General features: G+C 41.2%; 2 long non-coding RNA genes across 2 annotated transcripts; both read right to left on the reverse strand.

Annotated features, from left to right (window-relative positions):
* Nucleotides 1-52,838: 52,838 nt before the first annotated feature.
* LOC139041391 (uncharacterized) lies at nucleotides 52,839-83,644 on the reverse strand. The gene is made up of 3 exons (XR_011496454.1): nucleotides 83,534-83,644; nucleotides 53,966-54,027; nucleotides 52,839-52,890 (listed from the first exon to the last, which is right to left on the reverse strand). It is a non-coding gene; the product is annotated as an uncharacterized lncRNA (long non-coding RNA).
* A 17,658-nt stretch (nucleotides 83,645-101,302) lies between these two features.
* LOC139041473 (uncharacterized) lies at nucleotides 101,303-104,818 on the reverse strand. The gene is made up of 3 exons (XR_011496668.1): nucleotides 104,530-104,818; nucleotides 101,685-101,824; nucleotides 101,303-101,539 (listed from the first exon to the last, which is right to left on the reverse strand). It is a non-coding gene; the product is annotated as an uncharacterized lncRNA (long non-coding RNA).
* Nucleotides 104,819-144,179: the final 39,361 nt, after the last annotated feature.

The raw sequence follows: 144,179 nt of genomic DNA on the forward strand, positions 1-144,179 counted from the left end.
AAACAAATGTCAGGATAATAATCATTTCTGCCGTGAGATTTCCTCACACAGCAGTAATGAAATTTTTAAAAAAATCTAAACAGAGCCTGCAGTATCTAGGGAATGGCGTCCTCCTAGTTTTCGAGGTGACAGAAGATGTGCAGTGATGAATATCTGACCCTCCCCCTCGGTCCTTCCTGGACAGCTGTGGTTTTTTGACTTCTGACAGTTGTCTCAGCACAAGAATAAATACTGTGAATTGTCAGTCACTTTGAAACCGACAGTCTCTTCAGTGGCCATCTGATAGCTTCAACGGTCATTGTTCATTCCTCCCGCAAATGTTTGAGAAGGTGCCGAGGAGGAGGAGAAACGAGGTCATGGATACGCGGGAGGGCGACAGGAGACCAACCTGACTCCCTTCACGATTTTGCCCTCACTCAGGCAAATGAGTGAAGATGCAGTTGATTTGAGAATGCCATATCTGTTACTAACTTCCAGAAGAGAAGCATGGGATAATAATGGTAAGTGTATTGTCAAAAAAATGTCAAAGCATACAGCAGTTTATTATTATTTAGAGGAGAAATTGTTTTCATTTGGTTTACAACTGTTTGGCAAATTAACGCAATATTAAAACAGCAACCTTAGGATGATAATGTTGAAAAATGCCTAACTGGACTGATATTCATGCTCAAAGGGGTGATTTTGTGGATAAAAACACATAATGTTCAACTCTGACATTTTGGAGAATAACTTCCAAATGGTGTGTGAGGCGAGTCTTATCTTTAGATTAATGTGTGATATGGGAGGATGGGCAGAAACGGCTCAAGTGTGAAAATCTGAATCCTTTCCTGGTGTGTAGTGTTCTGCCACACTGTGAGAATAAAACACTTCTTTGAAATATACAAATTATAGTAGAATTTCAAAAAAAAGAAGACACTGGGAATGGACAAAAATATTCAAAAGGTTTTAAGAACATTAAACATAACTTTTATATAAACATCTTTCTATGTTTACAGATAAATAGGTTATAAACAGGCAGAAAGCTTAAGTTTCCTTAAAACAGAGATACGTTTTATAATCAAAAGAATATTTGTCAAAATATTTGAGATTTCCATATAAACAATTGAAAATCCCTTTGAAATTCTTGATGAATTCAGAACTGAGTTGTTTAAACTCTTATGATGTGTATCTTTAATTTTTTTCTTACAATTACTTATTTACACAGTCATCCACATGAAAATACTACATTAAAATGGTGACCCAGACAACCAGGAATAGAGTCCATATTCTTGAAAAGATGCAGTCTAGGAAATACGCTGTGCATGGGACAGCTGTGGCTGAACATGAGGTTCATGCTGAGCTTGCCCTGGAGACAAGAGGATGCCCAGCCCCTCCCAAACATGGGGGATGCTCTGAAATGGCTTCCACAGTGCTAACGACTAAGTGAGCAGTCCCCCAATCTTCCAGCACTAGGACAAATTACACACGTATTTGAGAGGCAGGATTGCCCAATGAGTAAATAAATGTACAAATTACTCAGCTAAATTTGGATTTTAGACAAATAAATTTTTAGTATAAGTGTGTCCCATGCAACCGGGCCATATAGTATAAGTCTATCCCATATGATACCTACACTGAGAAGTTATCTGTTATTTATCCGAAATGCGTATTTCCTGGGTACCTTATATTTTATCTGGCAACTCTAGTGAGAAGGCCATTTCAGGCTAGAGATTATCTGGAGGAGGAGGGGTGGGGAGTACCAGCTACAACAGTAATAGTCTAGAAAGAGTAACAACTGTTCATCAAGTGCTTCTGTGCTCTGTGCATTATCTCATTTAATCTTCCCAAGAGTCCCTGGGGGAGGTACTTTATGGATGAAGAATTTCACGTAGAACCTGGCACATGATAACCACTGGTATCTGTTAATCATTTCTGTTGCGTTTATTTTTAACCTTACCCTATCTACCCTCAAAGAAGAGGAAACTGAGGCTCTGGGACCCCAAGTTCACCTAGTTTGATAGAAGGAAGCTGGGACTTGAATTATGACCTTTTTCTTGAGCCCAAAATCTTAGACACCTTGCTCTACTGTCCTGGACATGATTTCACTGTCGGACACTTGAACCGCACCAGGTGGCCGAAGCCATGAGGTGCCCTTCGTTTTGCCTCTGTTCTAACTCATGTTGACATCACCGTGGGGCAGTGGAACAGGCTGCAGCTCAGAGGGGAGAACCCTGCACAGCCACGTGGAGCAAAGGGGTTCAGCATGAGAGTTTAGGGCCGTTGGAATCGACAGGCATTCACAAGCATCAACAGACCTTTCAAGCGGCAACTGTGAAAAACTTAAAAAGAGTTACAAGAGGCAATAAATTTCTGCAAAACAACTAAGATCCAGGTCCTCTGACTCCTAGGAGTGGTCAAACATGATATCACCTTTCCAGTTTTTCCTTCTTGTGGGTTGAATAAACTCACCAATAGAAGAGTCATCTGATGATGCCCGCTACTTTTCTTGCAGAAGGCATACAGATGCAGAAGTCAATGCTAGCTCATCGATTACACACTTCTCACTTCTTCGATTAAACTTATCACCAAGCCTGTGATTAATTTATTGGCAAAGTCTTAAAAAATCTTCATTAATTATGAATTTGTCTTCATTTCCATTCTAGATAGTCCAATTTTGAGGATACTACTTTTGGAGAAATATTTATTATTAATTAAAGGTCTGAATAATAAAGTTTCATAAATAATAACTCAGATATAAGCTTTTAATAACTAATGTCTTATACCATGAACCTGCCACAGTCATCAGATTTATAGAGTAGCAGAGGTGAGAAAGTAAAAATGCATCGGAAAGCTTCTGATAAACACACATCTTCACCCAGTTTCACTATTTAGTCAATGGAACAGAAGGAAAAATAGCCTGACAGTTTAATTAATGGCTTGTTAAAACATCAAGAGTAGGGGCTGGCCCCATGGCTGAGTGGTTAAGTTCGTGCGCTCCGCTGCAGGCGGCCCAGTGTTTCGTTGGTTCGAATCCTGGGCGCGGACATGGTACTGCTCATCAAACCAGACTGAGGCAGTGTCCCACATGCCACAACTAGAAGGACCCACAACAAAGAATATACAACTATGTACTGGGGGGCTTTGGGGAGAAAAAGGAAAAAAATGAAAAAATAAACATCAAGAGTAAAGTAGCCAAACATTTTTGAGATTGTAACAATTAAGATGAAACTGAAAATTATCTAACATCGATTTATAAATCTTATTTATCACAAATGTAATATTAACCTAAACTCTTTCTTTTTTCCAGTAATATATGCCTCAAATGTTTTTGCAGATCACTCTCAAAGTATTTCGTTGTTGCCAACGGCAGATGATTTTGGACAAGATGCCAATGAAATCTGACAGGAAATTTTTTTTCCTCTGTTTTCTGCAACAGTGTAGATACGCCTACATGAACCCCAGAAGAAACAGTAAAATGCATTTCTTGTCCACTGAAAAAGCAGAGGTAAAGGTCATGGGTTTTAGGGACCTCATTTTTTACAATCATTCTATAGAGTACAGGCCACTCAAAATAAATATATGTATGGTTTGTTCAGAAAAACAGAGCAAAGAAATGTATGTCTTTCCAGGACATTTAGCTCAAGAAATTTGAAGTTTATTCTTAGCATCAGAGGTGATTCTTTGTGAATTACAAAATAGAATAATTCTTAATGTGAAACCTAGTTTTCTTAAACAAATCATTCAAAGCATAATATAGCTGCATATTCAAAATCCATTCTCTTCAGGAGGCAAAGGAAGGACCTGCACTCATTTTGATTTTGTTTATCTTGGCATGACACATGAGAGGGTTACTAATTATATCAATAATGCTTAATATGTAGACAGACAGACTGCTTTTTCCAGATGACAGCTTCTCCATTCCTTTCATTTGGCAAATGTTCACATGCTGCCTAAATGTGGCATAATTTTAACAAAAGGTAATAAAAAATTATGTATTTTTCCATGAATAAATATCAACCAGTGGAGAATATCTGCTTGGAGAAAAGTCCTCATTGTGGTTAATGGCAGTGTTTTCTAAATCTGGCAGGAAAGGGTGTCATAGCACACATTCTAAAGTTTTGAGGGGAGCTCTGAGGAGAAGATAGAAGCAGGAACCTATGACCTTTCAAACGCCGTTGTATAGGTCATCATTGTGAACTGGCAACAATATAAGTGGTATTTTTGTGCTCCCTTTTCATCCATTTTTCACCTCAAACTTTCCTGCCACCAAGGTACAGGGAGAAAACCAAAGTTTTCAAGGTTGGACTATACGTGAAAGTGTCAGAGTTGAGCTGGAGGTTTTGTGAATGTATATTAGAAGATTGATATAACACAGAAGGCAAGCGAGGGAAAACTTGAGACACACAGGAACTCTAAGTGATAATGGGAGTGCCATTACATCATAACTTAAGGGAAAAATGAAGACTTTGGGTCTCCAGAAAGATATCAGCATTGCCAAGGCCCAAACTCAAGATTAAAATCAGGGATATGATTTACTACAATAGGTTTCAATATGATTTATTTCTATTTTATAAATGACTTTATTATAAAAGACAATAATAAGCTATACAGAACTAACCCTTTTATGGCATATCGTCTATATCTAGAGATTCTTTTTAAGGCAGAACTAAAAGAACCAGGATTACCAGTCCCCCTAACATAGAAAGGATTTTCTGATGTAGTGTCGCTCTTCCATGGACGAACATTCCAGTAGTTTTTCTATTCCATTCTGAATGCCTTATATGCATTGATTTGGTCCCAATGCAATTAAGAGGGTGGTAAAAATGACTATACGTTGGGTCTTGCTTTACTTTACTTCCTAATAACAGATCTATAAGATCTTCTAACTCAGTGACATCTCTTCCTTTCTCTGACTCCTTTGCCCCTCCCCTCACTGTCCTTCTTCACTTAGAAATATTTAATAACACTAAGTCATTTCAGAAAGCATCTCCTTTCTCTAGGTAATCATAAAGTAATAAGCACCTCTCCAAGTGAGCAGGCTGCTCCCCTCTTTCCCATGAGTTCCCTGCACAGCAGTTGCCTGAGTGGCATTTATACCTATGCCAGGAAGCCACCCACCCCAGTTGGAATCCTTGATATACAGACAATTCCCTTTTAGTCAATTAGTGGTAGAAATTAGAAATTTATACCAAGGTTGAGCATGCCCATTTTGGGTGCTATTTTCATTTCAAAAATGAACGTTAGACAAGGACGTTTCTTACCACATAGTAACAATCTAAAACTTCACATCAAAGGATCCTGGAGAACAGTAAACTTTCAACTACCAACCATTGAGCTTGATCCCAGAGAAGATTTTTAAGTGCTTGTAGGTCATCAGTGAGAACATTGGGAAGCATTTTGGGTAGCTGCCTTGCTCGAGTTCAGCTGTGCTCTATGTGTAGACATCCTCTCATGCAACAGGACGACACGCTTAGACCCAGCAGGATTTACCGCCACGTAGAGTAGTGGAACCGAAGAGGCTGGGACAGGGTCTACATAACATGGGTCCTGTTTTGATTTGGGGAATTGTAAAGGTAATTTTGTCTGATACTTGGACAAGGATTTTGAAATCTTGTTTATCAAATAAATTCATGGCAGAGCTGAAAGGGACTGCTAAGAGTGGATGACAGAAGGTATGTCAGAAGGGGAGTGCTGGTGACTGTCCTTGCAGATCTATCTTTGCTGGGGGCACTCCCTTGGCCACTCTGAGCTCCACTTCCCCCTCATGTAAAGTTGTTACCTATCACACCTGGTGGTGAACTGGCATTATGGAAATCAATCGGCAGAGTGACAGGAACATATATTTAGTCAGTAATAATAACGTCTAAATACTGAGTACTTTCCATAAGCAAGACACTGAGCTGTATTCTTTAAATCTTATGTGAGAAAATTATTATTCCATTCATTTCAGGAAACTGCAAATTGAAGTAGTTTCATTAATCAAGATTGAATATAACAAAATGACATTTAACAGAGATTAACCTAAGTTTCACTTGCGTCCCCAAAGGTAACTCTAAAGGCTAGAAGGTATGACTTAGTAGCATATGTAGAAAGTACTTGCAATCTTTAAATATCTGTGACCTAAACGTGAGTCACAAATGTGATGTGGTTACTAAAAACCAGCTAACCTTTCAAGGTGGCTTTAATGGAAACAGAGTAGAAAGAGCAAAGAAGATGATCACCCCTCTTCACCCTAATCAGACATCACTGAGAAGCTCGAGTTCAGTTCTGGGAGCTGAAAAGACATAGAATAATTAGCCTAAAGACAGTGACAGATTCATGCAAACCCTCAAAGCTGTGCCATTTGTAGAATGATCAAAGAATCTGAAGATTGAAAAACAAATTATGGTGGGAATGTGATTGTCTTTAAATATCTGACAGATTAGCCCATGAAGGAAACCTACACTGGATCTGTGTTGTCCCAGGGTATCAACAGAACCACCTGACAATGGTCAGTCTTGGAAGTTAGGAAGTGTCAGAGCACTGGCTGGACCGTCACACGACACGGATGTCTTAGGGGTAAACTAATGCACGTGTAATACCCCTTCCTCAGGCCACCTGAAAGCTCTTTTCTTTGTTTTGCATTTTCACTTCTCCATCCTGGTATAGATTTTTTAAACTCTTGCTTTGGACTTGTTGGTCTTTTTGAATTTTTCATTGGTGCCTTTCATCAGTTCTGGAATACCCTCAGGTGTTACATTCTCAAAGATCGCCTCTGTCTCACTTTTTCTTTCTTCTTCTCATGTTCTTTAAATGTATATTAGATCTTCTTACTCTCTCCTCCATGTTTCATAACAACGTTTCAATTTCTTCTCTCTGTGTTGTATTCAGGATCCTTTATTCTGACCTATTTTCCGGTTCAATAATTTTATCTTCAGCTGGGTCTACTATGCTCTTAAATTCTTCCAGTGACTCCTATTTAGGGTGAATTTCAGCTCCTCACAATTACATAAGGCTTGATTAAATCAGATATATAGTTGACCTTTTTTATGGATTGACTTAAAATATGTGTTTGTGTGATTCCAGAGTCTTCTGCCTTGAAAATTACTTGTGGATTATCATATCCTGATATTTGATTTAGCTTGGAAGATCATGTGCACAGATAATAAGGTTACGGCCACTTTAAGTAACGGGATAGCAAATATATGACTGACTATCTTCAAGACATTGAATCATAGTTTAAAGAAATTGGATTTTTTCCAAACAAAATTTTATTCCATATTTTTCATTTTTAAAGACAAACTTCTTCTGTCATCCCTAATCACAAGAAAACCCTCCAAATAAAAGTTTGTGATATGTTTAATTAGTATTACCCAAAACAGATCTTAAGAGTGCAATTGGTTTTTTATTTAACGTCATTTTTCAAAACACTACAAGTTTTACAGCAGTTAAACTTGTCCCTTTTATATATGCTCTTTGTTCATTCATAAAGTGAGAAATATGCAATGTTGCAATGCTTATTTCTATATGGTTTTCTTTTTAAGTCTCTAAAATGGAAAAAAAATCTTTATCAAATTCATGCCTGTAGCCAACTTTTTTGTTTCAATAAAATGAAGACAGCTTAAAACTATTAAGCGTTTTGTAACACCCAGAAGGGACTGGTTTTCTTTTCATGTCTTCGGTGATGTGCTGGATGCTGGAGTCTATCCAGGCATATTCAAAAATGCAATTTGGAATAGACATTTCTCTGTGAACTTCTTGTGAACTTATTTTGGCAGAAATCTTTTATAAACTCTTCATTTTTATGGAGAGATTTTAGTATTGTCACTACCCAAATCAATGGCTGTAGAATGGTGGTTTGTATACATGTGATGTCTTATAGACTTTAGTAATCGGAGAGAAGACAAAACAAAACCATCCTAGAGAAGAAATGCTGCTACTGCCTGGTCATTAGAAATGGGCAGAGTTAAGAGTTGCCCTAACAAAATTTCTCCAGAGAAATTCTGTTGAAATATTTCTAGCTTTTCTAAGTCTTTACATATCCTCTGGGGAAGTTATTTTGTAGGAATTAAAGCATTTATGATAAGCACTTAGAAATATGATTATGGTACATGAAACAGGATAATTTACGCAGCATATACTTACATTCCTTTCACTCTTCATACATGATTATCGAACAAACCCTTTCACTCACGAGTTCTAAGAGCCCAATTCAGAAGGGCAAAGGCACATTGGCTAGTCCACGGGAAGCCTTGGCTGCAGGTGAGGTACAAATATTGCCATCAGGGCTTGGTCTGTCTCTAGTCATCCTTCTCATCTTCTCTGTACCAACTGCTCACAAGGAAGCACTCTTCACACTGTAGCCCCCAGGAGCTACAGGCTTGCAGCCCGGCAGAAGGGAACATCTTCTTCCCAGCAGAGCCAGCAAAAGTCCCAGATTGGTCTTTCTGAACCAATCACCATGGCCAGTGGGATGGAAAACACTGATTAGCCAGACTCAGGTCACGATCCCTCAACCCAACCACAGGGTCATGAGGCCTGTGGAGGTTTGGGTACCAGGGAAGATCAGTTCACACAAACACACTGAATGAGAGACGAGGAAGGAAGCTTTTCTCGGAGCAAAAATGTGTTGTTGCCAGAAGATAAAATGGTCATTGGGTAAGCCAATACTGCAGAGGTCCACGTAGCTGTCGTGTGAAGAAACACAGCACACACTTCAAACAACGCCTTTAAAAACAGGCCTCCCGGATGTTCCAAGGGGACTAAAGAAGGCCTTCTACTGATTTGTGGAAATAAGGATTTTTACTCTCATGGTTCACCAAACTTGACCAAATCTGGTAGTTTCACAATTACAGAGTTTGGAAATCACCAGAATAAAATAAACCTAGTCAAACTATACCCTTTGAGGGGCATCCTCACACTCCCTGAAAATTCTGTGGAATGAAAGAAGCTCATTTGAAAATTATATAAAATAAGAAATTTCTAATATAATAATGTTGACTGGTGAGTTACTTTTTTTTTAAATTTCTGAATTTCTGCTAAAGGAAATCACTTGATAAAGCAAAATCAACTCAGTAGTATGTGAAAGTTTTAAACAATAAACATTAAATAGGATTCTAATTGCAGAAAAATTTTCAGATTTTAATTCCCAAAGGTTTGAGGTGCCATAAAGTTGTTATGAGCTATAACAAATTAGGATTCCAGCACTGATGCCTAGTTGCCCTATAACTCCTGGCAAACTCTGGCCATCCAGAAACTGGGAATAATAATAAGATTCATGTCATCACAACTCTATCTGAAGATTAAGTGAGAAAGTGTATATAAAAATGCCTGGCATACGGGACACATCCAAAAATGTATAACAGTTCAAACAGAATAGAAATTCATTCCTCATTCCTCTCACAGTCCTAGATGATGTAACTGGTTCACAAGGAGAGTTCTCCCCACTCAATCACAGAGGCAACCAAATTCTTTCCATTTTGTGGCTCTGCGACCTCCAGGGCCTTATCGTGTGAACCAGCTGCTAGAAGAGAAAAGGAGCGAAGAGCATGTCTGCTCCTTCACAGCACATGAATGGGACACATCACTCCCGTCCACCATCCACTGAAGGCCATGGCCATGCCCTGCTCGAGATGGTGAGGTACGTGGCCCAGTTGCTTGCCCAGGTAGAAGAGAAACACCGTCTCTACTTTTTCACCATAGTTACCATGTGAACACAGCGACTGAATGACTGGGTCCTCGCTGAAGTGAGAGGAAAGATTTATCAAACTCAACCTGAGAGACTCACTTATTAATGGCCGTGAGCAAGACAGACGCTCTTTCTGAACCACGAGCTTTGCTCTAGACATGAAATAACTGTGGCCATATCTACGTCCATCCTGACTGACAGAGATCAACCCACGTGTCAAAAGAAACTGGCCCTTTTCAAATGAAACATCATATTTGCAAGTTTGGCCACTGTGACGACATGTCTCGGCACAAGAAATTATTGAATCAAGAACTAATGAAGATCTCAGGAACAAACTAATCGAAGTATGATAGTAATACAATTTACCATTATTTAGCCAATGAATTTTTTTTTTCAAATTCCAAAAGGTTTCTAGGCTTAAGTTTTGTTTTTAATTAAAATTTTTTTAACATAAGAAATTTCTTCTGCTACCCTGCAAATGATTTTGCCCTTCTTGAACAGGTCAAGCTATGCATTTGAGTCTCGGAGTTAGGTTTTGGCGTTGGGAAGATTTAGTAAGTCTCACAAACAGCGGTAACTGCAGCGGTCACTGATGCACTCACACGGCTGTCCACCCCACCCACCACCGCTAGGGCACAGCAACGGCCGAGCCTTCTGCCCTGCCATGTATCTGCCTCGTGTACCCAGACTCGCCCTTAATATGTGGCACAAATTACGATACTAGAAGAGAATCACATGCAGGCATCACCTCCCAAGGAAGAATCAGAACCTTCTGAACGGAAGCCACTGCAATTCCCGAGTCACACTGGGTAGGGCAGACCAGAGGACCACGCAACTTGCACAGAACTGTCTTTTAAAGAAATCACATAAGATGTTCAGTTCCTCACAGCCCCACACTCTTTTACAGAATTTCCAATCTATCAGTAAGAAAAAAAAGAGGAAAGCAGCTATGGCCCTAAACGCGCACAAGCACAAAGCAGTGGAATGGTTTTATGCGTAACAGAGATCTCTGACGTTTTCTTGTAAAAGACGGCAGGTTAACAGCCTCGGCCTTGGTGGCAATGCAGTTTTCACCCGCCCAAGGCAAGTCATCAGAAGAGAGTGTGACCCTTGGCCAGAAGAGCACAACTGAGCTTACTGTTAATTTGAACAGACACCATAGCATAAAACAAAGACTGTGAGACCAAAACCTTGTCAGTTAGGATGTAAATGAATCCTGGTGACAGAAAACTCTTCTCTGCATCCAGGAGGCAGCGTCATCGTCATCACGGGAGGCCCTGTGAATGGCTGTCTGTCAAAGCTGCAGGGAGCAGGGCTTCCCTCCACAGTTTGTGTGGCGCTGGGAGCAGGTGGCGGCGGGGGTGAGCTGACGGCCACCCGGAGACCGTGCTCCCTGTGCACCGCGCGGTTCAGGAGACCAGCGAGGTGCTCAGTTTTCTGGGGCTTTTTTCTCCCCTACACTCTTAAGTTTCTAAACTTGCAGGAGGCGTCAAAATGAGAGGCAGAGTTGGGGTGAAGAAATGAAAATTGATGCCTTTCCCATGTGAACGGAGTGATGGCTCAGTTGTTATTTGCTGGCTTCCAGCATCGCTGTGAGGAAGCCTTTCCAGCACCGTTTTTAGTCCCTGGCGCCTCCAGGAAGCTGACCTTCGGTTTTGGTTCTCACTGACCTCAAGCTCGGCTTCCTGGGCTCTGGAACTTACTAAACACTTTACAGTAACTGAGAAAACAGCTCCCATCACGGGCCCCAGCTAACCAGGTGATCGCAGGGGGACGGCGACTCAGGACAGTAACATGAGTGGCTCGACTTACCCCGAGGCCCTAACACAGACGCCGTCTGCCAGGGGTGCTGGATAGGGAGAGAGCGCGCACGGGGTGGCGCACCGAAGCCCCTCCGCCTGGGAATCCCTCCCCACGGCCCTGGAGACAAAAGTTCCCGGAACACACGAGGAGGTTTTTACGTAGTGCAGCCAGAAAAAAACCCAGGTAAAGAGTGCCATCATGACACGTGGGTTTATATGGAGCAGCTGTTAGAAACGTGCGTTTTTCCTTCAGATTTGAGAACAACGAGACCGCTGATGCGCACTCTGCAGGTCTCCACATCCATTCTCGGCCGCACCCTCCTCCCTCGTGCGCACAGTCAGTGAAGGGCATCAGTGATGTCCACCTCACCCCTCCTCTCTGCAGTCCGGTTCCCTCCTGAACCACCCACTACCCCTCCAGACGCCTCTCCTTCCCACCACATCGACCGACCCTCACGTGGCCTGACGCCATTTCTCACTCCGCGATTTGGATCTTTTGGTTACAAATACGCTTGGAAGAAAAGCTCCGGGTTTTATTTGTTATTCAAACCATAGAGCGAACTAATTCAATTTAAAGATAAATTGCTTTCTTTTTACTGAGCAGTCAGGTCCATTCCAGACCAGCTTAGAGCAGAAGGTGGCACTGCAGGCAAAGGGGACACTTGACTGGGGCTTTGAGGTCATGAAGAGAAACATGGCAGAACTGGAAATCCAGGGGCCCGGCAGGAGTGGGAGCAAGGAAAGTGGAGGCATCACCAGGAGGTGAGCAGGATTCTTGGAAAAGAGCTCGTGGTGCCCTAAGTTCTAGTTTCCTTTATAATATTGCCAAGAATGGGGCCCATGTTAGCTTTATATTAGCAGGTGAGAGCAGGGGAAACAATTATGAAAGCTAATAATTTGAACCTACATATATTAATTGTTATGTATTATATTTAAAAACATGAGAATGGAAAATACTTGAAACATATAGAATCATGAGATAGACTAATGAAATTTTTATTTCTGGAGAAGTGTATCAAGTGGCCAAGCCTACTTTTTGACTGAGTTACTGCTTTGCTCGATGCCCTTCAGCTCAACTGTTTGCGATGTGTCTTGGCCAGGGTTTAAGCTACACAAATGATGTGATCAGTTGTGCTTCTGAGAATAACCGGCATGGCACAGTTTCTTTCTGATATTCTTTCTTAAGCTTTTAAAACAGGCCTCTGACTTTTATCTCTTAGAATCAGTAGTAGACAAGAATGTGGATGATCGCACTTTACTTTCACATAGCTGACAGAGCGAGAGTATGTTGTTAGAGAAGCTTTGGCCTTCAGTGGTGAATGTACTTTGAGTCAAATCTCAGCTTGTATATGACTTGTGGTAAGTTAGCTTCCCTGAGACTCGGTTTTCTCATCTGTGAAATGGGGATGAGTAATACTTGCCTCAGGTTATTCTAAGTCATTAAATACAGCAGATAAAATGAGAGAGAAAACTTCTCGTCCTCCTGGCCACTTGCTGTGACAGTTAGTGGTGGCATTTTCCCACTATTGTGCAGCATGGTGTAAGGCCTAAAGTCATCTTGTGCTGCCGTGACATCTGAAACCAGGGGGGCCTCAAATGGCCAACCGCAAGTTCTTCTCATCACTCTGCTTCCATGAAGAAATCAAGGTCTTCACAGAAAATAAACAGAAGGATGGGAAACTAACATCTCACGTCTACTACTAACATCTACTGCACATCCACCAAAGGCCATGTGCCCTCCTAGTGAGTGTCCTGACCGATAAACAGATTTAGAGAAGGAAGGTCGATTGTGCAATACACACACCTGTTAATGGCAGAATGAAGATGCAAGCACAACCTGTCTGACAGGGCATTACATGCTCTTTCCACTACACCAAAACTGTTTGCAGCAACGATAAAAACAGAAATAACATAAAGAGCAATTGCATTTTGAGCAGGGTTCCAGATCCTTTCAAATTATTTCCTACGATTTATTTGGGTGGAGTGTGTTAATTTTCCTGAACCTTTTAAATCACAGGGGTGGGAGAGAGGCAATAGAGAAAACCAGTAAGCATTTTTTAATCACCTACTGTTACAAAGTTCATCATAGAGGATACAATATAGGTATAAATAGGAACGCCACGTATTCACATTAGTTTTGGTCGAGTGTGTCAAGTGGATGGGAGCTGGGATCAGAGAGTGACAGAATTTCAAGGCTGGCAGAGACCTGAGAGCTGGTCCCTGTTGTCGCTGCCGCACTCCCTGCTAACTCAGGGTAAACCTGAACTCTTTCGCATGGCACACTGGCCCCCTCAAGGTCTGCCTCCTGCTCACCTGTCGGCTGCGTCTCCCACTTCTCCTCCCACTCCAGGATCTGCATGGCCCAGGAGTGTCCCCTCCCCATTCCTCCCTGAGCCTTTGCTCCCCTCCTCACTCTCTGCAGTCGGTGGTCATCTCTTTGCGCCCCTTCCTCTGGTGACCTCTGATCATCCAGCTTCTCCTCCACACCCCCATCTTTGGGGTCGGTGCTTCTCTTTGAGCACACACAGCCCTGTGGGCATTCCTCTGTCAAAGTGCTCGATGCACAGTGTGGCCGTGGGGTCTCCCAGTGGACCCCAAGCTCCCTGAGAACAGGAACCAGATGTCGCCCTCTTGGGGCACCAATGCTTGGTCATGGCATGGAACTGACTCTAGAGATTAGCTCAGTTGTCCGGAGGCAGATCTGACAAACCAGGTGTCAGGTATATAGGCCAAGCCTGAACAGATGAGTGAAAGCAGAATGAGAAGACAGGGCTGGGGGTTTGGGGAGAGTCCAAGAACACAGAACAGCTGCAGGCAGGCTCAGCCCGGGGGTGCCGTGGCGGGAGCAGAGTTCAGTGGAGGCCAGCTTTCAAAGGCAGATGGAGCCCCGTCTAGGAGGGCGCTAACACCACAGAAAAATACAGGCGGCCTCCTTTGAAGGAACTGACCTCATTTACCTTCTCTTACACCCGGACACTTTCTCTGACTCAGACGGTCCAGGAGTTAGTGACACTTACACTAAACACATGATCCTGCTAATCACATATAAATGGATTTAGTAACCAATAACTTAGAAGAAGAGCCAGATAACAGTAGGGAAGACAACAGTGAGCTTCCCATTTAGCACGGCAATGAGCGCAGGTAAGGAGAGCTCTGGGGCAAGGTCTCCAGGAAAACAGAGTTTGGTTATACGGCAAGTCAGAGGCCAATCAAAAAGGTAATTGTCCAAAGGCAGCATAGACACTCTCTGAGAGAGATGTTTACGACTCTTAGCTCCTTCCATTACAGCTAGACAAACAAAGACTGACAACGATTAATTCTAACATCATTTACAGGGATGTGAGTTTCAATGGAGAGACAAACATTTTTGCCGGAAGACATGTTAACTACGCCTCTTACAGAACTTACTGTTCTTTTTGGTCATAATATGGCTTTAACAGTTTTTAAGTACTACTTAGCACTTTTTCTGGAGAAACCCAGAGGCAGCCATGGTGAGAATAAGTAGACACTTAATTCAAATTTAAAAGGTTAAAAAAAAAAAAAGGTGGCAAGTGTTCCCTGTAAATATATCGAAGGATAATGTGTGAAGCCATATTATAGTGTTTTGTCTGTATTTCAAAAAAGACATTTTAAAATTAACAGTGAACCTTTTTATGAATACAGTGCTTTATCTGAATTTATCAAATCTAACACATCTACTGCATATTCTAGAAGCCAGGTAAGAGTCTACACGGACAGCTTTTGTTTTCGTTTGTTGCTTGGCGGTGGGACTCTTATTCCACTGTTTGCCTAACTCAGCTCTGCATACGGAAGGTGGTGGTTTTATGGCACGTTGATAAAAGGCTAAAAGATGGAGTGCCCTTCAACGAGTAGAATCTCATGTGAGACACAAGATAGGGTTATTACGAGTTTTTTAATGGCTTCTTTTCAGCTGGAGTCTCTTGTACTGGTACCTGGGTGGGGAGGGGGTCTCTCTGCCCCTTCCTGGTCAGCTGATGCTCCCCCATGGTCCTGACTCTAAATGGCTTGTCTGCCTTTTGTCTAGGGAGCCTTAGAATATTTTTTTAATTAAAGAGGTGAGAAGTGGCCTTATTAAGATGCAATATCCATAAAATTCTTTATCCAATTTGGAGGAAAAGGAAAGATTTTAATAGATATTGTCTGAAAAAATTTCAGGAAGACTTAGAGTCACAAAGAAAGGCAAAGAAGAAAGAACGGGAAGGAACACAAGATTCGAGCTTCTGGCCTCATCTCTGTGTGACCCAGAGGTTGCAATGAAATGTCACCAAAGTTCGAGCAGGACTAGAAATGACTGAGGCAGCCTTGATGGGGAAGGCTGTGAAAAATCCAGCATTCTAATATAACTTGACTTTTCAAGAGAAGCCAGAAATATAGATTTATGTGAAAACTCCTGATTTTTGAATGTTGAAAACTAAATTTAACTAAAAATAAAATGAATTGAAGGCAAAGCAAAACATATCTTCAGGCTGCATGCTGCCCACAGGCCTTCAGGATGGGCCCCTGACAGCATTTCCAGGACTCATTTTCTTGACTGTTGAAGGAGAAGCTGAAGTAGATGATCATCACTAAGGTCCTTCGGTTCCAAGATGCCCCCCAGGGCAGTGGGGTCCAGCCGCTGGAGAGACTCAAACTGTCCTCTCCTCTCTCCTAACCAGCACTCCTGCTAGCCTTTTCCGGTCACTCTTTTATCTAAATTCACTCAATACGGGGGCTTCTCACCTGCACTTACAGTAGGGAGACTAAGTCATGAGAACAATATCAACAAAAATGACGAAATCAGAAAGTGATAGCAATTTTTAACTTAGAACCCTATACACAGTTATAGCACGCATAATATACGCACACCCATGAAATGTGCGCATGACTGCAAGGATTTCTTCAGTTAATACGTAAAAGGCTGTTTCCACTGCAGAATATTCTTACAGTGCCTGGAGTTCTCTAGAGAAAGACATACGTGTCTTGTTTGAGGTAATTATGATATTCTTATTTTGAATGACAAAGTCCCAGTGCAGCACGGAGAATTGAATGCAATTTCTATACTCGATTTTTCAAGAGAAGCCAGAAATATGGGATTTATGTGAAAGCTCCTGATATTTGAATGTCGAAAACTAAATTTAACTAAAAATAAATGAAAGTGAGAATATGGCACATGAAGGTCATTGTCTTTTTCTGGCAAAGAAAGCTTTAACCTTATGTCCTGATTTATACTACTTTGCAGCCAGCTGAACCAGGAGGGAGCCCACGGATTATGGCCACAACAGCTCTGTCGATAAAAAGCTGTCGGCTTCTTTCTGGAGGTTTAATGGCTGCTGGAGGGAATGCTGGTCAATGTTAGCCTCTCACTGGTCTCTTCTTTATTCCGCATGCAGAAACTCATGTGATCTTTGAAAAACAAACCTACTCATATGTCTTTTCTGCTCAAAATCCTCCCATCTCTTCTCAAGACTCTTACAATGCAATTCCAAGACTTCACTACAGCCTGTGAGGTGGTTTTTAAGTGGCCACAGATACTCTGCTGCTCATTTCATCCTGCGTTCCACCTATTCACCCTCCCTACCCGCTGGATGTCTCTGCCTGTTGACTGAAGCGACTTGGATGTTCGTAAGCGCTAGGAAAGCTCCTAACCACCAAAGAAGCATCACACAAGCCAAAGAGATGAAGTGAGAAACCGTCCCCGGACGTCCCTGGTGCTCATTGCACAAAGGCAGTGGGGCAACATTACACACGAATTGCACGCTGTGTGTTGCTGAGTGTTCGCAGGTCAGTTCACACAGGCTAGAATCTGTTCTCGTTCCAACCAGAAACCTGGATGTCATGCCAGACTCCTTCTGGTTGTTTGTATGGTTTTTTTGGGTCCCCCTTCTCACTTACTCAGGAAATCCAGATGATTTAACCTTCTAAGCAGCCGTGTGATCACCCTCTCACCCTGTTTCAGTTCATCCACAACCATGGCTAACGTGCTCATCATCTCTCTCTGGATTGTTGCAACACCCTCTTACCTGATACCCTTGCCTTCAGCCCTGCCCGCCTCCAACCCACTCCCGACAGCCAGACTGCACTCCATCAGCAGACAGAGAGACTAGGAGGAAAGTGTTTAGCTCGTCTTCCTAGCATTCTTTTTCTAGAATCTCAAGATGTTCAACCTCACGTCCACCATGCTCACTACTTTCCTACAAGGCTAGAAATAATCTCCTGGAGAATCTGCAGTGAGCTTTTCTTGTAAGTTTTCCTCTCTAGCTTGCTTCTTATCCTTTTGAGAGACTGTGATGCTTTCCATGGGAGCAGCCCTGGAACATTTCTTGCACTTCTCTTCTGTTTTTACCTTCGTTGTCAGCAAAAGTAGGTCTGAGTCCCGTTTTATGAAGTCCCAGGAGGAGGTGCTGCTGCCTTTTTATTATTGGAAAACATAGTGCTTTAATATTCATCTCCCCAGTGGCCTTATTTCTTCTCACTATTAGGGTTTTCCAGGGATCTAATTCATATCTTTTGTTTCTCTTGGTTCCCACGTACGCATATCATTTTGATTTGGTAGTCCGTTATGTCAAAGAGTTATAGGTAATAGAGGCTCAGATTTTCAGAGTATTCTCTGTGTTTACTTTTAACTTATTAGAAGTCCAGTTATCTCTTCGTGGAAGATTACCAATCCAAAAATGTCCACAAGTAAAACTCTGCTTGGGTCTCTGGGCTCACAATGAACTAGGAAAATATGGGTCTTTCTCTGTTGGTGCCTTACAGGGTCCTAGACATGAAGGAAGTAAGAGGAAGATCTTTTATTTTATTTTATTTTTTGGTGATGAAGATTGGCCCTGAGCCAACATCTGTGCCAATCTTCCTCTATTTTGTATGTGGGACACCACCACAGCATGGCTTGATGAGTGGTGTGTAGGTCCACTCCAGGGATCTGAACTGGTGAACCACGGGCCCCGTGCCACTGAAGTGGAGCATGTGAACTTAACCACTACACCACTGGGTTGGCCTCTAGGAAGAGCTTCTTAAGATTCTTTTCAGTTCTGCCTTTTATGGCAACATTATGTATAGAGTTTTATTCTCTCAAGTTGTACGTAAGATTCTGATTTTTGCCTTTATGGAGTTTATCCATAAAGCATATTCAGGATTGTGAATGACATGAGAAAAAAGATCACATTTAGTAATTAGAAAACTCAAGTTTGTTACTAAATTCACTGAAAACAATAGTCTTTAGTATCTAAGAAATACTTTGCTTGAATTCAAACACTTTCACGCATTTCCATTTTATTTACTTTACATTGAAAAACTCTTAGAAATAAGTATTTTATTATGTTAAATCATTTTTAATTAAGAAATTAATAAATACCACTTTGTTCTAAATTTCTGTGACAATTGAAAATTCACTATGCCACTAATTTAGTTTTTGCCTACTCCTTGCTAAAGTCCATGATTAATTACCTATTAAAACTGTACCAAGTAGCTATAACTATTCCACTTGTACTTCCTACGCTGAAAATTATTTTCAAATGGTAAATAGCAGGTTTTTTTCTTGCCTTCCATTAATGAATAACTTTTAATTAGCCAACTTTCTGGATCTTGTTGTAATTATACCAGAAAAAGATAAGAATACTCTTATAAACTAGTCACAGAAAATACTGATAGAACATTAGGATTTGTAGAAATTCCACAACCATTACCAAAGTTATGTACCCTACACTGTTGAATCTTTACCCACATGATCCATCTTTTGGGAAACAGGGTGATACTGGTGCCCAATAACTCCACTTTCACATCCTCTACTGAGCTGCAGTTGCAGACATTCTTCCCTCCTAAGCCGGTGGAGGGATAGAAGCTGAGGACAGTTGAGTAAGTTCTTGGAGGGTCACAGTCAGAGGACGTTGTTTGCTCCTGCTTATAGTTTGTTATGTAATAACAGGATCTTTTTTCTTCTGAGCTGGTTTGGCTATATAATGATGTCTATGATTCTGCTCAGAAAATTTAACACTGTTCCTTGATATCTTTGGTCAAGAAGCAGAGATACCTCCGGGAAGAGGTCATTTTGTGTGGTTCCAGGTCCAGGCTAGGATGAGCAAGAGAGAATCAGAAGTTGGAAGTCACCTAAGAGTATGGGACAATGGGCATGTGGGGGGAGTAGAGGAGCAAGCATCTGCTGAGCTTCAGGATCCCAGGCCCCATGCTCAGCTTTCACATCACTCTTCTCATAGAACCCCCAGACAATTCCATAAGTGGGTACCACTATTACGATTTTACACATTAGGAAATCAGGATCAGAGAAGGCAAACCCCTTGCAGCTGTTCACAAGTAGCGGAACCTCAAACGAGAAACAACTTCCCCTTTATGCAGCCTCGGTAAAAAAAAAAAAAAAGTACACAAGGAAGATATCACTAAAAAATGTATAAATCCTCAGCTCCCTGCCAGAACATTTCCCCACAGTCTGAACACCCAGGTTCACCAGCTCTGTCCAGAGGTGAATGCCATGGCACTTCCTCAACGCACTTGTGGCTTTGTTATTGGTCACCAATATCACCCAAACTGTGTGAACCCAAACTCAGCACAGCCATCATCCTTGCAAAGAAGGGTCCCCAGATAACCAACAACTCCTGCTGCACAACAGCACATCACCTTATGCCACAGGAGATTAGACCTGTTTAAAACACACCAAAGGCGCTTCACAGTTCTTCCTACTGACATTCCGGAGAGGATTTTTATTCTTTAAGTTCTTTATTTATGTAAATTAGTATGTGCTTTTCTAAGTCATAAACATGTAATCATCTCCAACTTGAAAAGGAAATTCTTGAAATAGTACGAGATGAGATTTATAGTTATTTGAGTTGGCGAGAAATTAAGTGTATTGTTTTCAATTGAATCACATTTGGATATGTGTGTAGTGTAATATCTGAACATATTTACATAAGTAATTTAGACTTATGTGGTTTACCATAAACAAAACCTTACAGCTTTCAGTATTAATTACTTTAAATCGCATCTTCACTGCACTAGAAGAAATAATTGTGTTTTTAAGACTAGATACATTTGTTGTGCAAATGAGAATGCTCTTGCTTTTGATAAAATATGTGGAAATGTAAGACCTCATCTAACATAATGTGCTCCATGCTTTGTAAAATGACAGTCACATTCTCACATACAGAGACGTGTCATTAGGAAGCACAATGGGGCACCATGCTACCATTCTTTGGGGTGAATGAAGCGTGGCATTGATCAAAACCAGGACTCCTTGATGATGCATTCAATGCCTGTCCCCTCACCAAGGTGGTTCCAAAACAATGCAGGTTTCAAATATATCTAATTGGATGTGAAGTTAGACCGCACATTTCCTATGCTTAATTTTCTTACCCAAATAAATCTCAAAGCAAACATGATGTAAATAAGCTTTATTTTTCTTTACTTTATCTCCTTGTAGATACCCAGACCTTTTTGTTCTGTTTCTTAGAATCCAGAGATTCATTAAGCCCCACTTTGTGGTTTTATATTATAGAAGAGAACTCAACTTTGATACTGAGAGAATCCTCAATAATAATAGTATATATTTGCATTCTCCTCTTCCCGTACTTAGAAACTGACTTTTGATCAGATCGAGTCAAGGTGGTGGAGGAGGAAGATCCTCAGCTCACCTCCTCCCACAGTCACACCAAAACTACACCTGCGTATAGGGCAACTATCACTGAAAAATGACATGAAGACTAGCAGAACAATTTCCACAACTAAAGATAGAAAGGAAAAGCCAAATGGAGGTGGGTAGGAGGGTCAGAGGCGTGGGCTAGTCAGGACCCACGCCCACAGCACAGTGACCCACAAGCAGGAGGATATCACAGCATGGAGGTCCTGCCATTGGGTGAGGGGCCTGAGCCCACATTGGGCTCCCCAGCCTGGGAGACCTGTCCCAGGAAGAGAAGCCCCCATAACGTCTGGCTTTGAAAACCAGCAGTGCTCATATCTGGAGAGCAGAGGCTATAGGAAACTGAGAGTCTGCTCTTAAAGGGCTCCCATTCTCAGTCACTCCAAGACTGGGAGATATAGCTGATCTACCTAATACATAGAAACGAACACAGAGAGTTAGGCCAAATGAGGATACAAAGGAATATGTTCCAAATGAAAGAACAAGAAAAAAAAAATCAGAAAAAGAACTAAATGAAATGGAGATAAGCAATCTACCAGACAAAGAGTTCAAAGTGGTGGTCACGTAAAGATGCTGACCAAACTCAGAGGAAGAATGGATGGACACAGTGAGAACTTCAACAAAGAGATAGAATATATAAAAAAGAATCAATCATAGCTGAAGAATACGAAAACTGAAATGAAAAATACACTAGAGGGAATCAATAGCAAATTAGATGACGCAGAAGAATGGATCAGTGATCTGGAAGACAGGGCAGTGGAAATCACCCAATCGAAATAGCAAAGAAAAAAGAATTTACAAAATAAGGATAGCTTAAGGGAACTCTAGGACAACATCAAGTGCATTAACATTTGCATTATTAGGGTCCAAGAAGGAGAGAGACAGAGGGGACAGAAAACTTATTGGAAGAAATAATGGCTGAAAACTTCCCCAACCTGGTGAAGGAAACAAACATCCAGATCCAAGAAGCACAAAGAGACCCACACCAAGACATGTGATTAAAATGTCAAAAGCTAAAGATGAAGAGAGAATCTTAAAAGCAGCAAGAGAAAAACAACTTGTTATGTACAAGGGAACCCCCATAAGACTATCAGCTGATTTTTCAGCAGGAACTTTACAGGCCAGAAGAGAGTGGCATGATAAGTTTAAAGTGCTGAAAGGAAAAACTCACAACCAAGAATACTCTGTCCAGCAAGACGATCATTCAGAATTAAAGGAGAGATAAAGAGTTTCCCAGGAGGGCAAAAGCTAAAGGAGTTCATCATCACTAAACTGACCTTACAAGAAATGTTAAGGGGACTTCTTTAAACAGAAAAGGCCATGACTGGAAATAAAAATATGAAAGAACAAAATCTCAATGATAACAGCAAACATATTGCAAAGGTAGTGGATCAACCCTTTGTACAGCTAGTTTGAAGGTTAAAGCTAAAGTAGTAAAATCATCCAAATCTACAATAATTAGTTAAGGGATACACAAATAAAAAGATGTAAAATATGACAGCAAAAACATAAAACATGGGGGGGGGATAAAAATGTAGTGCTTTTAGAACATGCTCGAACTCAAGTGACCATCAACTTAAAATAGACTGTTATATACATAGGTTGTCTTATGTGAACCTCAAGGTAACCACAAACCAAAAACCTGTTATAGAGACATGAAAAATAAAGAGAAAGGAACCCAAACATAACACAAAAGAAAAGCCATCAAATCACAGGGGAAGAGAAGAAAATAAGAAGGAACAAAGAAGAACTACACAAACAACCAGAAAAGAATGAACAAAATGGCAATAAGTACACACGTATCAATAATTACCTTAAATATAAAGGCAGTAAATGCTCCAATCAAAAGACATAGGGTGGTTGAATGGATAAAAAAAACAAGACTCATCTATATGCTGTCTACATGAGACTCACTTCAGATCTAAAGACACACACAGACTGAAAGTGAAGGGATGGAAAAAGATAGTCATGCAAATAGAAACAAAAAGAAATATGGGATAGCAATACTTATATCAGACAAAATAGACTTTAAAACACGTTGTAACAAGAGACAAAGAAGGGCACTACATAATGATAAAGGGAGCAATCCAACAAGAGGATATAACACTTGTAAATATCTATGCACCCAACATAAGAGCACCTAAATATATAAAGTAATTATTAACAGACATAACGGGAGAAATTGACAGTAACACAATAATAGTAGGAGACTTTAACACTCCACTTACACCAATGGATAAATCATCCAGACAGAAAATCAACAAGGAAACATTGTGCCTAAATGACACATTACACCAGATGAGTTTAATAGACATATACAGACATTCCATCCCAAAACAGCAGGTTACATATTCTTTTCAAGTGTATGTGGAACATTCTCTAGGATCAATCATATGTTAGGTCACAAAACAAGTCTTAGTAAATTGAAGAATGAATAATCCTAAAATATGTATGGAAACATAAAAGACCTCAAATTGCTAAAGCAATCTAGAGAAAGAAAAACAAAGCTGGAGGTATCATGCTCCATAATTTCAAACTACACTACAAACCTATTGTAATCAAAACAGCATGGTACTGGTACAAAAACAGACACACAGATCAAGGGAACAGACTAGGGAACCCAGAAATAAACCCATGCTTATATAGTCAATTAATCTACAACAAATGAGACAAGAATATATGGTGGGGAAAAGACAGTCTCTTCAATAAATGGTGTTGGGAAAACTGGACAACCACATGCAAAAGAATGAAACTGGACCGCTATCTTATACCATACACAAAAATAAGCTCACAATAGCTTAAAGACTTAAATGCAAGATCTGAAACCATAAAACTCCTAGGAGAAAACATAGGCAGTACACTCTTTGATAGCAGTCTTAACAATATTTTTATGATTCTGTCTCCTTAGGAGAAGGCAACAAAACCAAAAAATAAACAAAAGGGACTACATCAAAATAAAAAGCTTTTACACAGTGAAGGAAATCACTAAGAAAATGAAGGCAACCTACTGAATGGGAGAAGATATTTGTGAATGATATATTCAATAACAGCTTAATATCCAAAAAATATAAAGAACTTACATGACTCAATATCAAAAAAACAAACAATCAGATTGAAAAATGGGGCAAAGGACCTGGATAGACATTTTTCCAGATGGCCAACAAACATGTGAAAAGATGTTCAACATCACTCATCACCAGGGAAACGCAAATCAAAACCACACTGAGATATCATCTCTCACCTGTCAGAAGGGCCAATTTCAAAAAGATAATAAACAGCAAGTGTTGGCGAGGATGTGGAGAGAAGAGAACCCTTGTGCACTGTTGGTGGAATTGTAATTTGGTGCAGCCACTGTGGAAAACAGTATGGAATTCCTCAAAAAATTAAAAATACAACTACCATTTAACCCAGCATCTCTGCTTCTGGATATTTATCCAAAGAAAACAAAATCACTAATTCAAAAAGATATGGGCATCCCTGTGTTCAGTGCAGCATTATCTACAACAGCCAAGACACGGAAGCACCCCAAATGCCCATCAATGGATGAACAGGTAAAAAAGATGTGGTATATATATATATATAATGGAATATTAATCAGCCATAAAGAATAAATTTTTGCCATTTGCAACAATATGGATGGACCTAGAGGGTATCATGCTAAGTGAAATAAGTCAGAGAATGACAAATACTGTATGATTTCACTTATATGTGGGATCCAAGAAACAAAACAAAGGAACAAACAAAACAGAAACCGACTCATAGGTACAAAGAAAAACTGGTAGTCGCCTGAGGGGTGCGGGGTGGGGATGGGTGAAATAGGTGAAGAAGATTAAGAGGAACAAAGTTCCAGTTACAGAATAAATGAGTCACGGGAATGCAATGCACAGCATGGGGAACACGGTCAATAATATGGTAATAACCTTGTTTGGTGACAGATGGTAACTAGACTTGCCATGCTGATCATTTCATAATGTATATAAATGTCAAATCACCATGTTGTACATCTGAAACTAATACAATGTTATATGTCAACTATACTTCAATAAAAAAACAATTAGTTTTTGATCTGCCCTCTCTCAGAAAGACGTTGTGTGAGTAAGTGAAAACTTCATCATTTTATTGTCTATGACCTCAGGTAAGTCATTTGAATGACTCCTGCTTTAAAATAGGATAGCAGCCTTCTCCCTCGGTACTCCTATTCCCTGGAAATTCTGTAAGAATTGTGCTTTGTTTTAAACATAAAAAATGCTTCGATCTCTTTGTGAGAATAAGGTGTATGTTGTCCAAGCCCTTTTAACCTACAAATTCTGCATTGTATGTCTGTTGAGCACAAAGCATTATGAAGATTCAAGGGGAGTAAAATGAAGTATAAGACATGATCCTTGCTCTCAACGGCCTTATTTTTTTTGTGAGACAGAACAGAAACACTTAAAATGCGTTACTTTTGTCCTCTAGAATCGTTTACCTTTGTTCCAGCCAACTAAGTACTATCAATTCTCTCCCAGCCTTCACCATTTAAGCAGGTTGGTAGGACAAACCCCACCCTCAGACGCAGATGCCTCTCTCCTCTCCTGAATCTGAATTGAAAGAACTTAAAATGTGCAAGTAGTTATCTTGCAAGAGCGCCTGTGTGGAAAGGAAGCCAATACCACGCACACAGGAGAGCAGAGGTAAGCCATGAGACAGCTCCTGGCAGCCATGCTACCTCCTGCATTGAGTTAGTCCAAAGCCAGTGTTGCACTTGACTTGAGACAATAGGTTGCTATCTCTGCTACCTGCAACCAACAGCTTCCTATCTGATGTGCACATCGAAAGCTAAAGAAGAAGGCAAGTTGAACAATAGCTGCTCACACTGTATTCCAGCAGACGTGAAAGAGGAATTTTTAGTTCCATGTAGCCCTGTTACCCTCCTGCCACATTTTAATGTCCCTATTTTGAATTCAAGCAGTTATGTTTTTGAGCAACAATCCGTTTCCCTCTGCCCAGATAAAGAAGCAAGGTGCTGTTCTCCTTGGGATGGTCAAAGTTTCCTTCAGAGTCCTTTGTTCTTAAAAATAATCAAGGCAAGGCAAAGAGACACATTTTGGGGTAGTCAACTCTGATCTCCCACACATGGAATGTGACCCTCTTGACTGTGTGAGATGCCAAGCAAACATGAGGGAGTCTCTTCCAGGAGGACGGAAGGAGAACGAGATGAGAGAAGGGACTTCCTCCCTTCTTGTCCTTATAGTACTGTTCTCAGTCAGGATGATTTTGCTTCTCAGAGGACGCTAGGCAATGTCTGAAGATATTTTTGATTATTACAACTGGGGCAGCATGAGGGGGAAGGTGCTACTGGCATCCAGTGGGTAGTGACCAGAGATGTTGCTAACCATCCTACAACGCACAGGACTGTATGCGGCAATGGAGACTTCTCTGGCCCCAAATGTCGATAGTCCTGAAGCTGAGAAGTCTCGCCCTAGGGAATACTTCTTAGGGTTCAGATATTTCGTTGGAATACACCTTTAGGTAGTATTAACAAAACTATTAGGAGGAAATCGTAGAGATGTTGCAAACACTTGGTCATAGAAAACCGAGCACAGTTCCTCTTAAATCCCAACTGTCTACATATTCGTGTGTTGGTCAGTTACCTGTGGAAGACGTTTTATAGCTGGTCTTCCTTTGCTGTCCAGAAACTATCGCCTAACATGTCAATGATGGAACCGGCACCGGAAGCTTCTGTATGCTCTCCCAGAGGTCTTTGGTGTTGGGAGCTATGCAGCTTTATGATTGACAGGGCCATCGTCCTCGTGATTCACACAGGTACGCTGCATCCGTGACCTTGTGCCAGGCCTTCAAAGCTAAGTCAAACCTTCCACCCTGTGATCGTTCCTGCATATAAAGTGGAAGGGGAAGACCTTGACTCCGCAAATCAGTCAGTGGAGATGTTCCCTGAAGGCAGAGTGTCCTGAGGTCTTTCTGTCATCAAGTTCAGATACGGGGCTGGGGCCGGCCCTGTGGCTCAGTGGTTAAGTTCTCGTGCTCCGCTTCAGCGGCCCAGGGTTTCATGGGTTTGGATCCTGGGCACGGACATGGCACCGCTCATCAAGCCATGCTGAGGCAGCGTCCCACATGGCACAACTAGAGGCACTCACAACTAGAATACACAACTATGTACTAGGGGGCTTTGGAGAGAAGAAGAGGCAAAAAACAGGAAAAAGGAAATGGGGCTATATTGAAATTAAAAGTTCAAACCATCTTCTGGTTTCGCAAAACAGATTTTTCAGTTTTCTTCCAAATATCCAACTTTTGATCTTTATTGGTAGCAATGAGTATTAGCAGAAATGAAGAGATTAACTCCCTTCCTGCCTGTGAGATAGCAATGGCACTTAGATGCACTTGAAAGTAACAAAATCCTCTTTCAACACTTAGGCAATAACATCTGAGGATGTTTCTGAAAATTGGTCAAATAGAAATTAAAATTTTCTACTGGAATATTCTAGCTAAATAAAAAAGAACATCGCTCTTTATCATTCATTTAACTTCAGTCATATATTCCTCAATCATAAAATATTTCTTCTGTACTCTTTTTGGTTTTTTAAAAGCAAATCACCTTTATTAATAACAATGGAAAATTTACTAGCCTACATAAAATTATAACAGCTCCTCTTCCCTACGGAAGATTATAGGTAATAAAACAAGTAAAATGGGGGCCGGCACCGTGGCAAAGTGGTTAAGTTCACCCGTTCCGCTTTGGCAGCCCGGGGTTCACTGGTTCAGGTCCTGGGTGTGGACCTATACACCGCTCATCAAGCCATGCTGTGGCAGGCATCCCACATATAAAGTAGAGGAAGATGGGCATGGATGTTTGCTCAGGGCCAGTCTTCCTCAGCAAAAAGAGGAGGATTGGCAGCAGATGTTAGCTCAGGGCTAATCTTCCTCCAAAAAAATAAATACATTAAAAAAAAAAGAAGGGCTTTCTTAAAAAAACAAATAAATAAGTAAGTAAAATGTTCACATCTTACAACTTGATTCATATCAATTATTATGTGTCCTAAGCAAATAATTCTTCTGCTGCTACAGATCAAAGCCCAGCATGGGGTAAGTTTATTGTTCACTTTATCTTGATAAGAGTAGTAGACAAAAGATGTCTTTTTTTATGTTACAGATGAAGAATTGGGACCAGAACATCCGTTTGCTCAAGGTTACCTGTTGGTGAGACTAGAAAAGAGCTGAGATAATTAGACTTATCTTAGGTGCAGGAGAAGAATTCCATCAAGAGAGATGATCAGATTTAAGCACGCTTTATAACTGAAAGCATTGTTTGAACACACTTGCTTACAGATACAATGTCATGATTGTTTTTGTTGGTTTTATTTTGGTTTTATTGTTTTTTCTCTTTGCAAGAAGAGCCTGATTTGCTTGGATGAAATAAGGGCTCTCATCTTACCCAGCTGGATCTATGTACATGCATTGCTTGTTTAGCAGGAAAAAATACCTCAGAAAGCTTTGCAAACTTTCCCACTGAAGTAGCCCAATGATAGAGACAATATAAGCATCTCTTATTACATGGGCTTTAGCCTGGTTCAGCCATTGCATGCCTGCCAATTTCCTTGAAATCTAATATGTTCTATTAAAAAATGCATTCAAATTCACCATTCAACTTCATAAAACTGCAGTGTGTTGGCACCCCAATTTGGAAAACATGGCATTACGGCTGGCGTCTTGGCACAGCACAGCTCTTACGATTGAGGATCCTCTAGAAGTTACCCAGAATGGAGCTTCCAAACGTTTCGGCGCGTCTGTTGTTGCCTTCACTTGTTATTGTCAAATTTCTCCCTTTGTGGAGACAAATGACGCCACCACGCTGCGGCAGTGAGTCAAACGTCCAGTCTCTCTAGGCTTCAATCTCAGGTGTGATTTGGGGAATTAAGTAGATTATTAGACCCCAGTCTGGAGCCTGAATTCTGGACCCAGGTTTACTGATGACTCACTGTCAAGACTTTTAAATAGAGTTAGCTTTTGAAGGAGATATGAGAAAGGCTTATTATGAGTAAAAAATTTATGTGGGAAGCTAAGGTGCGAAGACTGCAGCATAGCGCCCTGTACAGGGTATACTCCCGGTGACACCGGTGGATTCGAGTTAGTGGACTGAAAGAACACCCATGGACTATTCGGATAAAGCTTGGAACCAACGGCGATCCTCCCTATTGACAGAACCTTTGTGCTGCTCCCTAAATTTGCTTGTATGAAATACAACCAGGACAAAGAGAGCACACTGTGCGTGGCAAGAGATAAAGACTCAGTTAGTTCCACCATAATTCATTTCCAGTTTTGCCATTATCACCCACAAGGAAAATGTCTCATAGCTTACTTAATTCCCAGTTGCTCTAATTTAGGCTCCTTCTTTATGTGTTCTCCCTGATTGGGCCAGAGAAAAGGTTCTCCTCCTTTGGACACTGCCCTTTACAAAGTTAAAGTCCCTGCTTCTTCCTCTTCAGAAGGAGCCCACTATGCTTTGGGCTCTACTTTTCTTTTCATTATGAAAAGGTTTTCATTGAGTATTTTATTATATTTTAGGGGTTTTTTATATTTGAGTCTCTCTATATATCTGTATCTCTTTCTATATACACACATGCACACCCTCCGCCCACGTACAAATAAACTTTCTTTCAATATAACAGAGCTGCCCAAGTTCAGAGAAGTGTTGAAAGCCCTTCAGCATCACTAGGGTCATTGGTTCTGACTTCACATAAGCAGAACAAACTCCATGAAGTGAACGTGAGTCCTTCCTGCATTTTCATGTAAATAAAAAACGTTCTGAATTCGTAGATGATAGCTGATAATGGATTTAGAAGAAGGGATAGCAGTGGCAGGACAGTAAGTTTAGGGAAAGAGCTGTGCCACCCAAAGCAGAGTCTTGGGATTTGGCACTAAAGTGAGCAATCTGGCGCGGACACCAAGGGTTGGGAGGCAGCAGGCGGGGACGAGGGGCTGGGGTTTCCCCAGCACAGGGCACCACGCTCGGGGAGGGGAGAACATTAAAAAGCACGTAAGAATATGTTTGCTTCTCATAGTCACAGACGCTACCAGCATTTGGTGCTGAGACCAGGGATGTTACAAGTCTACAGTGAGGCCCACCCACTGAACTGTCTGACCCACTGTGACAGCAGGGCTCCTGCTGTGGAACGCTAGCAAGATAAAGTAGATTTCACTGGTTTTTATCGGTCCTAGTATTCAAGTTCAGAAAGGTGACCTAGATGGGCAGATTTAGGACTCCATGCCTGGACACTGAGAACTGAGAACAGGACCTCAGTGACAAGCTGTTGGCCAGAATTGCCAGAGTCTGTTAAATGATAACCATCACCACCAACAACCCAGAGCCTACTGTATTCAAAACCCATGTCAGCTCTTCAGGGCAAGACGGATGATGAGGACCTTCCCCTCTAGTCTGCTATGGACAAGAGTCCTTTATCTCACAGAGCTTTCCAAGGCAGATTGGGGTGGCCAGCACCGCCTTCAGGAAAACACAAATAGGATTCACAAACACAGGGCCAGTGTTGCAAGGTCTCTAACCTGACGGAGGAGACAGTTCATGCGTCACTTATTCAGGTTCAATTTGTAAACTCCACACCTTCCTTCACCACCCAGGGCCAAATTGCTTTGGGCCCAAGTGATAAACTATGGTCAGCAGAGCGCCTTGGCCACGCCTGAGACTCCACTCCCCGTGAGTGGTCACTTCTTCACTCCAGCCACTCCTCAGGCCTCCAGAGTCCACGGAGGACGCTTCCTCAGGCCAGGTGGCCCGCCTGGCTCCCAGGCCATAAGCACATACACCAGTGCCTGTAGGCCACGCTGGGGCTTTAACCTGCCCCTCTACCAAAACTTTTTATAGTAAATGATCTGGATTTCCATTTCTGAGCCCCAAGAATGGAGGATGTTTAACTCGACAGCGATTTAGATGCCACAGTTAGTTTCCAGCTTTAGAGTTGAAAAAGATAAATCAAGCATCCAATAGTTGTGTGTTTAAAAAAAAAAGAATCAGATTCCTAGAGGGAAAGCCTTAGTGTTTGCGAGATCCAGAGCAAAGAGGTTGATCGGATGTAGGAGAGTGAGATGAGGCAGAGGTTGACAACTCAGAGTCACCCTGAACATTCTCCTCAGGCGCCATTTGGTTATTTGTGATGAAAAGCTCTGCTTTTTCCAGAAATGCTTTTTAGCATTTGCCAATCATTGGGCTCTTCTCTCACTGAGGATGAGTCTTCCATGAGGAAGCTTGGGGAAACCACGGGCTTCGTGCCTACCCACCTGCAGTAGCAGCTTTCCTCCCATCTCGGATGCAAAGAGGGGGCCAGTTTCTGCCGAGCCCATTAAGTAGAGGGGCTTTCTCCGCAGCAGAGACCCTCGGCCCTGCTCCCAGGTGGAAGGCCTTCCTGTGACCTGCCTTTCTCTGATCTTCTTGGTCTCAGAGGGCTCCCCACTTCAGGAACTGTGAGATTTCGGAGTCCGTTTTCCGGGCCTCAGCACTCAGCAAGAAAAAAGATTCCTTTCCTTCAGGCTTCACAGATAAGTGGCTCTTCTAGGCAGAGAGAAAATCATTTTGCCGTTTCCCTTGATTTTAAGGAGAATGTAAGTATTACTGTTTCTGATAACAATATTCGTAGTACTTCTTGTATAGCTTTGTGCTTACAGAGATGTGTATACTGATTTTCAAATGGTTTTCTTCAACACAGGCCCACGCTCCCTTCCTAAATATGTTTGGCTCCTCTAAGCTTCAGAAATGAATTGCATGGAATACATATCAACTAACTTTCTAAGTCTTGCAACGCTTCCCATGCTCACAATTCAGAATCTAACCAAACATAATTGTAAATTGCAAGCATCTAAAACAGATCATTATCTTTCCAGAATTAAGCTCCTCTTGGAAACTATTTTTACTCAAGTGGTTCGCTGGAATGGATTTCCTCTAAAGAAAATCTGATAACATCCTAATCCGTGATTAACTCATTGCCTTCAACTTCAGCCTTGATTTTGAGCAGCAATGAAACCAAAGATTTAACATGTTATGTTCATGTATAACATGAGACACTTACAGCACGAAGGATCTGCTTTAAATTGTGAGAAAGATATATGTCACTTTGATTAAGGTCCTAATCAGAAATCAAAGAAAATCTTCCAATTGGACAAAATGCAGGCAGGTGTCCTGACTGCAATATTCATCAAACCTTCCTAAAGAAATAAGTCAACAAGTTACATAACTCCCACTTCCAGCCAAGATAGAACAACAGGGACCTGGTTCATCCTCTCACCTCAAACAACAACAAGACAAAACACATTAAAAAAGTTTGAAAGACACAAGACATGAGGAAATGAAGGACAGTGAGCCCTGAGAGCCAGGAAACAAACAGGCGAGCCAAAAGATTGTTCCAGCTCTGCCTTGAGCCAATTTCCAAGCCACTGAGCGGGAAAGGGGAACCCACGTAGAGCTGGAGTGCTCCCTGCCGTGAAGACTGTGCTGAGGGTCAGAGGAGACCAGGTCGCTCAAGTCTGTGGGACAGGAGGCCTACGAGGAGCGAGCAGCGTAGACAGATCTCCAGAGACTGGCAGAGGGCCCCCCTCACGCATTCTGTGGGAACTGTCAGCACAGGTGGATGAGGGAACTACTTGAAGCCAGAAAAGAACCATCTGAGAGGTTGGAAAGGAAGAAGCAGTAACCGGCACCCACATAGGCTGACATAGCGCCTGTTACCACAGTCAGACCAGAAAAATCTCCTAATTCCAGGCAACAGGAAGGTACTCAGAACGGTTCGACTTCAATCATGGACAACAGCCCTCAACTAAGCTCTACTCTGGTCCCACCCGATGAATCTCAAATTTCGGAGGATCCGACTCTTTCCGGGTATCTTACCTGCATCCCAGAACAGGGCTCAATAATCTTTATAGGAATTCGGAAACACCCAACACCCAAGAAATGTTTAACATACACTTCAAGCAGAAAATCATAACTAGTTGGAATCCACAATCTGACAAATAGTATTTTATGTAATAACCACAAATTCACACAGGAAGGACTTATCACACCAAGAGACGGTGCCAAGAGCATGCTGGCTCTCAAGAAGCTGTAGAGTCTGGTGGGGAGTGGGGAGCAGGCAGGTGGCACGCACCAGCTTGGAAGTATGCACCAGGTACAGCAGGAACGCACAGGGTGAAAGTGGCAATCCCATGTGGGAGATGCTTTGGCAAGGGCTCTTCTTGTTTCCAAGAATAATGGGGCCCTCGCTTGACCTCAAGCAAAGTAGGGTTTGCCGAAAACAGAGTCATGGTCTAGAGATGGAAGCAATCAGAAAGCCACCGGGGAGTTGGGCTGTGTCTCAGGGCCACATGGTCTCTCATGCATGGAGTCTTTGTTTCTGCCTAGACCCCTGCTCCGCTCTCCCCTCGCTGTGGACTGTTGTCCCCAGGACTTCAGCTTGCACAGCACAAGGGAGCCACTGCAGCCCCAAGTAACCCAAGACGCGGCTGCTCCTGCAGCTACAGGCCCGGTCTCTGGTTTCCACGTTCCCCCAACGAGAAGTCTATCAGGCCCCACTCAGCTTTCTCAGCTGGACCACACCATGCATGCCATTCCGTGAGGTGTCCCACCCCTTTGCCCGTCGGCTGTGACTGCACACGGAACACAGCTACCTCCCTCATCAGCCGCTGTGTTCAGGGCAGAGGCACTGAGCCCAGGGTGTGGGCAGGCAAGAGCTCTTCAAGAAGAGGAGCTGGAAAGATGAACAGACATTTGCCAAGGAGTTGGATGAAATGGAGAACATTCCACACAGAGAAAAACAAAGAGACGTGAGTACTCAATGTCTAGTGCCTAGAAAATGAATCTCCCCATCTTGGCCTCTCTGCTAGTAAAAATCCAAAATGTTTTTATTCAAGTCAGTTCCACACCCCTGTCTGCTTCTGTGGCCCCTTCTCTTCTTCTTAAAGAGATCACCTGTCTAGGGACCTCCTGACTTAGCTGAACACCTTGAGAGAAAAGGCATCCAGAACGAGCTCTGTCTTCGTGCACTCTGCCTGCTCAGACCAAACCTGCAGAGCTGTCCTGCATCTGGGAAGTTCCCTCGGTGGGCGGCTGGCAAAGTGGGCTGGATTGAGAGGAGGGAAGGGGTTGCAAGAAGGCTGAGAAAACCACGTCGTGGAGGATGATTGCAGAGACTGGGGATGTTTCACTTGAAATCAGGAAGATAATTAGCCAGAGGCTACCTTACAGCTGATTGAAAACGTCTGAATGGGCTGTCAGGACAAAAGAGGGCTGGCGGGGCTCCGATGCTGCTGCCGGAAGCAGAAGTGACCCGTGGAATAGAAATGATTGAAGGACAGATTTCAGCTCAGTATAAGGAAAAACGCTAACAATTAACGCAAGTACAGCTGTTGTAAAGGAAGGGAGACTTTCTGATCCATGGAATGCCTCTCAGCTAAACTTGAAGGCCAGATTGCAGCTCTTACAGAGTGTGGCACCTGAAGAAAAAGGGACAGCCCTGTCATTGCTTTTGTCACAGAGTTTCCGGGATTGAAAGATTTAGCAATGAATGGAGGATCAGTGTTAGTTCTCGTTAGGTAAGATATAAAATTAACACGTAAGCACAGGAAAAGTTATTTCGTTCCCCTCTTCCCGGCCCCCCAAAAAAGCAGGCAGAGCTCTGATTGTGGAGAAAATGTGGTGAAGCAGAGAGGCACAAAGAATCAGGTGATTCAGCAACTATGTCCTATTTTGCAGCGTGGCCCACAGGGTGCAGAGGAATAGTTCACAGCCTTAAATGAGCCCCGTTCTGGAACCAGAGCGTCTGTTTTCCATGATGGGACCTGCCCCAGGGTGCTGGCAATGATGCGGTGAGCATCATATACCTTCTAACCAAACAACTCCTTGAGTTAACTTGAGTAGAGAGGGGAAGGGGGAGCCTGAAGATGGGAGTGGAAGTGGGTTCCTGTGTTGGCATCTTTATAACCAGCTATGAAAATCCGGGGCTAAAACCTACCTCAACCACTTAGGAACCCGTGGCCCTCACCACCGCAGCTCAGCACCATCCTCCTCTATGGACAATGAGACACTCACGCTGAAGAGCTGCACCCTAACCTGTCACTCACTGACTGTGACACTCGCTTACATTCTCCTGTGCCTCAGTTTCCTCGTCTGTGCGATGGAGATAATAATGGTAGCCTTTTACTGAATAATTGTAAGGAGTTTTTAATGTCCCTGTATATAAAACACTCAGCATTATTTCTCCCCCTTAGCCCACGCCTCCACACACTTACCCACATCATCCAATGCCCCCTAATTAACACCCGAGATGAGAAGGCAGAAGCTGGCCTATGTTCAGATTTGTTTCTTAATTAACAGTGAATAAAGGTCCTTTTCAGAATTATTCCTAGATAGTTAAGAATTTGAATTTATTTATCCTGATATTTGTATTTTTTAAATTTTCTTCAAATGCAGAAATAAGAATAGCCTGTTAATTTTGATATCTTCTAGGGTGATGTTTTACTGGTAGACAAATTAGTTTTAAGTGTTCCAGAATTCTTCAAAGTCTGAAAGTACTGCTTATTCTCAGACCTGAGTCCCTCTGTGGCAGTCATTCAGCATCTCATGGGACTGAGAACATCATTTCAGCCAGTCACTGGACTCCTCTGTGAGCATCAGATCCTTCACTTGGCTACCTTTGTTTCTGAAGCTGGGTTTGGCAGGCACAGTGACAAGTATCTGACAGACAGTGTTTTTCCATTGATAAAAAAGAAAAGTTTCCCCAGACAAGTGTGCTCAGCATTCATGGTAAGATTTTGAAAATGCACTGTTCATTTCCCTTCCGCCCAGCACGTGCTGGATGCCCACCCAGTACGCTGATGTCATCAGCCCCCAAAAACGTCTGCAACCAAATTTCTTCCCCTGGTGCAGCCAGGCTCACGTGTGAACGGATGATGCTGGTGCTGGCAAGGCCCAGGCTCACACGTGAACTGGTGACACTGGAACTGGCCAGTAAGATAATCTCCAGCTCTGTTCATGCGCGGCTGACGGAGACTCACCAACACCCACCGCTGGGGACGGCGAACTTGGTTTCCCTCCCAATGATGTGGAGGACAAAGTCACAACCACCCAGGGATGTCTGCGTGGCATTAACTGTCTGCAGTGTTCAAAACCATCACACACACACAAAGAGAATTTTCGCTGGAGGCAAACCCTGAGAAAATCCCTTTATGAGCATAAATGTAACCCACTATAACAACCTGCCGTGGGATAGAACGACTTGTGTGACGACAGGAACAAGTATGCTCCTGCTCCATTAGGTAAAAGAAAACTTAAATGTGTGATAGTAAAGGGGAAATTATATTACACTCTTCAGATAGAGGAATCCAATGTTTCTTCATGCCCCGAATTAGAGGAAGGAGCGGGCCGAGCGTGAGGACCACAGACCCTGCCAATTCAAGTCACTTCCGACTGAAAACATTCGCTGCTAAAATGACCTTCTAAACATGATTGGGAACAATTCCCCAAAAGTTACATTTTATTGCAGAAGCATAGACATGCTTGTATAAATTGCTCACATACAAGTAAAGGAAGAACCATTTTATAGTTTTGAAGAAAACACAATTATATTTGTCTTAAGTTGCAGTTATGTTAAAAGTCATTTACGTTTTTCAGAGACTGTAGGTGACTGCTTTAAGAAATAAGCTGAAAGGCTTCAGGCGATGTGACAGACCAGGACGGTGGGACAAACCCACCCACCAGTTCTAAACACAAAAATGCTGGACAAAAATCTGACTTTTCCTTTTTAGAGGGCAAGCAGGTGCCAAGCCCAAAATAAAGGAAAACCCCCAGGTGCCATAAATGAAGAAAGAAATTAAAGCCAGACCTTCCATGTGTAGCTGAGGCCATGCTGGCCCCGGGGATTGTGTTTCTCGATTTAGGCTGGAGGAGCTCGGTGCTGGGCCTCCAGTGCCCTCACAGGGACACCAGACTTGGTCTCAGGCCACAGAAGGAGGAGGAGCTGGAACAGAGGACACGCCAGTCCTGTGAGAGAGAAGCAGGAAGCACCCCACTGCCTTGTCTCTCTCCCGTTAGGGCCCTGGGAGAGGAGTGGGAGTCCGCCAAGCTGGAGTAGGAGACCGAAGCATGCGCCTAGAAAATTAAACAAAATCCAGGACCACGGAGCCCTCTGGGGCCCAGGACAAAACAAGACAAAGCCCCTCTGTCCCCCACTGTGTGGGGGACAATTCCGGAATTTGGAAGGGATATGAGCTCAAAGTACCCCGGCTTACAAACCGTAGGAGGAAGCCAAACACCACAAAAGAGAATTGAAACAGGATACAGGTGCAACCAAATACTGCAAATAGAAAATGATAGGAAAGAACTAAAATCTAGGTTTGTGTAAAATAATGAATAAAAAGGGAGTAATGGAGCTGGCTCGGTGGCGTAGTGGTTCAGTTCTGCATGCTCCACTTAGGTGGCCCGGGGTTCACGGATTTGGATCATGGTCATGAACCTAGTACCGCTCACTGGTCATGCTGTGGTCATGTCCCATATACAAGATAGAGGAAGATTGGCACGGATGTTAACTCAGGGACCATCTTCCTCAAGCAAGAAAAAAAAGGAGTAAATACACAATAACAGATGAAGTCAATCTAAAAAGTCAATAGGTAGCTTTAAAAAGTAACCAAACACACTTAGGAAAATGAGAAGTGGTAATTAAATTAAATTAAATACCCAATGGGAATTCCAGAAAGTTGTTGCTGGTGGTGGTGGCATAGGATTGCATTATGATTTTTGTTTTAACCTTTTACCTTGAAATAATTTCAGGCTTAGAGAAAAGTTGCAAAGATAGAGAATTCCCATACTCCCTCACCTCACTTCCTCTAACGCGGACACATTGCGCAACCACAGTACAATCGCAAAAACTGAGAGTTAACATCAGTAGAATCCCATTAACTAATCCACTCAAATTTTTGCAGCTTTTCCACTACTGTCCTTTCTCTGTTCTAGGACCCAATCCGCGATTCCACGTTGTCCTCAGCTTTCACATCTGCTTAGTCTCCTGCATCTGTGACGTTCTGCATCCCGCCTTGTTTTCACAACTTGGCACGACTGAAGAACACTGGTCAGTTACCTTGAAGAAGGCCCCTTGATTTGGATTTGATGTTGTCTCATAATCATTTAATCATTTTGGATAAGAACATCACAGAAGTAATACACTTTTCTCATATCAAAGGGTGCATGGTGTCAATACATCTTATTACTGGTAATATTAACCCCAATTAACTGGCCAAGTTGCTGTCTGTTTATCCATCACAAAGTTACTATCTTTCCATTTTTAATTAATAAACGCCTTTAGGGAGATCCTGTGGGGCTGTGTCATTGTCCTGCTTCTCCTCAAACTCTTACCAGTCGTTCTAGCATCAACTGGTGTGCATTCCTGCATGACTGTCTCCTCACTGCTCCAGTGGTGATTTCCTAGTCTTCTCATTCCTTCTAGATGTATTCATTGCAGTGCTTCTGTAAGGAAGGGTTGTCCCTTCCTCCTCCCATTCTTTCATTCAATTATGTGTCTATATCAGTATGGACCCGTGGCTATCTATATTATGCCGTAGGTTATAATCTAACATGGGTTACTATTCATTTTTTTCTCACATTATTCTGTATTTGGCCATTGGATGTTCTCACAGGTTGGCTGTGCCTTTTCAACCCCCGTCCTCTGTGTCTGAGCACTTCCACAAGAAGAGCCAGGCTTGGAATGTCACACTTCTCCAGGTGCCCCTGGTTGCTTCTATTGGAGAGTGATCCTCAGAAACCAAGACCTGGACCTAGACATCCTCCTTACTCCTGGGGCGTCATCAACTCTGGGCCTCTCAGCCTAGATGGTGCAAGGAAAACTATACATTTGCACTAACCCATGGCACAGTTTTTAAATTTCAAACTTCCACCTCCACCACACATACAAGAAAAGAAACTAGGATAGTGGCACCTAAAACCCAGAGACAATATTACAGCAAGATTAAGTGCAATATAACACCCCCCCAAAAAAAAACCCACAGAATTTGAAAGATAGGAATAAACCACTAACAGCCACAAGACCCATGTAGAAATAAGCATCTGGGCGGGAGTAAAGTGCGGGAAGGCACCAGGACATGGGGCGGCCCAGAGAATAGGAGACACACAAAATCATCAAGCGGTAGTCCTGAGAAGACTTGGAGAACTAACCTGAAAACAGTTTAAATATGGAACAAAGGGGTCCCTAAAAAGAAAAAGGAAAAGGAAATAGGTGATCATAAATGTGTATCCTACTGGCGGCAAAACTCTATAAAACAACTTTCCAATTGACTTCAAATCACCATGTTCGTCTATATCTCTAGAGGCCTATAAATCTAAGAACCAAAAGAGCTGAGGAAATATTACTGTTTCAAAACTCTTGCTGGTGGTAGTGTTTGTATTGTTATTCTAAGAATGTTTGTTGTATGTCGATTGAAAATTAAAGGAAATGCGCAATTGTTTTGAGAACTAGGATTTTCAATATGAGAAAAAGGAAGTACAGATGTAAGATCAGTATATTTATGTAAAAACCATGAATGGTCCTAAACTTGAATTTAAATTCCTAGTGTAAATATATGATGCACTTTACATTGAAAATACTTATTTTCTAGCCCTGTCCATGGAAAAAGTCTAGAAACAATGAGTAAACCAATAGCAATGAGTACGTTTAGCACCCAGGTTGTGATCTCCAAATAAAGGAAACAGAACCCCTGGAGAATTAGCAGATTCCAGAACTGGGAAGAGAAATTAAGAGGGTCCCGAAACTTGCTGTCATATAGGAAGTGAGGAAGCTATGGAAAGCTACGGGGTCATGAGAGAAAAAAAAAAAAGTAGAGAGAGAAAGAACCCACTCAAGAATTAATCTGAGTAGCCCCCTCCTGGCCCATGACAGGGAAATTTGGGAACTAATAAGAATAACCTCTGAAAATATGACACTAAATAGAAAAACAAAGACCTCATTTGTCAACTTTGGAAGACAATAAAGAATAAACTGATCTTTTAGAGAAATGGTAAGTAAGAGGAAAGAATCAAGCATTTAAATTGCCTTTCCTATGCCAACTCGACCTCAGGTGACCACATAGTTGATGAAACAGTTTCACTTTATAGAAACATCTTGTTTAATGAAAAATAAGGAATGATAGAACTAGAATATTTTTCAACCCTTAAGAAATCAATGGATTTGGGAATGATCATCAACGGCTGCTAAAATCATGACAATTGGAGATAACCAGACATTACGTATGTCTGATGAAAGTATATATCACCATCTGTGAAGCAGAGTTGCCTCCCAATAATTTTTATTGGAACAGTTTTTATGTAACAGTTTCTAAATCTAATTATAATTTATAGGAAATACAAGGCAAATATGAACATTTTAAATGACACCATGAAGATACAATCACCAAAGTACTTAAGAAACGCTACAGGAACAAAGAATGACCAAACTTCATCAATAAATGAGAGGGAGAGAAGCTATAGGTTGAGACTTACGAGATACATCGACCAACTGCACATATAGAGCTTGATTTGATTCTAATTAAGAAAAGTAAACTGAAAACATTTTTTAAATAATTTGAAAAATGTAAACACTGACCAGCACACTTGACGTTAAGAATTAATTTGGTGTAAGTCATAATGCTTATGAAGAGTTCCTTTTTTATAGAGATATATACTAAAATACATATCTATAAATCTGTAAGTTTATAAATCTCTGTACTTCTGTAAATAGAAAAACTCAATTTCACATTCTTTAAAAAACTGGGTGCTCTCAACAGTTAATTAGATTGTTGATGAGATCTGAACTAGAAGAGCAATGTGACGAATAACGCAGACTGTCCTATGGAGAGGGTGAAAAATAAAAGTTGCTAAGAGATGTGGAGGATAAAATGAGAAGGTCCAAAATCTAACAAATAAGAATCGCAAAAGAAAATAGGAAAAGAGCGAGAAACTATATATTAATAAATAATGATGGAGGACTTACTAATATTAAGAAAAATGTGACCCTTCATGTTAATGAAGCCCAATAAGTCCAGAGCAAAAACAAAAAGGATTTCAGGCCTAGAAACACTGTAGGAAAACATATTATAAAAAAACTAATGGAAAAATAATGATAACAACCAGAGGAAAAAGTAGATTTCCTCTAGGAATGAGGTTCACTGATAGCAGACTTCTTGTTAGCAATAGGAAATGCTAGAGCACAATAGAATAATAACTTTAAAATGTTTACAGAAAGCAAATCTCAATATTTAATTTTAAGACTTTTTTTAGAGTAATTTTAGGTTCACAGCAAAATTGAGAGGAAAATACAGAGATTTCCCATATACCCCCTGCCCTGGCACATGCATAGTCTCCCCCATTGCTAACCCTCCCCACCAGAAAGGAGGAGCCATTACACTTGGTGAACAATTGTTACAACTGACACGTCACCCAAAGTTTATAGCTTACCTTAGGGTTCACTCTTGTGTTCGATGCTCCATGGGTTTTGGATAGATGTATAGTGACATATCCACCATTACAGCATCACACAGAGTAGTTTCACTGCCCTAAAAATCCTCCATGTTGCACCTTTTCATGCCTGCCCCACGCCCCTGGCGACCACTGCTCTTCCCACTGTCTCCATCGTTTTGCCTTTTCTAGAACGTCCATAGTTGGAATCACACAGTAGGCAGCCTTTTCAGATTGTCTTCTTTCACTTAGTAATATGCATTTAGGGTTCCTCCATGTCTTTCATGGCTTGATAGCTCATTTCTTTTCAGTGTTGAATAATAATCCGTTGTCTGGGTGGACCCCAGTTTATTTCCTCACTCACCTACTGAAGGACATCTTGGTTGATTCCACGTTTTGGCAGTTATGAAAAAAGCTGCTATTAACATCCATTACAGAATTTTTTTTAATATAACTAAATCATCATTTAAAAGTAATGGTCAAAAATTATTTACAGAAATACAGAATATATGATTCAAGGACTCTGATTAAAAAGAGTTAATGGGGACGTGCTTCAGAAAGAATGGAAAATACAAGAGGTGATGAACAAAGAAATCGATAAAGGTATGGGCAGATATAAATTTATTTATTCGTTAAATAAATAAGCACCGAAAATGTTTAAAGATCAGCTTTGAGTTGGAGATTAAAGACGAAGTGGAAGTAGAATACGGTGTGATCGCAACAACGGTCGCTGCTCTTCGCCTTTCCCTGGCAAGATGACTTCAACTTCTCATAAAAAGAGATGGAATCTTTCCCTGCTCCTGGAATCTGAGCTTGCCACCGATAAATGTGGTGGATGAGATATGTGCCACTTCCAAGCCCTGGTCCCAAAAGGCCAGGCACGCTCTCACTTGCTCTCATGGAACGCCACTGACGCCATGTGGACAAGCACAGTCGGGCCCCCTGAACTGCCAGACACATGAGGCAGTCATACCGGCCCCCAGACAACACTGAGCCAAGTGCCAGACATGACCGAGGCGACCAAGACCAGCCAGCCCCCAGCTAAACCTCTTAGCTGGCCTGCAGCTGAATGGAGCTGTGTGGGTGGGTCCAGCCACTGTACGCCAAGCACGGCCTGGACAAGCCAAACCAAACCACCCTACTGATCCATCGATTCAGAAATAATAGGAGATTGTTGTTTTAAGCCACTAGTTTGGGACATTTATTGTGGAACAGGAGCTGATGCACTGGTTAATGATAACATAGACTGTTGGAGGCTGCAGATATGAGTAACAACTTCAGTTTCCAAATATACTTCAAGGGGAAAGAAGAGATATTAACTTCAGACTTAAAGTACATGTTACAAAGTTAGTAACCACTAACGAAATAAAATGCAAATGAAACTTTCAAACCAGAGGTAATAATTAAGTAATAAAACTCAATCCAATAGAAGCTATAAAAGGAGAGAAAATGAAAGGAAAAAAATTGAAAACACAAAATAGGCAGTAGCACCAAACCCAAATATAACCAGGAAAGGACAAAAATAGATTGAACTGCTTTTCTTGGAAATATATTGCAGGTTAGGTTTTTAAAAAAATAAATACTGCTGGGGCTGATCCGGTCATATAGTGGTTAAGTTCTCGCACTCTGCTTTGGCGGCCCAGGCTTTGCAGGTTCAGATCCCAGGCTTGGACCTAGCACGCTCATCAAGCCACTATGTGGTGGCACCCCACATAAAATAGAGGAAGATTGGCACGGATGATAGCTTAGCAACAATCTTCCTCAAGCAAAAAGAGGAAGATTGGCAACAGATGTTCGCTCAGGGCCAATCTTCCTCAGTGAGAAAAAAAGAAAAAAAAGTACTGCTAGGTGCTATTTCCAATTCCTATAATTCAGAAAAAGAGAGTTTAAAAATAAAAGGATGGGGCTGTTCCATCTGAAAATACAGGGAGCCAAAATTTCCTCCCAAAATAACAACTCTCAGTTGTTGACATGTTAAGTAGATACAAAACTAGTGAGGAATAATGCAATTAATAAGTTTGATTTAATTGATATATGTAGATTTCTAGAGAAAAAAATTAAAGAAAACACTTTCTTCTCAAATGCATACACATTTACTAAAATTGACTGTTTTCTGCTCCAGAAAGCAAATCAAAAATTTCAAGGACTGATAATCTACAGATCACCTTTTCTGAATACAATTAAGTTAAAAAACCATACTAAAATGACAACTAAATAAAAACACATAAATTCTAAAAATACAGTTCTAAATACCTGATGAATTAAAGAAGAAATCATACTGTAAATAAGACACAAACAAAACTGGACAGTAATGAAAATTATAAACCATTATTGGAATGTGATGGAAACAATTTTTCAGGAAATGTGTGGCCCTAACCGGCTGTGTAAACAACAAAATAATCAGCTAACTTAAGAAGATTTAGCAAAAATGACAGTAAGAGGAAGATAAAGAAAACAGCAGATTCCAATGGATTAAACACCAAAATAAACTAGTACTGAGAAAGCTAAATTTTGTTTCCTTGAACCAACTAATAAAACAGATAATTCTTCAGGAAGGACAATATAAAGAAAGGAAGCATAAAAAATATTAGAGAAAGAGGACTGTGACTACAGATGGCAGAAGTTTTAAAGATTCCTAACAGTGAAAGATAAAAACACTTTGTCAGTAAATTTGAAAAAGACATTTTTCAATGATTTGTTTTATTTAATATAATTCCCAAAACAGACTGATAAAGAAATAGAAAACCCAAATTGTTGTATCAGTAATTTTTTTAATCAAAGGAAAACCACCAAAAAAATTTCCAGGTTTTGTAGGTGAGTAATAACAAATAGACAAGAAACAAATATTAAAAACTTATGCAAACAATTCCAGAGAACAGAAAAAGTGGGACTTCTCCTCAATTTACTTTCTGAGACTAATATAATCTGGATACTGACACCAACCGAGCACAGTATGAGAAGGAAAATTCTGAGCCATTCTTACTTATAAACCTAGATGCAAAATCCTAACCAAATTATCAGCAAACTAATATAGCATTTTATAAGAAATCAAGATAAAGTTTGGATTATTCAAGAAATAGATGTTTTAATGTTAGAAAGTCTATTAATTTAATCCATCTCATTAAAAAAAGATCAAAGGAGACGAGAATACATGAGTATCTCAAACGGTGAATTTTACTGAATGTTTTATGCAATTTTTTCATAATAAAAACTTTAGTAAACCTCACAAGAGAATTCCTAACCCAATAAAAGGTATCTGCAGAAATGTTACAGCCAACAGCATTCTTAATGGTGAAATAAAGTATTCCCTTCAAAAAATCAGGATGGAGTCAAGGAAGCCTGCTAGCTTCTATCAAAAATTGCCAGAATATCTGAGGAAATAAAGCCATTATTAACCTCAGAAGATAGGCCTGTTCACATAAAAAAAACAATAAAATCTACAGATAAATTAGAAAATTTAACAATGTTGATTATAAGATAAATACCGAAAAATCAACTGCATTTCTATCTACTAACGATCATCAATAGCAGTTTAAATATATCCTCTAAATAGAAAACGTGTGTGCACACATGTGTACGTATTTATGCACTCATGTGCCCATCTATGTATTTAGTCCCTAACAAGAAGGCTAACATCATGTCAACAAAATCTCAAAGCGTGCAGACTTGCCTGTGACATGTAACTTATTCAGTGTAATGTTGATGTAAAGGAAAGATATAGAGACAAGTAGAATGGAAACCTCGAAACAAACCCACTCAGAGTGGAGGCCTGCTGGGTGACGGTGACACTGCAGGCCAGGTGAGAAATGGACTATTCAGCACATGGTGCTGGCTTATGGGCTATCCACAAGGGAAAACTGAACGCCCACCTCATACCCTACACAAAGGCAACACTAAGTCTATTAAAGACTTACAGGTACAAAGCAAAAGTTAACTTCTAGAAGGCAGTTGAGGTTGTCTCTATGACCTGGGATAGTGAAATATCTGTGAAATGAGATTCAAGAAATACAAACTATAAGAGAAAAGAAATTAGATTATATTATTAACAAACAGTTTGCATCCAAAGTTTGCAAAGTAGTAACAAAAGACAAGCCAGTGGAAAAACAAAAATAAATATAAAGAGGCAATTCAGAGAAAAGGAATCCCAAACGGCCTATAAACGTATGTAAAAATACTCAAATTTGCCATAAAAAGGTAAATGCTAATTAAAATCACAATAAGATATTAGTTTACACCCAGAGAAGCAAAAATTTAAAAATTCTGACAATTCCAAGTCTTGATAAAGACGTGGAATAACTGGAATTTATACTCTTCTGGAAGGAATGTAAATGAATATAGTCATATGACACAGCAAGTCCCCTCCTGGGGATATATTCTTGAGAAATATTCTGAGACGGACACAAGGATACAGAGATAAAAGACATTTATAGCAACATTGTTTATAATTTTTAAAAATGGAGATAACCTGTACAACAACAGAAGGATAGGTGAATGATAAATTCATGCAACAAAATACTATCCAGAGTAAAATGAATCGAACTAGAGTTTACACACACCGTTATATTACAAATATGTTAGAAGAAAAACAAAAATGTATTAGAATACAAAAGTATAGCATTAAATAGTTTTCAAAAGGCAAAATAAAAGTATATATAGCATCTATAAATATATAAGATGATATCTAGATACACACACACACATACACACAAATGTAAGTACAAGAAAATGCAAAGAAAATAAGAACACCAAATTCAAGATAGTGTTAACACAGGGAAGGGAGGAGAGATGGAATCAGAGATGGAGACACAGAGAGATTTCCATTCTATTGGCAATTATCTACTTTTTAAGGTCACTGGGGGTATAATTACTCATAGGAATCTTTATATGTTTTGGTATGTCTTGATACTTTACAAGTTTTAAAATAAAGTTTAAACAAATGGAAAAAAGACATACCAGCCAAATTCTAATCAAAAGAAGGGCCATATCACATTACTAATAATAGAAAAAAATGTATCTTTGACAAATTCATTAATTGTATAAAGTGGGTCATTTTTTAGTATGAAATAAAATGTCACTGAGATACTTAGAACCGTTGGATATATATGTACGGAACAGTATATCTTTAAGAAAGCAAAAACTGAGAGACTTGCTAAGAGAAACTGTAACTCTTCTGATCAGAGAAACAATTTTACACACTCCTCTCAAACGGATAGATTAAAAGGACAAAATTATCAAGGGGTTTTCAAGAGAATTAGCAAGTTTATTCTAATGGCATAGTGTGCCTGTGTGTGTGTAAAATACACATACAAATTGGCAAACATGTGGAAAATGTAACAAAACAAAGAACATATTTACCTCAGAGCAAGGCAATTTATAAAGTAGCTAGAAATAACTCTAAATATAACACCTATGGGGAAAATGATAAAATTCTACTGAAGGATGTAGAATGACCCAAATAGAAGGACGTAAAATGCTGATGGGGAAGAAGATACAGTGGTACAAAGATGGCAATTTTCCTAAACAAATCTTCACATTCAATGCAATTTCAATCAAAATATAAGCTGTATTTTTCATGAACCTTGATAAATCTGTTCTAAAATTCGTAGAAGGAAAAGAAGACCTGAAATAGCAAAGACTATATTGGCATAAAAGAATGAAGAGAGTTGACTTGTAACACCTGGATTAGCCACCGGTCTAGGGACAAAGAGACCAACGGAACAGAACAGAGCCCCCCAACGAGACTCGTAACAACACAGAACTTGCTGTGTGAGACAGCTGACTCGATCCATCAGTGGGCGAAGGGTAGATTATTGTACAAGGCTGGGACAACATGCATGGGGGAAATATGTGAAGTGTAGTAATTTTACCACGATTAAATCAAAATCCAGACACATTAAAGGCATAAAAATTTTAAAGTTTTGCTTTCCACATTTGTAAGTAAGTATAGGAGGATAATTTTGTGGCTTCTCAGTAATGAAGACTTTATTTAACAGGATGCAAGAAGTACAAACCATAAGGATTAATAAATATAAGAATACTGACCTCTTTTAGAAATATAACTTTGAAAGTCTGCATATACATTAAAAGGCAAGCCACAGGTTAGGAAAAGGCATCTGCAATGCACAGAACAAGAAAAGTATTAGAGTCGATAAATAGAACTAATATAGAACAGAAAAAAATGAATCTTAAAAAAGATATTAATAGGCAATTTGTTTACAAGGAGACCAAAATGACTAACAAATATGAAAGCTTTGTCACATTGGGGAAATTTTGCAAAATTATTAGAGAACCATTTCACAATTTGGTAATGAATGAAGAGTCTGACAATACTAAGTATGAATAAATGTGTGAAAATGAGAACTTTCAAAGTTACTGGGAGAGGTATGAATTCCACCACTACTTTAAAAAGCAATTTTTCATTATTAATAAGTTGGAAGATGTTCATTCAATTGATTTCCACTTAAAGATACTCACCCTCTGATACAGGTCCACAAGCAGTTATTCACAAAGATCTTTATTACGCTTCTTTTGTAATGAGGGAGATATTAGAAATAATCTAAATATTCACTAATATGAGAATGAGGACTTGTGTTACAACCATAGAGTTAATTACCATATAGCAGTAAAAGAAATAAAGTATATGTAGATTTCTATATATCAATTTGGCAGAACTCTAGGAAATAAAGTTGGGTGAGAAAAATTATAGTAAGATGGCATTTGTGTAAAATGAAATGATATACATAAATATTATATATTGCTTATTGACATATAATATGGAGTAAAGTATAGAGATTGACAAAAATGTGTGCAAAATCCAGACAGCGGTTTCCTTTGGGAAAGCAGCTGGAGATAATGGAATAGGCGAGGTGTATAAAGACCAGCTTCAATCAACTCTGGAATTTTTCATAACTTGTAAAAATATGAACAAATGTAGTCAATGTCAGCATTTATCAATCCTAGATGGATAAATGAATATCTATTGTGTTATTCTCTGAAATGCTATATTTAAAAATTATTGTAAGTGAATAAATAAAAGCTATCATAATTAATAAAAAAATTTGGCTTTAGTAGTAGTATGGGGGAAGTCAACTGACAAGACCAATAATTTGATTTCTGATTTCTAATGTCACTTCTTTCTGATTGTAAGGAAGGTGTATTGGGAATGGATAAAATGCAGTCACATCAGAATAATTTTAGCTCTGACCTGGAAAATGGAATGTGAATAAAGCGAACATCATAACGATGTACTCTGGGGCCTAGGTCTGATCCAGAGGAGTCTGCTATCATCTACGAGGATTAAAGATGCTAAACAGCAAGGAAGCAGACGTACAAAAGCATTCTGCTCCTCGCCCAGCAGCCATCAGTCTGCCAATGGGAGTTCTTTTAGATGAAACTCTTCATAGCAGCAGAAATACAGCAGCAGAGGTTGCCCAGAACAATACCAGCATTACAATTGTCAGTACTATTTGCCACTGATGTATTTTTCAATTTTGAAATCTCATGGAATTTTATACCACAAAAATGCTAAATGGACCACAGAAAGAGTCAATAAGATAATCTCAACAAAACTATAATCCATAGAGGCAAAAACCATCAGTTAATTCTCAGACTTCATTTCTTTGGTAAATTATCGTTTGTTCAGTGCTCACTCCCTTCTTTATGAAGTCTCATCACTTGGATCTTGGAAGCCCACTCTCTTGGTTCTCAGTTTTTCCAATAACCAGTCATTCTCAGTCTCCTTTGTTTCCTTCTCACCCCCCCCCAACCTCTAAACACTGAAGGCCACAATGACAACTGCCAAGTGTATATTCCTTGCCCGAATCTCTCCATTGATTTCCAGACCCATATATGAAGCCGTCTGTAATGCATCTCCACTGGGAGGTCTGTGGCACACCCCAAACTAACTTCTGATTTCCCGCCTCCACACCACGATGCTCTTTCTGCAACTCTCATCTCAGTAGGTCGCAACTTCCTTCTCCCAGCTGGTCACGTCAAAAAACCTGGACTCCTCCTTGACTTCTTGAATTCTCTTCCTCCCCCACTTCCAGCAAACATCAGCTTCATTTCCACAACGTATTCACAATCTGACCACTCTCACCACCTTGATGGCTACTGCACTTGTTAATACCACCATTATCTCTCCTTTGAACTGTCAGAGCATCCTGGTCAAATGATGTCATCGTCCTCTTCAAAACTCTTCAGACGGTTCCTTCTGTCGGAAGAAGCTCAAGGGCTGTCAGTGGCTTCCAAGGCCAAACGTGACTTATGTTCTCTACCTGGCTCCTTGAATGTCACCTGTCTCATTCTACATGCTGCTTCCTCGCCCTGGAGCACTCTACCTTCCTGGGTCAAACCTTCCCTTTCAGGAACCTTAACAGAGAGCTCTTCCCTGATCACCCATAGTATAACAAGGACCATTTTCCTTGTTTTATCTCCACCAGAGTTAACCCTTTCCCAATAATAATTAATAATTAAGTAATAAGTGTCTGCCTCTCTCATCTAACCTCCAGTGCCTAGAAGAATGCCTGGTAGACAGTAGGCACTTAATATTTGTTGAATGAATGAATGGGATATCACAAATACTCTGTGATATCCATATCACCAATTTTGCCTTTAATCATATGCTTATTTTGCTTTTTCAGTTTTCATGTAATGATCTCCAGCACCATTTTATATCCTCAAATGATATATTTACTATAAATTTTGACTCCTGCATAGATATAGCAAACGTAAAGAACAACATACCTTATGTAAGAATTATTTTGAAAGAAACATAAATAGCCATCCTGAAAAGACAAAATATTCAGGAAAGTTTTGCTAACAGGGTGTTAAAATTTTTAGTGCACATGTATCTTATATACCTATTTATATTTTATGGACCTAGATTTAAATCTACGTCTTGGACTCAACCTCTATATAAACAAGGGTTAGATATTCACGCAACTAAATTCCTTCTCTCTGGCCTCCCAAATATCTGTTTAAAACTCACCATTAGGGAAATCCCCAGCTGTCAATGTGTCAGGAAGAATGAACACCTAGAGAGCACTAGCTGCAAGACAGAATCCTGTAAGTGGGGCTCACAACTACTCTGCTCATTCCCATAGGAAACCCTCAAAGCAGTATCTGGTATGATTAGAGTCTAAGTTTATACCTATAACCAACAAAGGAATTCTTTGTCACAGAACTTTTTGAAGATAACTTCAGCATATGTTGAAAATGACTTATTCAGATTGGGAAATGGGCAATACTCAGTTCACTAAAATCTTAGTTTAATCATAAATAAACAAGATCTTACCACACCCTTCAGTGTGAGATTAGTGTTGTTCCCAATCCACGTCATTACGGTATTTATTACTCCATTGGCCAGTTGGGGAAGAAACTCTCAGTGGCTTTAGGGGTCTGCTAGGTTTCCTCCTCAACTTTCTCTGTCGGAAATCTAGTGCCAGCTCAGCTTGAACAGCATCCCTTTTGCTGCTGATGCACAATGAAAAAAGACTATCTTGCATGGACATTTAGGCTCTAAATTACAGAGGTTTCTTCATCTATTACTTATTCTACATATTTCTGATCCTATATCGCTGCACAGATCTGCTCAAACGCTGAAGTTGCAAATATCATCCAATTTCATGAAGCATAGGCTTTAGCTGTTTATTATGTGTGGATAATTCTTTGATTTTTGTGCTTCAGTGATGGTGTGCGTTTCATAAACATCCCTTCTTATCATTAGGGAGAAACCAACTTCCAGGATGTGTATAATCTGAAAGGATGTCCCAGCCTTTTCTCTGGATACTCCCTGAGTCATTCTGTCAATTATTCATTCTGGAAATAGCAGAGACAACTAAAATACTGTCCCCTTGTTTATTTCTTAACGCTTTCAATTTTTCTTTTGTCCTATCATCTTGTTTATCTCTTTACTTTTCATAATATCTGAGTTAAAGTAACAGCTAGAACCACATTAAATACATGATAAATGCCCAACTAAATTTTAATAGGATGCATATAATGTCTATGAAAATTATGAATGCACATTATGCACATAGTAAATGAGCCCACCTTTCTATACGTGTATACACCTTAGGCCTCTGGGGTATGTGAAAGCGAGGTTGATGCTGGTATTACTGTGCTCACAACACAGACATCGAGAAGCTGACTGCTGACGCGAAGCAGGGTGTGACAGACATCCTGAAGTCAGGGGAGCGGGTTTTGGGAGGCGAGAGCTTGGCTACAGGATAATGACTTGCAGCAGCACACGTAACAGATGCAGAAGACGTGGAGTTATTTTTTCCGCCCTCCTCCTGTTCCAGAATGTGTTTCAATAATCTCCTGGCACGCGTCTGAGATCTGGAATTCTTTCGCCTTCGTTTGACAAGACCGTGAGGTTGAGCAGAAGGCAGTGAGAGGCATGACATGATGGAAGTAAGTAAAGTTAACAGAGTCCCTCGTGCTGTTCCAGTAGCTCCAAATGGTCTCAGTTGCAATAATAATTTTCTTTCTCTGCAATTACACACAGGCTTTATTAATTATGGTGACCCTGGCAACAAGGTCAATGAGCTATGTCTTCTCATCCTTGTGAAAATGTGGTTCTTACTTTATTCAATGTGCCATATGTCTTCTTTTCTTAATAATCATTTACAGGACTTAATCATGAGGCAAGGAGTTGGGCTTTCCAACCTGAAGAATTTAATAGATAGTCAAAATGCCAGATTCTTCTCTCAAGTTTAATGGGTTCTCATCAAAAAGCTGAAGAATTCGGTCTCTCTGCTCACTTGGCCTTTCTGAGCTAATGGAGTTATGGTACATCACCCAAATCAGACGTCTGGCTTTTGGCTCCTAGTTTCCTTCTCTTTTTAGCAACATTCATAATTTTTCTCCCTGTCCTGGTACATCCTCAAAATATTTCATCCAGTGCTACCTATTTATCGATACCTCCTTTGTTCCTCCTTTCTGTACCTTGCTCCATAGGTAGCCTCTAGATTGGTCTGTTCTGGGTGAGGGCCATGCAAAACCAGTCTGGATGGCATGGTAGATCCCTATCAGGAAATAGTGGGACACGGGGTGGGAAGGCAGGTCAGGCCCAGATTATGAGGATGAATCCCAGACTTTTCTCTGATTCTCTCTGGACTTTATGGTGTGGACAGTGAGAACCAGTGAAGGGTGATAGGCCCAAGAATTGTTTAGATGTGTGAGTTAGACAAATTACAGACAGGACCTCAGTGCAGGCCACACGGGCTGTCCAAACACACCTCCACTCACCAGGTATATTGCCATCCACGGCTTGCGCTCCAGCTGTATAATGTGGTCATATCTGGGGAAAATTCACAGCTAGTTGTAAAGATATTCAATTTTTCAGTAATCTACACAAAAAATTATTTGAGGCAATTAGGTTTGTTGGGGCGGGTGGTTTGAGTAGTGGTATGGAGCAGGAAGCTGAATTAGGAGACTACCGCAATTGTCTGCAAACAAGGTAAGTGTTAGGTTAGGGTCTAGCAGTGGGAACGGAAAGGAAGGAGGAGATGACAAAGCCATTATGAAGCAGGAAGCAACAGAATTAATGACTCACTAGACGCACGGAGGAAGAGGAAAACAGCCTGACGGTGTCGAATTCGGATGACTTTGAGATTGCTGCTGGGCTGATGGACAAGCTTACAGGAAAGAAGATGGATTCTGTGTTTGATATGTTGTGTTTGGGGCAGACATGGAACGAGAGAATAGATCTTCTGACTCCCAATCAAAGACTTTTCCCCATTATTCTATAATGATTTTTCACGGAAAAAAAACTTATTTTACTTTAAACTTCTAGAAGACAAGTTACTCAATATGCTTAGCATTTGGATCAATTCATCAAAAATCAACAAAATGGTTAGATGAAGGGCTGTTATATTTTCTCCCCCATGCATGAATTTTCAACTGTAAATATTAAGATCAATACCAGATATATTTAGGAAGGGAAAATCTAACATTTAAAATGAGGTTACCTTCATAGTCACTGTGCTAGAAACTTCACGTTTTGTTTAACTATAGCCCTGTGCAGTTATATATTTTTCTCCACTTTACAGATGAGAAAGCTGGCTGAGAGAAGTGAACCAAATTCCCCAGTCCCCGTGGATAGAAAGTTGTGGGAGTGAGATTCAAGTCCAGGTCTAACCATAAAGGCTATCCTTGTCACTCTCAGGAGATAAATCTTAACATGGACAGTGCTAAATGTGTTAAGGCTGCCGGAGGAAATAATAAGGGAAAGCAATACTCATCTTTCCTCTTGACTATACTATATTTGCTGTCAATGTTGTTTGATAAGTTTTTTTTAAGCTAGGCATTACTAACTGAAGATCTTAAGGTGATACAATTATATCTCATTGGGTTTTGTGTGCAGGAACACTTACCTGTGGTCTCCAGGTGTCATCCCTGAAGGTTCACTACTGTGACATCAGTGGTTAGCTGCCATCTGTTCCAAGAGATCAGTGTCAAGTCACCTCAAGTCCAACACAAACTGTGCTTCCTCTAAAGCAAAACCAACACAAAATAGATTGCCCAGCCTCAGCTAAGAGCGAGGCTGCCTAATAAGTAGGCCAGCCAGACACCAGGTGTACACTTCTTCATGTTGGAGAGCTGAATGAACTACTTTGCAGTGGAGTAATGAATAGTAATGGCCATTCAAGTCTGATACTAGCAGAATCAATATTACCATGAGACTGTAGTCAAAGATGGAGAGGTCAATTCTGCCCCAAAATACTGAAGAAACTGGTATGAAATTGCTTTAAAGGGTTCAAATGGGAAATAAGTTACTCTGATCATGTATAAAGTTTGGTTAAACGCATTCACATTTCAGTTTCAAAAGCATCAGTAGAGTACGTGTTAGATGTCAGGCTCCATGTTAGGGCCTAAGGATGACAAAGAGGAACAGAGAGTCTCACCCATAAGAAACTTCCAGTCACCTAGAGAAACCAAAAAAGAAAATACTCAGACCCTTTTTGTCAGCAAATCACGTGAGTCTATAAACCTGGACACTATTAATGAAAAAGAAAAAATAACAGAGCAGAAAGGCTTGGTCATGTACCAGCAAATATTTCAGGAAAGCAGAAGATTGTACATATCTTGTAGGTTTGCAATAGTACCTTCAGATTTTCTCTTATGACTGCAAAAGAGAAAAATAAAAATTTAAACTAATATTTCTGGGGCAGAGGGGAAGATGTCATAGAGACTTTAGATTCTTGGTTTTCACAGACCAACCCGCAAACAGAGAAGGATGGGAAGCCAATGAAAGGTTGTTGCAGTCTGAAGTGACAGGCAGAAGCTGCTTCAGGCCATGCTACATCCTTAAAACCTATTGAAGTCCTCAGAAACCAAACTACTGAGGTTGCAAGTTGAGTCTGGAATAGTAACAACTTGGAAGGAAACAGCCAAAATCATTTCTGATGCAGGTACAGAAAATACACTGAGCATATTGAAGGGTCTCCAAAATGTAAGGGTTTTCCTGTGGCCAAGGAGGACACAAGAAAGCAGGTCTGCTCTGAGAAGAGGCTCTGGAAATAAGGAGTGGAAAGGCCCGTGTGGCCTTTCCCATAATAAAGGAAAGCCAACCTTTCATTAAATTAGAATGTTACACATTTCATATCCCATATTTTCAATCTTCTTCTGCTTTCATACTTCCCTGCCTCCTCCTCCTTTTCCTTCCCTTCTTTCCTAGTATAAATGGCTACAGAAATGAGTATATTTCACAAAACAAGGATCACAAGAACCCAAAGATCATATAAGCAAATAACGATAGTTGACTTTTGATAACACATTTACAGGTGTTCCTATTTCTTTGAAAATGTTTCCATTGTAGCTTGACAAGAACTTGGTAACCAATGATACTAAAATCTGAATTATAAATGCTTCAGTTATATCATTCTTTTATTGATGTTTCTAACTCTATAGAAAAAGCATCTTTGGCTGGATGTTGGGCCAGTGCTCTGAGCGTCAGCTGGAGACCCCTGGTAAAACATGAGGCAGTACCCTTCTCCTGGACGTTCAATCAAATCCGCATCACAGGGCCACGTGGGTGGGCACCGACCTCTTTGGTTCTGGTACTTACCCAAGCTTGCTGCATCTTGGCCTCTGTCGTCCCTTCACACAGCTCAGCTTCTCTAACACCTCCTGCAGCAGGGGCTCTCCGCCCGCATCGTAAACCTGCACTCCACATGCTGTATTTTATGGGCAATCGCTTTTTACCTTTCACCTTATGCCCCAACACCAAAGCTCATAATTTTCTGATTAAATATAGGTGTTCAAATGATCAGGTATCCCAAAGAAATAAATACGTAATTCAGGGACTGGTAGTAATTTTGTAGCAGATGCTAAAAAAGTTAAAACTAAAATTTTCCCTGCCTTTACGAACATTCATGTTTCAGTTTTCTTACCTGCTGGGAAAAGTTCAAGGAGGAAGAGGTGTTACTATATACGGAATATGGAATCACTTTAAAAATTTATCCAAATTAGAGTTTCATGGGGCAGAAATGCTCCCATATCTACTGCTTTTAAGCTAAGAACTTATTTTGAGAAACACAAGTGATGAGACGACAGAAAGGAAAAATATAAGGATGTTTCAAATGGTTTTGAATGCCGTTGAGCCCTTTGCATATGCTCCTCTGCTCCTGCAGGTGAACTTAGCGCAGGGAATTTCAATCAGCAGAGAGCAGGCAGGCACTTCCCAGCATCCGTGCGGGTGTGACCTGAATGCATTGTTGAGCACGCTGCACCCAGAGGGAGAGGAGGCGGGGGCTCAACGGTTGTGAGCATCCACAGGGCTCTCCCTCCTCCACGTTCCCTCTGAGGCTAAGCTCTGTCACACGTCCACTTCAGTTTTACATACTTGGAAAATTGACACTTTTCTCCCTCAGGCAACAATCTTGAGTTCCAACCCCCTCTACCTCCCAACCCCCTGTCTCCCAAGACGGACTTATGTCTCAAGTCCTTATAAATCAAATCCCTCACTCTGTTCACTGCCGCCAGGCTTTTAAAAGTAGAAAGCCAACCTTTGGACTATTTCTGGAAATGTGACATTTGTGCCCTTCTGACATAACCCAGTTTTTATGGCACACAATTTTGGAGGGAAGAATCCTCCACTATGTCTGTATTTACAGTACCTTTCAACATTGAGTATGTACTTACTGCGCTCTCTGAGTGCTAATGCACGTCTGCTGTTATTAGTTATGGTGCTGGTAATATTTTAATTATATATCCTGCATAAATACTTCTGTTCAAATTAGCTTAATCTAGTATTGCTAAAACCCATTTTAAGCTTTTGCTGTAAAAATCTTTTGTGTATTTAAACTGTTTCAAAGAAAAATTGTCAGGGATTTCTTTCCCCTCTATCTCCCCAGCCACTATTGGAGGAGTTCCCAGTATAACAGGGAAAAAAAATCAAGAAGCGTTAGTGCGATAATGAATCGCATCTGAACTGCCTTGCCTTTTTGCAATATGTAATTACAGGTTGCTATACAATTGGAACCATTTTGTTTTAATAATGCCTCCATGTACCTACGTACCTAGTGCCTCTCGTGAGGTTAGGACAAAAGTACTTTTTCTAAACTCCCGTTATTAATAAATGGGTAGGAAAACCCTCACAACAGCAGTGATGGCTAAACCACAATCTTCAGTGCACCATCAGGTGTGTGACTGTCCTTGCTCTGTGCTTCAGATACGCCAGCATCTGCTTCTGATCCCACATCATATGGCATCAGGTCCTCTCTGTTTAGGTCCAAGAGAAGTGATGAGCAGATGTTACAAGGCAGACTGCCTGCTCAGAGAAAATTATTACCAGCAGGGCAAGCCGCTCTCCTGGGGATGGAGCACAGCAGTTGGCTGGTGGGCACGCTCGTCCTCTGGGACTCTATCTTAGGAAAGACTTCTCAGAACTAAGGACCTCTAAAGCAGCACTATGCGTTGTCATAACCAAATTCACTGCTAGTTAGGGCTTGAGTTGACGTAAAACGTTTCATTTCCCCTCCAAACACTGCCGTTTCTGCACAAGTCTCGCAGTATCTTTCTGAATATTTTCCCAACTGTTATTTTATCCAGATCAACCTACTTATGATTTTTAAAAATCTTAATCCTTGAATGAAAGCAAAAATGCATAACGGCTGTTTAAAAACAAAACTAGCTTGGGCGGGGCTCAAGCTTTTGCCTCTTAGGGGTAGATGATTCAACAAGGGCAAGTATTCAGTCTTGTAGGACGTAATTTAACTGCGAACACGCCTCACTAACTGGAACATGAAAGACAAGAAGTGTGAGCATTTGTAATTTCAGTTCTTAGGTACTGTGCCCTCTTGTGAGCGAACAATTAGTTTCCCCTAAGAGAGTAGAAAGAGAAATGGTATCCACAGTGACGATTTCAACAATAGTCAAAAGAACCCACAAATATCACCTTAAAACAGGAGAGAGTTGAGATAAGCCGCAAACTATGGTCAGGAAACTAATTTTCAAGTAAACAAATTTAGAAATATTTTACCTCCAAAGATGCAAACACGAAATATCTATAGATGTTAAGTTGTAGCTCTTGGATTTTTAATTACATTTTAGATATTTGAATGAAATGGAATCTGATATCACATTCAGAATTTTAGTTATTTTGTCCCAATTTGGCCCTTCTTGCATTTGTGAGGAAGTCTTGACTCTTTCTAGAATATTCCAGCATCTTCCATCAAATTGATTTAAGCCCCCTTCCCTGTAAAACGTGAGGTACACACAGGAAATTTGGGTGTCCTTTATGGGTCACCTTCAATCCCTAGTAAGTACACACTATCAGCAGGCCTAGTGGAAGGGTCTAGAAGTGTGAGGCAGTGATGTGCTCTTTAAAGTTATCAGCTACTCTGATCAGCCTAATCAGTTAAGGTCACAGACCCAAAACTGTGCTATTCAAAATCTAGACGTCATAGATGCCTTTGGTTTTAGATAGATGAATAACTACTGTGTGTGTGTGAGGGAGAGAGAGAAAGAGAGAGAGAAATGGGTGGAGGGGGGAATTTGCTTCAAATATCCTGATAAACTTCTAAGAAGCTTTGGTCACAACTCAGAAAAAAGGTGATACATAGTGACCAGGTGGAATTTTCACACAGGGCAGCCAAATTTGTAAGAGAGGAGCAGAGCTGAGTATGTGTTGTGTTGAAAACCTTAGAAAACTTATTAAATAGCTATTTTCATCCTGGACTCTCCAAAAGGACAAATTAGCAATGTATCACAAAGCTTGGTCATGCAAACTGTGTGATGGATGACAGCACCGGGGTCTGGAACATCTTGACAAGCTAAACTGACAGCCAGAACCACCAAGATTACATTTAATAGAATTAAATATACGTTTTGAGCTTCCAGTTAAACACGGTAGTTTAAACAGCTGCATTTATTTTCACTTTCTCCCAAAACTCCACCAGAATGACAGTTTAGGAATTTAAAGAAGACATAAATCTACAAGATCAAAGAGAATGGGACACAAGACCCATACAGGTGAGAAATGAGAATCCAGCTTTGGAAGCAGAGAAACCAGAGACAGTAGCAGAAGCTGACTTCGCACAGCCAAAAACAGAAAGTGAAACCAACAACCAGCAAGTTAATTCATATCACCGGCCTCCTCCGCCCCTCCCCAGAGGATGTGGATTTCCAGTTTAAAAGGAAACAAAGAATTTTACAAGTCACTTTACCATAAAGTCTCTAAGTAATAGGGATAATGGAGAGGTCTTAAGAGCTTCCATAGCAGTTAAAATAAAAAGGTCACGTGATGCATTAATTATAAGAACAGCACCAGATTTCCTAAGGGCAAATCTGAAGGTCGGAAGGAACTGGAGCCACGCCTTCACAACTCTGAAGGAAACCTTTCCAGTAGAGAATTCTACATCCAGGCAAAAGGTTAAATTCAGAGAAGAACGAAGGCAGTCCCAGACACACAGCATCCCAAAGTTTATCTTCCTTTCTAAGAAGCAGCCAGAGGATATATCAAAATAGAAGAGTAAACTAAAAGACAGACAGACGTGAGATTCAGGAAACAGGAGATCTAACACGGGAGAGGGGTGAGAATTCCCGGGGTGGAGGCGGAGGGAGCATTCCAGGGGACAGTGGTGTGGCAGGTCCACTGATCTATCCATCCACCTGGGAGCAGAGGAGCAGACAACTCTAGGATGAGAGGGAGCACGAGAGATCACATGACGTCTGAATCTTCCAGAATCATACTTCCAGTACTAACAGAAAAATTACGATTTGAATGTCAGGTAGTTAGAAAGCTAAACAACCAACCCAAATCAACGGCAATTACTAACTCCAGAGAAAACAGAAATTGGACACGAGAGAAGCGTTACCGCAGCAGATACGTGGTTCAGCTGGGGATAGTATTTGTAAAGCCGTAATAATGTAAATGTTGATTTTTAAAAAGCAATTGATAAAAAGTTGTCTTCAGTAGAAGCAGCCTCGAAAGTCGTGTTTCTTTTTCCCACCGCAGATGCGGTATGACGGTAGTAAGGAGACTTGTCTAGAAATTGTAATCTAGGTCACCGTCCCAGCAGCCAGGACTGGAGGGGATCAACAACCAGTGAGCAGCCCAAAGCCCCAGGTGGGCCTGGATGCCTTTCCTTCCTACATAGGGACACAGAGGCACAGACCCCTCCGCTGGCACAGCTCTCCCATTTCTCTCACAGACAGTGAGAAATCAGGAGCAGGGTCTGTGCAGATAAGTTGGTAAAGTCTAAACCCAAAGCTGTCTGCCTCAGCTCATTGAGGGTGTGTTCTGTGTGGGGGAAATCAGACAGCGGGCTGAGAGGCTGGCTAATGTTGCTTATGTAGGTGGTTCTTTCGACTCATAGCCACATATTGAACGTGTTCCCAATCACCTATATAAGTTGATGTTCTGAAAGTGATCACGGGCCACTGCTGGACTCTCACTGTTTTGTTAGGCCCCACTGTCCTCGACTTTAATGTACAACTAGATGTTTTTGCAGGAAATGATGTGTTTCTATAAGGCTCAGAAACTGAAGAACTACTAAAAACGTAAGTAAAGGTTAAAAACAGGAAATAGTCAAATCGTTTGAAGTACACTTTTCCACAAGTTTTATCATCAGAAGACCATGACTGGCATTTCAGTCTCACAGAGCGGAAAACAGAACCCACCTGGGATCTCCTCCAGGGCGGCTCCCGCCTCCGCTGAGGTCAGGGCTGCTGACAACGAGCGTAAAACCTGCTAAGTATGCAGATGAGAAAACTACAGCTGGGCTCTCACTGCAGCCACTGCGAGGAGTTTGATCTTCAGAGGTGCCAGGAGATGTGAGACCCCTCATCCCCACTGTTTCATTCCCACGACTGGCCATGTGTGGAGGGGCCCCATGGATGGGCCTTCATAAGACGCAGTGTGAGCTCCTTACTTAAAGAAAGTGTGGCGGAACTTGGTGGTGAAGAAGGTCGTATTGATCTGAATCCAATTTCTCTGTTTTATTCCTTTGGAATAACAGTGCTGTGACTACTGAGAAGAGCTTCCATGAACTCCGGCCCTTGGAGGAAAGAAAGACAGCCTAACGTGGTTAGCGTTAGAAGCACAAGGCGAGAGCTCCCTGGAGACATTATGATTTTTGAAGTCTCCCCCCAACACTGAAAGTTATTCAGACACGAAATAAACTGAGTCAGAAATCTGGTCCCGGATCTTGCTGTCCTGCCCAGACCTCAGCGTTTGCGTATGTTTTCACAAATAGCATGTGTTGTCTTGAAGCCTCTGGCAGCGTTATCCCGATTTGCCTTTTGAAACAGGGCAAATTCCCACAATGCCTGGAAAGAATTTTTAAGAGTGTCAGACTTTTTTTTTAAGAGCTCTATTGAGACTTAATTCATACGCCGTATAACTCACCCCTCTAAAGTGTGAGTTCAGTGGTTTTAGTACATAACCAGATTTGGGCAACCATCACCACAATTTAACCTTAGAACATTTTCTTCACCCTCAAGAAACCTCGAATTCAATAACAGTCAAGAGTGGGAGACTTTCGCAGTTTCCTTTCTGCTCTTAAAAACAGAGAAAAGTTTGAAAGATGGCTTGGTTGTTTAGACACAGCAGCCTAACGCACTTTTAGGGGTAGCCTGAGACTGCCCTCTGGTACCTGAGGGAGGCTCCTGTAGGAGAGGTTTGTCCACAGCAAGGGTTTGTGGACCGTCCGTTGCTGCTAATGGCGACGCACCCTCACATAGAGCTTGCTGGCGCTCCGAGTGGTGCATGGACATTACCTCATTTGATCTGTGAGGTGAGTACTATCATTATCTCCATTTTACCGATAGGGAAACTGAGGCATGAGGTTAAATGGCTAAGAAGTATTATTATTATTATTATTTTTACTAGGTGCATCATTTGGTATTCTCTGTAACCATTGGACTGCAAAGTCCTTTTCTTTAGTTCCTTCTAAAATCAGCCAGTATTCACTACCCAAAGACTAATTACCATCCGTCACCACACACATGTGCCCAGTCACTCCTTTCATTCCCCGCCTCCCCCGGTAACCACTAATCTAACCTCTGTATCTATGTGTTTGCTTGTTTGTTGTTGTTTTTATCTTCCACATATGAGTGACATGATACAGTATTTGACTTTCTCCATCTAACTGATTTTGCCTAGCACAGTGCCCTCAAGGTCCATCCAGGTTGTCACAAATGGTAAGATTTTATGTTTTTTATGGCTGAGTAATATTCCATTGTGTATCTGAAAATGAAACTCAGTGTTCACTCACGTTCCTTTGATTGTGAAGATCTTTGTAAAATGAGCTTGGGTGCCTAACTTGTACCTATACTTAACTAATACGTGTATTCTAGATACAGGCTGTTTCCAGAGCTTTGTGTGAAGGTCACTCGTTTGAACTTGAAACACATTTACCACAGGAATAATGTCTTCAGTAGTTGCAAAGCCTTCGAGCTCATCTACAGAGGGCAGAATGTACTTGCAAGTATAGCCTTCTAGGCCCAGGGTTGTAGATCTGGTGCGGGTCAAGGGTACCCAGCACCTGCAGAGTGAGGTTCACTCACCCTTGGGGAGACTCTGGACCCAGCAGGAGCCCCCTTCTCTGGGCTCTGCTGCTTTCTGCCCCCTCTGAAGGGGAAGAGAGTTGCAGATGGTGTGTTCTGCACGTGAAGGATTTAGGGGGAAACCAGGCCACTCCTCTTGACTCAGTCTCTGGACTTCGAGTGGAGGAGGGACTCAGAGGAGGGAGAAGGTCGAATGCTGCCTGCGATTCCAGCGTGGGGCTGCGAGAGTCAGGTGGCGGGGGCCGGGGCGTGTGTCTCCACGGGAAAGACGGGAAAGGCCCAGGCTATATGCAGACTCCATCATCTCTCCTCGAGGACAGACATAGTCTACATTCATAAAAGAATAACCAGGAAAAACACGGGGTGAACTTCTCCAAAAGAGAAATTGTTTGCTTTTTATATAAAGTATCCCAGGAATTTACTGAGAGGCACAGAGGGTTTCTGGATTGGTGGGACTAAGACCCGTGAATGAGAACCACCTAAACATCAAGGAGCACATTTAGAGACGACCACGTGAGAGGTGGCATGTCAGGGGTGAGGAGCACAGACGCCGGGCGAGATGCCCAGACTCAGCACCCAGCGCTGCTACGCGGGAGTGCCTGCTAACATTTTGCTCCTCACATGCACACATTCTGTTCCGTGCGTGCACACGCACAGACACACTCACACACAAATTATGAGTGGTGAAAAGCCCAGGAGGATATGCAAACTGTTGGCAGTTACCCTGAAAAGTAGTGTGAGAATAAAATAACTTTCACCTTCTGCCTTAAGTCGTTTTACAATAAACACTTGTTACTTTTTGTAGTAATCAAAGATATGTCATAATTTTTTTAAAAAGTTCCCTTTTTGACCCAAAGAATCACTTGATCTAAACAGATGAACAAATTCCCTGCTGGGCAAAGGTGGGGATGCCCTGAGATCTACACAATGCCGTTCGATTCCCGCTTAGTCACTCCAGGCCCACCGTCAGGGGGACCTTATACATATGTGCACACATGCACGCGTGTGCGTGTCTGTAACTCCAGTCCCTCAGTCCCGATTAAGCAGAATACAGATGTCAAACCGGGATCCGCATCGTGTCATGATTATGCTGTGCACACCTTGTTTCCTCTCCTAATTCTCGAGAGTGGGCATTTCCTTATTTTCACAACCCTCACAGGACACAGAGCAGTGCCTTGTAAAATACAGCCTCTCAACAAGCAATTTCGGAATTAAGTGTACTAAATAAAATAATAGAGGCTCAGCCGAAGGAGCAGAAGATGACCTGTCCTAGAGGTGATGGTGCGTCTTCAAGCAGGGGGCTGCACTTGAGCTGGTCAGTCCTGGAAGGACGGGAAGGACTTTGAGAGGTGGAGAAGGAGAAAGACGTTGCAGGGAGAGGATGCAGCGTGGGCAAAGGCACACACACCGGAGAGCAGAGCCTGTCAGGGAAGACGGGGAAGTTCACCCAGCTGGACATAGAGTCCAAACGGAGAATAGGTACAGAAGAGCTGCACGTCAGCGGAAACTTACGGCTTAATTTTTTAACGTAGCTGGGAAGAAATCGGTGTGAACTTTGTGTAAGACTCAAAGGCGTGTATCTACAGTCACATTTAAATGGACATTGCACTCTCCGCGTTTGTGGAAAAGTACCCTTCCTCGTTGACAACTATTAGGTAAAGATTTGTGATTTTCCTCATTGTACGCAGCTTGGGGTCAAAGGCCAGGACCTATGTGTCGCTGCCTGACAAGAGGAGATACAGTATAACTCATTCTTTCAACGTGAAACTTACGCTGCTTTATTTACAATGTCGTGGATTTAGAGATGGCCAACATGAAACCTCAAAGAATATTCAAGTTTAGACACTCAAAATTACACACACTTCTTTAAACACAGAAGAAAAATGCTTCCTCCTAAGTATGTGGGTGACATTTAAATTAACAGGGCCCTGCAAATTATTGGGAATGAAAGAAACAAGACAGAATGTGATGCTAAAGGATTTTCCTTATCTCCAGATAGTTCCCTGAATAATTTATGTTCACATATAATACTGACATGTGTACGTGTGTGTAAACCTGAAAATACCACACGTATTTCTGATAACTCCAGGATTATTCTTACAGTCCTGCCTTCAGGCTTTTGAAAGGCCAATAGCCATATCATTGGAAAAATATGGTTAATTTTTTTGATGTTCACTAATTTTTCTCTTTGTTAGTGCTTTCAACTTTATCATAGTCAAAACTTTTTCCACAACAAAATTCTGGTCTAGAGGAATGAAATGTCATTTCTATTAAAATTGCCTGCAGATGTAATAATTTGCAGAAGAGATTATAGCATTTGGACTTAATAGACACAGGCACATATATTTTTCTTTAAATATTTCCTGCAAAGGAGAGGAGTAGATGAAAATGTTTGGTTTCTGGCTGTTAGATCTTCCTAAGGATAACAATTTTAAACCTCTATAACTTTAGAAAATATACTGTTTTAGAGAATTACAATTCTATATGCAGTTAAGCAGTTTTACTTTTTGATTTTATGTCTTTTTCCAGTGTTACGATAAGATGCTTAAGCTTCCTGTCTGAAGTCATCATGGTCAAAACTACATTTCAGGAAGTCAATCTATTATCGGCCTTTCCAGATGTTTCTCCAACTTGTCTGAGGCTGCCTGCAACTAATTGCTTCCTTTAAAGACACAAGCCCTTTCCGCTCCTTTTATGACCCTTCTTGAGTCTAGAGCACAGCATTTGCCCCGACGTCTCATTCATTTCTCCAAAATTATTGGTGTGCACATGTGTTTGTGCTTTCTCTCATCTCCGGAAAAGTGTGTCACTGCAGCTTCCTTGGTCAGAAATGTCCCGCTTGCAGAAAGGAAACATATTGTTCCTATTAAAATACTGAACATTCTGAAAATCCCCAAGTAAACCTGGAAGTACCCTGCAGTAATTTCTAACAAGGTCGCCACCTAAGAGAATTTATTACGGATTTTAACGACCTCCCATCCAAGGCCCTACCTGATTTTTCTTGCACTTCCTATGGTTGCAGATGTCCAGGGGGAAATACCTGGTTTGTCTGTTGAACCTGCCAAGTCCTTCATGGCTTGGAGGGGTAGTGCATGAAGGATGGAGACCACAGGAGCAGGTCAGGAGACCTGGGAGCTCAGCCTTCTCTGCAATCCTCGAAACCGAGATTAGGACTCTCAAGAGTTACATGTGGAAGCACTTGCCAGATACTTCCCATCTGTGTCGGGTGTAACATTTTTTGCTTTCAACCAGCATGTCTTATTGGGGTGGGTTCTCACTTGGGTGGCAGAAGCAATCCCAGTAAATTGTGGACTGGGTTCCCTCTGCACGCAGAGCCCCTGTCCCATGTAGTCTGCCTACTAATCTCGTCCCCTACAGACGCCTCTCCTCCACTCTCCTCCGCCTGGCTTTCACACTCAATCGCTTTATTTAAGTACCATATCAATTCCCACCAGCCTTTAACAGCTTTCACAGGATGCGAGGTAGGGGGATATTTTCTACGTATTGAAGGGGAGACGATATTCCATATTTGATCAATTTATAAGGAAATATCTCATATAATGGAGAAGAATACAGTTTAGGAGTCAGACATGTACGTCAGTTCAAATGCTACTCCTGTGAAAAAAATTCCTTTTAACCTCAGTTTTCTTATCTGCAAAACAGCAGTATCTTGGCCCCTCAGAGGACTGTGGTGGGAAGGAGAGAGCGTATGTGAAGGAGCCAGAGGAATGCCTGGAGTCCCAAATGCGTTGATAACTTCCTGCCACATGCCTGGAGTCGCAGTCGGTTCTAATGTCACAAAGGAGAGTGAGGTGACGTCCCTGCTCTGCGTGAGACCAGGGTCCATGAAGTTCAGAGATTGAACAGGATGCGATGGACAGCAGCTGCCGTCACTAAACTACTCTGTTCTGCTGACAAGCCATGCTGTCACAAGGGTAAAAAGCGGAGGTATCTTAGCTGTAGCTCTAATAGATGTCTACGCAAACCGCCGTGGGGCAGGGCTGGGGGAAACACATCATCTCCTTTGGGAAGAGGGACGATAGAAGAGAGCCTAGGACAGCTGCAGACGGGAAGTTATCTTCAAGCTGAACTCCAGAGAGAAGTGGGGAGTGGGCATCCCAGGAGGCAGGACCACCACAGGAAGGCCCGAGGGAGGAGATGGCCCAGGATGCTCAGACAGCACCAGAGTCATCTACGGTGAGAGGGTAGTATTAACAGGAGTGGAGGTGGAATGGCAAGGGACCCAGTTGTCAAGGGCTTTGGATGGTATATTGAAGAGTTTGGACTTAGGCGATAAGCAGAGGGGAGCCACTGCTTGCTAGCGAGGAGAAAAGCCATACAGTCAGCTCTGTGCTGTAGAACAGAACTTCTATTTGCAGCATAGACGGTTCGCAGTGTAGATGGTGCAGTGGACGGGGCGAGGCTGAAGGAGACACCTCAGGAGGGTATTGGAAAACAACAGGAAGAGATTGCGGTAACTGAAACCAGCGTAGGACAGGAGGGAATGGAGCAGAAGAGAGCTGTTTGAGAGGACGTGCCTCACTGGCAGATCTGGTATCTTTATCTTGTCACCGTTTCACTGTCACCTGTTAAAATATCATTATGGAGTGGTACTCTGAAGTGAGGGCTCTTGGAGACACGCTCCCTCTGCTTTTGGGAGGGAGGCGTGTACAGGAAAGGGGCACTCAGGAGAGATAGAAAGAAGGCAGAGAAATCTGTGTTTGCTCATCTCTTTTCCCTACAAGAACCCCTCTATTCCCACTCTGTTTGAAGCTCTCAGTGTGTCATAGTGCTGACTTTCAGGAAATACTCAAGGAGGATAAAAGGGTGGTCTGGGTAGGGAAGATGAGCCTTGGGACAACAGATTGTGCTCTGGGGACAGAAGATGGTGGCCAAGAGGCCTCCACCACTCCCCAGCTGTGTGACCTGGGATAAGCCGCGGAAGGAGGGTAAGGAGCTCAAGTGTCTGAGAACTCCTTGCAGCATTGCTATATGAACGTAAAGAATCACAATGAAAAGATCACAAATGTTGACATGATAGACACTGTCTGTGCTCCAAAAGATGTCCATTTCACTAAGACGTATTCACACCCACAAGCGCACGCACGATTCGCTGGAGACCCAAAGCTCAGGGCTGAATGTGGCTGCTTAATTGAAGCAGGCTGCGTGCGATTTCTACATGCCATAGTGGAAGAACATAAAATGGGGATCCATCATATAATGAACTCATTCTCTAACGATATAGACAGGCATTCCTTAAGGACTTATGCTGCATTATAAGACCTAAGTTCCCACTCTTCTGATCAGTGAGATGGAGAAAATAACACATCTCATAATAGCTATGTAACCTAACAAGTAACAGTTAGCACAACACTTGGCATAAAAGTGAGGCTCATTAATATTAGCTTCCATTTCCTACATTTACTCATTCACTTAGTAAGCAAGTAGTATGTGTGCAGCATGGCAGCCACCACTCTAGGGTTTGATACATAGAAATTAAGGATGACAAGGCACCTGCCCCCGTGGAGCCCATAGTGTAGCTGGGAAACAAGACAAACAAGAAAACAAGACAAGAGCAGACTGTGCCACGGTCTATGGAGGAAGCAGAAGGATGCTGTGGTAGAACCAATGAGGATGAGGTGGGGGTGGAAGGGAAAGCTATTTAAGAAGGAGAATCAGGGAAGGTCTCTCTGAAAATATGACATTAGGCTGAGATTTGAAGAGTGTGAAGGAAGCACCCACAAAAGAGCCAGACTGGAAGCCAGTATTCCAGGCGGAAGAGACAGCACATGGAAAGGACCTAAAGTGGCAAAAGGCTTCGAGCGTTCAAGACACTTGGAGAAGGCCAGGGCAGCTGGAAAGCAGCGAGCAAGGGAGAGAGTCGTACAGTGAAGCTGGAGAGAAGTGGAAGCCAGATCACACACACGGCGTCGTTGTGAGAGTGTGGATTTCATTCTAAGTTCAATGGGAAGACACAGAAAGACTTGAAGGAGTTACAGCAATGGGCACTGGCCCCTTGGCCTAGTGGTTAAAGTTCCACGTACTCTGAGTCAGTGGCCCAGGTTCACAGGTTCAGTTCTGGGGCACGGATCTCCTCCACTCACCAGCCACGCTGTGGAGGTGTCAGACGTACAAGAAAATAGAGGGAAGATTGGCACGGATGTTAGCTCAGGGCTAATCTTCCTAAAGAAAAATAAAAAAGTTACAGCAATTTGACTTAATCTGAGTTACAGCACTTAAGCCTGTGACTGATGTATAACAAGCAGTGAAGAAAGGAGTACCATATTTGAGTTCTATACATTTTATATTCAAGATGTCCTTTATCTTCAAGATGTGGCAGTAAAGAAAGAATATCTACCATGTTTAAATAATTTACAACTTTGCTGAATGCTTTTTCATTAATTATGAGATCCATTTAAGAACCAGTGATCCCTGGATTGGATGTACTGAACTATTTTCATCAATTAGGTAATGAATAAACGAAAAGCAGTAGGATATATTGGAATACATGAGGAAGGAATTTGGTTTAAAACTAACTTGGCCTGACCTTGTTTTCCCAAAAAGGCCCGATATGGCCTATTGAGCATGCATTGTACTTCTGCGTTAAACATTTACTATGGCCCAAAGACAGGAATGACGCCCTTAAAGATAGAGATGTAACTTCCCCTCATATCGGCATTTCTTTAAGGATAAGCATCTCTTCCCAGAAGCTGAGGATTAATTACCGACCTGCTGTGCTCACCTTCTGACCGCTGACCTGCTGTGCCAGCTAAGCATCTTGTGACAGCAGTAAAGAGATATTCCTGTCATGTGTGATGTATGCTCTTTGTTCCAAGATGGTATATAACCACTCTGTACACCCCACTTGTTTGGTCTGCTTCCTTCCTGGGGGAATGAAGGCCCCGGGCTATTGTCCTCAGACATGGCTCAAAATAAACTCACCCCAATTTTGATTTATAGATTGATTACAGATTATTTGCATCAACACAGGTATAAATCTTCTGAAGCAATTCATAGACTGCTTAATAGCATAAAACCAGCCTCAAAAGAAATCTCTTTGCTGCTGGTTTCTCCTTTTCCCTAATATCTATTTTCCTTCCTCAAAATACGAGAAAGAAGATGAAGGGGAGGGGGTTATTTTTTCGGTGACCTGTCATCACTGCTTGGACCAATATTAACAAGCAATTTTCTTTGCCTGCGCAATGTAGTTATGGAGCCATTTGGGAAGGAGAATGAGTGCATGTCCCAGTTTTCTCCCTCTCACACTGGCTCATTCTTTCACGATGTGTGGTGCTTGTCTTCAGGCCCAGCTCCTCTGATTCTCAGTCCTGTGACGGGCTTTTGTCTGACTGGTAGGAACCGCTCTCTGTGTTTCTGCACAGCAACCTGCTGCTCAGCTGGATTCCTCCCCATATCCATTCCTATTCTCTCAATTGTTTCTATTTCCTTTCTTTTGCTCCCCTAGAGAGTCAAAGCATAGAAAACTTAAGATGAAATAGTGTTAGGACACAGTTTTCACATCCCGCAATAGCTCTTCCTGTGGTTTTAACTGACTGAGTGTTTTGGATATAGGCTCAGCAGTGGGCCAGGATGTTTTATTTTAAAAGCCTATGGGAAAAAAATGTTCACTATTTAGAAGGAAAGTTCTCCAGCGTTGGGCTCATGGAACAGTGGTAAAATAACCATTCAGTGGACAGAAGCCTTGGGTGGGCTGCACCTCTTCTCGTCTTCATCTCCAGCTGGTCCCAGAGGGAGACCATGTAATTAGGTTAGAGTGGGCACAGAAAGATGTAACCAGTGACCAGAACAGAGGTGACAGGGCTAGACATCCTGCCTTTTGAATGGAGGCAGCAAGAGTCTATTAGCAGGAGAATTTCATATGAGCAATAATTGAGAAAAATAATAGTGACGGCCATCAAGTGATGTCACCTAGCAAGGTCGCTGGAACCCAGGAGGTGCTTGGTGAATGCCAATTAAACCAGCAACTCTCCTACAGTTTATAAAACATTTGGTTTACATATTTATAAAACATTTGTTGGGTATCAATGAAAATAACTAGTAACCATTCTATAGAGGAAAGATAAGGTGACCTTGACTTGAGCCTGGCTTGAGGACTACAGTCTGGGAAGGCAGTCTCCGCAAAGGAAGAAAGCGTTCTGAGAAGCACACCTTTCAATACAGTTTTATACCTTTTTAGAACAAAGAGCATCCATCAAACATGCCCAGGATACGTAATCAAAATTTCAAAGGGGTATTCATTTGCAAATTAGAATTAGCAGTCAACATGCCTCTGATGTCTGGGAAAGGGAACTCATCTTCAGAAGTACTAATACCTTACAGATACTGGTGGGCATAGGAGGGAAAGTATGCATTCTTATCTTAAAAGAGTGCATTCCTTACTCTGAGGTAATGTTTAATGCGTTCTTTACTTTAATGGTTGAAGCAAATGTACAATAGTTTGACAAGCCATGTCAGACTTCTTTACTTCAGGCTGAAACAGTTTGACCCAGAATAGCGACCCCATTCCTCAACACATGAAAACCCGATGTCGTGGCTACATCACCGCTTTTGATTTTAACAACAACTCGCCCTCTAGGAAAGTTAGAAAGTTGTCATGGTCAAATCAATGGAGAAAGTCTGCAGGTGGAGCTCACAGTGAGACCAGCCTGACTCCAGGACACGACACCAGCACTTCCTCAGACATGAGAGCTTGGGCACGTCACTTGAGCCATCAAAGCCCTCGTATCCTGGAGTAATGAATGTGGGACAATATTAATAACACCTGCTTTAGGGGTCTCATGAGGAATAATTGAGATGATGCACGGAGAAAATTCACTGTGCTTTCTAGTACATAGTAACCACATAAATACTACAGCCAGAACACAAAATTAGGATTGAAACCCCAAACCTTAATTCACGTCATGTATCTAAACATTTGGAAGCTTGGAAGATTTTGTAAACTGACTTTTTCTCACATATGTGAATGTTAAATGACATGCATTTGATAATTTTTTTTAAATTTCACTTTGGGATTAGTTGTCACATAAAAGTTCTGGTAGCCACTTTCCTTTGACCTTGCACCAAAAGGCTCATCATGTCTTTACTGTAAACCCAGACTCCTAGCCCTCACCCCCAGCCACAATATTTTGATTTATAGAAAACATATATTTGGTCATTCAGATGACCAAAATACATTTCTCATGTATATTTGCTGTTTATGCGAGGTTCTTGGCTCAGAGCTTCCAAAACTCTTGGAATTTCCTGAGGATAAGAGCATTGAAGCATCTTTTGTCATAACATCTGGTTTCTTGTCCTCAATTCTTAAAATACTTCAAAGCTGTAAAGGTGAAATGTTTGTCTTGTTATTCATAACAAATCTCTTTCCACTGCATCTGGGTGTACGTTGAGTCAATCAGCTAATAAAGTGACTGTTGGAAAGCACCCAAGGGTGGAGCTGGTTGCCAGGAGAACCCACCACCAATAGAAGGTTGGAATTTTCAGTCGCACCCCAGACCTCCAGGGAGGGAAGAGGGGCTGGAGGTTGAATTGATCTCCAATGGGCAATGATTTTATCCGCCAAGCCTATGCAATGAAGCCTCCATGAAAACCCAAAAGGACAGGGTTCAGAGAGCTTCTAAGTTGATGAATACATGGAGATTTGGGGAGAGTGGTATGCTTGGCGAGCACAGAAGCTCTGCATCCTCTCCCCATACCTGGCCCTATGTGTCTCTTCCAGCTGGCTCTCCCTGAGTTATATCCCTTTATAACAAACCAGTAATCGGTGAGTAAAACGTTTCTCTGAGCTCTGTGAGCTCCTCTAACAAGTTAAACAAACCTAAGGAGGGGACGGTCTGGTGGCGCGGTGGTTAAGTGGGCACGTTCTGCTTCGGCAGCCCAGGGTTCGCCGGTTCGGATCCCGGGTGTGGACATGGCACCACTTGGCAAGTCATGCTGTGGTAGGCGTCTCACATATAAAGTAGAGGAAGATGGGCATGGATGTTAGCTCAGGGCCAGTCTTCCTCAGCAAGAAGAGGAGGATTGGCAGCAGTTAGCTCAGGGCTAATCTTCCTCAAAAAAATAATAAATAAATAAATAAATAAACAAATCCAAGGAGGAGGTCACAGGAACCTCTGATTTATAGCCACTTGGTCAGAAGCACAGGTACCAACCTGGGCTTGTGATTGGTGCCTGAAGTTGGGCGCAGTCTTGTAGGACTGAACCCTTAACCTGTGGGATCTGAAGTTATCTCCTGGTAGCGTCAGAATCGAATTGAATTGGAGCACACACAACTGGTATTAGGAGAATTTGTTGCTGGTGTGGGGAACCCCACCCCGCGCCCTGTGCACATGCACGCATGCTCACACACACACGTCGGAAATTGGATTCAGAATACCTTTTACCCACCATAGCCTCAGCTCTACGTTGACTGGGGAGTAGCCTCTGCTGAAATATTCCCAGAGGTTCACATAGGGTCTACTACAGAGGCGAGCCCCCACACCACCCTTCTGAGCTTACCGACTAGAGACAGTATTTGACTCCCACATCTGGCTGTCCCTCATCCTGTGCCATAAGTGCTGTCTTTCCCCTCAATTTTCTCAGCTGGCCTCTTCCGTGTCAGTAACAGTATGTACTGCACATCCCCAGAGAGATAGGGCTCATTCTGCTTCCAGAGACCACACAGCAATGACTCACAGGTTTAATGCAGTCACGGAAGTGTCCTGTTTGCTCTTTATATTGCATTACAAAATTCGGCCAATATTTAGAAAACCCTGTTTCAATAAAAGTCTAATTTTCTGGCTTCTCTCGGTCAGTCAGTATTTGGGAGTACGGCGCTCATTCCTCCACAGAAGGAAGCGGGGCCGGTCAGAAGCTGCCCTTTTGGCAGATCAAGTGCTGTCCAGTTGGCCACAGTCCCTACTCTCTCGTCTTACACCTCACCCACTTCACCCATTCAGTGATCCTCCTGGACCCTATAGGCATTTGGGTTTGCAAACTCTTGTGTTATATCCTCCAGGATGTGGTAATTGTACATTTCTCTGTTTGCTAATCTTTCAGTGTGTTATATTTTCCTTAAGCTTTGAAGACCCAGAGTCCTCACTAGTTAGTAAGTCCTGACGCCCAGCGCATCACCGTGTCCCCAGGTAGTCGCTGCTCGGTGGTAACAATGAGGACATCCACACAGGGTGAATTGCCTGGGAACTCTGATCCTACCACCCTCCTTTCTCCTCCATCTACCAGCCTTGAAAGGAACAGAGTCTTACCAAGACTCTCAGGCCATTATCCTGTTTCCATCGCTGATCTTCAAAGTGGCTGTGGAAACACAGCACACTCTTAGAGTTCAACAAGGATTTCTGAACCTCAGTCCCAGCTGCTTGTCATTTGAAGCTTGGAAGTTACTATGTTCTTAGTAACTTCTTAGGTTAAGTATCTTAACCTTGTTCTTTAACTCCCAAGCACAGCATCACCACCAGCTTTCATCCGCTAGGTGACGTCTCTTAACCTAGTACTTTGTAAAATCCTAGCCTTGTTATAAAAGCTTCATGTCAAATAAGTGTCATTCATCTCTGGTTTTGCCATAATGACCAATAAACTCTTTTTCATTCATGCATTTCTTTTGTTTATTGCCTACTTACTTCTAAAAAGTAAGATGTAGTGACTTATAAGGACTATCAAGTAAAATAAAACCCGAAGACTAACAAGGCAAAGGAGGCATAGACACGACTTGAAAAGAGAAGATGAAAAATAATTATTTCTCAATCTGGATAAAAGACAGCTACTACAAGTCAGCACAAAACTTAAATGAGTTTCCCGGCAGGCATGGAAAGCGGGAAATGTGCTCATCCTCCACGCCTAGATTATTCCAATAATTTCCCGGCTGATCTTCCTCCTTGCTCTAGTCTAAATCATACTGCACACCTCTGTCAGGTTATCATAAACATCAGTATTTAACTATTTTAGTCCCTGCTTACTTCTCACTTTTAGATGGTTCTATCCATATAGGCATATGCCAAGAATGAGTAAAATGATGCCCAGCAAAGGTAATCGACTCGTGTCTGCAGAATCCATCCAGATCGTCTCTCCCCTTGTCCATCCCAACACATAGTAAGTTTCCCTCTTGTATTCTCTGGTCCTGTCCCTATCTGGGCTACACAACTCCCTCCCAGTGTGGTGTCCCTTGTTCAGACGTGAGCACGGCACAACTGTGGTCTCGGCTTCATTCCCAGTTGTGTTCTGCACCAGGCGTTTAGAAATGCCTGAGAACATCAGATCAACCCACCAGAAGTCTACATGAGGGACTACAGAGTCCCCGAATGAAGAGAGGATCAGAAACGACACACTTGATAGAGTGGTGCAGCCTTAGCGGCGAGGAGGAGGAAAATATGAACAGAGCAGCGTGTCTGTCACCAAGACTTTTCTTCAGGCCCACCTCCCCGCTCTGGTCCACTTGCCCCTGGCGGGACTCATGATTGAGCCCTGGGAAGAAGGAGGTGTGGGTAGGGTAAGTAAGTAAAATTGAAGTAAGTAAAAGCTGTAAGTAAAAATTGAAATAATTTTTTTTCTCTTTCAGTCTGTAACTCACCAGGGCAGTATACATCTGTGACTCAGGGAACTTGACTGTGATGATTATGACAAAGATGGCCAGAAACTTGGGTGCTGTGAGCTCCAGATGTAGCAGGGACAGGCCACCTGCCACAAGCCTCCTTAATGCCCTGAATGTTTAAGAACATTTGAGATGGACCCGCTGGATTGGGTTAAGGTGATACCAGAAGCATGAAAGCTTGTTCAAAGGTAGTTACACCAAGGGGTGAGCTCTTGCTTGGTAATTCTTTTTTTCCCCTTCAACAAATATTTATTTTGCTTCTATCTTTCAAAGTTCTTTTGAGTATCAAAGAAACATGATGTGGAACTTACTTTTAAATATATATAAATAAGGTATCCTATTCAATGGTTGTAAGATATCTTGCATGTGTCAAAAGGTGCCCTTGGAAAGAGCCTTAAAAACAGCAGAAACAGTCAAGGTCAAGGACAAAGACTGAGACACGGTTATAGATAGGAGACTAAGGAGACGTGAGGACTAAATACCACACAGCATCCTGGCTTTGATCCTGGATCAGATAAAGAGATGTTAGTGGAAAAACGGGGAAAGCCAAACAAAATGTGGATATTAGCTAAGAGTCCTAGACCAGCGCTAATTTCTTAGTTTTAGTAAAACTAAGGTTAATGTTATATAAAGCCGAGTGAAGCACATATAGAAAACCTCTACCATCTTTGCAACTCTTCTGTAAACCTGAATTTATTTCAAAATATAGCATTTTTTTTAAAGGAAAACAGCATATAACATTTCGATGCATAGCTGACAATTGCAGAAGAAACTTGGATGTGACTGCTGTTAGAAATCACTGGTCTCGTTAGATTGAAGAAAACAACTTAAAATCAAGCTCTGTGGGTGGCAGATGGTGGAAACGTGCCAGACTCCAGGCTGTGGTATCTCAGTTGGGTTTCATGTTGATAAAAATAAGTTAGGCAAAGGCCCTTTGGGAAAAATCTGAAGTTCTGTATTAATCTAATAGCATTTTTATGATTTTTGTCCAAGAATCCATAGTTCGTATGTAAAGTGAAATCAGGGCCCCATTACGTGATGAACTATGTGCTGGAACACGATGAGAAAGCCTGTGTTTTTCCTTCTGAAACATATCAGCAGGTAGAAAGAGAAATTTATGTTCTTTAGAGAACAGAGGAAGGTCTCTTTGCAGACCTGTTTTTTCTTTCCATATGGCATGGTTTGGTTCATATGCCCCAAAACACCTCCCCAATCATCTGCCTCCTAATCAAATGGGGATTCTAACGGGATTTCCTGAAAGAGTTATTCCAGCTGGTTATCAGCGTAGCAGGGTGAGTCTGGCACATAGGGTTTGCTCATTAAATGTTGTTCTTTAATTGTTTTAGCTGTTGAGTGCTTTACCAGGCACAGGGCGAGATCCTGAGTGAGGGAGGCACAGGACGGAGGAATTATTTTAGATTAAAAATCAACAACACTCAATCTGTGTGCTTTAAATGTCAGATCTGAAAGCAGATCTTAAAGGCAGCCAGGCTGCAATCCCGGCCTTCTGAACTAGGCGGCTTCAGGGTCTGAGTGCCGGGCCTTGAGCACCATGAATCACAAGACAAGTGAACGCTTGATGGACACAGCAGAAACTTAAGAGACAATGTGTGCAAACTTACAGAAAGCCTTCAATGTTTTAAAAATTGATGCTCGTCTCCTAGGAATAGGATGTGGATATCAGTTAACCAGGAAATGTAACTGATGACCTGCTCCGTGCTTAGCATCACAAAGCTCAGTGGGAATGAACAAGTGCTTATCCTAAAATGACTGCTACGGAGTGAACTGTGCCCCCCAAATTAGTATGTGGAAGACCTGATCCCCAATATGTTGGCGTTTGGAGATGGGCCTTTGGGAGGGAATTAAATGAGGTTATGAGGGTGGGGCCCTCATGACAGGATTAGTGCCCTTACAAGAGGCGGCACCAGAGAGCTTGCTTTTTCTCTCAGTCTCCACCAAGTGAGGACACAGAGAAGGCGGCCATCTGCCCGCCAGGAAGAGAGGCCTCACCGGGGGAGCAAGTCAGACTGCATCCTGATCTTGGACTTCCCAGCCTTCAGAACTGTGAGAAATAAATTTCTGTCCTTTAAGCCATCTGGTCTGTGGTATTTTGTTACAGCAACCTGAGCTGACTAATGCAAGGACAGTCTAAGAGAACCAAGCCAGCAGCCAAGTCAATCCTAAATTGTGAGGTATAACATGCTTTGGTCAAAAACAATGGAAGTGGGGCTGACCGAGGAATGGGTTTCAGAGCATTTGGGACTGGATCTGATCTTTGCAGGCCTTTCCAGTCTATCAGCTGGACTCATGGTGTCTTCAACCTGTAGGGTTGGTCTCTGCCAGTCCCAAGTCCATCCTGATCATGCCTAGCCCTCGCCAGCTCTCAGGGACTACTTTTAGCACTTGCATCTTCCAGAGTAACCATAGTCCTTGGAGCCCACCAGGTTGCTGCCTAGCCACATTCCCTCACCCAGTTGGCCTGTCCTCATGCGTAGGCCTTTGCTTTAGTTACCCTTCTTAGACTTGGTTTCCTCATTGAGATGGGAACTGTACACTGAGCTCCCACCACAGATGGAGAAATTAGATGAGTGATGGGGGAGGGGAACAAAGGACTTCGGGTAAATCCGGAAGGACAGGAATGGAGACATCATACTCATTCAATGGAGAAATGACTACAATATTGATATGAAGTAATCTAACCCCTCCCCCTCACACACACCCCAACTGGTGAGACTGGATGAGCAAGGCTGGGAAATAAAACCAAGAGAGCCAAATCACGTGGCACTGGGTGACAGCGTGGGACAGTTAATTTTACGTGTCGGCTTGACTGGGCTCAGGGGTGCCCAGACAGCTGGTGAACGTTCTGTCTGGGTATCTCTGTGAGGGCATCTCAGGGGGAGATCAGCATTTGAGTCAGTAGACTGAGTAAAGAAGATGCCCTCACCAATGCGGGTGGACCTCATCCAGTCTGTCCAGGGCCTGGCCAGAACGAGAAGGCTGAGGAAGGCGAATTTGCTCAGCTTGAGCAGAGGCATCCACCTTCTGCTTCGCTCAGCCATCAGCACTCCTGGTTCTCAGGAGGCTCAAACTGAAGCGGGTCTTACACCATCAGCCTCTTGATTGTCAGGCCTCTGGATGCACACTGAATTACACACAGCTCTCCTGCTTCTCCAGCTTGCAGAGGGCAGATCATGGACTTCTCGGCCTCTGTAACTGTGTAAGCCAGTTCCCATAATAAATCTCCTCTTATATATCCTATGGGCTCTGTTGCTCTGGAACACCAACTAATACAGACTGTCTCAAGTTTACAGCAGCAAGCAGAAGAAAGGAAACAGCAAAGGAACAGATCTTGTTTTTGCTCCTGGCGACACTCCACCAGCATAACTGCTAGCGAGAGCTGGCTGCTGCCACACCAGAAACCACAAACATATGGGTGATGCACTGGCCAAATAAACCACTCTTCTAATAATGGAAAATTGTCTGTGCAGCAATGTATCCCAGCACAGACAGGATAAGTTTACCGGGAAGAGAGAAGTGCTCTCCAAGTATTTTGTTTTGCTTTGCAGTCTTAGACATGAAGAAGTGAAAGAAACGACAGATGTTGTCGCCCCTCCATCCTCCTAGGCAGCAATCCTCAGACTGTGGTGTGCATCTGGTTTGGACGTGGAATTTCTGACTCTGCTGGGGGAGGTGGGTTTGGAGTGAGCAGACCGTGAATTCGGATTTCTAACCAGCTCCCCAATGATGCTAAAGCTGCTGCTCCCAGGACCACACTGAGAAATGCTGGTCTAAGGAAAGAACCCTTGATCACCTCTGCCTGAGAAAAATCTGTGCTATGAATGGTGTCTACTCACCTCGTATTACTCAAGAGAGTTTGACAGACCACTATCTGCCCTCTGTGCCATGAGCAGTCCTTCCCTTGAAAAATGAAGAAATTCCTTATCGTTAAAATGCGATGTTGCCCAACAAAGATAAGTCAAGGAGTGGGAAACATGAAACATTCTTTCCACTTGATTATTTTAATACACTAGGCATGTCATAAGATAACAGTCAACATCAAAAAGAAAAGTGAAGAAAAAAAGAAAATTCTTTTAATTCAAATGCTTTGCCTCATATAACCCTGACTTGAATTAGAATTGAGTGGGTTTTGCATACAGATTGTTAAAGTGGTCAGACGTTTTTATAAAGAGTAATTCTATAGTATATTTTTATATATTGGGTAACCCAATGAACAGTTTAATAATGCCATGAGTGTAGAACTGCTACATTCATTTAAAATAAAAAAGCATAATTAGCAACTTTGAGAGGCACTACGTAATCAGGCTGCACATGTACTGTCTTCCAAAGCCCGGAGACTGCAAAAGGAAATATTTGTTCTGTCCTTTGAAGTTTCTTCACAAACCTTCAGACATATGCTGCTGGAAGTAAAAAATTCCTGCCCTACTTGGAAATGAGTGTTCTTTGGCTACAGTGGTAAGTCACCAGCAGAACCAGTTACGAGTCCCAGTCCAGGACTGACAGACTTTAGGACCACACCTCTGCAAAGAAGTCAGTCAACAGTCCTGAAAATAATATATTCCCATCACGAAGGAACAACTAACTGATCTTTAAATATTTTCTGCTTCTGAAATCTGCCAATTCTGGAACTCCATGGTTTCGCAAACCCTATGTAAGTTTAGCTCTCTGCTTTGCTCAGGGACACTGTGTCTTACAAATACAGCTCTCCCTTAGTAAGCAATAAATCCAGTTTAATGAGCAAAAATTTCAGCTTTTTGTGTCAAATACTTCCTCCGGGACTACACATTGAGGATTACCAGTTGTCCGGGCCTGTGACCCATTCTTCCTAATACCTACTTGCTCAGTGGGACCCACACTCGTGGTTCTCCGTTAGGTGGGGGGGGCAAGAACTTGCCCCAGGGGACATTTGACAAAGTCTGGAGACTGGTTGTCATGACTGAGGGGAGAGTGGGGCTACTGGCATCTAGAAGGTAGAGGCCAGGCATGTGGCTACGGATGTGACAATGCACAGGACAGCCCCCACAATGAGGAGCTGTCTGGCCCAAAATGTCAATACTACGACTGCTGAGAAACCATGACTTATAGCGAGAGAATGTGAGGAATACCAGGAAACGAGGCTTCTAAAATCACGGAGGACCTGGGAAGATTTGAATCACTTTTTTGCCTCCTCTCTAACCAATCCACATTTTCATTGAATTTCAAATACTACGTTAGTTCTTCCAAAAAAATATTTCAGCAAAATACCCTTCAAGGAGAAGGAGGGACATTATTAAACTCTCCAGAGGGTAATATTTTTTCTTTCATGTCCCCCCTCCACCCCCATCAGAGACGCCTCTGCCCCAAAAGGTAAAGAAATAGACGTATTGATGGGAGAATCAAATCTCTCCGGAATTGGCTTACTGTGGTTTTTCAAGCGTGTCTCCTATGACTCTCCTTGACGCACTTTCCTTTTCAGCAGATTAAGGTATTTAGTGCTCTCTCCCCATCCTTTTAGCCTCTCAGTCTTTCGGGCACTGAGAGCTTGGAAGATATCTACACTCACTGAATCCTTTCCTCCTTCTCACTCTTCGTTCCACTGAAAATGGGCTTATAACCCCTCCATTTTTTCAAGTATTTCTGTTATTGTCAATCAGGACCCTGATTCCCAAATCCAGCAGCAACTCATGAGTCTTCTTTCACTTCAGACACTTTTCCATATGCCACACGGGGGCAGCTCCTCCTCTCACCTGTGTAATCCACTCCCTCTCACCTGTGTAATCCACTACCCGGTCCACTCAGCACTAAGTCTGGCATTTCTGTCTTTCCTACTCCTCTTCCACTTCCCCCTAAATTTAGGCATTTCCTAAAGCTCTAGTCTCAGGGCTTTTCTTTCTTTCTTAGTTGCCATCCACAAGAGCATCTATGCCCCAAATCCACATTTCCAGTCTTAACACTGTCTCCATCACCTCGTGTTTACTTTGATAAAACACACAGGGTTGACTCTGGTGACCCATACACATATTTTCTCCCAACTTCATTGTTGAAATTCATACACACTATTGGTATGAGTGTAAATTAACACAAATCCTTTGGAAAATATTTGTCGGTATCTGTAAAAGTTGAACGTATACTTACCTTCAGGCTCAAGATTCCTCTTCTAGACATGTATCCAATAGAAGTGTGTATACACGTGCACCAAAAGACATGTACAAGAATATTCACAGCAACACTAGTCGTTATAGCAACAAACTGGAAACCCAAATACCTTTCAACACAAGTGATCAATAAGCTTGTGGTACATCCCTCCAATGGGATACGAAGTAGTCATGAAAAAGAAATGCAAGCATCAACATGGTTGCATCTCACAGATAAAATGCCGAGCAAAGGAAGTGAAGACAAACAGTAACATCCAGCACGATTTCATTCATAGAAAATTCCCAAATAGGCAAATTGAATCTCAGTAACGGAAGTCAGAACAGCAATCACCTCTAGCGGGTAGTGTGTGATACATCCGGGATGCTGGTAGTGTTCCATATCTTAATCTGGGTGGTGGTTACACTGGCGTGTCCACTTCATAAAATATCATCAAGCTATATACATGTATGATTTGTTCAGCCTTTATATATGTGTTGTATTTTAACGAAAACAAAAAAAATTCTGGGACACATCCCTATATAGTTCAACCACCCAAGTGTGTTCCCACAGTCTCTTCCAGTTCTTGTGAGCGACAGAACTATAACTTTCTAACAACACTGTGAAGTCCTCTGATTGTTACTCAGGCTGTGTGGGATTTGTCCTTCTAGAAGAATGAATTCTTAGACACATAATCGTCACATGATTGTCAGCTTCACTAAATAACTTTATGAGTCATAACTATTCATATTCAACATGAATTCAAGTATAGAGACCAAAAGAAACCTGCACTATTAAAGCTACCTGCCATGTCATTTTCAAAACATGTCCCCTGCATCTTTCATATTCTTCATGAAGCGGTTTGAAAACCATGATCTGTAAGATGTAGAAATACTCCCGTGGTCTTTCTGAAAACTACTCTCTGGACTCTTTTCTCTTTGTGATTGAATTTCAACATGACTTTCCAATTTCTTACTAGAAATCTACTTAATGTTAGAAACTAAAAAGCTAAATTGACTTTGACCCTTCTAATATGTACGAAATTAACATAATTGCACTAAAATATATTTGCTTTCATAATTAAGTAATATGGTGAGAATCTTTTTTGCCAGTTAAGTGGCTTTCTCCCATATATAGGGATAAAATGAAAACTAAGGTCATCTTTAGAGAAAGCATATAAAATGAAAGTTCAAACTACTCTTGATACTTGAATTAAGATCTTATGTAAATTAAATTCATGTCATCATGTAAGATTTTTTAAAAACTAGAATGCTTTTGTAAAGAAGTGAGTTTAAACATTTCTATGGCTTTTCAAAGAAATATGATTAACCGGCAAAGCCGCCTCTTATTTCAGCGTTTGTCATCTGGACCAGATTTCTATAATATTATTCTGACTTTTCACTTTTTTCCTTTCAAAATCTATCATTTTTATGTGATAATTTATCATCTTCAGACTGTAATCTCATCACTGTGTCATATCAAGAATCGGAAATTCATGGTTAATAAATCTCTGGGAAGGAAGTCAGCAAAAACAGGAAAATTGTTTTGAATGTAGTGCTGACTCATTCGGCCTGTTAGGCAGCCTGTGAAGAGGACCGGGGCCCAAAAATATTTCTGAAAGAGTTTTATGCTTGTTTTAAAAAGGGAGTCAACACATTTTGGAAAAAGTCACAACTTCTTTGAATTTCCTCATACTTATTTTAAAGCTTAGTTTTTGGTTTTTTAAATTTAAACATATTGGAGGTGGGAACACCTTCTTTTTTTTTTCCCCTCCACTACTTAGGGCCACAAGAGGGGTAATCAGGGCCTCCTTTGATACACTTCTAGATTCGGACTGTGTGTTTTGCAACATAACTAGAGAAGAAAAGTTACAGATAAAAACTTTGCAACAAGGAAAACGCAAATCTGGACATGACTACTTCAGTCTCCAGACAGCAATCTCTCTAGATGAAAGCGTGTCACAGAGATAGATGGGAAATAACCAGGACATGCTTTCAGAGAACTTCTGCTCCCTCTTGGGATTTATTTCTACAGGCAACAAGAAAAGTAAATTTGCTTCACAACTGACTTTCCAAGTTTCTAGTTGCTCCCCAGTGGTTTTACATAAATGCCTTTACTGCAACTTCACGATGTGCTGGCCATAAATAGTACACGATTGAAAACATGCAAGAGCAGCGAAAATTAAATTCAGACCACTTACAGTTGTCTCCGAAGAAATGCCAACACTTCAGAAAACCAGCGCGTGTCCTGCCTTGAACACATAGGAGGGAAGATTCCGGAGCCCCAAACTCCACACAGCAGCTTCCAATCCTGGGTGTGCATTGTGTGGACACAAATAATCCATGACCAATCTATCAGTGAACATTGGGGTGAGTTTATTCTGAGCCCGATCAGAGGACTAGCTTAGCCCAGGGCCTTCCTTCCCCAAATAAGGAAAGGCACCAAAGAAGTGGGGTGTACAGAGTGGTTATATACTGTCAAAGAGCATGTATCACGTATGATAGGAATGTGCCTTGTATAGTAGTCACGAGACTGCTCTGTCGGCACAGCAATTGACGGACATGGCAGGAAGCAAGTCTATTGTCTTGAGCTGGGTGGTCACAGGTGAGCTGGGTAGTCACGGGTGGGCGCAGCAATCAATTCCTAGCCTAAGGAGAGATGCTTATCCTTAAGGAAATGCATATTCGGGGGAAGTTGCACCTTTATCTTAAGGCCATTTGTTCTTGTCTTTGGGACAGAGCAAATGCTTAAAGCAGATATACAATGCATGCTCAATGGCCACGTCAGGCCCTTTTGGTAAAACAAGGTCAGGTCAAATTAGGTTTACACCAAATGGATTCCTCTTATACAGTATATCCTATTGCTTGCCATTTGTTTATCAGTTGGAATCCCCTGGAGAACTTGAAGATGAGGCAGCCAGTGACCCACCTCCAGAATCTGGGTTAGCTGATCTGGAGGGCCCCTGCCGTTGGGATGCTGTCTAAGCACCCGGGTGATTCTAATCTGCAGACAGGATACGGACCACCACTCTAAGCCCAAAATGGATTCAAACCAAAGCAAAACGTCTTAGGTTCTTAATTTCTCTATCGCATGTTAATTTTTACTTAGAAAACAAACTTTTAAAGGTTTAACTCACTGAAATCACTGCAATGATAATAAAACATCCCTCATTTCAGATTTTGTGCCAACAGCCATGTTAAACGAATCAGAAACATTCACCTGAGTTCTTACCCAGTAAGGACCCGTGTGGAAAGACAGCCCAGACTCCCTAGAACGAACTGCGGCTCCTCAGAACTTCCTCAGCTGAATTTATGAGTGGGGGGCTCTCTTTATTCGTCCTACTTTCAACATTCCTCTTTACTAAGAGCCTGCCCCCAACTTCTACTGGCACTCGGTAACAGAGATGGGAAGCAGCGGTGCACGGGGAAATGTTCCATGAGCAGCTCTCTGGGGGAGGATAGGGAAGATGGGGGACTCACTGACTTGTAGCATTTGCCAATTTCCCTTTGTGTACACTTCTCCATGGCTGATTTCAAGCTAGCAACTGGCTTGCAAAATTTTGGAAAATTTAATGATCTCCTGAGCCACTATGAACCAGTTCCAGGCCTCCACTGTGAAATTATTAACTTGTTTGTGTATCAGAGTCCTGGATTGGTAAGAAGTGAGAATGAATTACATCTGCCATATTACTTGACATGTCTCCCTACAAAGATCAATTTGAAAATTTTGATTTATAGTGGATTTAAGAAACTTTCCCCAGATGGGGATATTCTTGAACTATGTCTTATCTACGATTGGGGTTCAGGAATATACAGGTATGTTTGTGGAACTCAGAAAGAAAGGGGTAAAAGAAATAAGGTTTTAGTGATGTTAAAAGAGAAACCATCAGAAGGAAAGGATTCTATGCTAAGCTGGATGCAGCAATAAACCCTAAGAGTCAGAGAGGAGCTGATATCGTTAGCTAAGTTCAGAACGACAGTGGATATGGAAAGTCATTAGATCCAGCTAATTTGTGCCAGGGGAAAGAATCATGTCAGCAAGTCAGATGGTTTACATCACTAAACTCAGGACTGAGTACACTGCAGGCTCCACTCACCATGTGAGTCAGGAGACAGCCATTCTCCTTGCTTTTGAGAGAGGTACTGAGAAAATAGTTGATTATCGGAATGGTCATCTGGAAACAGCTGAGAGAAGGTAGAGAAGTCTTGAGTAGAGACTAGAGTTCCAGAGTAAGTAGTTGGAGATTGAGGGCTACCAGTATCCTGATTTAACCGTAGTATGTGAACATTAGACACCTGGGACCAAAGGTATTTAATTCCTCCTCTCCCTCCTGCACATCTAGGCAGAACAGCACAGTCTAAGGTACACCCAGAATCTGACTGAGATCCCAACCTCACCACTGAATGACCAGGCAACCTTGTGACATTTCTGTGTGTCAGTTTTCTCCTCTGTAAATGGAGACAGTGATAGTGCCCACTTAGCTTAGGGTTATTACAAGAAATATATGAAAAAAATACATGCAAAACATTCAGCATAATGCCTGCAGGAAACATGCCACTGCTTTGGCTGGGGACAGTGAGAAAATAGGGACAAACGTTAGTGCAGTGAGGTACAAGTACTACCCACACTCGAGGGAAAAATGTGGGTCAAAATTGGAACAGTTATTTGAGCAATAAAGTGCCCTCTGATTACAAATTTCTGCAACAGGTTCAAATCCGTTTCTTTAGTTTCAACCTCTCCCCCCGGGCATTGCATTTCTCCATCCAGGACGTGAGCAAAGGTCAAGCAATGTAGCTTGAACAGCCGGCTGTTTTCTGTTCTGCCCAGAGCATAGCTCTCTGTTCATCACTCTCATTCAGGCCTCGGGAGCTGTGCTCCAGCCCACCTATGTGGTTAGTCTGTCAGCAGCCAGCTGCTTTCCTCTGCTTCCGTCTGGCCACCCTCCTCATTATTATTGATTCTCAGAAATGACAACATATACTCTTCCCCAAATATATGTGGAGCAAACATAAGGTCCTGGATATTTTATAAGTGCATGGTGAAAAGAAAGCATTATGTGGCCAAGCAAATTTTGGGAAATTTCTAGGCTAAGGCAAGTTTAATATCAGAGCCTTTGATATTCTAATGCATATTAGGAATCTTCAAGAGGGAAATGCAACATGTGACACTTGCAAATACAGTTTTAGAAATGTAGAGTGCCCCTTGCTCACCCGCACCGTTTTCATTAGCTTTCGTTATTTTCTGAAAGTGATAGCTTCCACTCACTTGCCCTTCTCCTCACTTGCTGGTCCTGTAAAGCAGATCCACTAACAAAAATGTTCCATTAATAGCTGCAAGCTTAGTTCTTGCCCAATAACTTATGAAATACAACTGCAAGAATCTGCTACAAAACCCTTAGAACAGGTCCCTGTCTGGGGCGGAACCAGTGATTCACCTTCCACTCCAACAGAAAACTCTCATGAAGCAAGAGGCAGACCTTTCCAAGCGTTTCTGAAATTCGTGGATAGCTGGTTAATTGGACAATAAACTCTTGGGATAGTTGAAATAATGAACAGCACTTTTTATCTGGATTAGCACATAAATCATTACATTGAAGACGACATAAACTGACGATGCAGAATGAAGAAATGATAACACGTGATAAAGGCTAGCTGGAGAGCGCCTACCTGGCTGGACGTTCGTCTGCTGGGAAACACAGTTCCAGTCCCAACTGCACACTCATTTTTCATTGGGCAAGTTTTCATCCCTTTTTCCTCTCTCTTATCATCATTTGCTTTTTTAAAGACAGGCTGGAATAGTTCCAGTTGAACTTTATTCCATTTTGAATGGCCCAATTTTTACTCTTATACCGCTGTATTATGGATGATATGGTGCTCTTTCATCTGTTGAATGCTCTCATTTGACCTTTTGCACCACGTTGTCCACGCTTAATTGGAATAGAAGGTGCATCTCTCCAACCCTGAAGGGTGAGACTACTGGAACTTCTTTCAGCTGAAAGTGTTCTTTCCCTCTGTTTAGAAAAGGCAAAGAGTGATGAAAATATTAAGCGACTCTGTCCTCTCAGCTATAGTCTTATCATATAATGCCTTACTTAACTGCACTGGTGAATACCAATTAATACCAGTTATGCATACTATTATGTTAACCTCCTTGGGGAGAAATTACTTTGCTGGAAATATCAAATATTTCAGGAAAGATGTGGATGATGGTTGGATTTTCTCATTTTGGAAGTGCCAGCATTGTGCTATTATTTAGGAATAAAGAAGCCTGAAAAAAATGTTCTCTCTGATCTTATACAAATTATTGCCTTTACTACTTGGTTAAGGACCTGCTAATGGTAATGTTTGGTTAAAGGGCTGTGGGTGCCTGAGAGGAGATGTAGCACATCCACACTAAATAGTAGGTACCATTCTAATAAGATGAACGTGCTGTAGGCTGTCTCTACTGGTTGCATTCGATAAAGCCATAAAGGAAAGCAGATGTGGATTAGAGTGGTTGCAAGGTAAAGTTTACACAGTAAGCTGCTACTAATGTAATGTGTTTTAAGAGCTTGCTAACAGATGGGGAAGAGAAGAAGTACAGGTGAAAGTGAGATTGACAATGAAGGCAAAGATAGCATCCTTGCTTTATTATGCACAGGAAGCTAGGAATCAAAAGAAACCGTGGATTGCTGATTCAGAAATTCAAAGTTTATTTAAATGACAATTGTACTGCTAAAGAGTCCAGGGAAGATAAGGGACCGAAACTGTCTTCATGAAAAAAGAATGAGGAGAAATTAGACACTGAATATAAATCTATAGGTAAAGCTTGTATATACCTTTTAACGTGATATTAAAATATAGGGGTTTTTTTCTTGTTTGGATGTCATTTAAAACAATAGTTTAATTTTTCACTAAAGACTGCAAAGAACTACATTTTCATTTAATTAACCTGCAGTCCAGTAAATAAACATTGGAACAGGATATTGCAAACAATAAACTGAAACTAAAATGTGCTAAATGCGAAATGATTATGCCTGCTGTTTTCAGAGACGCTCTTTGAAAAGGCTGGGTTAAACAGCATCTACTTCTCCCCGTCAGTCGCCTGCCTGTCTTTCCCGTGCCTAGCAACAATGTAACACAGAAATCCTTTGCTCCTCTGGAACACATAGTGCCTTAATAGTTGTAGCCTATCTTTATGATCTGCAGTGTGATTGTTAAAATGATTGTGCAAATGTTTCGCTTTAGTGTAGATGGAAGGGGCAGACATTAATTGAACGTTCGATGTAAGTGTGAGCCAGAATAACGACTGTGCTAGGAGGGGTGGCAAGAGTCACCAGACCAGTGTGGACAAAACAAAATGTGTGAGTGAGTCACTGGCTGGGTGGCGTGAAATGTCAACCTCCTCAGCAGGGTTCAGCAGAAAATGAAAATAACTGGAAGGAAAAAATATACGCTGTGCTGAAAAGACAGGCTTCTCTACATGTGCTGAGTATTAACAATGAGGCATCTCAGGAACGCTAACAAGGAGCACAGGTGCCACGTATATTTCTGCACTGACCCAGCACCAAACCATCCTGCGTGGATTGCAATTTAACACTTTCGATGACCACCGTTCTGCTGGGCATCCTACAGGTCCACGGAAAACACATTATTAACTACTATTTATCACTCTGCTCCTTTAGCCTCCCTTCATAAAACCCCAAAGGTTCACTCTAATATTCAAGTGTTCTAAAAGAAGCTAATCACTTAAAATTATTAATTGTTAACTAATAAAATTGTTTATTACCCCATAGAGTTTGTTATATAACTATTACTCACATAGTTTGTGTTTGTGTGGGGTGTGGTTGTTGTTATGTTGATGGAAAAACTCTACTGTAAGCAAAGTGAGAAGAATGTTTCTCTGTGCACCTACTCAGTAACAGATATAATAAAGGATGATTAATGTCTATCAGACTTACATTTACTTTTCATGGTTTTTTTTTTTTCATTTGTAGGAGAAAAAATACTCTTTTTATCTCCTAGATAGTAAAACTAAGATCCTACATCTTTAATTTGTCAAAAGTCTGATTTATATTTCCCACAATGCATTCTTACTTCCTAAAGGTATATGTTTAAAAACGCATGAATAGCTCTTTTAAAGGACCCCACAAAGACACAGTGTTCTCTGTCCATTCTGTCAGGTGCCAAACTCCTCAGCTCTAATGTAACATGGATTTTGTCTTTCTTCACCGTGGGCAGTCTTCACTGTAGTAACAGAAAAACCACCTGCTTGTAGACACTTACGAATCAGCTTCTTGGTGTGTCAGAACCCACGGCTCGCGTCCACTTTTGTATTTTGCCCTGTATTTTGCACTTGCTGTTCACCGTGTAAACACACACAGATAATGTGAAGCGATGGGAGTGGGAAATTCACTTTATTGTTCTGAAGTCTCATCACCTTTAACATTCCTGGGTGTTGTGTTCCTCAGAGTTGAACACTGAAAATACACCCCCAGAAAACAAGTCGGAAGGAAGGGAGGAGAGAAGGTGTGAAGAGAGGAAGAGATCAGGAGAGGGAGGGTGAAAATTACACTGAATAGAGACCAAAGTCATTGTTCACCCCATTATGAATCCTGGTAACCATTTGGACTCTGATATATAAGGAAGGACAGGAAACTTTAAAAGCAAACTCTTGACACATAATATTAAAGTTAAAACATGTCAAGTGGAAATTCAGGTACCCAACTAAGGAGATGTTATTGAACAAATAACCATGCCCAGGTCCAAATTTACCCTTGTCTGCATATTTTATGTCCATTTATATGGGCAATAGCTCAATTTCCATCTCAGCTGCCCATGGTCACTCAGCTAATAAGGGACTCAAAACTGAACTGAGGGGCTAGCCAGCCCCGTGGCCGAGTGGTTAAGTTTGTGCGCTCCGCTTCAGCGGCCCAGGGTTTTGCAGGGGATCCTGGGCACGGACATGGCACCGCTCATCAAGCCATGCAGAGGCGGCATCCCACATGCCACAACTAGAAGGACCCACAAGTAAAATATACAACTATGTATTGGGGAGATTTGGGGAGAAGAAGAAGAAAGAAAAAGAAAAAGAAGATTGGCAACAGTTGTTAGCTCAGATGGCAATCTTTAAAAAAAAAAAACTGAACAGAGCCAGAACTATGATCACTGTTGAAGCTGGCTGATGGGTACATGGGAATTTGCTACACCATTCTCTACACTTTACTGTCTGTTTAAAATTTTCCATACAATTAGTTTAAATGCCAAGTCCATACATTTTTTTATTTCACACAGTTTTCCACACTTTCACCCTTAATTGGGATTTGGATGGGAGATAGGACAGGGAGAATATTGCAATTACTGTTATTAAAAATGGAATATCATGATCAAAAGAGAAGCGGAATATAGCATAGGGTTTCAGAGAAAGAAGAGGCATGCTGAGATGGAAGGATCAGGAAAATTGTGAGCGGGAACTGGCATTTGGGATGGGACTTGAAAAATGGCTGGCGACAGTTTGGAGGTTGTTTGAAGGACGGGGGTGGGAAATGAGCAAAGGCAGAGAAGTGGAAAAATTCTGTGTGAGTTCAAGGAAGAGAGGTTAACCAGGGTGGCTGGAGTGTAAAGGACAATGAGAGAAGCGCTGAAAAGCAGGGGCACATCGTTAGAAATCAAGCTTGAGGACCAAGGGTGGGAAAGAGGAGGAATAAGGACAAGACATAACCAGTTATTTAAAAAAAAGACTCTTTTTTGAAGAATGAAATAGCTCCATAAAACTGTATAAGTTATAAGGGACAGCTTGATGGACTATTGCCATGTGCATAATGTAACTGCCACCAGATTAAAGAATATAACAGGACCACCCCCCCTTCCAGAAGCCTTTCTTGTGCCTCCTCTCAATTCTCACCTCTCCCACTTCTCAGCACCATCAGTTACCGCTGCCTTTTTTGAACTTTCTGGGAAAGTCATATTCTTTTGTATAAGTCTCCTTTCACTAATCATCGTGTTTGTGAGTTTCATCTGTGTTGTTTCCCCTGGCTATAATTGCTTCATTTTTATTGATGTTTAGTATTCCATTGTATGAAAATATGCAATTTATTTACTTCACTATTGATGAACATTTGGGTTTTTCAAATGTGGGCCTATTACAAATAATGCTGATATGAACAATTTTTACATAACTTTTGGTGCATATTTGCCCATATTTCTGTTGGATATGTATCTAGCAGTAAAGCTTCTGTGTCATAGGGTATGCACATGTTCAATGTTATTGGATAATGGCAAACAGTTTTTCAAAGTGGTTGTAAAAAGTTGTACTCTGATTAACAGTATATTAGAGTTCTCATTGTTCGATATCTTTACCAACATTTAACGTAGCTGTTAATTTTTAATTTTTGTTATTCTGGTGGGTATTAGAAGTTTTTCCTTGTGGTTTTAATTGTCAATGACATTGGACATATTTTAATATTTTCATTTGTCATTAGATATCCTATTTTATGGAGCGCCCATTTCAGACTTGTGCTATTTTATACTGATTTGTCCATCTTTTACTTACTGACTGGTAAGAATTATTATATCATTGTGAGACATACTGTTTATTAAGTATGTTTATTGCAGACATCTCAGTCTGCTCTGTGACTTATCTCTTTATCCCTTAAATAGCATCTTTTAATGAATAGAAAGATCTTTACTAAATACCTACAATCTTTTTCCATTATAATTAAGACTTTTTGTATTCTGTTAAAGAAATGATTCTTTACCCAAATGTCATGAAGATATTCTCTTGTATTACTTACAGAAGTGTTTTCGTATTTGCCTCTCACTTTTAGATCTATAGTCTGCTTGGAATTTGATTTTTGTGTATGTAAACTCCCCCTCAAAAGTAAAAAGATTGAACAAATATTGAACTTGAGTAATTGTATGCATGCTGGAGTACTTAGGAAAAAGTACTGGTGTCTGCAATTTACTTTGAAATGTATCAGAAAAGATAGATTGACAAAAGATGGAGGGATAGGTAGTCAGGTGTACATAAGAGAAAAATATTCATGATGTATGCATCTGACAAAGGACTATTATCCAGAAAGAATTTTTACAACTTAATAATAAGAAGACAAGTAACTCAATTTAAAAAATGGCCAAATGATTCTAAGAAATACTTAACAAACTAAGATGCCGCAGTGGCTAACAAGGGCCAAAAATGTATTTAGTGTCAGTGATCACTTGGGAAACAAAAAAGTAAAACCACCACATTCTCACTAGAATGACTAAAATTTTAAAAACTGACAAAATCAAGTGTTGGTGAAGGTGTGTAACAACCAGAATTCTCGTGTTGCTGATGGGAATGTAAAACCACTTTGTTTCACACTTAGGAAAGCAGTTTGGCAGCTTCCTATAAAATTAAACATGTATTTACCATATGATACAGCAACCCCACTCCTAGACGTTACCCAAGAGAAATGGAAATATATGCATACAAAAGCATTTGAATATGAAAGAGGAGAGTGCCAGGTGGCTAAGGGAATGTGCATGTATTGGATGAGGAGAGAGCACAGTGAGTGTGTTTTTAGGAAGTATGAGCAAAACTGCACACTGGAACTAGCATCATCAGACAGCAGAGTCGTTGCTACTGTGATGCCAGAGGACAGAAAGCAAATCCGTTCTCCCTCCGCCAACCTTCAGTCTCCGTCTGGCGCTGCCTACTTCAGAGTCTAGCAGACAGCCACTGAGAAGGAAGACACAGGTTGTCACGGTCCCATCCCCACAAGACTCCGTCTGAAGGATGGGTTTGGCAGTGAGATACAACCACATAACAACAGCAGGGGCCACCCTCCGACCACTCAGTGTCCCTGCGGGCCCTTCTACGCATATGTAAACAACTGTTCAATGACAAAACGATTCATTTTGACCTGACAAAATGCAACGATCCTGCATACGAAGACACTCCCGCCCTCTCCCCAAAGTGCAGACACGTCAAGTCCTAACAGCCACTGCGTCCATGTCCTGAAGTCACGGTATCTGTCTCTGGGTGCTGTTACTTTCCCCTCAAATTTAGTCACAGTTCTTTTTGCATATTCTGTTACCTAACAGCTAAATTTTAAAGCTAACCACCTTTAATAATCTTATCTAAAATAGTCACAGGTGAGAGAGACAAAAAAGAAAACAGTTAATACATACAAATATACACACACAGAGTCAAGACCTCAGGTGGCAGATGTTCACACCTGGGTAGACTGGCCCACATCTTCATGCCTGAAGGGTCTAAAGGGTCTGAATCAGTGATTCTCCATTTCGTCTGTTCTGTAACGGTCCTTTGCAGTGGAGATAGAAATACTAGGAGCATCCCACAGAACCCTCTGGGATCCAGACCTGGTCTCCCCATTGTGTAGATGCATACCCACGAGTGCTGGTCACACGAGTGTGTTCACTTCCTAAAATTAATGGTGCCACACACTTATGATATGTGTGTGTGCACGTGTTTGTGTACGTATGTTAGATTTCAAAGAAAAGGTATAATATTCACGTAAGAGCACTGTTGACGTGGAAGAAATACTGCAAAAGTTAAATTGGTGAGATATATGTATACACACACACACACACATTACAAAATGTATATATGTATGTATATGCACAAATACGTGGGATAAATGGAAGCAAAGAGTATCCATAACACTAAGATTTCTGGCTTCAGTGATTTGATAAATTAAATGAGACAGAGAATATAGCAGGAAGAGTCGATGATAAAGAAGTAGAATGCATTTGTTTTAGAACATGCTACACTGGAAGTGGCTATGAGATTTGCAAGTAGAAACAGCTGGCGTCCGAAGGTCTGCTAGTACCTGGAAGCCTGAAGATTAGCGGGGAGATCGGGGCTGAAGATACAGATCGGAGATTCACGAGTTTATAGCTGGCAATTGAAACTGTCCAGAAGAGCATGCGGAGGTGGACGAGCAGAGTGGTGGGTGGAATTCTAAGATGTTCAACGACTCTCCCATTGGACGCAGCCAGGCCTATGCATACGATGAGATGCCGCTCTGGTGGTTGTTATACAGCACAAGGATTCCACAGTTGCAGTTAAGATCTCAAGTTAACTGATTTTAAAGTAGGGAGATTATTCTAACACAATATAACCTAAAAATCATCTGGGCTCTTCCTGGTGCACGATATTTAAAGTTTGAGGGGAATCCAATGGAAAAGAAATTCTCTGTTCCCGGCTTTGTGGCAGAAGTGGCCAAGGAATGCTGGCGACATCGGGGAGCTGAGAGCGACCCCGGCTGAGAGCAAGCAGGGAAACAGGCACCTCCACCCACGACCACAGGGACTGAAATGGCCACAACCTGAATGAGCCTGGGGGCAGATTCTTCCCCAGAACCTGCAGAAAAGAACACAGCCCAGCCAGCTCCAGATTTCAACCTGTGAGAACCAGAGAGAGGACCCAGCTAAACCACGCCTGGACTTCTGACCCACAAAACTGTGAGATAAGAAATGAATAAATGGGGGGTTGTTTTAAACCAACTTTGTGGTCATCTACTAGGTCGGAGGAGAAAACTAAGACAAGTAGCAAATGCAGAGGCTCAAAGGGTTAGTAGAATGAATCCCACAAAGAAACCAAAAAAGAACAGACAGAGCAGTTGACAAAGTTAGAGAAGAAGTGAATTTCAAGGAGAAGGCTTCCAACAGTCTGAACTGCAACAGAGAAGGCCACAAGGCAGTGTCTAATGAAGTGATATAATTGAGTTCGACGACACGTTGGTCACTAAGAAGTGGTCTGTGTGGCTAGGGTAGAGGGAGCCCAACTCGCAGCAACTTGAGGAAAAACTGGAAAACGGAGGGGGAAGGTGAGTACAGATTTTTCTTTCAGGAAGAGTGTTTGAACAGAAGAGAGAGAGAAACAGGAAAGAAAACAATCAAGGAAAGACTTCCAGCTGGGAGAGAAGGGCAAAGTGGGAGGAGAAGGGGAAGCTGCAGGTACGACAGCAGAGAGGAGAAACATGGATGGAGTGAGGTTTTGGAGGAGATGAGAGAAAATGATATGGAGCAAAATGAGATGGAGCAGTTGACCTCCAGGGAAAGAAGGACAGTTCACCACCTGATGTTTATGGGGCAGTGGCAAGGGCGAGACAGAACAAATTTTGAAAGGGTGAAAGGGGCATTGGAGGAAGTAAGTCCCTCAGGCCTGGGCCAGTGGATGTACCACCTGGGCCTCTGCCTGTCCAGGCTTCAGCATGCCTTTCCCAAATTTTCCAAGTCCTCCTCTAATACTTAGAATTGGTCAGGGACAGCACTGCCATCAGCAGGGCATCCCAGGTTGGGACCACGTTCCTCACTATTCCTGGTCAACAGAAGTACCTTCCTCAAAATTGTCTAAATCCCCTTGGATGCCTGGGACTGGGAATGGCAGTGCCATCTAAGAGGATGTGGGCCCTGCGTCCTATTTCTCCCCTTCAGGACACTCTCTGACTCTGTTCCTTGCATACAGTTCACCAAAAGCCCCAAAAAGCTTTGGAACTTATGCCTCTGGGGTTGCCCTGGTCTCTGTCACTAGTCCCAGTTCAGGAAGGTGGCTGGGTGAGTAGATTACTCTGGCTGGCTGGCACAGTATGTTTTTTTTAGGTGACTGTGTGAGAATGGGCTGCCAGAATGGCACTGGCATAGTGATTTTCGTTGACACTCACATCAGACACAGGACAAGTTCAGGGCTCTGGACTACTCATGGGGATGATCGACACGTGAGCTTGAACCATGGACCCATCCATGTTCTTCTTGTGGTTTCACCTGTAGTCTTTGGCAACCAAGGGCTCTGGGGTTGGCAGCACAGATCCTTTACCTTCTGTGCCTTCCCCCGATGGCACTCGGAGCAGTCAACCCACCCTTTGCACAGGCTCCATGTCGTGCTTCAGGCAGTCCTTGGGCGATGGCTGGACCTGTCTCCTCTAAAGGCTCCCAGGACCATTGCTCATAACGTAAAAGGGTACATCCAGTCAATGCCTCTCGTGCTTCTCATTGACATGGTGATGCTGTGCCCTCCTTGGTTGGTCTTAAGTTGTATTGGAAGAGGGATGGATAGTCCCTATGTGAAATGGACTTCTCCACTTGCTTTACTCAAGAATCATTCACTTATTCTCCTTACTTGTGGTGATATGTGGAAGATAGGGATGTGTCAACACAGGAGATCACATTCTTGGAATGCATTGAATATAACCTGAAGAGTTCAAGAAAAGACATGCTTGGAAGATGTCTTGTTTTATTTTCATGTTATAAGATTCTGAACAGTAAATTTAACATAACCAGAAAACTAATTATGGTAAGATTTGGATTTGTGGTCATCGTCAACAAAGCACAGAAATAACCTTCAAGAAAGTCATCGGAAGCTAGTATTCATGGGTGGCACAGTGGATGATGTAGCATCATGAGTAATCATGTAACCAGAATTAAATAAACGGTATCCAGGAACTGCAGAGGCAAGAAGATATCTATTGTTTTAAGATCAATATTGTGGGTAATAACAGTACTGCTACCTTTTGCTAATGGTGGTAGATATGAAATTAACCAGAGATGGCTCGTCTAATAATAAAGAATATGAAGCCATGGTTCCTGGACCTGAACAAGAAGAGATGGTGCCAGACAGTATGAAGAATCTTCTCATGCACTGATTGGACAATAAGCAAATACACAGATGCCTCTTCTCTGCCCACTATTCTAAATCTTCATCAATCATCACTAACCCTCACATGGCTCCATTAATTCTGTAACACTTTTTTAAAAAAAATCAAACTGTTTCTACCTATAGAGATCCTGCAAAAAATTATTTTCCCTGGGCCCTATGTACTCTATAGGCAGCCCTGAGTGGAGATAACTCACATTTGCTCATCTTAGGTTTATCTATATGGTAAAAGTTAAGGTCACCTGCACAAGTGAAAAGGGTAAAGTTTTTGTAGAGTCTTGAGAAGAGTTGTAAAAATTTAACACAGTCTTTAATGGCAACGAGAGTCAAAGCTGTTTGCAGCCACATAAAATGAGTCGTGGCCAGTGTAAAGGACTGGGTTACCTGTGGAGACCATGAATTTGCATTGAGTAGTCTATATATTTGAGGAATTTTATTCTAGCAATTCTCACAGCTCAGATATAACAGGAAGACAATGAGATTAATTCTAGGTTGAGGACTTACGAGAGAGATGTAGCAGCATGATGAAGATCCCAGGGAATTAAGAGAGGTTCAGGTGATCAACCATGGGTTCCAGGATGAACAGTGAGGCAAGGTAAGAGAGAAGTGAAACAGCAGTTCTTGGAGACAAAATCCAGAGCAGAACACAGGGAGTGGGTTTCTGGGCAATGGGAAAGTAAAACATGGAGAAGAGCCAGGGGCCAGAGTCTTCTAGGACTATGACAAGAAATTAGGAGTTTAAGGATGCGTATTCAGGTGTTGTAAACCTCACAGGGGGAAGCTTTTTGCCACACAAGTCGATTAATAATGGTGTTTTAGTTTTCTATTGATGATATAACAAATCACAGAAACTTAGTATCTTAATCCAACACAAACTTACTATCTTACATTTCTTGAGGTGAGAAATTTGAAATCAGTTCCACTGGGCTAAAATCAAGATGTTGGCAGGCCTGCAATCCTTCTTGAAGATCTAGGGAATAATCTGGTCTCTTGCTTTTTCCAGTTTATAGAGGCCACCTTCATGTCTTGACTCACGGCCCCATCCTCCATTTCAAAGCCAGAAGCACAGCATCTTCTCTCCTCTCTGACATCTACTTCCTTCCTTGTAACTTCTTTCTCTCTGACTCTTATCTTCCTGCTCCCTTATAAGGACCCTTGTGATGTATTAGACCCACAGAGATAATCTGCGATAATCCCCCCAGCTCAAGATCCATGATTTAACACCTGTTCAAAGTCTCTTTTATCATGTAAGGTAACACATTCACAGAGGCTGGGTATTAGGATGTGGACGTTTGTGAGGGGTGGGGTGGGGAGGGCATCATTCAACCTGCCACTTCGTGAATTGAGTGGATGAATACTTCTATCTGGAGAGCTCCAGACGCATTTGTATTCACAAGGAAGAGTATGGCTTAGCTAGGGCAACAAAAATTAAAACTGTATTGGGGGAAAAATGTTGAGCAACTAGGGTACTTTGTTTAGTGTGGAATAAGAGTTCCAGAAGCTAGAACTGGAAGGTTCAGCAGAGAAAGGAGTAAGTAATGAGAAGGTGGATTAAGCAAGAGCCTCACAAGGTTGAGGGCGTGGCAGAGAACAGAACAGAAGACAGGAGAGGAATCCTAATTAAACGGTGACCATGAGCACAGTAATACAGAACTACTCAGGCTTAAGGCTGCAACAGAGGGATCCCTGGTGTCAAGGCTGAACCCCATCACAGTACAGAGTTCCAGGAGATTCAGCGTGAGAAGTCCCTGATGGAAGCTTCTTGTTAAAGTGACTGGGCTTTATCATATTTATTTAAATCAATAAAATAAAATTGCAATGCCTCGGAAGGATTCGTGTGATTTTTTTCTCATGTTTGCGTTGTTTTCACATTTATGAGAAAGGACATTCCATTTCATGGCAAGCCTTACAAAATTGAAACATTGAAAGCTCCCATTTTCTTAAAAATGTATAAATTTAGAATCAATTCAGAAACTCTGAAAACTTCCATTATAGTGGAAGGAAAATTGTCTGTATTTCATATGTTGCATGATATAGTTATTCCATAGGCCCAAGCTGAATAGAATGAGAAAGTCAATATCAATTATGTCAACCTTAAATGGTACTTTCTCAAGAAAGTCCAAAAAAAGAAAACCCTTTTGTATAAATATCCTAGAAAAATCTTGGGTATTCTGGTTCCTAACCAAATACTGCCCATAATTTGCAAGCTATTTCAGTGAAGTTTAAACATTCTCCTTCTTCTTTATGTTTCCACACTCTCAAAATTGAATTTCTTCAGACAAATGGATCCTGGGTGTAACTACTGAGGAGGTGATGTTGGTTATTATTGGGAGTGGAAGAGTAAAGACTCCATGAGGCATCCTTCTTTCCCTTCTCACTTCTGGTCAAGGGCAATTTTTCAACCTTTTCCTTTGATTTTCATCCAAAATGGTACAGGGCCATTTGTTGTGTGAACCTACCTAATATAATGCTGGTTTTAAGCTTCTAGTCTCTTAGGCATTTAAATCAGCTTTTTCTTTTTTGCTGAAAAAGTTAAAACCAAAAGGAGAAAAAGGAGAGAGAATTCTAGAAGTGCTTGGATGAGCCCTGAGACAGGATGTCATATCTGGTCTCCTGCTCTCTTCTGCTGCCCTGTGACCCACCTGTGAGAAGGACTTCCCACACCTGGGGTCAATTTCATCTCCTCTAGTAGCAAAATTTGAATGAAACAGCCAATAACTGAGTCTGACTGGTTCAATAAGAGCCCCTTCAGCGTCGTCAGATCATCAGTAACTTCTCTTCCCAAAATACATAAGAGATGGATTGGTATTTTCACTTTCATTTCAACCCAAAAAAGTGATACATACAATATGAATGTAAGGAGTTTGTCTTTTTCTTTATGACTCTTCCTCTGCAGACTTCTTTTCTCCATGTGTGCCTTGTAGCTGGACGTCAGAAACTGTTCACACAAGGCATACAAAGCTATAAGTAAACTATAAATGTTGGGTGAATATATTTTTTCCAACTATAGGGAGACCCATGAGTCCTTCACCCACAACCGACAGGAAGATAGTTAAAAACCTGGGGTCCGGAGAGAAAGTATTGGTCAATGAGATGATTTACTATTTCACAGAACATAACAGAAATGAAAATGAGAGTTTTCTTTGTTTTGGAATGAGTTTTATCACCTTAATGTGATAATACTCATTATTTTATGCTCTGATTGGCAACGATATATTTTAATTAATTAAGAAAGGGAAAACAAATTAGTACTTAAATATATATTTTTCTTGGGGCCAGCCCAATGGCACAGTGGTTAAGATCACGTGCTCCACTTTGGCGGCCCAGGGTTCAAGGGTTCAGATCCCGGCCATGGACCTGCACACCGCTCATCAAGTCATGCTGTGTCAGCGTCCCATGTACAAAATAGAGGAAGATTGGCACAAATGTTAGCTTAGGGACAATCTTCCTCATCAAATATATCTATATATTTTTTCTTATGTAAACATCTTTTAGAATAGCATTTTTCAAACTATGGGTCATCAAATTAATTTAGTGTGTCCCAACCAGCATTTTTTAATGAAAATAAAATAGAAATACTAGACATTTTTAAATAGTGAAAGTGTGCCTTGTTTCTTGACATTTTGTTTCAGTTGCGTAGGTGACTGCACATATATGTGTGTACACAGTTAAGAAATAAAACGTATTTCTTACTGCAGATTGCAGTAAATATTTAAAAAACACTCCTTTCCCACATTGGGGTACCTTGGGAGGTAATTACCACGGCCTGTTCTTTGTACAGGTCAGCCCTGAGGTGGATGGCAGGAGACATGAGGGAGGGCCATGGACTGACACTGGATAAATTGGACCAGTCTTGGTAAAATTCTTATTTCAGCATGGAGTGAAAACTGAAGGAACTCCTCAGAGAGGTCCCTGGAGTACACCGTGATCAGTACGCATCACGAAATCACTCTGATAAATTTCCTCGTCCTATTGCCAGTCTGTTTTCTCAAGTAACTCTTTCTCAATCTCAAGATCAACCTGTGATGCAAATATTTATCTTAATAAAGAATAATGCGTTTAGTCGAAAATTCACCTTCTCTAATCCTCTTTTCACAAACAAAACATCTTTAGAAAATTTTTATTTTGCATGTCTCTTTGCAATGTGTGCAACAGGCATGAGTTTAGTACAAACCAGAATGGTAAGCTTAAAAACTGGAAATTTGAGTAGACTCTTAAGGATCTGCAGAGATTTTTTTCCTTTAAAAAAAGGATTTAAATATTGTTCAGCTGAGTCATTAACAGTAATAAAACTAAGTAAAAGTAATTCAATGTGCTAAATGTCTCACCTTGACTAATTAGTCAATTCAGAATAATATTACACTGAGAGGACTGATTCAAGGTGTTAATGATTATTTTAATGTAGCAGTTTATGATAATCCCTAAGAACATTACCAGCTGGGCTGAGCGCTGAAAGGAAGTGGGACTGTGGAAACCTTGTTGCTTCAGTGAGGACCTACGGCTTCAAACACGATGGGAATAAGGACAGCAGCTCAGGAGGATCCAAAAAGGAGATGTCAGGAGAGAGATACTGTTAGAAACAAAAAGGTTTTTTTAAATTACAGTTTCAAGTTTAACTCCATCTAAAATTTAAATTTAGGCTAAGGAAAACAATGGACATTTCTCATTACATTTAAACCATACCCTTGCTCTCCCAATCTGCTGAACAAACTAACCTCAGACTGGGGCTTGTGTGTCTTTGTGCTCACGCTTCCAAAAGACTTCCTTCTGGATCTGTCACTGGAAATGCTTCTGTAAATTTATCTCCATGGAGCTTAAGGGAGGAAAAGATGATGACGACGATTCGTCTGTTCTTCTGAGATTGAATTTAAGGGTAAAATACAGCAGAAATTACCATAACAACGTATGTACTTTCCAGAAGCCTTAGTGATTGTCCCTGATGAATTCCACTGCTCAGCACTCAGACCCGCTGGGAACGACGAAGAGAATCATCAGGTGAGGCAGCCATCACACACCAGCGCACCTCTGCTGCCTTCCCGTGGCCTCCCTTGTCTGTGCCCTGTGAGTATACTGGACCTTTCCCCCATCAGCACTTCATCTTCACTTTCTGGAGAGGGTTACAGGTACCACTAGTGCAACAGTCAGACATGCAGCACCTGTCAATCAATCCATGCCCTTGTTGATATCAAGTATGTGAAAGACTCAGCACTGGGGCTTAAAGGAGGAACAGCAGAGCTAATGATAATGAATACCCATTCCGTCATTACAGTACTAGGCACCACAAATCCTGTACATGAGGAGCAGCAGCACTAATGAGAAGAACTACTCACCGAGTTGTTACCAGGCGCTAGGCACCATGCATTCTTTACGTGTATCCACCACGCTTTGCGTGCATTCGCTCATTCGGTACTACCAACAGCCCAGTATACCACTGACCCAAATTTACACTAACATGATGTAAGAAACTGAGGCACACGTAAGAGCTAATAAGTGGTAAAGTCCAGATTTGAATCCAGCTAGTATGATAATAGAGTCTATAGTCTTAACCGCTGCTCTGCAGTGTCTCACAGCAAAGAAGAGAGAAAAACAACATACCTAATGGTGTATAATTTTGAAGTTATTTTGGCATATAGAAATTTGAACAAAGAATGACCAAACATCCAAAACAAAACCTAGAAAACACACCGAGAAATCTTAGCCTAGGAACTGAGGAGTTGCAGAGAATCAGTACAATGTCTCGTTTCCCCAACTTTGTGCTGGACGCAACTGTGGCCAGTCCTGGATCCGTGCAACGCACAGTAAGGAAAGAAATGAACATGAAGATGAACCCGTGGAGACAGAGGATCAGATCTACAGAGACTTCAGATGATAGAATCAACCAAACGACAGACGTACGTTTAATATATTTAAAGAGATAAAAGAATAACTCTAAGTATGAATTAGGAACAAGAGACTATCAAATACGACAGGACAGATCTGAAAAACAGTCAAATAGAACTTCTATAAATAAAAATATATTAGGAGGAAACTTGATAAGTAGATTCTAAAATGTGTCCAAAAAAGCAAACGTCCAAAATTTGCTAAGATACTTCTCAAATCCTTTGAGGGGCCTAGAAAATATCAAGACGTATTAAAAAAGAAAAAAAAAACTAGTATTTAAAATGTGTGTCATTGTTCCAGAGCTGGACAGACAAATGCAGTTGAACAGAAAGCAGAAACATAGCTCTACTCATGTGTAATACCCGGGCATGACAGTGATGGATTGCCCATCGGAGGGGAAACAATGATCTTCAGCTAATGGTGAGGGGACAGTTGATTATTTTGTACCATGCACAAAAATCTGTTCTTGATGGAGTCACAATTTAAATAGGAAAGCCAACATTTTTAAACTTTAATAAAAATTGGAGGAAGAATTTATCACCTTGCAGAAGAGAATGATTTCTTAAATAAGGCACAAACATTGATATCATTTTTAAAGTTTGATCAATTTTACTAAATAAAATTGGAATTTCTGTCCATCAAAAAAAATCATAAAGCAAATGAAAAGACAAGCCAAAAACTGGGAGAAGATTTTGCAACACATGCAAAAAAAAAAAACAAAGGAAGCGTATCCAGAACATAGAATGCAAAAGCAGTAAGAAATCCAAAAGAAAAACAAGTGACATACAATCAGGCATTTCACTAAAGGTCAAAAGTCAGATAGACCACTTCTGGCAGACTCCTGGGCTGTAACCAGGGGGATAATTTTGACACTACAGCTTCAAACGCAGCTCCAGAAGACCACTTTCGACTGTGGTCACCCTTCATTTCCCTGCTGTGACCGTCTGTAATTTTCCTTGGCCTGTCGTCCCTACTGGTCTTTTGGCCTCTCCCTTCCCTTATATTAGTAAGTCTGGTCCGCAATTACTTACCCAAACTTTAGGCTTTGTTTATTTATATAATTAGAGCACTCACCCTTAACCCTGACCCCATAAGGAATGGCTTTTGATCTTACGTATCCTATATCAAGACAAATTTATTGTAAAGATATAAGAAGAAATATAACTGCTTCATGAGATCTTGAGTACACCTGTGCCCAAACATTTACAGATTGAAGCACATTTTGTTTTATTATGTTTTTCTCTCTTTTTATTTCTCTTTTATATTCCCATTATTCCATTACTTTGATTTTTTAAAATTGTGTGTAGGTAAGTTTGTTATAAATCTTATTGCTAGATAATGAACATTTATTATCAAAATCTGTGTGGCTTGTAGACAGGTGGTCATTTCACTATGATTTATTATATCTCTCAGACATGCCATCACATCTGCATGAAATAAGAAAAAGAACCCTTTTCTTCAAACAGTGTGAGTCACGTCTTGATACCTGCTTGCACTGAGGGTCGGTCAGGACCCTGCGGGTGGGGGAGCCCACAAATCGTGCGTAAGACGTAGGACTAGAAGCACACCCTCAAGGAGCACAGGACCCTCCACGTCCTGCTCTGTCAGAAGCCTCCCCCCCACATACAGGTGCCCTGCAGGGGGAGGAGGTGCAGTTTCTAGGAGTCCTTGAAGTCCTACCTCTTCTTAGTCCTCCACGGAAACAGCACAAAGAGCAATGCATGAGTTGCTTTCCACCACAGCTTTCATTGTGGGAAGTCGGCAGTTCACACATCTGAAGTCCCACCCTGCCAAGATCTTGGCACAGCTTACAGCAGGGTGACGTTGGGGTGACCTAGGAGGAACCCAGAGGCATCACAGCTGAAGGCATGCAGCTGCAGACCCATTCTGTGGGGCGGGCATCTGGTGTGAGAAGAGATGGGGGACAACCTGACAGCCCCGCGAGCCGTGACACCATCAGGGACCTTGATCTGAGACCTGAGGCTCAGAGCAAGAACATTTGCTAGGACTAGAAATAGTTAAGACTTCAGTCCCTAAGTGACAGAAATAAGGATCTTGGAACACAGAGGAAACAAGACAAAGTCACGTTTCCTAGAGCCGAGTCTAAAGAAGAGGCTTAACCACAATAAACATATCAGATTCCTAGCTGCGTGATAGGACCAGAGCAAATGAGGCAGGGAGGTGATAATGTTTAGCAGAACTCGAGAGCATGGTTTGCAATCAAGAAAACACAGAGCATAATCTCATACACATAATCGACTCCACATTTATCAGCTTGTCTGACATTTTGTTATATATGTTTTTCCAGATTATGCTGGGTGGAGTGGTAAATGGAAGTGAAAAGACAATGAAGAAGAAAAATATTTTATTACAAAAGGATCCACAGGGCGAGAAAAAGAATCTTTCTTTTTACTGTATGTACTATTCCTGTTTGAGATAGTCACAGTACATTATCAGACTTAAATAAAACTTCCACTGCCCACATTGAATTCGTCTATGTAGCTTTCTTTATCACCAAAGAACATCTGATTTTTTGTTTAATATTATGAAATGTTTTATTTGAGAGAGAGAAGCTTTTTAAATATTTTAAAATATAAAATAAGGGTTGCTTATTTGTTTTTTACAACCTATTATGAAAGTAACACATCTCATGTTGTAAATATAGATTCAGTTCCGCTTGCAAGTAAGAACTTTGCCTCCTACCAGGAATGTTTCCCAGGTGTTCAGAATCTACTTTGACAGCACAGCTTTGCATAACAGAAAAACAGAACTGCAAGCGGTCTTGAGATCTGAGGTCCAAATTAGCATCTTGTAAAATTTGTCAAATGTTAGACACACTCTCTGCAAGATGCATTCAGTCTTGAGAAACTTTTGAATATTCAAGCCATTTTTCTTGGCAGGTAAGAAGGATATGGAATCGGTTGGTTGAACAAGACACTTTTTCTGTAATCAGTGAATTGTACACAAAGTTTTACATGAAGCAAATTAGGAGTCTTCTGTCATTGGTTTGACCCAAACGGCGTTACATAAACCACTGCTTTTGAGGTTGCCCAATACGAAATTTCTTGCTGAGTTCAACTGAGAGTGTACAAAATCGGAGATCTCCCTGGATGTTAAAAAGGATGACTTAAGAGCATATATTTACCATCCACGTTCTTCAGTATTCCTGACCAAGATCTGCATGTAAGGCAGAGCATGTCACATGTGAGGGAGACCGTGATATCACATTTACCGCCTATGCAGACACTTGAGTGCTTATGATCAGTCCCAATCAACTCAATCTTTCTCTTGTTCTCCTCCAGCCTTACTGAGATATTATTGGCATATAGTATATGTAACTTTAGGTGTACAATGTGATGATTTGATACACATATATATTGCAAAATGAGTACCACAATACGGTTAGTTAACACTTCCATGCCATCACTTGTTGTCTATAGAAATGCAACTGATTTTTGGATGTTAATTTTGTATGCTGCAACTTTACTGATTTTGTTGATTAGTTCTAATATTTTTTTTTGAAGAGTCCTTAGGGTTCTTGCTATATAGAATCATTTCATCTGCAAACAGTTTTTGTTTCTTTCTCCAAAAGTAAAGATAGTTCGAACCTTAACTTTGCCCCTTGTTGGCTGCTGGTCTTTGGATATGATCATGATCTGTGTCTCAATTTCACGGTGTGAGAAAAAATTGTTGGAGTAGATGAACTCCGAGGTCCCCAGATGTCCACAGATTTCACAACCGCAGCGTCGTCTGTATTGTTTGACAAGAGCTTTGCTTTCTATTTATAAAGAAAGAGCTCTATTAGAGAATTACAGTGTATTGGGAGGAAGAGTTTGAGGTCAGCCAAAGAGGGTGTGTGATTAGGCAGGAGGCCACAGAGGAGACAAGAGACACAAATTACAAATCTTCTTTATGAATTAACATAACCCTGTGATCTCTCTCTGCAATGTGGCATTTTATGTTAAAGAACTTTTCAATCTCACCTCTGCCATGGAGACTATAGGAAACAAAACTAAAACAAATTTTCACAAGAACAGATGTAGGGGCAACAGACGGAAGAAAGAGGCAGGAAGAATCCTAGACAAAGAAATAAAAATTTCCCTTCCAGTGAAAATTATAATGTCATTACAATATATGTAGCCTTCAAACATCCTTAGAGCTTGAAACAAAATGCCACTGAATTCTTTTACCTAATGTGTTGTTACTGAAAGTAGATGGCTTCTGTCGAAAAAATAATGCTTTTCCTTCCACAACGCAGCATTGTGTCCAAAGTAACCAGTTATGGAAATGTAGCTTCACGAATGGGAGGTGTCTAGCTTGTGTCTCCGGAACGACAATGCGGCGAGGAAGGAATCGGACCTTTGGGGATTCTTTACATGGACATCCTGAGTCTATAATTAATATTTTTAAACAAAGACATTTGTGGCGACAATTTCTAAAGCATCTTTGCAGACACACTGTTACTTTCCAATCAGGCGTCTGTCTTAATCCTCAGTAAATTGAAAATGATTCCTTTTGGTTCAGAGGCTCTACATCAGATACGAGAAGAGTGAGAAAACCTGGTGGACCCCCAAAACAGTGTAATTCATTAAATAAATAGTTCGCGTGCACATTCTGAACAGTATCAACTGCGAGTTACCTAGAGGCTATAAGGACAGTATCAGCTTCGGTGCTTTTGCACCCTCAGAAGTAAATGCGTTAGTTCTCTTGATGGAGTAAATGGCAGTTAAAGGAAGAAATGCTCCATTTACAATATGCCTCCAGTGGGTCGGTCACTGCGTGAAATGCTTTTCCTACATCGCCATCGATGCCACATGCCTCCTTTTGAGATATGACTGCTCCTGTTTGCACGGAAGTCGATGTGTCCAAGGCCACCCCGGGAATGAGCGGAGCAGGGCTGGGCTCTGAGGTCAAGCTTCTCCAAGCTGGTCAGCATGCATATCTTCTGTGCTGTAAGTATTTGTAGTCACAGTTGTAAGACCCTAGTGGGTCTAATTTATAGAAATCAAAAGCCTATTCATCTTACTAGTAAATTAACTATCTTCATGTGAACTAGTTATTACTCACTGCCTTTTCCTGGCCTAAAAAATGGGGACAAATAGTTTTTTCCTAGTTCATAGGCATGTTCTGATGCTCAGTTAATTAATTTTTCTGGCCTGCTTTGAAGGCTTCTTTAGGTATTAATGGAAATTTTATCTTAGACTATGATGGATGTTTTGAGGGCCCTTTTTGCTTCCATGAAGAAGGTTTTTAACTGCTTGCAAATTGAAGTTCAAGTCCACTGACAGTTCAATGTGCTTGTCTTAGATGTGTCTCCCCCTGAGTTCACATCACTTTGATCTGGAATTTCATCTAAAGATAAGCAGTGAATTGAGTACTTGACCAAGTGCTAGGCGAGCTCAAAATATAATCATGATAAGTTTAGCCATCAGCCTGCTCTGTCAGAGTTAGTGTGTGTGTCATTGCTGTGCTCATAGGCTCTCCTGATCGTACCCCTCCTTTTCACTGACCTTGAGCGTGTTAATGCTGTGTGAAAGCTGTACACAGGATGACACGCAACACCTATTCTATAATTTTGTTAATTTGGAAATCCCAGTGCACTTCATTCTAATTCTTAACAAAAATCCACTAATTAAATTTAACAATTCAAAAGGGAAAATACATTTGAAAATGCGGCCACTCTAAACCAGGTTATCGCTCATAATGGGCTACTTTATGCCCTTGTAATAAATTAAGCCCTAAATCCTAATAGATTAAGAAAACACAGGCTTATTCCCTGCTCACACTACACGTTCCTTGCAGTTTGCTGGGGGCCTCTACTTCACATGGTCAGGCAGCGACTCAGGCTGAGGGAGGCTCCCCCACTGCGTAGCTGCACTGTCCTAAACCCAGTGATCTTGGTTATTCTTGCATAGCAAAGAGGAGCTGGGAAATCTTGAGTCTTCTTTGGTTTTCTCACAGCTTCAGCCCCTAAAGCCACACAGGTCACCCAACTAACACTTCACTGGCCAGAAGCAAGCACAAGGTTCTGCCTGCCTGCAAAGATGCCAGGAACGTGTGGACATAAGTGGGTTGCTCGTGAAGTTTATTGTTGCCACAAACGGGAACCATTTAAGTCTCCACTGTGTCTAACTAGCCAGCTTTTAAGAGTCCAGTAAAACGACATTTGTTCTTTAGAGTCGCTGCCAGCAGCACAGGTCATTCTTGGATGTGTTCACTAAATTCACTTGTGAACGGCACGTCCTCGCTTCTGCCTTATTTGGGGCACTTAACAGGGCTATCACCTACATCATTTTCCTAAGACATAGCTTGTAATAATCCACATTACAGTGTGGGAAACAAGACTTTCAGAGATCAACATCCTAGAGCAACAGAGCTAGTAAGTGGCGAAATCGTGATTTTTAAGTAGGCCTCTCAGAAATACAAAAAGTGGAGCCTATTGCTTCTATAGGTTTCATCTCCCCTTTCAAAATTCATCCTTCCATCTTACCAAATTGGTAAATCCCATTACTGACGATGGTAAAATTATGTCTAAAACATGAACAAAGAGGCTCTGAGTGTGTTCCAGATGAGATCCTTCTTGAGTAATTTATATGTCTTGTGGTTGCCACACACATAATTGCAGTCAGAGTAAGAGTCAAGGCCGAAGGTCGAGACTTGCATCTGACATAGAGTACAAGTATTCCAGGATGTACTTTGATACCAGTGTCATGCTAGGGGAAGGGTAGAGGTGAGGAGACCCCGGACCAGACACGTATTCAACGCTGGGGCTTACGGGATGCACTGGGCCAAAGGAGGGAGTAGGCAGACAGGGGATGAAATAGAAATCATAGGGAGCACACTGATGTCAGAACACCAAACTCACAGTTGTGTTTTCCTAGACTATCTGTGCACATGTGTTTCCACAACAGAGAACAAAACCTTCAAGTCATTGACAGTTCACAGCGAAGTTCAGAAAAGAGCCTGGTGCGGCCTCATCACGACGTTCTACGTCAAGGCAGGAAGCACCCCTCGCCCCGGCATCACAGTGAAAGAGCTGCATTCAGCCACTGTGCTTGCCTTTGCCTTTCTTCCTTTCCACACAAATATTATCAGGATGGGTCCTGTCCCTTCAGATAAGCCAGGAATCACACTTTTTTTATGGACAGGAAAATGGTAGAAAGCTGATAATAAAAAAGAAAATATGAAACCTTAAGCTTCCTTGTAACTCAAAAACAGTAATTTGAGATTTTAAAAAATTAGGTTTTAGTAACGATGTCTGAGGTGTTCTAACGTTGAAAAATATGTCCAGAATGTATATATATACACACACATACATATATTCCTGCACTTTGGGATTGGTAGAATGTGACCAATCCTTCTGTTGATGACTAGAAACACTGGCATGGATAGATACGCTGAGATGTTTGAAGTTATCAGTGAGTAGTCAGGATAGCAAAGAATCAAGGCAATCTTTACTAGTAAAGAAGAGTCAAGATATTTCAATGCACAAATATTCAGTAAGGAATAACCAAAACATTCTTAGAAAAAAACGCTGAAAAGTATTCCTATGCTGATTGTCAAGATTTGTTATGAAGCTATGGTAACTAAGAGATTACAGTTTTTGTGAAAGAATTGATAGACCAGTAGAACAGAATAGGAAATTCAGAGGTACATTACATCTATGATGAATACTTGGTTTAAGACAAAGACATCACTGCAGAGCAGTATGGAAACATTGTATCCAATAGATGATACTTAGTCGATTGATATCCACATAGAAAAAAATGAAACTTGATTGGTACTTTATATTGTGTATACACTATAAATACGCTATCTACAAACCCAGAGAACTGAAGATTGCAGCGTGAAGGAGAAAACAACAAAACTGACGTCACCTTCTGGTAACCTTTCATTTTGTTTCACTTCAAAGCAGAACTCTGAAAAGATCTGACTAACCTTGCTGCCTCCGCTTCTCCCATTCTCTCCTGAGCTCATTCCAGTAAGGCTTTCATCACTTCTCCACTACAAGTGCTCTTGTCGATTCACCATGGGCTTCCATATTGTTAAATACCATTTCTCAGTTTTCAGTCCTCTCTTGTTCAACCTACCAAGCGCGTTAAACACAGCTGCTCGGTCACACTTGTTCCGTGAAATATTCTCCACTTGGTCTCTCAGACACCACTCACTCCTGGTTCCCCTGCCTAACAAGGTCTTCATCTGGACTGTCCTCATCTTCTGAACGCTTACACATGCTCACGTTAGTGAATAAGTTCTACAAAAATTGAAGAATATCTTTTTTCTTCACTATTGTATCTCTAGCACTTAGAACAATGCCTGGCATATTGGATGAATGAATGAATGAATGAATGGACCAAACACAAACCATTGCGCCAGTGTCTTCACCCTTTTATTGGTTCTTTAGACTGGATTTATCAACATTAGAAATTATAATTTCTATTTTAATCTAACTCTATATTATACTGCCATGATGAATCAAGGTCAAAATTCAAAGAAATCCTTCCATAATAAGTTTAAATAATGAAACCAATTTATGACCTCCCCATTTCCACCATTTATCCCACATTTCTTACTGCCTTTAAAGTGTTTGTTTTCATTGCCTTTAAAATTTCCCTTGAAGCCAGAGGACATTTATTGCCCTTAACTGGGCTCAATCATATTTCTCAGCAGGAATCTAAAAAGGAGGGAGAAGAATGAGGATGAGATTGTCCATTTTGAGAAATTAGTTTCTCCTTTTCCCATAAAAAATTATTACCATCATCTTACCAAACATTTATTGAGCACCTACAGAGTCCCAGGTACTTGCTGAAGGATAAAGAAACAAGGACTAAAAAAGATTTCCTACTCGCAAGTACCCCATAGCCTAGTCAGGGAACTTATATTTTTAAATTGAGTCAGAGGAACGCTATTTCATTATAGATTTAACAATTAGTCAGAAAATATTATCCATTACTTGGAAAAGACAAAATAAATATTAAGTATTCTTTCACTGAAGCACTGGGCTTGGCTCTAACGACTGTGCTATTTTACAACTCTATAAGGGCAGAGGTGAACGCATAAATTTTGTTCAGCACAGCTGCAAATAATTGCTGAAAATAGCTCTAAAAGTTCGTTTCTCCGTGAGACCTTAACCAATTTCACAACCTATGTGCCTTATCTTAACATTCCTTTATGAAACTGCATGCATTTCTATGACTGTGGTATGCTGGAGCCAGCATACACGGACCCATGAGAACGAATTGTTTTTGTTTGTTTTTTGTTTTTTTGTTGAGAAAGATTGGCCCTGAGCTAACATCCGTGCCAATCTTCTTCTATTTTGTATGTGGGACACCACCACAGCATGGCTTGATGAGTGGTGTTTAGGTCTGTGCCTGGGATGCAAACCCACGAACCCTAGTCTACCAAAGTGGAGCATTTGAACTTAACCACTATGCTACTGGGCCAGCCCCAGAACCAATTGTTTAGTTTGCAGGACTGTGAGAGCCCACTGACCTCATCTCAAAAGCTTAAAATCAGCCATGGTAGGCATATTGGACTACAGAAACTGGCAGGCACTACACATCAGAGCTGTGGTTGGTTTGTTGGCTGGAAGGCAATTGAACTATTATTGTTTCCCTCATTAAATGATGAGAAATAAAATTGATGACAAACAAAATTTTTGACATACGTTTATTTCACGTCTTTGTAAAGCGATGGTTTTTAACCTTTTGAAAATAACACTTTAACAGCTGCCAGTTGCCTTTCTCAGGAATAGTTTAGCCATCATCCTATTATGTGAATGAAGAACTTGATTTTCACAGTCACTGGAACAAAGGCAGAGAGCTAGCTCAATGTGCCCTGCTTTAGGGTGACATTCTGAAAGGTCACAACTGGAACAATTCATCTCAATCAAAGGGAAAGAACAGACAAAATAATATGCACTTCTCACACTGATAAATACTTGAATGTCCTAGATTTAAATTTACCAACTGACCACAAAGTAAGGTCTCTGTCCCTTTTCACATATGGGTTGATTGCTAGGAAATTTCCATTTCAATGTGTTCCCGCTATTTTTGAGGGTTTCATTGACTAGTTCAATTGAGTCTCTGAAGATGTAAATTCAAATCTGCACTTCTCAAAGGAGAGATAACTACTTAAAATTTAAACAACTTTGTCGGTCTCTTATAAAAAGGTTAAAGAAACTCTTCAAGTCCAGGCTTAGACGGGATGACTCACTTTTCCTTTTTACAGAGCAGTTTAAAGAATATCGCTTCAGAGAACTAAGAGTCTGGTGCAATAATCAGATAGAGGTATCATCATCCTCATTTTACAGATAAGAAAGCAAAGTCCAGCCCCTTAACTCGGGAAAATCCACCTGCTCTACTGGGCATTTCTGAAGTGACTCAGCTGTGGGATTCCCCACAAAATGTAGAAAACAGAACAAGAGACTGCTTTAAATCGAGAGAAAATGGTTTTATGGCACTAAGTTAAAAAGTGTGCGAACAGTATATACGTGAGCGCTATGATCACAAGGCCAAGACTGAGGGTAAATTCAGCCTCTTAAATTGTTTTATTTTATGTGCATGTTCAGCTAACAGCTTGCAACTGCCAAATCTGGCAAACAGAGGAAACATTGGGTGTGTTTAGAGTTTTAATTTGTGGATTTGCCACCAAGCAAGTTCTTGGCTCCTGACAAAAGGATCAATGTTCAGCCACAGGCTAAATTAGGTGCGTGGATTTCTCTATAGTTTGGCCATTTGGCAGCAACTCTTTTCTTTCATTGTGAGGTTTTGCTGACGTTTTCACATCACCAGTTGAATTTTGTTTTAAGATACTATTGTGTTTTTCACAGTTGGTTGTTAATTGTGGCTTTTGAAGGAACTGTCTGCTGAAGCCGAGTCATTTCAAAGCTTCTCATTGAGTGAAAATGCGTTTGGCAGCTGAGGTAATTTCAGGAAATCTCTTTGGTGAGGACTTTGCTGTTTGGATTATACAACATTTCTGAGGAAAAAAGCCTCAGTGAAGGTGAGTTTGGCTAAAACCCTCGTTTCTGCTTCACTTTGCACGTGGAAAAGATGCTTGTCACAAGGAAGCTTCATAGCTAACCCTGAAAAAAATAGTTGTTATTAGAGTGAATTTGTATGAACTTGAACATCAAATCAAAACACAGAGTGTAATGAATCATAAGGACCATCATTCTCTTTATTTTCTCATGAAATTGCAAATAGTATTTTAATTAGATTAAAGATTTTAGATTTTAGATGCTTAGATTTTGTCACTTTCTTGATTGGCTTCAGGGAAGAAATGAATGAAACAGGACCTGAAACTCGGGTCTCATGGTGTCTATCAGAAATGAAAGCCTCCAGAGAAGGCTCTACTTTATTTGAGGATAGTCGTAAAAAACTCCAAAGACGCGTTTGTACCTTTGTCCACGTGGCTAGGCTGGACTCCATTTCCCAGAATTCCCTTGCTCGTAAGTTTCCAGTTAGGGGGGTCGAGAAGAGATTCTTGGGAGATTCAGGGGGAAGAAGGGAAGCAGCAGACATTTTGCATCTCACACAAATCGTTGCTGATTTGCTGGCTCCTCCCTCATTGGAGGGAAGCACAGCTGAGCCCACAAAGGTTCATCTTCCCTGCTTCCCCCTCAGTTTCCATGCGTGTGCGTGTGCGTGTGCATGTGTGGCTGTGTGTGTTTAGTTCTGTGAAGAAGGGCCCGGCTCCTGCAGAACACACACCCCACCAAGACCAGAGGCAACAAGAACTGATGTGGGCTCACTCCTCTCTTGGGTATTTCAGCTCGTGCTCCAGGTGGCTCTTGGTGTCCCCGACTTTACATTCATCTTCTCTTCCAACTGCTTGTTCCGACCTCCAGCATCAGATGTGAAGAAAACGGTCTTGCAGGTACTGCTAACCAGCTACATAAGAACAAATCCTGAATACACATAAACATATATATGTATACCTCATAGCGTTTGTGCTTCTCTGGTTGAACCCTGAATGGCACGGCACCCCTTCCAAAACGTGAGAAGCACTTGCACAGTGGCATAAATGCTGAGACAAGATCTTTAACATAATTATCAACAATATCAGGGACATGGTCCAGCAACAGCAGGTGCCCACATTGCTGGCTGAGTCCTATTTCCCGAGCTCTTGTGTAGCAGACAAGCTGGGAGAACACACAGCAGCAGGTGCTCCAATGGGAGTATCAGTAGACGCAGATAAGGAAAAGGGAGTCTAGAACAACTTACCCACTGCGTACCCGGGCAAAGAGGAGGTTTGGATAGAGTGGACCCTATTATATGTCGAGATGAAAAGAAATAGAATAAAAATTATGTGAAAATTCAGGTGAAGAAAAAAGGGAGGAAAGAAACTCAATTATATAAGACAGATAAGCACTCCAATATGAAGAAAAGAGGAAAACACTCCACAACGATTGTTTTGTACATAGAAAAAATTAAAAAGAAAATAAAATCCATGAAACAACACGAGACACTTCACCAACAGAATATGATGAATTATGCGGAATTAAGTCAGTCAGTTAAGGACAAAACAATACTTGACTACAAAACTAACATACAAATTAGAAGAAGCAAGACACAACATAAGTCATAGCTGAAACCTGATGGAAACATGGACGGAGGCTCAAGACAGAGTCAGGGCAGAAGAAAGTAACAGTGATTCCGCTTCAGAAAGACAACAGATACGGTGAAATGAGAAACAGTAATAGACCTTAGAAGTATTTAATCAGCATGAAGTGTCAGCAAGCGTTTCGGGGAGAAGGTGGTTTAACAGGGAGATTGCTGCACAGCAGCACGCGTGCCGGGAGACGCTAGAATGACATCTACAGAGGGGAAGGTCTGAGGGGAAGGAAGAGCGACCCCAGAAATTGTCTAAAGTATGACAAACAAAAGAAAACATACGACATGAACAAAGGGTTTAATAGAAAAAGTTTATGAAAGGATCATTTACAGAAGTGTGAGGAGACTTAAAGTAGCCCCCCAGGAATAAGAAATCACCCAAGGACCAGCAACAAGGGGAAGCCATTACGATCTCTAGATTGACGCCCAAAAAGGCAAGCGTGTGACTTACCCCAAGGAGAAGGGCCACCTGCCAGGAGCCATGACACAGAAGAGCACAGCCACTTCGAAGCCATGTCTTAGCCGAGAGGTAGCAGGGGGCAGGGGGCAGATACCCCAGCTCCTCTCCCTGTCTGTCCTCCAGCCTTCTGCAGGCGCCTCTTATTGGACGAACCCAACCCAAAGCAAGAAGCTCAGGTGTTGCAGTCGGTAGGGCTCACATATCAGGGTAGAGAAAGGCAGAGAATGGATATTGGGAATGGGAACAAAGGAGAATCAGCAGGACAACCGGGAAGCGTATAGCTAGCCAAAGTGTCTTTCAAGTGGAAAGGTAACGGACACAGTTACAAAAACTCCAGAGCTAAGGAACCACAGCACCAAATGAGCCCGTCTGCTACATAGTGATAACAACAGCTAGTACTTGGAGAGAAAATCCAACCAAACAAGGGATAAATCAAAAGAAAGAATTCCGGAAGAGAGAAGCTATGGCGAACACTTGTGGTGGTTGTTAACTCCTCCACAGCAGGAAGTCCCCACTGTTTCCCCTTCTAGTTTCTGAAACCTATGTTTGTCCCTCACTTCTACAGCCCCTCCAGGACTGATCTGGAGTAAGCAAACCTGCAGCCTGGAATTAATTCCTTGTTTTCACAAGACCTGGAAGTTTAAAACTTGTTGCTTAAATATTTCCAATGAGCATGCATTGGTTTAAAAAGAAATAGAAATGAATACATATGATAGAAGTATGAAGAAATGTTATGATAAATAGTGCATTCCCTGATAGAAACAGATGCTGCTAAATTTCTACACTTTAATATAATTGCCATCTTTTAATATGGAAAAATATCTGATCCTGAAATGACTTCTCTCGCACGATGACCTAGGCTCCATTTGAACCAGAGGATCACCGGGGGATCTGCTCTCTGGCCTCAGTCTGTAGCTTACTTGCCAACCTGAAGTGTAGGTAGCGTCTGAGATTAGGAAATCTCTATGGGAGGCTAAAGCCTCAGTTTCAGTAATTTATTTACTTTCCAGAATTGATTTAGGCATTTGTGGATAGGAATTAACTCAGGATGCTAGATCTGAAGTCTCCTTTTGTAAATAGAATTTTAGGCCCTGGGGTAGTTCATAAAGTTGCACGGCACATTTGAATGCATTTATTCACCAGGAGAATTTCAGTTATTCTCAGAATTTAACAAATCTAAAAATGCGGGTTTTAAAAACATCTTTTACCCAGTATTTTTAGGCGCTTTCACTGTGAAGGTCTCCAGACACCTAGGCGGGCAAATCATCAGAACTAGAAGGATCCAGCTATTTTGTTTTTCCACCAAGAGGTCTCAGATGAACATGAAAACTGTTCAATCTCCCTAGCAACAAATAAGCTCAATTTTAAGCAGAAATAAGACACTAATTTTTATGCACAAAATTAGGATGTTAAAAATAAGTTTCTTTGAAGTGAGTTGGGAATTCTCAAATAATCTTGGAAACTTAATTTGTTATATTTCTAGTAATCAATTTGAAAATTGAGCTATCTTAAGAACTTCCTAAAATTAGAAATGACTTCCCTCTATGAGCTCTGTTTTACTTTTATAACAGAAAATTTAATGTAACTGCAAGTTAAATTATTATTTTCAAATGTGATACCAAATGAGTTATGAGATAACCCAAAACGTAGATTTTCAAAGGGACCATCAAGGAACTTATATGACTCTGGAAATTCTTTACCCTCAAGAAGGTATAAAAAAAAGGTCAGGAATTGGTTAGTTGGGAGGATCTGTAAAGAGATTTTTTGGGGGAGAACTGATGCCACATATGTGTTCCCCAGTGGCCCCACACGCACCATCATGCACGCATGGGGGTGGGGATGGGTAGAGCTCTCCTTCCCTCGAGGCTGGAGATCTGGGTGGTAACAGAACCACTAAGTGAGCTTGACAACTCTTCTAGACATTGCAGGGAACAGCGGACTGGTGTCTGCCTTTTACCAGGCAAGAGTGAGCAGATGGACCTCCAAGCAGAGCGCAGAAGGAAGGGGAGGTGCTATTTGGGATTTGCCTGTGCTTCCAGGATGGATTTGAACAAAATACACACCAGTCTTTGACGTGAACCATATGCAGGCCGAGTCGGGGAGAAAGCCAGTCTGGGGTTGTTTTTGCTTCTTTCCAAAAAGAAGACTACAGAGGTGTGCTGTAGGGCTCCCACCGAGGAAGTCTACGTGGAATAGACAACACGAGAACCAGGGGGTGAAGGGGAAGCATCTGCAAAGAGGTAGAGTACACCGAGATCAAGTGAGCTGCAGTTGGAGCACCCGGCCAGGAGAGTTTTAAAGACCTCATGAGAGGCACGTATGAGAGGCACGTATGAGAGGGAAGATCCATTTTTCTGACTCTTCCATAAAGCCAAAAAACAGACTCCAACAATACTAGTCAAACCAGAACTTTCTGTTCCCTTTATCTCTTCCCTCAACATCAACCCAAATGGTTCTTAAGAATTCCTGGCAAGTCGGGAGAAGAAAAGTAAATAAAGGAAAGAAAGTAGAGACTCTGTGCCTGAAATTGGGTTGAGATTCTCTGCAGATACTTGGGAGCAGGACAAGAGAGGCGAGCATTTGAACAAAGATGGATGATGATTAATATATCATAATTTCTAAATCAAAGCTATAATTTGAACAGGACCATCTATTACCCAAGAACGACTAGAAAATCACAGGCCCCATTGGAGTTTTTATGCAGTGAAAGAAGAAAACATTCCCAGAGGAAAAAATTTACAGTGACAGCGGGAAGTTAAAAATTATAAGCATTTTTGAACTTTTATTAAAGTATAATAAACATCACACAAATCATAAAGCACAGTTCAATAAATTTTTACAAAGTGATCACACCTTTGTAATTGAGACCCACACCAAGACACACCAAGAGCACCCCAAAGCCCGCAGACCACCTTTAATCAACTCTGCCAAATGTGACCACTAACCTAACCTCTGACGTCATAAATTAGTTTTACCCATTTTTGACCTCTGTGTAGGTGCAATCGTACAGGCATGCACTCTTCTCTGTCCAGCTTCCTTCACCCAGCATGGCGTGTATGGGAGGTTTCCATGGTGTTTCATGTAGGCGCACTTTCCTTCATCCTCATTTCTATAGACTGTGGTGTTCTTCCACACGGAGGGTTGGCATCACACAGCCCATGAGCCAAATCCGGCTTAGCACCTGTGTTTGTATGACCCACAGGATAAAAATGGTTTTTATATTGTTAAATGATTGAAAAAAATCAAAAGAAGAAAACTATTTCAGGATACAAGAAAATTTTATGAAATGAAAATTTTATGAAATGCAAATTTTAGTGCCAGTTAACGTTTTATTGGAAAATAGTATGCTCGTCTGTGGTGTGTTGTCTATGGCTCTTTTCACGCTGCAAGGGCAGAGGTGAGGAGTTGCAACAGAGACTATATTGCTTACAAAAACTAAAATATTTTCTATCTGGCTCTTTTATAAAAAAGTTTGCCAACCCCTGCTCTGTGTGAATGTGCTACGATTTACTGATTTGACTATTGGGAAGCACCTGGGTCGTTTCCACTTTGGGGCGTTGCAGACGATGCTGCTATGAACATTCCGAAGCGTTTTGTGAACACGTGTGTGCACTTCTACTGCATATGTTCCACTTAGGGATGGAATCCCTGGGCCTTAGGGAGACACTGCCAAACAGCATTCCACAGGAATTATACAAATTTATGCTCCAGCTGGCCATGTTGGGAAGTTCTGGTAGTTTTATACCCTTTCCAACACTTTGGAAATATATCTTAATTTTAGTCATTCTGGTGAGTCTTAAGTAGCTCCTTTAGCTTTTTTTTTTCTTCAAGGATGCTCCCAGATAGTTACTTTTTTAAAATGAGACTGTCAGTGGCATAATTTTTAAATCTTTATTTTCTGTTTGTTTGCTGTTGATATATAGAAATACAATATATTTCTGTACATTAACTTTGTGACCAGCGATCTTACTAAATTCATTTATTAATTCTAATTGTTTGTAACTTCTGCTGGACTTTCTGCCAATACTCTCATGTCTTCTGCAAATAACGACACCCTTACTTATTTTTTTCCAATCTTTGTGCCTTTTCTTTTTTATTTTTCCTTCCTTTTTTTTTTTTTTTTTTGTTTGATTGCATCTGCCGGGATCTTCGGTACAATGGTAAGCAGAATTGATGACAGAAGCCTTGTCTCATTACAATCTTTACACTATTTCACCATTAAGTATAATTTTTCCCCTTAAGGTTTTCACAGATACTCATTCTCAAATTAAGGAGGTTTTCTTCTATTTATAGTTTACTAAGAGGTGTTTTGTATTCGTATGTTTTTAAAATCACAAGGAAGTGTTGAATTTCATCCAATGCTTTCCTGTATCTGGCACGATGCTGGTGTGTTCTTTTTGCTTTCCTCCTTTAACGTGATGAAGGGCATGGATTGAATTTTGAATGGCAATCCATCCTCACATTCCCATAACATGCTCCACTTGCCTGTAATCTATTGTGTCTTTAATATGTCGCTGGATTGGATTTGCTAATTGCCAACAACTGTGATGGGTTGGAGAGTTGATCTTCCTAATCTTACTGTGCTGACACGCTGGCCTGGCACCGCCTCGTGGGTGCTGGTACAGTAGGAGATGCCTGGTTCAGGGAAAACGAGCAGTTATTGATGCACAGCAATAACACTAGTCAGAGTGACATCATTCACGTTCGAACCCTGAGCCCCAATTCCCCCAGGGCAATTCCGGGAGGGTCAAACAACACACAAGAACCTGCACCTGTGGTGGGTTGCTTGAGAGAAGAAGGGCCCTGAATTTAGAACCCAAATCTCCTGTGATGGCAAGTAAGTCTGTTGTCCTTTGCTCTGAAAAGAGAGATTCTCTCTGTCTTCCAAGGCTGTTTGCTGTACAAACATCCTGGAAAATAGAGTCTGTATTATTCTGCTTGGGCTGCCGTAACAAAATACCGCAGGCTGGGTGACTCAAGCAACAGAAATCTATTTTCTCACAGTCCTGGAGGCTGGAAGCCTGAGCTCAAGGTGCCAGCAGGATCAGTGTCTGGTGAGACCTCTCTTCTTGGCTTCCAGATGGCCGTCGTTTTGCTGTGTCCTCACATGACCTTTTCTCTGTGTGTGCAGGAAAAGAGACAAATCTCTGGTAAATCTTCCTCTTCTTGTAAGGACACCAGTCCTTTCAGATTAGGGTCCCACCCTGGTGACCTAGTTTAACCTTCATTACTCCCTTAAAGGCCTCAACTCCAAGTGCAGTCATAATGAGGGTTAGGGCTTCAAAACATGGATTTTGCAGGACACAATCCAGACTATAACAGAGTCAAAAAAAAAAAAAAAAAAAAGGCGGTTGCTGCTTCATGCAAGAGACCCGTGGAGAATTCTCTCCCTACACCATTCAACCCTTGTTTCTACACCTTTTAGGCTTTTGGTGAATTTTTCTGTGAGTACTCACCCTGATTTATCTGACTGGCAGAGGCTGCTGGGATCAAATCTTCTCAATTTATCTCATTTAGCATTTAATTAAGGGTACTACCAACAGGACTTTAAGAAGCAGAATGAGGCCAACCTGAAGTATGCACCTCAATCATGCTCCCAGCATTCCCAAACCCAGCCAGGTGCACACATTTTCCGGACCATCAGGGTCTATCTTAGAAAGCCAGACGGCTTTCTCCTTAAGTATCTGAACTGCACTTTCCCTTGACCACAGGCCACAATCCAGGCACAAGAGGATGCATTAGCTATTACTCAGGCTCTGCCTTGGCCTGCAAGGAGGATGCCTATGGCAATTCTATCATCCATACAACTCCAGGCCGGTGAGTTGAGGTCCCAGGGCTGAGGGGGTGGCGTTAACCACTTCAGATAAAGTCAGGAGCAAATTCATGTCACATGTTTTAAAAACTTCATTGTCCTCCAAGGGATACCAGCCCAGAAGGTTACACATAAATAATGAGCCACACATCTCTCAGGGAAGCTCCCCCAATTAGCTAAGGCTTGCCTCATTAGAGAAATCGCTGCAGTCTCCACAGGGTCTCCACAGGGGTACAGAGTCTGCTGGTGGTGTTTCCTCAAATATTTGAAAGCTTCTTATGGCCGTTCCTAAAGTATAAATCATTGTGTTTGTGGAAAGGGGACAAATTCATGCCTGGCTTCTGTATGAGAAGTACAGCTCTTGGGGCCGGCCGGGTGGCATAGTGGTTGAGTTTGTGCGCTCCACTTCGGTGGCCTGAGGTTCACAGGTTTGGATCCTCGGTGCAGACCTAGCGCCACTCATCAAGCCCTGTTGTGGCGGCGTTCCACATAAAATAAAGGGAGATTGGCACAGATATGAGCTCAGTGACAATCTTCCTTACAAAAAAAAAAGAAAAAGCAGCACAGCTCTGGGAGTACAGTGCATGCCTCGGGAAAGAAAGTGTTGTTTACAATCATTGGTGCACCCCAAGTGGACCCATATTCCCACTTCAGTGTGAATAACTGAGCCTAGTCCTCGTTTTTGGAGGACTGACAGGACAGTTGGTTCATCTCATCCTGTTTGTCCACCCTGCCAATTGGGTAGGTTAGTCTGCCCCACAAGATGACTGAGCAATGACTGCGAGAGGGGATGGGGAAGACTTCCGAGTGTTGACCAGCTTTATGCGTAAGAGGTGCAGGAGCTGACTGTCCCCTGCTGTTCCCGACAGGCTTCTCAATAAGGTTAAGCAGAATGGTGATCAAGTTGTGGTCAAGCTACCTGGCAGGAGACAGCAGACCCAACTGCCGGTTAAATTTAAGAGGCTTGCAAGGGTTAAGAGAGCCACACCAGGGCATTTTCCTACAAGAGAAAAGCTCCAGGGCTGTCTCTGAAAGAAAAGATCGTTAATGTCCCTTCCTCTCCCATACCTCGCAGAATCTCAGGTGTTCTTGCCGCAGGTATTAGCGTTGTCATTCTCTCGCCACGTCCAAAATTGATGTGCTCCATTCCAGTATTTACAAGTTCATCTTTTCTCCAATTATCCCCTATTCGCATGCCCTATTCCTTCCATCTAAAAGGGTCAAAAGCAAGAGAAACAGGAGCCTGTTTTCATAAAACTTAGACACACTATATCTCTGTCTTCCCAAGCAGGACGGAAACCTGCCCCTTGGTCAAGATACTGCATCTGTCTTCCAAGTCTATTTGGCAAGCAGCCGTCTTTAAAAAGACAGTTCAGAACAAAACTGCCCAGTTAGTACCTCACTCACATGATATGCAGAAATGTGAGCGACCCGTGCAGGACAGCCCCCAACACCGACGTTTTATTTAGAACTGTTGCATCTATGCTTATGAGAAAGGTTGGCCTGCAATTTTCTATTACATGTTGGACAGGACCAAATATCAATGACCTTTTGGTGTGGACCAAACGTCCTGCAAGGTAATTTTCTTTTCTTGCAAAATCTTTGTCAGATTTTGGTCTCAAGGCTTTTCCAGCCTCATAAAATGAGTAGAGAAATATTCTTTCTGTTTACATTTCCTGGAAGAAGTTGGAAAGATTTGTGCTATTTCTTTCTGCAACGTTTGGATGAATTTGCCCATAAAATCATCTAGAGCCTGGTATTTTCTCTGTGGGTTGATTTTTTTTTTAAAGATTGGCAGCTGAGCTAACATCTGTTACCGATTTTCTTTTTTTCCTTCTTCTTCTCCCCAAAGCCCCCCAGTACATGGTTGTAAATTCTAGTTGTGGGTCCTTCTAGTTGTGGCATGTGGGACGCCTCCTCAGCGTGGCCTGATGAGCGGTGCCATGTTGGCACCCAGGATCTGAACCAGTGAAACCCTGGGCCACTAAAGTGGAGTGTGGGAACTTAACCACTTGGCCGTGGGGAAGGCCCCATGGGTCGATTATTAATAATAGCTTTAATTTCTTTAGTAAATATGACTATTCAGATTTTCTATTCTTTTTTTGGTCTGTTTCGATAAGATTTGTTTTTCAAGAAATTTGTTTATTTCATCCAAATTGTCAAATCTATTCTTTCAACGGCATTTATAATATCTTCTTGCTTTCTTTTAATGTCTGTAGAAGCTGTAGTTTTATTCTTCTTTTATTCCTAATACTGCTAAATTTTTTCTTTTCTTTTTCTTAATCAGTCTTACTGAGGATTTATCAAGGACTAATTTTGGCCTCATTGAATTTTCACAGCACATTTGCTTTCTGTCATTTTGGTTTTTGTATTTTATTGTTTCTGTCCTTCAACTTCCTCTAAGTTTCATTCTCTATTCTTCTTCTAGGGACACACAAAGGAAACTGAGGCCACGAATCTTCAGTCGTTCTTATTCTCTAATATTCTTATTTCAGGTTTTTTTTGTTTTTTTTTTTTTTAAAGATTGGCACCTAGGCTAACAACTGTTGCCAATCTTTTTTTTTTTGTTTCCTGCTTTATCTCCCCAACCCCCCCTGTACACAGTTGTATATCTTAGTTGCAGGTCCTTCTAGTTGTGGGATTATTTCAGGTTTTAACGTTTCCTCAGAACATCACTTTAGGTACATCCCCCAAATTCTGATTCCATATCTTCAATATAATTCAGTTCAAAATGTTTTTCAATATTCATCATAACTTCTTGACCCATGGAATACTTACTAGTATGTTGTTTGTTTAAGAGCAATTGAAGATTTTAAGTTATCTCTTTGGTGTTGATTTCTAACCTAATTCTGCTTTACTCTGAGGACAAGCTGACTACAGTCCTCCGTAATTCTGAGGTTTTCTTTACGGTCCTGCATATGTCCACCTTTGGAAATCAGGAGGCCACCACTGAAATGATTGTCATCAAAACATACTCTGTGGCTGCAGGATCCTCATTGAGCATCTCCTGCTGCCACAAAGTCTTGTAGGTGAACAGGCAGTTAGTGAGGGGGATTGGAATGCTCCTGATTAAATGCTCAAGAGCCCCAAGACCATGCAGGCCACACCAACAGCAGGACAAGAGGAAGGTAGCATTTGTCTCATTTCCACCTTGCAAAATTCCGCTCAAGAGCATTTAATTAGTGAAATATATTTTGCATCCACAAGCCTAGATACAAGAGAATCTCGTAAATAAAGTATAATTTTTAGCTTCCCAGCCTCTGTAGTGTAGAAAATCACACTACAAAAGGGTTTATGTGTATGGCTTGCATCAGCTCACCACAGTCTCCACCCAGTGCCATCTCCAAAGGTGGTTTTGCTCTCTTATCGGGTGAAATTCGTATTCTAAAAAAAGGGTACATGGGTCCCGAGGTAACCTGCGAATAGCAGGTGTAAACTTCTCTGTTAATTTTCCTCTGCTTCCTGAGAACGCACACACATACCACATGCATATCTATCTATATATATATAGTTTTTTCTCTTTTTTGCTGAGGAAGATTCACCATGAGCTAAAATCTACGCCAATCTTCCCCTGTTTTGTATGTGGTTCACCGCCTCAGCATGGCTGATGAGCGGTGTGGGTCCACACCCAGGAACTGAACCACAGATGCGGGCCACTGAAGCAGGGCATACTGAACTCAACCACTGTGCCACGGGGCCAGCCCTCTGAGAAGCTATTTTAAAAAATCGTTCCACAAATGTTACCAACAAGTTTTTAGTACTATAAGAAGAATTTGACTAAAGCAAATGGTAACATACATCAAGAATCTTAAAAGTCATATACTTTTTGACCCATTAATTGCACTGCTAAAATCTAGAATAAAGAAATAATCATGAGTTATTTATGTAGAAAAGTGTTTCTAATTGCATTACTTGTAATAGTGAAAAAAATTTAAATGTCTAATTGTCTTAAATTAAGAAAATGGCTAAGTAAATTGGAAGAAAAGCATATGATATTATACAAACATTTAAGTGTTTATTATAAAATTCTAAATAAAAAATAAAGCTACAAAATTTTATGCACTGCTTGATTTTAACTATGTAAAACATGCATGGAAGAAAGATAAGAAGGAAATCAGCCAAAATACTAGACAGTAGATTATGGGTAGCTTTTAAAAAATTCTTTTGCTTCTTCATACTTTTTATTACTTCCTAAATTTACTACAAAAAGCATGCATTTTTTTTGTAATAAAAAATAAGATAGAGAGGGATTTTATTCTCTCTAATAGGAGAGTCTGGTATTTGGGGGGAAAACAGCTTTTTGAATTGTCAAAATTACGTAATTTAAAGGCATTTGGGAGGCATCGGGCCTTGTTTCTGCTCCCTGCCCGCCTCTGAAGGGATGTTGTTACAATGTAACCATCTGTTTCAGAGGGAAACAGGGGAACTGTAGGATGCAGTGTATCTGGTTCAGCTGATGTTCTGCTTGATTTTCCAGGACTCATTTAAATTCTTACTTTTGAAAGATAGAAACTGTCTAGTTGCTTCTGTTGAAAACAAGGAGAAACTCAGCAAAATTACCTAAATTTGTTTTGTTTTGTTTGTTTTTAATTAAACGCTTTATTTTGAGGAAATTGTAGACTTACATGCAGTGTAAGAAATAATGCAGAGAGAGAATGCTGGATAATCTTTTATCCCCTTTTCCCCCAGTGATAACATCTTACCAAAGTGTAGTCAAAGATCATAACCAGGTGCTGACACTCATACAGCCAATGGAGACCAGTGCTGCCCCCTTCTGTTGTCATCAGCACAAGGATCTCTCCTGCCACCCTTTTGCAGCTGTGCCCAATTCCCTCCCACCCTCTCCCTCTTCTTAACAACTGCCAACCTCTAATCTGCTTTCAGTTTTTAAACTTTACCATTTCAAAAATTACATAAATGGAACCATACAGTAGGTAACCTTTGAGATTGTGTTTTCCCCCCACTGGGCATAATTCTCTGGAGACTCATCTAGGTGGTTGTGTGTACCAACAGTTTTTCCTTTTTTATTGCTGAGTAATATTCCATGGTATGGATATACCACAGTTTGTTTAACCATTTACCCACTGAAGGACATCAGGTTGTATCTAGGTCTTGACTATTATGAATAAAGCTGTGGTAAATATTTGTGTATAGGTTTTTGTATAAACATATCTTAATATCTCTGAGATAAATGCCCAGGAGTGTAATTACTGAATTATAAGGTATTTGCATGTTTAATCTTTTAAGAAACTGTCAAAGAGTTTTCCAGAGGGGCTGTGTCATCTGACATTCCCAGCAGCAATGTATGAGATCCACTTTCTTTGCATTCTCAATAGCATTTGGTGTTCTCTATTTTTTATTGTAGCCATCTGATAGGTATGTAGTGGTATCTCACTGTGATTTTCATTTTTATTTCCCTCATTGCTAATGAGGTTGAACAACTTTTCATATAGTTTCGCCCACTGTTTTTTTCGTTCGTGAAATGTCTCTTGCTGTCTTTAGTGCATGGTCTAACTGAATTGCCTGCTTTTTTATTGTTGAATTTTGAGTTCTTTATATATAGATTCCAAATGCTAATCCTTTGTCAAATATGTGGTTTGCAAATATTTTCTCCAAGCTGGTAGCTTGTCATTTTATTCTCTTAACAGGGTCTTTCATAAAGTAATTAAAAAATTTTTTTCAATGAAGCCAAATTTATCAAGTTTCCCTTTTAGGGGTCATATTTTTGTTGTCAGGTCTAAGAACTCTTTGCCTAACCCTGACCTTGAAGATTTTCTCCTCTTTTTTCTGAAAGTTTTATGGTTTTGCATTTAAGCCCATGATCCGTTTTGAGTTAATTTTTGCAGAAGGTGCGAGGTTTAGACCCAGGTTCACCTGGGGCCTGTGTACACCCAGTTGCCTCAGGACCACCTGTTGACAAAGCTCCCTCTTCCACCGATGGCCTTTGTACCTTTGTCAAAAATCATATGGGCGTATTTCTGTGCGTTTGTTTCTGGGATCTCTGTTCTGTTCTGTTGGTCTCCTCGTCTATACTCCAACCACACCACACGGGCTGGATTACTGTGGCGGCACAGTCAGCCTCGAGGTTGTGTAGACTGCCTCCTCTTACTTTACTCCCTCCTTTTCAAAACCATTTCAGCTTTTCTAGTTACTTCGCCTTTCTGTATAGATTTTACAATAATCTTGTCTATATCTACAAAAGATCTTTCTGATTTTGATAGAAATCGTGTTAAACCTGTATGTCAATTTGGGAAAAAGTGACATCTCCACTATATTGAGTCTTCTAATCCATGAACGTGGTACGCCTGCCTCTTCATTTCTTTACTCCCCTCTGATTTCCTTCACCAGCATCATGTAGTTTCCATCTTGTGAGGCTTGCACGTGTTTTGTTAGATTTACACCTAAATACTACGTTTTTTTTTTACAAATGGTACTGTAATTTCAATGTCAGGGTCTATCTTTCATTGCTAATGTATAGAAATGCAGCTGATTTTTGTTTATTTATCAGGTACCCTACAACATCATTGAACTAATTTATTAGTTCTAGGAGTTTTTTGTAGATTCCTTAGGATTTTCCACATAGATAATTATGTCATCTGCAAATAGGAATAGTTTTTATTCCTTCATTTCTGATCTATATGCCTTTTGTTTCATTATATTGCTGAATTACTCTGGCTGGAATCTCTAGGACTGTTGAACAAGAGTGGTGAGAGTAGACGTTATTTCATTCCTGATCTTAAGGAGAAAGCATTCAGTCTTTTATCATTAAATATAAAGTAACTGTAGGTTTTTTATAGATGTTCTTTGTCAAGCTGAGTAAGTTCCCGTCTATTCCTAGTTTTCTGAGTTTTTACCATGAATGAATGTTGTATTTCGTCATATGCATTTTCTGCATTGGTAGATGTGATCATGCGATTTTTTTCTTCTTTGGCCTGTTAATATGATAGATTACATTAATTGATTTTCAAATATTGTAACAACCTTCCCTCCCTGGAATTAACTCCACCTGGTCTTTATGAGTACTTCTTTTTTTATACATTGCTGAATTCTATTTGCTAACACTTTGTTAAAGATTTTTGCATCTATGTTCATAAGAATATTCAGTCTATAGTTTTCTTTTTCTGTACTGTCTTCATCTGCTTTTGGTATCAGGGTAATATTAGTTTCTTAAAAGGATTTGAAAATAATTCCAACTTATTCTATTTTTTGGAAGAGATTGTGTAGAATTGGTGTTAATTATTCATTAACCATTTGGTACAGTTCTCCACAGAAACCATCTGGGCCTGGAGATTTTGTGAGAAGAGGTTTTTAAATTACGAACCCCATTTTCCCTATCAATTCTGCATTTATCCACATTATGTTTTCTACTGAGTGAGTTGTGGCAGTTTGTGTTTGTGAGGATTCAGTCCATTTTCATCTAAGTTGCCGTCACGTGTGTAGGGTTGCTCATAGGACCCTCTTATCATGCCGATATTCCATAGTTCATCCCTGAATTAGTGAGTTATGTCTTCTCTCCCTCTGCTCCTTTTTCTTTTGCCTCTCTTACTGTTTCCACTTCCTGTGCTCTCCTCTAAAAGGATGTTGCTGCAGAAAATTTAACAATTAGTTTCAGAGGAAAGCAGAACAACTACAGAATGTACACTATCTCATTCAGCTTATCCGCTTAATTTCCCAGGAGTGTAGTTTAATATTCCTACTTTTAAAATATATATACAATAGGAACTGGACAGTTGCTCTTGTTGAAAACAAGGATAAGCTTATCAAAAATGCTCTAAGTTTTTTTTTTATTTTAACTACCTAATTTGATTTTCTTCAGTCTCAGTTGGGCCTTTAGAGGACCTAGAGAAAAGGGCCCAGAACATATGATGAGATTTTCACTGTGACTCAACTTCTGTCATCTAATCATATTTGAAGGGAGAAAAGTTCTGTGGGGACACACAGTGGCTCGACTTAATCCTACATCATTTGGGAGGCCGATCTGACCTTTCCTAAGAGCTCACAAGGCAACCGAGCTGTCCCAGCCCTCTGACCAACCCCTTCACTCGCCTCCCCGTAAACCGAGGTTGGCAGACTAGCCCACTCCCCGGGTTCCAGTCTGTGTTTTAACTCTAGCGGCTTTCCCAGAAGCGCAACACTATTTTACACAGAAAAACGCAATGGGTAGGAACTCCTCCGACTCACTTAAAAGACGGATTTTAAAGACGGCAGAGTATGTACATATGAGTGGGGAAATAGAAATAGATTGGGAAGCAAGAGACCTAATTATAGACACTATTCTATCATTTGGAATTTAAGTAAATCCTTAACATGTCCCAGTTTCCTGTTTGCTGGATGCACATATTTATTCGCGGCCCTCAACCTCAGGGAGAGGAATTACCGAAAGAACACATACCAAACGTTGAGTCGTACAGCAGCAAATTGAAAGAGATATACGTCATTAATTAACCTAGTTTTTCCCAGTAGTCAGTTGTTGTGTGATTTTTGGACACTTACACATAGCCAAGCATAGCCAAATTTACGTTTATGAAATGTTTGTTAAATAAAATCAAAGCATTTTAGAAATCTTGCCAAATTTTCTCATTTGGAAGATAAGAAAATGGGATTGGAGTCATTTAATTAACTCAGCGATGGAGTTGGGACAAGAAAACATGTCTCCTGTACTTTTTCCAATCCTCCTTCTACTTTACACCACTTTTCTTTAATTTAGCAACCTGCAAATTACAGCTTATGTATTATTGAGAGGAACAATTTTATCGTACATCCATGCACGACATATATTCCCCTTGTTTTGCAGCAATACTTACTGGAACATCAAATTTTAAGGCAAGAGGATCAAATTAATGGAAATTTGCAAATGAATATGAGCCACTCAAATAGGATGGATTGAACCTCAGTCATTGTGAGTGGAGAGTCGGCACTTAAATAATGAGATTGTGCTCCTTCCACATAGCTAGCTGCACAAGTCCGAATGAAATTAGTAGAATTTTCTCCCTCATCACCACTTGAAAGATGAAATGCAATTTGCCTTCTTTATTTTGATTATTTTGACCATGAGAACATGTGTCTTTGTGGGAACAACTAAACGAGGCTCAGGGACATATCCCACCTGAGAGCTGAGAAAGAGTTTAGAATTTGCTTAGACTAACTTGACTACTCATGGAAATGATCTTCATTTAACCAACTTCATTAAGGAGTGACGTATCTGACATATACAGAAAAACAGACAAGGAATCAAGCTGGCAGTCTAGCGTCTTTGTAAAAGAGGCAGCAGGAGTTGGGTACAGGTGCAGGTGCCTGGAGACAAATCAAAGCAGATGGCAGGTTGAGGAGATCATCTAGGGCTAAGGCAGTGCTGGAGTCAGGAGCAGGTAAGTCAGGAGGGCAAGAGGGAGATCCCACAGAGTGAGCAAAGCTTCTGGTTCAGTAGGCTGGAGAGATTTAGGGTTGGGTCAATGTCCTCCAATCAAAGACCACCAGGAATAGGCCTGTAGGTAAACAAGTTGAGTATATTACTTGTTGCAGCAAAGGAGAATGAGTGCACACCATGAAAAACAGCGGGCATCTCAGGAAGAGACTGTTAGAAAGAATTTATAGGATTTGGGCTTTAGTTGGGTAATTTTAGGGATAATCCAAGGGAGTGGGGATTCACTGTTGATTGGGTTTTGTCAAGGGCCGCACCAGCCTGCACGTGCCCCATCCCGTCTGTCTCGCAAGCTAAGCAGAGTCCGGCCTGGTTAGTACTTGGATGGGTTAGTACTTGGGTGGGAAACCACCTGGGAATCCCAGGTGCTATAGACTTTGGGGAGGGGGGTTGAGGGGTGAGCAAAATGGATGAAGGGGATCAAGAGGTACAAACTTCTAGTTATAAAATAAATAATTCATGGGGATGTAATGTAAAAAAATAGTGGGAACAATTTTACAATTAGATATCTCAATAAATCTTACCTGTAATACAGGGAGGGCAAACTACAGTGAACTTAACGTTGTGATTGGTAAAGAAGCTGCGATCACTCACATTAGCCAGAAGAAGGGGGTGTTTGGTCATTTTTGTGGTTAGGACAGTGTCCACATTTTGCCTGTGTTTAAACACGATTTCAGATTACTTTTGTCTTTTGTCTTCACCCGTCATCATCACAGAAGGGCCTGATCCCATGTTGATTTCTCTGGAAGTGCTTACGTCCAGCAAGAGACACCAAGACCCGGCTGTGAGCTCTAGGTCACCTCATAGCATCACTAAGCCTGGCTGATGCATCCAGGCTGCTCCTGAATGTAGGGGCTGCTTTTCTCTTTGGGAATGGCCCAGGAAACCAGGGCAGTCTATAGGAAAGTGGGTCTAATAAACAGAAATCTCACTGAAGTCTTCATTCCCTTTAAGCCCAGCTAGTTATACTGAATTAAGCTTGATTTTAGAAGCCAGATATTGTGAGTAAAATTAATAAAAAGTTAGCCACTTGGCTTACCCTGTTACCAGTGTGTCTTTTCTCGTTGGAGGGACTTCAATACTGTGAGTCACGTGAGTGTGTGACTGAGAACCAGACTCATGACACGGTCACAAAGGAGCTTCTGAAATTGAGCCAAGCACCAAACTAAATGGAAGCAAGTTTGGGCTTGAATAAGAATATCCAAGATGTTCATCAAGCCAGTGCCAGCATGAGTGTATGCGTGGAACTTAGTCACACAGAAGCACGACGCAACATATGAAAGAAAAAAATCACTAAAGCAATTATAAATAAAAGCCCCAAAAACACAGATTTAGAGGAAATGTCCCTCTCAAATGAACTCTGAGCCCATGCTGCCAGCCTCTCTTGTCACCTGGCACCTGCATAGTGAAAAAAACCAAGGAGAGCATCCACTTTGGGGCAGCAAATGGACTCAAATTTAGCGGAAAATAAAGAACAGATATCTGAGTGCTTGCAGTGTGCAAGCACTGTGAGGAGCGTTGTATGGTTGTTTTTCTATTCGAAGAGCTCACTGTTTGTTTCTGCCTCCAATAGGGCTAGATGGTATATCTAACATACAGAGAGTGTTTTCCAAACTGACCTACGTAAAGGCAGCTCAGGACTGCCACATGCTTGTGGTCCAGAATTATTTTTATCTTTAGTTTATAGCATTACTGAAAAAAAGGGGGATACATACACTTAGTGAATTGTCTACTAAATTGTAACAGTGAAGAACAACGAAGACGATCAATTTGTTGCCTTGTGACAGAAATCTAATTCTTATCCCTGAAGATCTCAGAATGAACAGGGATCTGTGCATGTAAAATGAGTGCATCGCCACTCTGGGCTGTGCTGGGCTCCATTAGTGACCAGGGGAGAGTTAGTGTCAAGTGCCGATGCACGTCCCCCAGCTGTGTGATAACAGCTCGTTAGAGATGTTTCAGACACTTAGCTTGAGTATTAGATTTGGGGGTGTCTCTCTGTTTATGACTTCCATCTCTCCTGTTGTGCTGGGTAGCTGTGTGAGTGTGTTGCCAAGGAGGTTGTGTGAGATGGAGGTGACATCTATATTTATCACAGAGAGCCCTTTTGGAAGGGCGTGGACCACACAGAGCCACGGGGCTCTTCGCTCCGATGCCGGCGGACCCCAGACGGCTGGCTGGGTTCGCGACCCTGTGCTCCTGATGGTGAGTTCTCCTCTCTGGGTGCAGACAGATGTGTGTCCCTTACGACAGCCTGTTGGCTGCTTCTAGCTAGTTCTTCCTGGGCTTCTCATCTTTTTAATCCAACAGAGTTTCCTGAACTTGGTTGCATTTCAAATTCAGCCAAGGCCCTTGGTAAGAATACAGATTTCCAGGCTGCTTCCTGATGACATCATTGTGATTTACTGGCTCTGAGGCGAAGCCTGATAATCTGTATTTTTAATAAATAGCCTGAGTAATGGAAAATACTGCACAGTGAGGTAACCTTGCCATACAAGCAAGTAATCTAACTATATAACCAAGCTTCTTAAATGTATTAATATTAGAAATAAATAGAATCCAAGTGAAGACTTATATTTTTCTTTGAGAACGTTTTAACTTTTCAAAGTAATCTTTTAGAAAATGCTGCATTTTCCTTTGGTAATTATTTTTAACATGGAAAACCACAAAAGTAATGTAATAGACATTTAAGCATCCACCACCCAGCATTTGAAAAGGTTAAAATCTGTCACATTTGTTTCAGAATTTCTAAAGTGAGAAAAGTACTAATAGTAAATATTATTTTTATTCACTTACTGTTATATTGAGTCCTTCAAAATCCTATTCCCTGTTCTATTCCCAGACAAGTATAGATCTTCATGCAATTTGCTTTTTTAACTCAGCATGATTTTGGAGATCTCTCCATGTGATCGCCGTAGATCCAGTCCATTCATCTCACGCTGCTGGATAGTATATGAATGTGCTGGTCCTTCACCGTTTATTCTCCTGGTCCCCTCTGTTGGACATCTGCTTGGTTCCAATATTTTGCTCATATAGTCAATGCTGCTATGTACATCTTAAGACCTGTCTCTTGTGTGTACGCCCGAGCATCTCTAGTGTTTATACCTAGGAGTGGTCACCTACTTTGTATATTTTAAACGTTGTTAGAAGTTGCCCAAATGCTCTCCCGAGGGACTGCTTATATCTCCGTTCACGGCAGAGTGGGACTTGCCTTCTACACACTCACTCACTGCAATGAAACAAGGAAACAGTTTGAGGGTATGAAATGGTATCGCAGTGTTTTACTTTCCATTTCTTTGATGATTGGTGAGGATAAGCATTTCTCAATGTTCTGTGGTTATCTGGATTCTTGTTGGATGAACTGGTTTTTCTGGCTCTTTGCCTATTTTCTATTGGTTTGATTGCTTTTTTCATATCGATTTTCTGTTGATTAGGATTCTTTACAAATTCTGGGTACTACCCCCATTATACATATTGCAGGCAATGCACTTTGCTATTATAATTTTTACTGCTGTTTAGTCTTATTTTTTCTGGTATATTCCTGATGGTTTTGTCTGAAAAGTTACTGCAGGTAAGTGTTCCTACAATTAGTTCTTTTCCCTGTTTATAAGCAAAAACATTCAATCTGAGAGGATTTAAAGCCTAAGGCAGAATTTTCATCCTTTGTTATATAAAAGTGGGACAAACATAAGTAAAAAAATAAATAAATACAGCAATAAACTTGCACTTGATCAGCTTTAATTTGCTTTTTGCTAAAGCAATCATCCTGGAGTTGATGTAATGGTACCCTTCACATCTCTTCCTAAATTAGCTAATTTGGGAAAATTATTTCAGAGAGATTTCAAGCTATGCTAAAAAAACAAAGGTATTCCTCTGTCAATTAAAATTGGAAAGAATTAAAGGGCACGTTAACATACAAAATATAAAAAATACAAAACAGTGCTGAAAAGTCAAACCTTGTGTTGCTATTTCTGGTAGCAGAAGCAACTCCATGCAGGTGGCACGCTGTGTATGTTTTCTAGCAGACTGAAGGTTAACCAAATTTAAACTGTGGGACCGAAACTAGTCCCCCTGCTACCTCAGCTTAATTCCTCTGGAGAATCAAAGGAGAGCAGTGCTCAGAAGATCTGTCTTTCAATATAGACTTGAATTTTTCTAGATGTTGATTCCTAAATATTTGTTATTTATTCTTTTCTTCTTTTTTTGCTATCCTTTAGTATCCTGAAAATGTCAAAGCCTGTTCATTTTATAAGATCACTGTTATTTGAAATAGGAAGAGATTCAGAATTCAAAAAAAAGGAGGTTTTTATAAATTTGTGTTCCTAGAATTCTAGAGACAGGGTTTTAAAATTTTTAAATGGAGACACTTGTTTTTAGAACTGTGTCTTCTTTTTCCTTCCCAAGCACATTTTTATATTCTCTTTTTTTATGAAATTGGCACAAAAGGCACCTTCCATTTTATCAGTACAAACTGTCCATTGACCTAATTAATTAAAAGTGCTGTTTTCTGAATTTGTGCTTATTTGTCCCATATGCCTCATAGAAAATTTCAGATAGCATGCTAAGAGGATGGAGCATTGCCCCCAAAACCAAACTCTGTTTAAAACTTGGTAGGAGAATGGATCTGCCATATTGAAGAGGAATGAAGTGTGTCTCAGCAAACTTGTCTCCCTTGTCTCCACTCTTCCTTCTTTTAAATATTCCTCCCCACCCTTCCCCACGTACATCCCTGTCTATACTCTCCTCCACATACTAATACCACACACGTATCACATGTGCAAATGTCCTGTGACTTCTCCAGTCATCTCCCCTCTTGACTCCTATTGTGTTCACCACCAACAGAGAGCAACACATTGACCTCATGCCAAGTGGAATATTAAGTAATAATATGATATCCCTCCCTGAAATATTTACATAGTGATGGAGATGCTGGGAATACCATTGTCTTGCTTGGGTCCTTGCTCCAGCATCAATTTAGTCCTATGTTGGGATTAAACTTTGATCTGAGCCATAGGCACAAAAAGTAAATTCTCTCTAGATCAGGGGGTCATCAAACTTTGTCTGTAAAGGTCACACAGTAAATATTTTAGGCTTTGTGAGCCATGCAGTCTCTGTTATAACTACTCAGCTCTGCCACTGTAGCACAAAAGCAGCCATAGACAATATGTAAATGAATGAGAATGCCTGTGTTCCAATAAAACTTTATTTACAAAAACAGACAGTGGGCCAGATGTGATCCATGAACCATAGTTTTCCAACCCCTTCCCTAGATCCTTGGTGATAGAGCATCCAATCAGCTGTGCTCATTCATTCGTTCACTGACTCACTCGTTTATTCAATAAATAAATACTGAGTACCTGCTATGTGTCAGTTATCTCACAAGGCTCATTACATATTGATACAAAGAAGACTGAGGCAATCTTTCCCTGGATGAGCTCAGGGGTCCAAGGGGAAGATCGATTTGTAAAAGAAATAAGTTGATAAAGTGTGTGTCATCTTAGATTTGTCATTGTTGCAAGTGACAGTGAACTTTTCCCAAATTGGCTTAAGTGACAGATAGCGTTCTGGCTCATGTAAACTAAAGTGTTCAGGAGACACTTGATTCAGAGACCTACGTAGGATCCATTTCTTATCTCTGCCTTTTTGGGTGGTCTCCATCTCCAGGCTCCATGTGGGAGTCTCAAGGTGATTCCGGGTCGTGTCGGCACCACACTTGATGCCCCGAGAGACCCCCTGGCTCCGTGAGGGCACAGAGTTCTGGGTTGAAGTCTTCTTGGCGCTCAAGCTGGTTTGGGTGATGTGCCGTCCTGAGTCAGTCACTGTGGCCGGGGGGACGGAATGTGCTGATTCATTTCATTTAGGCCCCTTCCTCCAGCCCTGGAAACCGAGGAAAGCTTCACCCGAGGCACACGGGCTGAGCGGAGAGAGATGGCTCCCTAAGGTATGACTGAGCGCCCTTATCTAGTACATAGATGGTGTGCGGCCAGAACCACCAGTGGTCACTACAAAGTGGAAATGTTATCGTGGGAAGACAGCCAGGAGCAGTTGCCCGTCCTTCTGCTCAGCTGGATTATTGCCTCCTTCTGTGTGACCAGGATGCTGACTTGTTCATGGCCCATCGGTCATGAGACGCTGGCCCCGTCTTTTATGCCGTTATCCGTTACAGGGGTTTTGCCTTCCCAGGTTCTCCAGGAGTGGGGCTGTGGCCCTTGACCCTTAGTCTCCATGACCAGACTGCTGATATCCACTGCCAAACCTCCCTGACCGGAGTTATGTGCTGTCCAGGACCTACCACTGACCAAATCCTCTCAGCCCACAGTCTGTCCACCTGCTGGGTGAGTGACCACCAGGCTGGATGGCCTTGATTGTCTGATCTAACGACACTGTACAATTGGCATAACTCCTGGCCAGGCAAGTCCCTCTATGGCCTGCTCCATCTCCATAGTCCTAAGAGGAACAAGTTGCTCATGTGTAATTACAGAGATCCATAAGAGGAGTTTAACTGGGCAGGGAAAAGTTGATCTTAGTAACCAGGAAATCACATCATAGACACAACTCTCGTTATTCTATGTACACAAGCCCACTCCTAATCATAGAAACAAGACTACAACAACAACAACACAATGATCATAGTAGTAACACACTGCTAATTAAATGCTACTATGTACCAGGTTCAGTGGATTAACTGTTACTCCTCACCATTAACACTATGTGCAGCTATGATGTTACCCTCGTTTCATAGATAAGGATCTCGGAGCAGAGAGAGTTTAGATACCTTGCTCATCCAGAATGGGGCACAGTCAGGACTTGACCCAGGCAGTCTGGGTCCACCTGTCTTAGGATCATGGTGCTCTGACTAATGTCGGGCTCTGTTTCCCATCTGCCAAGAAACCACAGCTTCGGCATCAGGTACATTTTCAGAGGCTCAGGATCACCAGCTACAGAGTAAGAAGCGAGCTCCCTTTCATTCAAAGATCAGGGCCATATCTAGTTGTCCTAAATTCTAGCAGAACATTTAATAAAACATGTTGCATCATGTCAGGACATTCCAATTCTCTCTCACATCTTTCTGGGCATCTGCTAAATGGGAATAACTATTCATCTAGCCTGAAGGGGACTTCTGACTGAAAACCTGAATATGATATCTATCTGAAATACAACAATTTGACTAAAAAACTCTCCATAGAGAGATAACTATATTAAACATCTACATATGTAAACCAAGTGCCTAAAAAGGAGCAGAGTGGCTCTAAAGTAGCTAAAATTCTAACTAGAATTACCAAATCCAGCTTTTCCTCTATCTTACTTGTGTGGATTTTTCTTATAAAAAAGGTCAAGTTGTTTTTTCTTGGGTTTTAACAAAGTAATACAATATAAAGCACTATTTACAAACTTTTTTACAAAATAATTATTCCTATGAATGTATAGTTGAGAGTAATTTGAGGCATGGTGTTTAAAAGTGTGTGTGTGTGTGTGTGTACATGCACACGTGTGTGGTGTGTTCTGTGGTTTGGAAACAGCGAGGGATTTTTTTTGTTTTTCTAAAATTAAAATAACAACTTAGCAAGACTGAAATATCCTTAATTTCTCCCCTTTGGATCATAAAACAAGACTATTGAGTAATAATTCTACCACGCACACTTGGAAATTATTGCTAATGAATGAACTCATGTTGTTTTTCATATTACTTTGCTACAACACGCGTGTCTTTTCACTCTGAATTTAAATGCTAGAATTGCTTGATTGTATTTTACAGTTCTCTCACTGTCTTCCTCTTCCAAGAGCATCCATATGAATATCAAGTAACCGTGGAACAGGACTGAATGCGCCTTTCATCTCTAAATGCATATAATTTTGGAAGATTCATGGCAGAATGAAAGAGCAGTATATTGGCAAGGAGAATGGAGTTGTTTCAGTCTCAGGAATGAATTGCTTTTTATGTTTATTGTTTTCTGTGTTCAGAAGAAAAGAGATGCTCATAAAAAAAGGTGAAACAGTACAAAACAGGTAATTATTTTTTAAAAGTAGATTATCATTTCCAGAAATGATGGAAAGATGAGTCAATGCACTTTTTATCCAATTTTCGGTTGTGTATGTTATGAACACCTCTCCCTTCCTCCATTAATGTAGACTAATTGAGAATTACATTATCTCATATGTTACATTCAAAAATATTTGTTAACATGAAACGGCTGCGACAAGTTTTTTACTCACAATACCAGCTAGTGTTTCTTAGGTTTTTAATACGTGTCAGGCACTGTTCGAATTGGCTAACAATAACTATCTTATTTAATGCTCACAATTCTCTCAGGAAGTTACATTCTAATTCCTGGTGTGTGGAAGTGGAATTTGAGACAGACAGCTAGTAACCTGCCCAGGGTCACACAGCTGGTTAGTGGTAAAGCTGGGCCAAGAACCCAGGCAATCTGACTCCAGAGACCACGGGCTTAATTAGGCATTGTCTTGGATGTATCAGAATGAGTTCTGCTGAAAAATTCATGGAAATACTCTTATTTCTGGAGAGTGTTTACAATTTCACCGTTTGGGGTTCAGGTGGCTGCGTTATTCCTGTGCAGTTGCTCTCATTCTCATCAAGTGGTAATATCTATTAAGCTTTAGTCTTTCCTGGTCCTTCCAGTAGAGCGCTCATGCCCTTTCTCATACATGCCTCCCAGGATTTGTGCCTGCTCGATTAAAGATGACAGCAGTACAATACCTGTCTGAAGTCCACGGCTTTTATTAATAAAAACACTCTTGGAACGCACTCTACGTGCATTGCTGCTGAGCTGGAGAGGTCCCTGGCATGGGACTCAAACCCAGACAAGCTCATTACACCAGATGTGGTCAAATAATAGGGGAAGTCCTAGGTCGTGAGCTATCCCGGGAAAATAGCTCTGCCCAAAGAGGAAAAAGAGAAACTAAATGAACCAAATAGATTTCACTCCATGCCTTTGAATTAGGGACACCGGTATATTTAGTCTGAGAAATGGCGAGGCTATTGAAGTCACACCATATATAGCTCTTTATCCAATGGTTTCAAAGGTTTTTTCCTAGAAGCCCTAAAATGATTTTGCAAAACTTTGTATCCTATTGCCCATTTTAAGTTGTAATCTGTAATTATTACCATAAATTTAAGCAGATACAAAGGGTATATTTTCTTCTATTTTTAAATATTAACATTTTTAAATAAATATGACCTTTTACATGAAGTAGAATCCTTAGACATGAGCAAGAGAAATTCTGCATATCATGAAGGCACAATACATAAATTCATTAAACAAGACCTAGGACCCTCCATTACTCAGGAACTGGCATTTAACATTCACACAGAAAGACCTGTAACTCTGAACATCTGCTCTCAACATGACACCCTTCAGAGCCCTGGAAACTGCGTTCGCCCATCTCATGGCCTGGTGTCCACACACACCGGGGCTGCATCGCAGCGTCCTCCAAGCTTGTAGGATGTGCTGCTGCTGCTGTGTGACTCAGACACTGCTTCAAAAAGCAGGTCACATTTGTGTAGACAAAGTGCTTAAGGAAAAGAAGGACAAAGTAATTAACTCATCGAGGGACCAGCCAGGTGGCGTAGTGGTTAAGTTTGCAAGCTCCCTTTGGGAGGACCGGGGTTTGCAGGTTCCGATCCTGGGGCGAACCTACACCCGACTCATCAAACTGCACTATTGTGGCATCCCATATACCAAATAGGGGAAGATTGGTGCAGACGTCAGCTCAGGGCCAATCCTCCTCAAGCAAAAAGAGGAAGATTGGCAATGGATGTTAGTTCAGTGCCAATCTTCCTCACAAAAAAAAAATAGAAAAGAAAGGAAAATTTAATTAACACATCAAATCCCTATGCCAGATAACAAGAATGCAACATGTTCTTAGAATAACAAAATGACATTTCCTATAGGGTCAAACACCCATTCTCTGCTGCCCTTTGATTTCTGATTAAAACAGTATATGCCAGAGTTGCACATAGTAGCTGAAGATTATTCATCAATAATAATTCATATTACCCTTATATTTGTATATATGAATATTGTTAGGCCATTTTTTTTGCACTGACAGCTAGACAGAAATCCAACAGTAGAATTGCAAATAACTTTTTATATCAATATATTTAATAATGTTTAATTTAGTGTTCAAAAAATAATTTTGATGTAAAAGTTTAATGTTCATTGCTTATAATTTATATTATACCTTCTAATTTTTATTTTTCCTTTTTCTCCCCAAAGCCCCCCAGTACATAGTTGTATATTCTTAGTTGTAGGTCCTTCTAGTTGTGGCATGTGGGATGCCACCTCAGCATGGCCTGATGAGCGGTGCCATGTCCATGCCTAGGATTTGAACCAACAAAACCCTGGGCCGCCACAGCGGAGCTCACAAACTTAACCACTCAGCCACAGGGTCGGCCCCTATACTTTCTAATTTTAATGAACAATTTTGAATATTTTAGTAAAAATAACTCTTTTCAAAAAACATGAAAAAATATTCATACTGTTTTTACATTTATGTAATTCTTTATAAACATATTTTCAAGTTTTGTGCACTTTGATTATAATTACATTTTATTTTTAATCTGTTAGGTTATTACTGTCAATAAAATGAAAATTATGTGAAAACTTTGACTGTAATAATATAACATTATTCACTAAATAGGGACAGAAATGAAATTTATGAAAAAACATGTAACAATTTATATGTTATGTATACCCTTATTTTTTATGTCTCCAACCCAGCTGGCCCCCCAAGAGGACACCCAAACATACACAATAATAAATAAATACAGTCCTCATTCATATTTTGCTGACCTTGAAACATATAGAAACCAAAACTTAACACATTTGTTTTTCTGTCACATTGAGATGACATTTTTCAAGGTAAAATAGAGCATATTTTACTAACAATTTGTTAACCTGACTTGTAAGTCCTCAATATGTAAGCACAGAGTCGGTGGGCCTCCCGGGCACCCGGCCCCCAGGCCCATGTGTGTTCGGGGCCAGGCGGGTTGAATGCAACTGATAGAATCTAAGGCCACAACGACTGGACGCTCGCCCTTACCCACCAAAACAATTAATCACCACATTTTTCTCGAAGAATCAAAAACCTTCGCTGTTTTTTCTTTGTCCTCAAAATTCCACTCCACCTCCCCACAGATGTTCATCTTATGTAACATTCCTAGTGAATATGTTCACACCTGAGGCCTGTTGTTAACCGCTCTACCAATCTTTTCTGCAAAAAAAGTGTACAAATTGAAATTATTTTTTTAATTCTTGTGACCATAAAGCTTCACATGTTAACAAAAATTTTTATGGGCTGAATTTTATTACTGCTATTATTAATACACAAGTGGTAAAAACATGTTGAAAGTTTTGATGAAAGTATTAAACACAAAATTGTGTCTCTTAATGAGGTAGCTGGGCGAGTTTTAATTAGTGCCTGTGTCCATGGGTACATATGACTTGTTGCTAGAACGGGGTTAGGTTTTAGCATCAATTCTATGGTCCCTGTTCAGGTAATTAGTTCCCATTTTGAAGAGCTGAGTGTAAAGAATGGTGGCTGCTTCCCACGCTGATCAGGCTTACCAAACACGTCCTGTTCTGTTCTGCTTCATAAACCCGCCCTCCTGGGAAAAAGCTTGTTTGCCTGGGTTTAGTTGGAAATGAACGTGAGCCCACTAGATGAGTGGTTCTCAACTCTGGCTAGACATTAGAGCCACGGAGGCCCCACCCTACACCAGTGAAACCAGAATCCTGGGTGGGGCTGGGAACAGCTTTTAGCGTCTGCTCAACCTCTGCCGTCAGTCAGTGTGCAGCCCGGATGTAGAACCTTTACGCTGGGTTGTGAGCTTCTTACACCCGGACATGTCTCATTGGCCTTTTAGTCCCAAGGCTCAGCACAGTATCCGTACACGGGGTCAGCTCAAAGTCACAGCCCAGTTTTAAGCTTTAATAACCTCAGGTGTGTAAATGATACTGACCTGCAGCAAGCATCATTTGAAAGTTTAACTATATTTCAATTTCACATATACTTATTTATTTCTAGGACTTTTGATCAATAGACTTTGATTTTAATTTCTTGCCTTAGTCCTGAATAAAGGTGGCAAGTATTGTCTGAAAAATAATTAAAATTAAAGATATATTTATTCAGAATTTAATTTGATAAAAATCAAGTGCAGATGAAATGAAAGCAATGAATCTTTGGAGTTTTCTTATTTGTAGGTTTGTGGCATTTATATATATGAAAATATTAAAATTTAAAAATGCACTAAAACTTTTGGAATATGCCGAAGAGTAAGAGATCAACAATTGTATAGTTGAATCTGCGTCAGAACGTTGAAATCCACTTTGTATTAAAGGTCTTGTTTCAGCTCTATTCTCATGTAAGGTAGGAATGCTTTTGGCTACATGTAAAAGAAAACAATTACTTAAAATAATAGAATTTATTTTCACCTAAGGGGAGTCTGGAGTCTCACAGCTGCTGACACTGATTTAGCAGCTTGACAATGTCAGAGCAGAGCTTTCCTCAGGACTGCAAAATGGCTGCCAGAGCTCCAGGCTACATAGTCAACATTCCTGGCAGAAAGAGTGGGGTTAGGATACTGCCTGGGGCTCCTATTGACTGATATTTTTATCAGCGAAAATTTATCCTTTTCCTAAATCCCCACAGCAGATTTCCACTTAGGTTTTATCAGCTAAAACTCTAATGTGCAGCCATCCCTAGTGACAAGGGTTATTGGGATATTAAGTGTCTAACTTTTCCATCTCCTATTTTGTTGGCAAGCAAGAGAGGAGAGTTGTATATGGGTTAGCTAGCCAAAAGTTTCTCTCACCCCCGCATCCTGTTACGTATTTCTCACCCTCTTTCCTCTATTAAGTGTGAAGTCTTCTGCTTCTAAAGCTGATGGATCTGTCAATTGTTAGGTAACATTCTCTTCATTACCTCACAAGAGAACCAGAACTCTTCTTTTAAGACTCCCTTTCCCAACAGTAAATGTTGCAGTCACAAATCTGCTTTCTG

This window comes from Equus asinus, chromosome 21, assembly GCF_041296235.1.
Source record: "Equus asinus isolate D_3611 breed Donkey chromosome 21, EquAss-T2T_v2, whole genome shotgun sequence".
Taxonomy (NCBI): Eukaryota; Metazoa; Chordata; class Mammalia; order Perissodactyla; family Equidae; genus Equus; species Equus asinus.